The 110,209-nt window shown below is 45.7% G+C and overlaps 2 protein-coding genes across 3 annotated transcripts; both read right to left on the bottom strand.

Moving 5' to 3' along the window:
• Positions 1–4,477: 4,477 nt before the first annotated feature.
• On the bottom strand, positions 4,478–38,394 carry Panx1 (pannexin 1). The gene is made up of 5 exons (XM_076926031.1): positions 37,781–38,394; positions 20,351–20,490; positions 8,791–9,011; positions 6,006–6,664; positions 4,478–4,920 (listed from the first exon to the last, which is right to left on the bottom strand). Exons 1-5 carry the CDS (start codon positions 37,959–37,961, stop codon positions 4,841–4,843), a joined length of 1,281 nt encoding a protein of 426 aa, XP_076782146.1. The 5' UTR covers positions 37,962–38,394; the 3' UTR covers positions 4,478–4,840.
• A 6,460-nt stretch (positions 38,395–44,854) lies between these two features.
• Positions 44,855–108,687, bottom strand: Hephl1 (hephaestin like 1). Of its 2 annotated transcripts, none has more exons than XM_076926030.1 (20): positions 107,333–108,686; positions 94,218–94,462; positions 84,847–85,059; positions 84,387–84,566; positions 83,063–83,317; positions 81,460–81,628; positions 79,578–79,717; positions 79,322–79,453; positions 77,112–77,323; positions 73,849–73,999; positions 70,783–70,995; positions 67,203–67,416; positions 62,320–62,459; positions 59,423–59,563; positions 54,341–54,447; positions 53,002–53,224; positions 52,172–52,311; positions 47,470–47,632; positions 46,952–47,023; positions 44,855–46,860 (listed from the first exon to the last, which is right to left on the bottom strand). In XM_076926030.1, exons 1-20 carry the CDS (start codon positions 107,497–107,499, stop codon positions 46,658–46,660), a joined length of 3,480 nt encoding a protein of 1,159 aa, XP_076782145.1. In that variant the 5' UTR covers positions 107,500–108,686; the 3' UTR covers positions 44,855–46,657. The 2 variants fall into 2 exon arrangements, 1 of the variants encoding a protein (XP_076782145.1); XR_013107758.1 differs by having other exon boundaries at positions 46,851–46,860; positions 47,390–47,632; positions 107,333–108,687.
• Positions 108,688–110,209: the final 1,522 nt, after the last annotated feature.

The following is a 110,209-nucleotide window of genomic DNA, read 5'->3' as shown; positions in this document are numbered from 1 at the left end:
CTTTATAAACACCAGCCTGTGGGCCTTTCATCAAGGACTTTCTTCATTCACTGCCAGCTGGATAGTAATTAGCAAGTATCCTGATGTCACCCATTAGGAAGCTCCTGAATGTCACCCATTCCCAGACAGGGATGGACCTCAGTCACTTTAAGGCTCATCCTCTGGCTCCATCTTCAGTGAAGTGACTCCTAAAGACAGCAAGACAACGACTCTCTATGTTACTTAGAAAAGTTTTATTTAGGGAAACATCACAGCACAGAACTAAAGCACCATTTACTGTTGTCTGCAGACACAACAGACTTTAGAGGAATGTTTGTGTGTGTGGCTAAGCATCTCCCATGGAAGCACAGAGTTCCAAGCACCTCCCATGGAAGTACTGAGTGCTAAGCACCTGCCATGGACACATCGAGTTCAGCAGTACAATAAGCTCTCAGACCATCATTTGGTCTCATCTTCTGGACTTTATGGAATAAAACTAAGGATGAACTTAAGTGTTTAAAGCCTTTCTTCATTAGCTCAGTATTTTTACCAAACGACGCAGCAAAAAAATAAATAAATAAATAAAAAATAAATAAACACTAATAATCATTAGAAATTTAACTTAGCCAGGCATACGGCACATGCCTTTAATCCCAGTACCTAGGGATGCAGAATCAAGTGGCTCTCTGAGTTTGAGGCTAGTCTGGTCTATGGGGTGAGTTCCAGAATAGCCAGGGTTACACAGAGAAACCTTGTCTCGAAACAATAACAACAAAAACAATAGAGGAATTCTGTAGCCAGGGCTACATAGAGAAATCCTGTCTCAAACACACACACACCCCGACACCACCCCCACCCCACCAGAGTCAGAGAGAGAGAGAGAAAGTGGATCTGATTGTGTCCATTTTTCTAGGGATCACTTGTCACACACTGCTGACTCCTACAATTTTCTCCTGTGGCTGACCAAGGAAAAAAGTACCTCAAGACACAAGAAACTTCATAGTTTCAGAAACCTAAGAACAATTAATTACTGATTAAAATCTACATGCTTCAGTGACAACTAACTCCACAGCTAAAAAGAGATCCAGAAACACAATACATCTAATTTAATGCAGGCAGGAAAACCAACTAGGTATTAGCACCTATTATTCCCCACATTTGACACAATAGCATCTCTGTCACTCTTCTAGGAGGGTTTCACTGCTCTTTCGAGAAGTAAGACTGAAATACCAATGACTGCTCTGAAAGAGCTGTTCATCTCCAGTGCCCGCAGACAAAACATTAATTGGTAATTGCACATTTTAATCCACGGCTCCTTTAAGAGGTTTATTCTGTACTGCTGAGACCAGGACCTTAAAACACCCACTTCCTAGTCCCTGCAAGAGAACCTTGAACTTAGGCTGAACTTGGAAAGTGGTCCTGACTCATCCCACCTCAAAAGCTGAGAATCTACAGTATTCACAAAAAGGCTGTGAACTCCCTCCTGCAGGCAGCATGGCCTTCTACAGTCAGTAGAATGAGCCCTCCCACTGCCTCCTCCTGTGGAAGACCACGTGCCTTTTAAATCACATCCTAAATGCCAACAACCAGGACTCCCTGCTGTTCCTCCCCCCCCCCCCCCCCCCCCCCCCCCCGCTTGCTCACTCAATGCGTTTACAGAGTGCCTGGGGTGTCTAAGAGTTGGCATACAGCAGCAAATCAAAGCTCCTGACCTTTGTAGATCTATTTGTGTTGCTCTGACACATACAGACTAAACCAAGCAGGATGTGTATCCTGAGAGGTGTATCCATCCATCTTTCACAGGAACAAAGTCATAGGGTCTGTCTGGGTCTTGGGTGGGAAAGGGTATGTCATAACAGGCCTTCCCACATGTTAAAACATACATGCAAACCAGATGCACAAAAACACATAGGAGTGTCTAGCCCCTAATAATGTCACTGGGAAACAGGGTGATGCCCTGTAAGTGGTATGTTGTCCCCTTCCTCCCTACACTCCAGAGATGCAGAACACCGGAAGCAAACAAAAAAGGGCTCCAAAGAAAACAAGACCAATGCTGGCTGCCTAGTCACTTCCGGCCACGCCACGGGCTGTCCACCTCCCTCTGACTGACTCTGCGGAGTCTGACTCTAGAATTAAAGGTGAATAATGCAAACATGACCCAATTAAACCAAGTCTGAGGCCGAAAGCAGGACCCTTCTCAGGGGCAAGGTATCCTCCACTTGGCATGGGGCTTACACTTTGGCAAGCACAAGCTACAATAAAACGTGTTTGTAGCTTTAACAGTAGCCTCCATCCAGAGCTGGAGGGCATCTATGTGTCCCTTGGTAAGCTGCAAATGTGCCAGAACCCTGCTTCCAAAATGATCTGTGCTGCTTCCACTGCCACACCACTGTGTGGATCTGGTTTGCAAGCCTCAGTAGTCCACTAAGGAACGAAGTCATTCACTAAGGCTGGAAACAAGGTTAGTGGCCCCAGGGTGGTCATTTAGGGTCTGTGTGTGTCTGTAAGAAAAGGACGTGTGCTTATAAAGGAATTCCTATCACCACTAAAGAAGTGTTTCAAACCACCAGGTCACCAGACAAAAGGGCTGACCTCCAGGACAAAACGCACTGCTGGGCATTGGTATACCAGGCCCTTGGCGCACCATGGGCCCCACAGGCTTCCTTACGTACTGGAAGGGAAGTAGAGAGGTCAGCTAAGCCCAGCTGCTCAAAACCACAGGTCCTACTTTATCTAAACTTCAACTTAGAGAGCCTTTATGGCTGAAGTAGTCATCGGCCTCTAGGAAAATAACAGACCCCATAAATCACCATCTGTGGAACTCAGGGCAGGGGACCAGACAATATGGCGCCTCCCAACACTACAGAGGAATTTCTACTTTCTGTGGTTTCTTCTTGTCTCTTAGTGCTCACCTATGTCTTTACTACCTGTTGCTACACTCTGATAGCCTCAAAATACGACCTGCCTTTGCATTGGTCACAGCCGGTACCAAGTGGGATGCTGCAGGTCCTCCAGGAGCTCAGGGTAAGAATGGGAGGGCCGGATGAAACAGGCTGAGGACCTCCCCCCCCCAGCACATTCTGACCAAAGAATGCACATGATTGGCTCAGACCATTCCTAGTCTTCTAAAATAAAACATCAATTTTTACTGCCTCCAAGTACATGTTACATATGCTACAAGAAAGACGAAGCATAACGGGGAAGTGGGACGACATTTGAGACGTAAACGAATGGAATGATTTTTTAAAAAAAAAAAAGATGAAGCTTTTTGAAAAGAAAAATCTATATGCTAAAAAAAAATATTTTAAAGGTCATTTCGAAGTTACAAAAAAAAAGATCACAGACACACACACACACACTGTAGAGAATTGTAACGGAATGTCTCAGACATGGCAATATTAAAATAGACAAAATCGGTTTCTTAGTTACCACTTCTCAGTCAGACTATAACTCAACTGAAAGAAATACCATGGGACAGTGCCATTCCGAGCACCCAGTACACTTCTGATATTAGCTTTCCAACTCGGAAAGTACAAGCAAAACCTGCTTTTCTGTATACTCCCAGAGGCAGACAAACACTTACGTAACTTCTGACTTCACCAAAAAGCAACTAGATTAGGTAAACAATTGCCCCCAAGACTGGCCCAAATTAAACTCAGAGCTTCCTGAGGACTTCCGTTTAAACACGATAAAATGTGAACATAGCACACACTCATGTGGTCAGAACGTAATCAGGCTTTAGCGAATTCTAAGTCAGCATGTTTCTAAGGCCCAGGGCTCACACCTGTAGCCCTGACACCATGGGGCACTGAGTTGAGGGAAGACTGATGAGAGTCTGATGGAGGGGACCGTGTCACAAAATAAAACTGTTTACAAAGCAATGCCAGAATCTGCTACAACTTACTCTGAAATCCTATCAGGACTGAAATGTTCTTCTCAAATGACTTCAATTACATAAATTAATGTGCAATTTTAAAAGTTGTTTAAATTTTAAATTTAAACAATCTGATTTTAAACAAATGGCCAAGGTCACTGTTGTATCAGTTCTGTGTTCTGCTCTCACTAGACAAAGTGTCTCTTGCTGTGTTCTCTTTATGTGCTTCAGTAAAATCCTGTTCTCCTGTCTCCGATACCTTGACATCTATCAATAACCTCTAAACTCAGGTTTCCCACTGGGAAGGTTTCTGAAGCCTTCCTTCGGAGAGTCACCACGGCATGACTCATCTCCTTAGCTGGGTTCAGTGGCGCTGGGTTCACTCGGCACTGCCTTCACTCGGCACTGCCTCAGGCTGCTGTCCTACAGAGGTCAAAGGGCAGTGAGCGGTGTTTACAGGACAACAATTAGCTGTGGCTGGTAAATAACAGGACAGCTTGTCTATCCAGGAGCCAAGACACAGGCCACACCCAACTTAGGCCACTGTCACACACAGGCCGGCTTCCCTGGTAGGCCAGTGAATGCTTTTCTTGTTCAACAGTCAGTAAGGGCACACAGAGGGCATTATTAAATTACATCCTGTCATGTTTATTATTATCTCAAACAACAAAGCATCCTCCAAAGTGCTTACTCTCTAGAAGCTCCGGGTCTCCCAGCACTGCCAGTCCAGAACGGTGCTTCTCTGAGGCTCTAGAAGGCTCTGTGCTCTTGACAGCCCTTCAGGGAGGACTTTACACAAAGCACACTTACTCATTTCAATTTTGTCTTGTAGGACGTCCCTAATCTATTCTTCCATGACGCTGCTGCCATTATGTCTATCAGAGGACACACACTACAATACCAAAACATCTACAGCGAACTAGCTACGGATCCAACAGGGTGCATCAGCCACAGAAGTCACAGGCTTGAAATTCAAGAATTAAACCATTAGCAGGATGAGTTCAGAAGCCTCTGGCGAGAGTTCTTCTCCTCACTGTTTGCTGCAGTCTCACTGTTCAGCTCCAAATCTGTCAAAATTAAAAGCATTATTTATAAGGGAGGAAGAGTAGGAAGCACTGGTGTTAACCCACCGTGAGGGGACTTCTCATGCACATCCTTTACCACGGCTGCCACGGTAAAGTCTACCATAGTCTAAAGTCTGGAAGTTGGGTGAGAAGTCAGAAACTCCCTCTTTTAAGCAAGAGGGTCAGAGAGTGACTTGGGGAGTAAGTACTTCCTCTCTTGGGCGCATACGAGGCCTGCTCCACTGGAGGAGATCCACATGTACTGTAAACATGGGCTAAAGCCCACAGCTCAAGAAATCCCAGGTTCTCTGTACTGTTAGTTTGCTACATGGACACGTGGTCGAAGTCCTTTCTAAATACGTCTGTGCTCATAGATCGGTGCTGCCCTCAGCCAGAGAACCCTCCTGCAGGGGCCAGCCGTCAATGCAGACCCTCACAACCTTCCAAGTGCCGAGAGCAAGTGAAACGGTGGCTGGAGTGCTTGGCCTTAAGTGGGACCTTATCCCAACCCCCGGCCCCTAAGTCAAGGCTCAGGAAACGTCCATCAAGAGGAAATGATGTGAGAGCCAGGGGCCAAGGGGTCAAAGGCTGGCTTCTGAACAGGACATGGCCTGGCTCATGAACTCAGTACAGCTCAGCTACACAAGACAGGCTTGTGTGACTCCGTGGGTCACAGAACATAAAGACTGTATGAAGGTGGGAATGGGAAATCTGGGGGGTACACACATACAGGGGACTCTAGGTATGATCAAGATACACTGTAGGCATGAATGAGATTGCCAAAGAACAAATAACAGAGAAGGACAAAGAGACCAGAGGTCCAGACAGGAAGACAAGACAAAGAAGAGAAACAGAGGCGGAGCGTGAGACTGCACACAACACAGACAAGAGCAACCAGACCAGGCTGAGAGGAAGACAGGGAGAAGAGAACAGCCTTCTTTGGAAAAGGTGTAACACCAATTTGTTCCTGTATCCTTGCAATCTTGGGCTCCCCAAGGATAACACTGGGGCAAGGGTTTAAGTGCCAGACAGGGCAAAGACTACTCAGACGGCTAAAAAGGTATGCCCGTCCAGAGAGTCAACCCTACCTTTGAACTCCACTCTCTGGCTGCCCTGGTCCTCTCCCTTGCTCTGTAGGGACATGGGAATTTTCCCATCAATGATGTCCATCTTAATCATGCCCAGGTTTGTCAGAAGTAACATGGGGTCGATGCCCTGCCCATTGCTTTTAATGTTCTCCAGCACCTTAAGACACTTGTACGATTTGAGCTCACTTATGTTCTCTTCCAGAAAAAGGTTGTAGAGGCTCAAGTCGTTGTAGCCTTCAGACTTGAAATGTAGAACATCGAAGGTGGGCAGGATCTCATACACTTTGAGAACGTCTGTCTTCTGCCGGAACGGGATGAAGAATGTGTAGATGACCACGGGAACCAGCAGAGCGTACACAATGAGGTTTATGAAGCTGAGCAGCTGGAAGATGCCGACGGCGATGAGCTTGCACTGGAAGCGATCGGGAATGGTGCTGTCGTTTCTCAGGACGCCTGACTTGATGCTGCACAGAAACTCGTCGGAGAGCGAGGAGAGGCTGAAGTAATAGCTCAGGTAGATACAAGCCAGCAGTATAACCGCAAATGTCACCAGCCGGCAGCCAATGTATTTCATGATTAAGTGACTAGAGTTCTTCTTTGTCTTCAAGTACTGCTCCACAATTGGGTACTTGAAGTGGCTTTCAGATATCTCCCACAGACTAGAAGACAAAGCAAATAAAAATAATGATAAGATTCTTGCCAGTCTCGTCAAAAGTGAAAGGCATAGACACATTCAACATGGTCACACTGAAAATTTCAAACACATTAACTATAACTTCATCTGAGTGCTAGGGAATAAAACCATGCTTAAAAACCTTTTTTTCATTGGGCAGTAGTGGTACATGCCTTTAATCCCAGCACTTGGGAGGCAGAGGCAGAAGGATCTCTGGGTTTGAGGCCAGCCTGGTCTACAGAGTGACTATAGAGGACAGCCAGGGCTACATAGAGAAACCCTCTCTCAAAAAAAAAAAAAGACAAACAAACAAAACCCCTTTTTCCTTTAAATGTTTTAAATACTTAAATTGTATACAAGTGCTTTGCCTGCATGTGTTCGGTGCCCTTGGAAGCCAGAAGAGGATGTCAGATCCCCTGAAACCAACACTCTGGCCTCTGCAAGAGCAGCAAGTGCCCTTAGCTGCTAACTCATCTCTCCAGGCCCCCTTTTAATATTTTAAAGACAGTCTGCTTGATTAAATATGAGTTAATACTTAATAATCTTTAGGGTAATGCCTCGTACCCACGGGTCAATGTTAAATAAATCTGTCAGATCCAGAAGAGCAGCTGGTGGTCTAGTAATTGTTTTTAAACGGCCAATCTCCCACTAAGCATGAAAAACAGTAAAGACATTTCCAACCCGTCTAGAACACACACATCTACCAGGGAGGGTGGAGGACACTCAGAGACCCAAATGGCATAGTTCAGGTCACTGATTTGCTCACAAGAGACCATACAGAACAGTGTTTATCTATTATCTAGAAATAAAAGGGTGACAGAAAGAGGCAAATAAATGCATTTACTTCATAATGCTGTACTCAAACTCAGTGTCTGGAATTGTGACAGCTAATTTTATGTCACCTTTGACACAAGCTAGAGTCGTTTTTATAAGAGGGAACCTCAACTGAGAGAAGGCTCCCACCAGGCTGGCCCGTGGACAGGGAGAAGGCTCCCACCAGGCTGGCCCGTGGACAGGGAGAAGGCTCCCACCAGGCTGGCCCGTGGACAGGGAGAAGGCTCCCACCAGGCTGGCCCGTGGACAGGGAGAAGGCTCCCACCAGGCTGACCCGTGGACAGGGAGAAGGCTCCCACCAGGCTGGCCTGTGGACAGGCCTGTGCTGCATTTTCTGGACTGATGACTATTGTGGGGGGTCCCGGTCACTGTGGGCAGTGCCATCCCTGGACTGGCCATCCTTGGTGCTGTAAGGAAGCAGGCTGAACCACAATTTAAGAGCAAGGCAGTAAGCTGCACTTCCCCATGGCCTGGGCATCAGATCCCGCCTCCAGGTACCCGTCCTGCTTGTCCTGTTCCCACTGCTGTGATAAAACTCCATGACCCAAAGCACCCTGAAGGGGAAGGATTTATTTTAGCTAACAGTTCACCATTATAGTCCATTATCAAAAGAAAACGGGGCAAGCAGATGCTGGCTTACTATTGTTTTTTAAACAATTCCCCACTAACATGAAAAATAAAGAAATTTTCGGCCCACCTAGAACACATACATGTCTACCAGGGAGGGCAGAGGACACTTGGTGGGGCCCAAATGGCAGAGTTAGTGTCGCGGGCTCTCATAGTTCTTGCCATGGTTTCCTTCAATAATGGACTGTAATGGTGAACTGTGAGCCAAAATAAATCTTTCTCCTTTGAGCTGCTTTCAGTCATGGAGTTTTACCACAGCAACAGAAATCCCAAGACAGAAATCTAACAGGTATTTTTAGAAATAAGACAGCGGTTGCTACTGTTGTTACTACTAGCACTGACAGGACCTGAGGAAGAATGTGAGAGGGAAGGCAGACAAGACCTGTATCCATTGGGTCCATCTCTCTCATCCTTTTTACAGGCTTGGCTGCCTCAGAATCCTCTGTGCCTTCCTATTATACTACAGGTGAGACTGGACAGGAAAAGGACACTGACCTGAGGACACTGAGATCAAGTGAGAGTCCTGTCACTTGATGATTGAAACCCTACTTACCCCCTTCCCACTCTTGGCACTCAGCACCCTGGCCAACATAGCAGGAAAAAAAAAGGCGGGGGGGCAGGGAACTGATCCTAGGGTGGCCATGGGGTTACCTCTGCCCCACATTCTCGGTCACTCCTGGGGGCCCAGGTCCGTCTCTCAGGTCCAAATCTCGAGCGCTCTTGGCAGCCTTGATGGCGCGGTTATAGACTTTGTCAAGTTCCTCCATGATAAACTTCAGATCCGAGCAGAGGTGTGGTGCCGCTGCGAAGCGCCAGAACAGTGCAGGCAGGTACAGGAGTATGGCAAACAGCAGGAGGATGTAGGGGAAGAACTGAAAAGCAAGAGCCAGTCATGGTGAGCACCGCCTCTCAGAGCAGCAAGGACAAGCCACCGTCAGCTTCCCTGACTCTGCCAGGAACTGCTCTTGTCTGCATTTCAGGGACAAATGAGCACTCCCACATCACTCAGGGACACCAGCTTGTTGTCTGTCGATTAATGCTTGTGTATATATCTGACCCCTTTCCATTCAATACACATTAACTGGGAGTGGTGACTACACGGAGACAAATAGTATTTCCTTCTAATCACAGAAAAGAAAATAAGTACGCTCTCCTATCCTGCAGAATGGTTCCTCATCAGAGCCCTAATTAAGGAACAGGTAGATGTCACAGTGGCCTGCGCTGGTTATTTCCTCTCATTTGTTCTTGTCAGCGGCGAGGGTCCCTCCCTCCCTCACATCCTGCAGCTTTTAGATGCTTATTCCAGCTGCTTTACAGGATAATTACCAGACCACGGAAGCCAGGATTTGTGAGTCACTCTACAGTTGGATAGTGTCCTGTGCAGAGACACCTCAGCACAGTAACAATCTCAGTGAGGTACCAGGATTGGTGGACACACAGAGCAGGCCAGAGGGGACTCAGTAAAGGTGATCTGGTACTAGTTCAACTAGAAGCCCGGGAAGATCACAGCACTGAGCTCCACTGAAGCCCCACCTTGTGGTTTATCCAGTGAGGTTATGGAGCCTTTGATCCTCAGTTTCCCTCTTTGAGGTGGCCATGTGATACAGGCATCATGAAGCTGAAACTAGATCGCTCAGGAAAAGAAGCTAAACATGGCTGCTGCCTGGCCTATCAAAAGCACTGGAGATCACCAGGAAATACCAACAATAGGGCCTCCTCCTTTTAGTCCTTCTATCTACCCATAGGCCTGTGAGGATCACTCCTGTCTGAACAAGGGAGGGGAAGCTGGGAGTGGTTTCTGGCTCCAGATCACAAAGGTGGCAAGTGACCCAGTTACACCATGACCCTCCAAGCTACAACTCTACCCGCCTACGCAGCATTTCATGACACTGTCCTAGTTTTACAGTTCACTGTAGTGACACCAGGGTCATTCTGACTGAACACAATATCCTCTCCTTGAACACACATAGGAGCAGGCAGGACCTGCACCAGCCCTGAACTGTACTTGCAGTCAGAGACTGAAGGACCTGCGCCAGCCCTGAACTGTGTCTGCAGTCGGAGACTGAGGCTCATTCCTAGCTCTCTGCCTCTTTCCACTGAGAACACCTTCCACTTCTACAGCATACGTGTAACTGACACATTACTATGAAGTATAAAATCTCAGGCTTTGGCTTGGATCTCACAAGTTTTTCATAGCACTCTCCGTCCTGCTCTAAGACCCGGCCCCAGGTACCCATCACCCCTGCAGCTGCTGTGGCTTCATGGTTCTCTTGGCTTTGTCAAAACTCCTTGGGCTGTGCTGGGTTTTCATGGAAATAATGTTTCCCTTGTTTCTGTCTTTAAATGCATGAAGCAACACATATAGGCTTACAAAAGAAATGGGTTGTGCTGATATAGCTAACAAGGTATGAAAAACCCAACTTACATGTGCTTTTGTTGGTAACCCTGAAACAGGGTCCAATGGTTTGATAGCTATTACAGTTCTAAGGCAGAGATGAGAGAACCACAGTCCATTCAGAGAGAATGTGAGTTCCTTGGGTAGCAAAGCCCTTGCCCAATGTCTCTTACACGTGAGTTTCAAGGTTAACCTCTAGAAGTTAAGGGTAAATAGGGAATCATCTGTTCACAGACATCCTGAAGCTCCTGTGAGTTCTTCCTGAGAATTCCCAATGCAGAAAAAACAGAGAAGGAAACCCAAATGGCCCCAAATTCTGCATCAACCTCCACTTGGCTATACTTTGGGATTCGCACAAGACAGCTTTCAACGTTAGCCTGATCTGCAAGGCACTGACACACAACGGGGCACACTGCAGGCTGGACATCGCTGAACTACACTAGGAGTGGTTTAGTTTACAGTTGGCTGTGTTCACTCCATCCTTGTCAGGTTTAGTCACTGACTATCATAAAAATGAACTGAAGCCCATGTGGTTTCCAGCACTGAGACAGCCAAGCACTTTCTCTGGAAACCGTAGGTGGCAGAAATCCCAGTCAGTGCCCTGCCTCCCCTTTCTAAAAGGGTTTGTTTATTTATTATGTATACGGCACCCTGCCTGCATCTATGCACGCAGGCCAGAAGAGGGCACCAGATCTCATCATAAATGGTTATGAGCCACTGTGTGGTTGCTGGGAATTGAACTCAGGACCTCTGGAAGAACAGCCAGGGCTCTTCACCTCTAAGCCATCTCTCTGGCCCTGTGGCAGAAATATTTCTGACTTGGGCTTCTGAAATATTTTTATGAGTCCTGCTTGTTTTGAGGTTATTTGAATAATGGTACTTACCTCAAGTTTCCCCCCTAAAGTAACAAGTGTACAGTCTGTTTAACACACCCCAGGAGTGTGGCATCTAGCCCAGTGGGCAGCAGAGCACAATTCACTGTAATTAGAGAATGAATGTTTAAAGGTGTTACATGGAGAATGTTAGTAGTTTTCCTAAATGTCCTTATACTCTGGTTACCTCTGCAGGAATGTATATGAATGTAATGCCTTGTTTGCTGGTTTTCCCTAGACTTAAATTCTGACCCCCATCAACAAGACAGAAACCATTCTGCACACTTCAACAAGGCAGTCAACTCAATTCAACTGAAATACAAATCCAAAAAGCATTAAATTACAGCCTTCACAATCCTTTCACCAAATTAAGAATAGCCAAGGTGTCTGAGGAGAAAGCTTTGCCATCAGTGCTGCCTGCTCTATGCTGGATCTGGGGTGCACATCACTCAAGGCTCTGAATGCACCCCTTAGTACAATGTCCAGGTGGCCAGCAATGTGCTCTTCCCAAGACAGTGAGACGCTTCACGGAAAGCCAAGCAGTTGTTCGTCTGCACCTTGGAGCCTTCGTACTTTAAGGCTGTGGTTACATGACCTCTGTGTGAAAGGAGATGGTGGGAATCCAGAACAACCTCCCTCTGTGGTCCAACTCTTTCCTCATCTTAGACAAAAATCCAGGCAAGCAGCTAAACAACGCTCCCCAAGGGATAAGACCCTTGCCTTACAGCACCAAATGTGAATGAGGATGTGAACAGGAAAATACTCCTGGGCATCTGTGCCAGGCAGTGCACAGGATGCACCCCCACACACACACAGACACACACACACACACACAATGGTTCAAGTACCAGCACCTTCCAAAAGACTACATAGCCTAACAGAAATCAGAGATCAGAGCACATGGTGCACAGACATGCATGAAGGCAAAACACACATAAAGTAACTAAATTAAAAACAACCAAACCCCCAAGAAACTTGAGTCTGATAGTGTTTTAAATGGTCTCAGCAAATACAGCCATATAACATAGGAATAGCCCAAAAACTGATGGCAAGTAAAGACAGACCACGTGAGGGAGCCTGATGAGATGAAGGCAGAGATTGGAGGCCTCTGTCTACCATCCCCTCTAATCTCTGTCAGCACCTCCCCTTAGAGTTAGTCTATGGATCAAGGAGAGAATAAATCCCTGCTGTGGAGTTTGTTCTGATCTGTGATAGCTTTTAACAGAGGCTCTGGGAAACACAAAATGTTAGTCAGCAATGGAACTATAAAAGACCCCGGCTCTTTTACCCAGCAGGAAAACACCGGTAGAGAACATGATCAAAAACACCTTGGCAAAACAACAAAGCCTCTGTATAGAGGACGCACAGAGGCAGATCTAAGGTGAGAGGCTGGCACGAGCTGCCTCCAGTCAAGAAGAGCCTGGTGGAGATAGGCAGTAACAGGTCAGAGGAAAGGAAGAGTCTGGCTTCTGGTTCAGGTCCTGAAAGTACACAGACAGTTGTAGCCCAGAGTACTACAGCAGAGATCACCCTGGAGAATGGGAGGAGCCAGAGAGAGGACATGCCTGGGGCCCTGCGATACATCAGGGTCAGACAGAGAGTGAAAACTGGAAGGCTCAGAAGGCTCAGAAGGTCAGGAAGGAGGAAGCAGGCAAAGCAAAAGCTTCTCGTATTGAAAGACAAAGGTACGCAGGGTATCAGTCCTGCTGTGGGATGCTCGGATAAAACCTCACTTAGAGTCGGTTTCCAAATACGGGGAAAGAATGGCAGCAATGAGGCCTGAGCAGCTTTCAGAATGCAGACAGAAAAGATGCCACGGAGAAAAGACAACCAGGCTCTGTGCCTGCTGCCATCTGAGACACGGGTAGCACCTCAGAGCCCTGGAGAAGACAGCAAGCGGGACGTCTGCATGCAAGAAGGATGGTGCCAGAAGATTCAGAGCACCATGCAAGGGGCCAGGCTCTGCCTGGGTCTAAATGTTCCCCCGTGGTGCTCTGCCTTCGTCTGAGAGCACTTCAGGACGGTAGACCAGACAAAGTTTTCCTGTGAAACGCCCAGACGTTGGGAGCCACACTGCTACCACTGCAGCCATTCCCTTTGGCCACCGGACTGTGAGAACACTGTGTAGATAATTGGTAAATGGTTACTGGTACAGAACTATATTTGAAGAGAGGCTGGCTTTGGGTTGACAATATGTGGTGTCACAACCGTGACACCAACCTGACCTGAGTTTTGCCTTTTGAGGAGTGCTGTGGTCCTCAGACCAGTGGGACGTCTCTATTACTCCTGAAGCTGCTAGAGTCCTCATCATGGCTAGCTTTGTCAACTTGACACAACCTAGAATCATCTAGGAAGAATCTCAGTGAGGGACCATGTACACTGATCCGACCTGAGGGTGTGGCTATGGGAAACCCTGGGTGGGGCTGGGGCGTGGTCCTAAACTGAGTGGAGAAATCAAGCTGGGCATAAGCAAGCAATGACTACGTGTGCATTCGTTCCTCTCTGCCCTTGTCCGAGGATGTGATGTGGCCGGCTAGTTCAGGTTCTGTTGCCTTGACTTCCCCATAGTGATGGACTATAACCTAGAGCTATAACCTGGAGCTGACATAAGCCCCTTCTCCTATAAGTTGAATTTGTCAAGGTGTTTTATCACAGCAACAGAAATGAAACCAAGACAGACACAGAATTGTAGGTCTGATTATACATCTCCACAATGGCACACTGATGCACAGGCTCACACTATCTGAGGAACAGCAGTCTAAACTGGTGGTGCCCACTCAGACCCGTGTTTGTACGTACATATTCCAGGTGATGCCAGAGGCTTCCAGTGAAACCTCCAACTAAGTCTCTAAGACTCTGCTTTAGAGAAATATTTGCTCGTATTGTTAAGTATTTTCTATTCTTTCCCTTTTTCTTTTAAGCGCTCTGTTTCAGAGAAACCTGACTAATCTTTGCTGACACACTGAATGAGACTAGAGAAGAGAGTTCAAGCAGTCTTAGAGCGGCCCCTGCTGGTCTCTTGGATGCACTCACATGCCCAGCAAAAAAAAAAAAAAAAAAAAAAAAAAAAAAAAAAAAAAAAAGACCGGCTCTTAGCATCAGCTGCGAATGAAGCAGGGGAGGATGGATGAGAGAAGGTAAGGCTAGTCCACGGGGAGAATTAGCCAATTAACCAGTGACAATGCCGGGTCCACGGTGTCAGTCACTTAAACATTACCCTGAAGAATGTCTTTGGGGGGATTTGAGTCTCCCGGTTTTAACTGGCATTGAACTGAGATATGCTTACATACATCCTGTACCCATAGTCCCTTGAGAACCAAGCCTGGTGGACACACAAGCTAGGTGGCTGCCAAGAGCTGAGGAACGGGAGGTTAGTGGACACTGAGCTTTGTTGGGAGGTCAGAGGTCAGTGGATGGACAGGCACAGAACTGTAAGCTGAACAACAGGAGTTAAGCATGATTAATCACTGGATACATTTGCCACAATGACGCACTTTTAAAACGTAACTTTAAAAGGCTGTTCTGAATAAAGGGGGTTCGTAATCTGAAAATTCTCCCATTTCTTCTATTTAAAACTATCTAGGAACATCCTATTACACTGCTATTTAACATGCAAACTGTACCACTATAAAGTATGCTTACTTTTTTAAGCTTTAAGTATATTTCTGTATTTTATTTTTAAGATGTGAAAAACTGAAAAGCATTCCATGTGGGGATACAGCAGCTATGATTACTGATCTGTGCCCAATTCAAAAACCACAGCTTTGTTCCTGTTTGGCATGGGCTACTTTCCCTAGTTAGGGAAATATCTTGGAAAAATATATATTAGATGTCCTTTATTTTTAATTATGTCTATGTGTGAGTGTGTGTACCAGTATGTGTGGGTGCTATAAAGGTCAAAGATCCCCTAGAACAGAAGCTATAGGCAGCTGTGAGCTGCCTAACATGGGTGCTAGAACTAAGAGCCTCAGAGACTAAGGTCCTCTGGAAAGGACAGCACACACGCTCTTAAACGGTGAACCATCTTGATTCTAAGCCCTGCTCATTTCCGGGACTGTCACAATCAAATCCCACACACTCAAAGGCTGTGGACAATGAGTCTTTTCTCTGACTGTTCTGTAGGACAAGATGCTCCCTCCAAAGGCCCTGGGGAGACAGGCCACCTTCCCCACAAGCGTTCCTACATCGTGTCTCCTCTGTGTGTGTCTATGTTCAATTTTTCTCCTCATAAGAGGACACCAATCAACTCCAGAGTGGTCCTCATAACTCACTGACTATCTATAATAGATCTGTTCAACTGAAGTCATACTCTAAGGTACCCAGGGTTAAGATGAGAACATCATCTTTTGGGTGACAAAATTCAACCCATGTCACCACACCCATGTCTTTCCTCTTGGTCTCTGCCCCCAGCATACCCCAGGAAGCATTTGGCTCATGCTACTGTACTGACACGCTGATTCGTATAGGACAACCTGCTCTTTACAGGACAGCTCTCTGTTTGCCTCTCCACCCTAGCCCTGTCTTCTGTGGGTCTCTCGTCCCACCAACTCTCCACTCCAGTGCCCCTTAGAGTCTGTCCTAATTAGCTCTGATTGTCAGCTTGATAGACCCGACTGGGGGAGCCTCAAATGAACTGCCTAGCTTAGAGTGGCCTGGGGGTGTGTTTGTGGGTGGGCTCTCAGGATTATTAATTGATGTAGGAGCAACCACCCTATTTCGGGCACCTGTGCAGCTGGTGCTAGGTTGTGCAAGTAAGCGTTAAGCATGAGCCTGAGCATGGACCGGAGAGCAAGCCAGCAAGCAGTGTTCCTTCATGGTGCCTCTCTTAACTCCCTGCTCTCACTTCCTCAGTGCAGATTATGACCTGGACATGAACCACATAAATCCTTTCCTCTCCCCGTAGCTTTTCCTCAGTATTTTATCACAGGGGCAGAAAGGAATTAAACAGATGCCATCCCTTCTATACCCTCCTTATCACAGCTTACACACACCCTGACACGCCAATGCACTGTGAAGACCGTATCTTCTGTCTACTCACTGTATCTTAGGAGCCCAGGAACAGCTCTGGCTAAGAGCAGAGCTGTCCACTTCCCAGATTTCCTGCAGCCAGTGACAATCCTGGGTCACACCCTGGCTCTGATCCTCCCCCTCAGCCTCCCATGTCCAATTAGCACAGGGGTCTGAGCTCCACCCACACTTGTGGGCTAATGCCAAGAATGTGGTTTTTTTCAGGATCTTGCAAGATTCTGGTCTGGCTTAGAGCCCTGAACGGGCACCACCAGTTTAGACTGCTGTTCCTCAGATAGTGTGAGCCTGTGCATCAGTGTGCCATTGTGGAGATGGCTATTCAGACCTGCAATTCCATGTCTGTTTTAGTTCATTTCTGATGCTATGATAAAATACCTTGACAAATTCAACTTACAGAAGTGGCTTACGTCAGCACGACAGACACCTGGAATGGGCCCTCTGCCGGTATGCCCAGGCATGCTACCCCAATGGTTGGTCAGCTGCTACCACAACACAGCTAAGCATAAACACAGTGCCTGTCTCCCTGGAGTAGCTTCAACAGTGACCATGTGACTTTACTGACTGGCTGTCCACACAAGTGCTGACCCCAGGCATAGGCTCTTGATGTCTCCTACAAGATCCTACAGTGTCACCTCGTAATCAGCTGTGTGAGACCAAGCCCTGCTTGCTGTTTGCTCTTCCCCTTCTCAGAAGCACTTGCTTCCTTCGTCTTCTGTCCTGACCAGAACCTTCCCTGAGCCTGGTTAGTGGTCTCTGTGCCTCTCCTCTCTGACTCACTAGGCTCTCCCCACGTCCTCTCTTCCTTCCCAACCTAAACTCTCTTTAGTGCCTGGCTAAGAGAGTTAGCTCCCTGCTCCCCTTCTGCAGACCAGAACCCACCTCTGTAACTGGCTAGGCTTCCCCTGCCTCTCCCCCCACCACTAACAAACCAACAAGAGTTGATTCTAAGGACCAACTCTTCAAACCAAGCGCACTCTGCTCAGGACCATTCATTCTGCCATATGGCTGTCTGCCAGTCAGATCCTGGTCTCCATAGCCTTGCCTCCATTCCAGTCTGTCACAGCTGCCCCGTTCCCTAACAGGACAAAGCATCTCCAGAGGAGTGCCTTGTCCCATACTCCCCAGGCCAGTGGCCCTCACCCTTCCTAATGCTGTGACCCTTTAATACAGTTCCTCATGCCATGGTGACCTCCAACCATAAAATTATTTTGTTGCTACTTCATAACTGTAATTTGGCTATTGTTATGAATCGTAATGTAAATATTTGATATGCAGGATATCTGATATGCAACTCCCCCAAAGAGGTTGCAACCCACCGGTTGAGAAATGCTGCCCTGGGCAGTCCCGCTGTGCTTGTTGCTTCAGCATCTTTAGTGTCTTCCCCAGCCTCTCATCCACTTGGTTCTCAGGACTCAAGTAACACAATCTTCCCGGACATGACCATCCCTCCTGCTCCCACCCAGCTGTGTACAAGGAAGGCGCGTTTTCTGTGAAGAACTGAGCCAGGGTTTTTGTTTTTGATTTACATCATCACTTCTTCTATACACTCAACACTTCTCCACTACAGCCCTGCTGCAGGAACACCAAGGAATAACAGATCAGTAAGCTCGGCTCCGCCCGGAAAACAGCAGAGGGACGGGAGAGCTCACAGCTCGGTCCCTGGGTTTCTGGGCAAACCACACTTTATCTTTTCTGACTCACTTTCTAATTATTTTCTCGCATGTTCATTTCACCACCAGGGAACTCTGAGAATCTGAGACGTCATCTGTGGCCCACTGGTGCCAAGCATGTGTCCTAGAACAAGGGCCATCAATCAGCATCAGCTAAAAGGAACTCCATGCCACTGTCTGCAGCCTCAAAACCTCCTCTGGATTCCTCTCATTCCTGGAGACATCCTCCGTATATCTCAGAGTCCCTTGCTATTAGCAATGGGTCTGATCAAGACCTCCGATGAGTCTGTTTCTGTTTGTGAGTTTTCTCTGGGTCTTCCTGTATTTGTGGTATGTCTGGTGAATGGCAAACACCCTGCATAGATAGACAGAGCACACAGATGATGCTCTGGAGGTTGTTCCCTCCCTCCAGGGAGGACTCAGCTCCACTTCTGGCAGGCATGTAGCTCAGAGACACCATCAGTGCCCAAGTGGTCTCACTCCCTAGGCACTGAAATGACTCAAATCAGTTCTCTACTCCCTGGGAGGGAGCCCCTTACTCCCAGCCAAGCCTGAGTGTTGAGCAGGCAGGTTTCTTCCATCTCTGTTCCCAGTCTGGTGAGCCTGGTGAGAGCTGGGACACTTAGAACCACTACAACAAATGAACTCGGCACCAGAAAGAGCCATGGTGGCTCCTCACAGCCGGTCGCCTGAGGGTCTGCAGACCCGGGTTCTGTTTGTACAGCCTCAGAATACTCTACGACCCCAGGCCTTGTCTCTCAAGGCTCCCGCAGTGCTTCCTGTGAAGAACATCTGGAAAAACTCTCCAGGGTTTTCCTTGCTCCAGTAGCCTCCCTGCCAACCCTTACCTTAAGTAATCCCTGCTACAGTCTGAGGCTCAGCCAATGCCAACTCAGACTGACTACAACTTGGCATTTCCACAATGACATTTTACCAAGGGCTTAAACTACAGCAGCACGGACGGAGATTTACAAAGCTTCTTATCTTCTGCAAGTGTCCCACCTGTGCTGAAGGTTCTTACAAGACAATGCACTGACACACACGAGGCCGACGAGAACCCACCCAGCACTCAGACTGCAAATGGAAGGGAAAAGGCCAACCCAGTCATCACATGGGACCTCATGCCAAATGTGCAATACACAGGTGTGGGGGAAAACAGGGTCAGAGCCAGCATGAGTCAGAGCATGAAGAAAGGGGTCTTGTAAGAGAAGAATGCTGACTGGGTGTACAGACGCAGTTACAGTAGCAGAGGATCTGCGGTCAGCTCTGGCACTGCCTGTGTTTTCTTCAGCAGATTAGAGCATCAGAAGATACAGATGTTCTAGCTGGATTTATTTATTTATTTATTTATTTATTTATTTATTTATTTATTCATTCATTTATTTTAGGTTTTTTGAGACAGGGTTTCTCTGTATAGCCTGGGCTGTTCTGGAACTCACTCTGTAGACCAGGCTGGCAACTAGTTGGTTTTTATGAAGGGCAAAAGAACCAGTGGGTAAAGGACAGGCTAAAGCAGAGTCTTGCCTTTGTGTGTGCAGAGAAGACCCAAGGTGTCTATCACTCACGAGGAAGACCCCGAGTGTGACATCACTGTTCACGGAAGATCCAAAGTGGCATCCTCACTCACAGAGAAGACCCGAGACGTCACATCACTACTCCCTGACAAGACTGAAGGTGTCCAGTGATTACTTAAGTGTTCCTCTGTCACGACTGCTAGCTCTGGCTGCAGTTTCTTACTCTCCAGTGTCTGTATCTCCCACACCCAACACTCCCCGGACCTGCACCTCTTCTCTCTGACCTGAACCGCCTGGCTGCTGCTGCCTCTTGCGTAGTATCTCTCCTTCCATTCAGTACATCCACTTACAGAAACCCAACCAAGAGCTATGCAGCTGGAATTCCCAGCCAGGCTTCTGGTACTCCAGCAACACAATGGCCGGAAGCAACCCAACTATGTTAGTCTTTACGTTTTCAAAGTCACCCCGTGTGGCATAAAAGACTCTAGCCAACATTCTGCAGGGGAATTAAGGACACGAAGAAGACAAAGACGTACGAGGTGCCTCTCATTGAAGAGCTAAAACTCAGGGAGCATCTATTTCTTATCTGCTCCACATAGATGTCGGATGCAGTCACTGCTGAGGCTCTGCCCGTTTGGCTGACCACACACTCTTGCATGGCCGAGGCTGGCACAGCCTTCCCAGGCTTCCACTTCTCTATCTATAGAGCAAGGTGTGACAACGTCTCATTACCTTGTGCAGCCACAGGGGGAGGTTTCCAGACTCACTCTGCAGGGAGTTCTTCTGCTGCACTGCAGCCCAGCAGTATGAATCCACAAAGGCGGCCTGTCGCCAGGAGAAAGAACTCGGGGAGAAGCAGCTTATCTGGGTACCTGGGAAGCAAAGCAGACAGTTCCAAATGAATGAAGTACGGGCCTGCATTCCTCTCCTGGCATATCCCCATTGACTTAGGTGCTGTCCGCGGTGGAAGCTTCCCGCACTGAGTTGCAACATCACACACCAACTGAATACAGGCATCAAAACATTTTGACAGTAAAAGGCTTCTGGATATTCAAAGAGCAAAAATTTAAACTCATGTGCAATGAATCCAAGGTTTGCTGAAAGGGCTCACCCGTGTACTATTGCACAATCTCATGGCAGCCAGTGCACACACACAGTGCACACTTGGTACCATACAACACCCCAATACTGCCCGAAGCAACTCAACTCTATGATATGACTATGTATATGCTATCGTACTTGGTAGATTTTGTCAACTTGACACAGGCTGAAGACATGCAAGTAGAGAAAAGTCAGTGGAGAAATTATTTCTATCTGAGCTGTGAGCATGACTGTAGGACATCTCCTTAATAATCTAGGAGGGCCCAGCCCATGGTGGTAAGTGCTATCGCCGGGCAGCTGGGCTTGGCCTGTGTATAAAGGTAACTGAGCAGGCCTGGCGGAGCAAGCCAGTAGAAACATTCCTCCATGGCTTCTGCTTCAGTTCCTGCTTCCAAGTTCCTGCCCTGACTCCCTCCAGTGAGGTTCCTGCCCTGACTCCTCCAGTGATCCACCATGGAGTGTAAATCAACCCTTTCCTTCAAGTTGCTTATGGCCGTGGTGTTTACCATGGTCATACGAGGCGAACCCGGAGAGTTACCAACTGCAGCACTGTAACTGTGCATACAAAGTTTCCCAACCTCACGGAAGCAAAATGGCTAAATTCCGGAAAACAAAGACTATTGTCCTAATATTGCTATTACACAGTGGTCAAATCAGTACATCTTTCAGATGAATTGTGGCAACAAGCACACCCATCCCATCAGTATGCAATTTGCAGCCATCTTTAATAAGTGGTAAAATTATATATTCACAAGAATAGTGTTAAATAGATGTATAATTTATAAATACTTGATTTATATACTTATTTTATACACCTACACACCTGAGTTCTCATAATGGCCATAAGTAGAAAAAGTTTAAGAAGCTTGATCTAGGTTGTGGAGCACCAGGGCTGAGGAGGGGATGACGGTGAGGAGGAACTAAGATACACCCCAGCACATACTAGAACTTAGCACGGTGGAAACATACCTGGCTGACACTGGCCCTGATAGCAGCTTAGGCTCTGCTGGGAGAATATTTTAGAAAGAAGTGAAATACCATAAAAAAACAAGAGGGAGCAAGAAAAGAATGAACAGAAATGCTGAGTCGAGGACGTTAATAAAGAAGGGGTATCCCACGGGCGGGCGGGCTACAAGGTCAACTCAATGCAGGTGCACACAGTGCAGAGTCCAGAAGAGAATCTGGAATATTCCTCCTCACACTCATTCACCCTCCACCTTCTTTCTTTTTAAAAATTTTTATTTATTTTCATTTGATATGCATTGTTTTCTGTGTCAGATCCTCTGGAACCGAGGTACCAACAGATGGAAACTGCCATATGTGTTAGTATTCTGTCTAAACTCCACCTCCCCAGTTACCTGGCAACAGCCAGGTATGCTCCTCCCCACAGTTATCTGGCAACCGCCAGGTAGGCCGATCCACTATAAAAGGGGCTGCTTGCCCCCTCCTCTCCCTCTTATTCTCTTAATCTCTTCCTCTTACTCTCTCTCTTACCCTCTTGCCTCTCTGTCCCCTCTCCCACCTTCCTCTCTCTCCACGTGGTCATGGCTGGCCTCTACTCCTCTTTTCTCTTATCTTTTCTACCTTCCTCTCCCCACCTTTGCCCTATCCCCTGAATACCCCCCCCCCCCCGGAACCGCGTGGTCCGGAGTGGTCTGTTCTGAGCTGCGTCGGACTTTTTCTTAAAAGAATTAATAATATGGATGCTGGGAACTGAATCTGGGTCCTCTGGAAGAGCAGTTAGTGCTCATAACCCCTGAGCCACCTCTCCAGCCCCGCCTCTACCTTATTTCTTGATAGAAAGTCCTTCACTAAACCTGGAATTCAAGATTGGGCTGGGCTAGCTAGCCAGTAAGCCCCAGGGTCTTCTGGCCTCAGTACCCCCCAACCAGCATGTACCATGCCCCACCTTTTATGTACATTCTGGAGATCAAAGTCAGATTCTCATTCTTATGCAACACTTTACTCTGTGAGCTTTCTTCCCAGCCCTCAGGAAAAAGGACTTGTTTTTATCCCAAGAAAGAAAAGTCTGAAGGTACACTGACCACAGATGACTGCTCGGGGCAAACTAGTAATTTTCTGTTTCCTCTAAAGAAAAAAATGGGGGGTGGGGGGCATACATCAAATTGTTTCCTAAATGATTTAGATTTAGAAGGCAAATGCCCAAGACTATGAGCCTCCCAAAAGGAGATGGGGTTGCGTAGAGATGAGGACAGAAGACCTGGGTCCCACTCAGGGGTCTGTTGTAATGTGATCCTCTGGGAAGGGACTGTGGAATGTGACCTTCTTGGGATGGTCTGTATATGCTTGGCCCAGCGAGTGGCACTACTAAAAGGTGTGGCCCTGTTGGAGTTGGTGTGGCCTTGTTGGATTAGGTGTGTCACTGTGGGTATGGCCTTTAAGACCCTCATCCTAACTCCCTGCAAGTCAGTCTTCCACTAGCAGCCCTCAGATGAAGATGTAGAACTCTCAGCTCCTCCTGCACCATGCCTGCCTGGATGCTGCCATGTTCCCTCCTTGATGATAATAGACTGAACCTCTGAACCTATAAGCCAGCCCCAATTAAATATTGTCCTTATAAGTGTTGCCTTGGTCATGGTGTCTGTTCACAGCAGTAAAACCCTAACTAAGACACTTCTCTACAGCAAAGTGATAATGGCATCCTCTGCACACACAGGTGTTGTGTGTGTGGTGCTCTGAGCAGCAGACACTCAGCCATGTGGCCTTAGGGTCGAGCAGAGCTGTGCCCCTTTGTCCTCATCAAGTGTTTACTGGAGAGGGGACGTGTCACAGGCATAGGAACCAGCTGCTGCTCAGTTCCCACTGCTTTCCCTCTCCCTCCAGCCCCCTACAGATGATCGAGCCCTCTCTACACATGCCTCTGGACTCAGTGCTCTGGACTCAGTGACTCCAGCAACCCGCCCCTAGAAGAGTCTCCACTAGGGTCTGTTACAACAGGATGGCTTCAGCAGGTAGGTCCACCCAAGTGGCCGGAAGTGGAGAGCTTTCTGGCAATAGTTGAGAACATTCTAGCAAATTAAACAGATCAATCCCCTCCCCCCCCCCCGGACTTGGTGTTCTTTGCCTAGAAATGGGAAACTAACTCAAAGAAGCCAAAAGCCATGCTAGGGCAGACACGGGCCTGAGAGAAAAAAGCAGGAATAAAGAGGGGGCGACCATGAGAGAAGCACTGGATAGGCCCCCACCTATACAGCCACCTATACAGCCTACATCTTTCCCCAGGTGGCAGTCTGACACCAGGGTGCTCAGCCACTGCTGAGGGCTGAGAAGCCTGGGGCCTCAAAACTTGACAAAAGAACCCCACAGGACCCTCTAGCAAGTCCACAACTCTGTGTCAGTTGAAGGAGGGTCTCCAGTGTCCTGTCTACCACTATACAGAATGTGCATGTCACGATCTGAATTTCAGAATGTTCCTACAGGCTCATGTATCAAACACTTCGTCTCCGGTTGGTGGTACTATTTTGGAAAGTTCTGGAAATTTGTTCTGTGGAATCTTGTGGAAAAGTAGGTCACTGCAGCATGCCTTTGTAGGATGTAACTGGTCCTGTCCCTTCCAGTCTCACTCTACTTCCTTCCCCCATGTGCCACAGCCCAGTGCTCCTCGACAAGCAGCCACAAACTGTGCTAACGCAACTATACCATGCTCCCTCAGGTTGTTCTGAGAAATCTGGGTCACTGATTCTTTTGTTTGACAAATAATTACTACAGCACACACAAGTTCAGGTTTATGCCAAGAGGGACAACAAACACTCTTTCTGGTTGGCTGAAATGTAGAGACGGCTGTGACTTCACACCCATGTAGCTGCAAAATGTGGTAAGATCTTGAAGGGACAACATATGCTTGCTGGGGCTCCCCAGAGGAAGTCTCATCAGCTAAGCAGATAACCTGAGCCACCAAGGTCTCCCTTCACCCTGCAAGAGCACCGAGTGTGATTATCCTTCCACCTGAGGAACAGCCCAATGGCCACTCCCACCGCCTAGATCCACATCACGCCCACCGCCCACCGCAGCAGGAGCAGCAGCAACAGCCCAAAGCTTAGGAGAAAAGAGAGGAATGAGGCCCAAGGCGCAGACCCAGGCCAGGGGGACAAGAGGGAGCCAGCCATAGTTTCTCAAGGACATTAATGCCATTTGGGGTTGTCTCCATCTTCCAGCTGAAGGAGGGGCTCTGGCCTATTTCTGCTACTGCCCCACTCTTTCTTTAGCTCATACACAATACTGACACAGAACAGGGAAGGGACACAGAAGAGAGCAAGGGCAAGATGAGGAGCGAGGCTGGAGTGGGTCCGTGCCTTCTGGCTGACACACACAGCTCCTCCTGGCTCCCCGAGGGAGGTCTGTTTGGGAGGTTGCTTGGGGAGGTGTGGGAAGCAGGCATCCGAGGATCCAATGAAAAGCCTCAAAAACACAAGTTTAACAAAAATAAAACCACCAACAGAGAAATCTAGTCAGCTAACAAGGGGATCTTCAGAGAACTTCGAAACATTCGTGGAATTCTGGAAAGTGTCCCGCTGCAGACTGGGGGTGGGGGGGGTGGGGGGGAGGGGGGGAGGGGGCAGCAGAGGGCCAGGGAGGGACATGGTCCTTGCTGTTAGCTTCTGCCCCCATTCACCCATGAGCAAAGGGAGGCACTCCTGACTAGGGAAAGGTGGGAACTCAGGTTCCCCTTGTTACCAAAGAAAAGAGAAGAGAAGGCACAGCTAGTGGATAAAACTGGGTCTGAGATCGAAGGCTTGGACAGTTTGTTGAGGGGAAGACACGCTGGGGCTACTGTTCTGGGCGGCTCAAAGGAAGGCAGTGGGGCTGTGCTTACACTGCTCACTCCTATTTTCTGCACAGTTTTAAAGTCAACAAAATGTTTTCATTTCACAAAACAAAAAAATTATAATTCATTTACTGTAAATTACACACACACACACACACACACCTATCTCATATAAAGGACCCAAGCAGACCATAAAACAACCTTCAAAGCACTACACTTGAAAGAACCAGCTACCTTTTAAGGATGCTAGGAAAAAAAAATGAAATCCATTCTTGTAAAGTCCCAAGTTTAACGAGAACCATCCTAAACAATGAAGACAATACAGGAAGGAGAAGGGTGACCAGCGCCTGGACCACCAAGCCACAGGAGACAGGGCAGGCCAGAATGTGCTGCAAGCAACTTAGCATGTGTGCACAATGGAGAACCAGAAAGAACCCACAGTAATGTTTCCTTCCAAACAGACACCCGACTCCCTCCTTGCACCCCTCCAGCCAACCTGTATTCAATCCCACCCTCAGCTTCAAACACAAGACATTCTGTAATTAAATTCTGGTAGGCCCAATTTGCCCAAAACTGCCTTCCCTTTCTCTGTAGGAACTGACTTCAAAGCATGCACAGATTTCATACTGGTGAGAAAATATAAGTGCTTTTTGCAGCCCAGACTTGGATGAAACTGAAGTGATTTTTGTAGCAGTTAGGCCAGGCTAACTCACAAGGGCGCTTCTGCACCGGCCTGGCTGTAAGCACACATCTCTGTAACACCTGCTCTTGGCTAAGACAGGCACTGGCGTTATCTACAGGAGCCTCCAACACACCCCAGAAACCTTACCACCAACTGAGCAAAGAGTGAAATAAACGCTGCAGCTCGGGAGAGGATGATGCACCTTTCAAGTCCCACAAGCTGGACACAGCTCAGCCAGGACAGCTCTGTCTCTACCAGGAGAAAAGCAATACCTTGTCCATACCAGAGGCAGGAACCGGAAAGGTACGGCCCACAGCCAGAGAAACAAAAAAGTTGGCAAGCGTGGTGAGGGAAGAGGGTGTAACAACATACCCTGACACAGGGGACCTCAAGGCCAGGAGCACATCCAGAAACCGACAGTAAGGAAATAGGTGGTGTGTGAGGTTTCGTTCCTGTGCCAGAAGTCACTTCCAAAGAAAACTTGTACAAACCTAACAGAAGCCTGACAGCTGTCCCATGAATGTAAGAGAACGGCGCAAGACGAGCTCGGCAGTGCCTCAAAGATTAAAGAAAGAGAAAGATTGGTTATTTAAACACTGCTGTCACCTAAGACAAACTAACTCAGACACACAGAAAACTAGTTACAAATCTGTACCACGGGCACACAGGACTTTAAAGTGAAAGGGTATGTTGCTGTAATTACCTCATCCCTTTCCAAGTCAATCCTTCATTTTGAATTTTTTTTCAGACTTACAGAATGACAATGACGCCCCATTCTATACTTAGATTAAGCACTGCAGCCCTCAGATGCCACATCCTCAGTCTGCATCTATGAGACATTTACGGGCTTCTGTAGCTGAAACACTTGATAGCCACAGGTCTCCACCCCTTTCTGTCAGGAAGTACTATGTATCTTGTAAGAATAAGATTGTTTTCTTAACCCAATGTAGTCACCAAATTAAAGAATTGTAATAAGAACTTGATACAATATGCTAGCTGTTCAAATTGAGTTTCCCTTACCAAACAACAACAAAACAAAACAAAAAACCCTGCTTCCATCCCTGTTACCTTTAACTACCATTGGCACAGCCTAAAAATCACCTAAGTTTAAACTGAGATTGCCCAGATCAGCTTAGTCTGTGGGCATGTCTTGCGGGGCAGGTTGTCTCATTCGAGGATGTAAGAGGGCCCAGTCCACTGTGGGTAGTTCCATTCCCTACATGTGGTCTTGGGTTGTTTAGAGAAGCTAGCTAGCTATGTGTAGCCTGCAAGCAAGCCAATGAATACTGTTCCTCCAAGGCTTCCCCTTTAAGACGTAATGAGTTCCTGCCCTGACTTCCCTCAGTGACAACTTTGCATCTCTGTCAATCATACTCCTAACAACACGTGCTAAGCACGGGCTCTCCATCCAAAGCAAGGCGCTCCTTGATTTGTGCTTGCCTGGTTTTTTCCATGTTCTGGACTTCTGCACCTAGGGTAGAATACGGGGAAGGCCTGGGCTTCTTCCTTAGGGTGCCAGTTTGAGAAGCACATAGAATGACAGCGTCCTGTTACTGGAGATGTCAGTCACCTGTGTTATCTTATTGGGTGCTATCTAGCTCTCACGACTGCAGAAGTGACTTCTCTCCTGTGAACTTAGTTAAGGGATCTGGGGGAAGCCCATGGAGACTGTAAACACTGCATCATGTACACACTGTACTCTTCTTCAGCTTGCTTCATTCATTACCATGAGCTGGAAAGACAGACCATTCACACTGGGAGGTGGGGTCAGATACGAACCAGTGTGACTCCATATCAGACTGGTAACCCCACCCCCTCCCCCAGTGCAACTGTAATGGCCTGAGCCACAGACTCACTCTGGATGCTTACTCCCCAACTGCTGATGCTATTTGGGGTGGTAGAATCTTTGGAGGTGGACAACTAACTAGTCCTGAGGGCCAGGCTTTTGGAGGTCACAGCCAAGGCCAGGCCACCCCTCTGTGCCCTTGTCTACCATGGTGTAAGCGGCCATAGCCACAGGCTCCCACCACAATAGGCTCCGATGGGCTGAGGTCCCTCTAAAATCAGCAGCCAAAACAAATCTTTCATCCTTTCAGTCATTTCTGTCAGGCAATTTGGTCACAGCAATATAAAGTAACTGATCCACACTGCATTCAATCAAAGAAACCTGTGAATTACTGCCGTTATTTCTGTCTTACAAGTGAGGCTCAGAGCATTTAAATAATAGTCCAATCAATACTTAGCTAGGTTATGATTCAAGTATGGATATGTGTGTGTGTGTGTGTGTGTGTATGTGTGTGTACACACACACATACACACATATGTATTCCAACACCACAGCATCCTAAGTGACTGGAGAGGAGAAAAAAAGAGACAGGCTGGATCATGTCTGTATAATTAGACCCCATGGAATGCAAGTTTAGCCAATATACATAGAATACACAAACAGCCAGAATCAACCCCAGAGAAAGCCAATGCTGAGCTGAGATGCAAGTTCATAGAAAGGTATCATTGAAACCACTCAGCTAGGCTGGGTAGCTGGCTCAGTGGTAAGAGTGCTTGCTGAGCAAGCATGAGGAGCTGTGTTCAAATTACCAATACCCACATAAAAAGCTGGGCATGATCACATGGGCTTATAACCCCAGTACTGGGGGGGGGGGGGGGCAGGAGGAGGAGGAGCACGAGAGCTCCAGGGAATAAAGAAGAGAGTGGTAGGGCTTACCCCATCTCAAGGGAATAGGAAGCGACAGAGCCAAATACCACACGCCCTTTGTGTGTACTCAGATGTGCGCGAATACACACACACACACACACACACACACACACACACACACATGAAAAAAGGCAGCTAGGGTTATTACTTCTCAGCCAGCATGGGACAGGATGTTGGCTTCTTGAGTCTCATGCTGTATTTTTTTTTCAGTGTACACAAGATTAGTAATTCCTCACCTACTTACTAGTTTTATCTTCTAAAAGTTCTCCAACAAATCCACTGCCATAAAGGCAGTTCTTGAGAAAGATGGACTCTATAACTTAAAAATGCCCCAACCTGAAGCAAGATGCAGCTTAGCTAACACCATCATTTCTCCCTCAAAGATCCCATCTAAAAGCCAGCTCTGGTAATTCCTGATACAAAGAAACCTTCTGTGGGTGAGCCCTGGAGCATCTCCACTCCGTACTGAAAAAGATTATGATAATGGTGACTGTCACCATTATGAGGACAATGTCATGAGACTCCTGCAAAGCCAGGGACATTCTACACAGATCACATGGGTTTCACAGGACAGATTCAGAGTGGCAAGTGCTGTTCTCAAGGACCTCGGTACAGAAAGGGGACTCGCAAGCTTTTCATCCAAGTGGGGTGTGTCCCATCCCAAGATCTTGTGCCAGCACTACCCAAGCCAGAGCCTGGGGTTCGTGCCCTCTGAGGGTTGCACTCTTCCTGTGTCTTCATGAGACATCCTTACAGTGCAGCCCAGGTGATACATGTCCAAAAACGGGAACAGCAACAAACCAAAAAAATGATGAATATCTAAGCACCCAGAGCGTACACGAACCATAGCTCTCATGACATACCAGGGAGGGTCTCTCCTAACTAATATTAGTTCAGTGTCCTCACAGAGTGAAACTGATCTTAGGAGAGGTGCCTTCTGGTCACATGTGACCCAACCAGCTGTTTCTTGCTGTGGGGAATAAGTACTTAACAGTGTTCCCTTGCCTCCTAAAAAGGAATTGACTTTCTGCTCCCCTGGTCACTCCCTTGTGTGCACAGGGAACAAATGGAGTGTTCAGGGGAGGAATGAAGTTCTGGGAGGGGAAGAAGGTTGGGAGCCATGGTCTTTAAGCTCTCCTCCCTCCAAGGACACTAGAAGGAGGAGCAGGCAGCTGCCAATCCTTCCTACCCAGTCTCATCTCAACACTCAGGGACTCACTCATGGCCTGAGTCTGAGGGAGACTCGGGGAAGTGGCAGCCTAAGGCACTCAACATTTCTACCAAGGACCTTCAACTGCACACTCTTCATCTCCCTCCCTTCACAGCTGGCCGGCTCCACCCACTACCAAGCCAGAGCCAGCTTCTAGGTTTGAACACTGAACAGGTACTACTACCTTTTGGGTTTCTGCCTAGGGCAGAAAGAGGGGAGGCTGGCCTCCCAGACAGAGCACAGCCCAGGAGAAGCTGCTCTGAATTGAAAGGTGGGGGTGGGGGGTGAGGAGGGGCTTAATGTAAACAGAAAAGAGGGCTCAAAAGTGAAAGTCTCTCTCTCTCTCTCTCTCTCTCTCCCTCCCTCCCTCCCTCCCTCCCTCCCTCCCTCCCTCCCTCCTTTTAGCTTTAAAATTAAAAGTTTGCTGGGCAGTAGTGGCACATGCCTGACTGTGAGTTTGAAGCGAGCCTAGTCTACAGAGCAAGTTTCAGGGCAGCCAGGGCTCCACAGAGAAACCCTATTTCAAAAACAAAACAAAACAAAACAAAAGCTGAGGTGGTTATTGTGTTCCACACCTGTAATCTCAGCACCAGAGCAGAACAGGCAAGAGGCAAGAGGCTAGGGAATTTGAGGCTGACCTAGGCTACATGAAGCTGTGTCTCAAAAAAGCCAGAAAGGGGGTGGAGGTGGGGGCAGAGACAGACAGACAGAGGTGGGGGATCACTGATTTCCAAAGGATGGGAAAGAATTTCACAAAGCAAGGAAAACAAGCAGAAAGTAATGCCATCAGCCAGAAGGGAAGGGGTAGTCCCCAGGCACTGCCAAGAGTGACAGCTGGGACACCCAGTGAAGCAGTGTAAACAGGAACTACAAACCTGGAAACCTGGCACTTCAATTTTACAAACAACGAACTAAAAACAGACAGTGTTGGGCTAGACAGACAGACAGACAGAAGGCTCAGAGGACAAAAGCATTTGCTATGCACATGAAATGACCAAGACTGGATCCCCAGCTCCCAGCTCCCATGGTGGAAGGAGAGACCTGACTCCCTAGTGTCCACTAGTATGAATGAGGAACGTGTGCTCCTACACACACACACACACACACACACACACACACACACACACCATGAGAACATCTCCAAGGCACATTAAATGAGCAATTTGCAATATAATGCATATTATTTAAATCTTTAATATTTTTCATTTATTTACCTTGTGTGTATTTTCATGTGTGTGTGGAGGTCAGAGAACTTAACTCAGTTCTCTCCTTCCACCATGAAGGTTCAGGGGATTGAACTCTGGCTTTCAGGTTTGGCAGCTTCCTTACCTCTTGAGCTACCTTTCTGGCTCTGTTTAAATTTTATAATAATATAAAATGCTATCAGAGTACACACACACACACACACACACACACACACACACACACACACGGTGGAGGGGGTGTCAGTTTTCCCCTTTATGGCTGGATCATTAACAAACACACCCCAATACATACAGACACACAGCCTATGGCAAACTACTTTTAACCTTGATGTTGTATAACTATTTCCTCAGGACTGAACCCTTTCCTGCTAGAGGGAAATTGGGAGGCAAGGTAGTCTGACAAAAAAAGTTACATGAACACCAGCTCTGAGAGCTCTGAGCAGTGGACATCACAGGGGAAACCTCTTAGAACTCCTACATGCTGAGCTATAGTTCTAAGAATTATGTAGTTCGAATAAATGAAAAATATTAAAGATTTAAATAATATGCATTGTGTTGCAAATTGTTCATTTACTTAGCTACTGCTCTGCTACTGTGAGGAGACAGCATGACTAAAGGAACTTTTATAAAAGAAAGCATTAGTGGGAAGCTTGCTGGCGTTTCACAGTCCATGGTCATAGTGGCAGGAAACATGGGCTTGGTGCTGAAGCAGTACCTGAGAGCTTTACTTAGTGATTCAGAGGCGGCAGGAAGGGGGGGGGGTTGAAGCCTCAAAGCCCACCCCTGGTGACACACCTCCTAATCCATCCCAAACAATTCCATCAACTGGGGACCAGGGAGCTGTTGTCATTCATACCACTACTGACCAAGAATGAAGATTCTGTCTCCTGTGCAGGGTTCAGCCCTGTTTCTGGAGGAAACAAATCTGTTACATCTCTCTAGGACAAGTTGAAAAATCCATCCAGAAGTGTCATGGCACAGTGGTAGGCTTGCCTGCTGGGTCTGACACCAAGGACACAGTCGGACAGTCACACTGCACTGGCAACTGCCTGCCTTGACAGCTGCAGCCCCCAGGCCGCATACTGACCGCACATACAGAATCTTCACCATTTGCCAAGATGGAACCTCGGACCTCCCACCCACCCACCCAAGTGCAGCCCCTTCTACAATGTGCTGGTCCTTCCCACATTGGTCATTAATTAAGAAAATGTTCTACAGCCTGGCCCACCGCCTGATTTTATGGAGGCATTTTCTCAATTGAGGCTCCCTCCTCTCCAATGACTGTAGCCTATATCCAGTTGATATAAAACTATCCGGGACATCTAGGCTTCCCAGTAAGTGACAGTGGGGAACTTAATCTACAACACTCTCGATATCTTATTGAAAGAACAAAACAGACCAAATGGTAAATGTGAAATAAAATCACTGAGGATGGTTAGGAAAAAATAAATGGTCAGCTGCTACACAGGTAAGATAGCATTCTAGTAAAAATGGAGCTAGAAAAAAAATAGATTTCTTTTTGGTTGGTTGGTTGGTTGGTTGGTTTTAAGACAGGGTTTCTCTGTGTAGCCTTGGCTGTCCTGAAACCAGGCTCTATAGACCAGGCTGGCCTCAAATTCATGGAGATGGGATTAAAGACATGCAATAGACTTATTTTTTAAATGGTTTATCTAAGAGTGTGTGTGAAGGGTGCTTGTGCTTCCACATTCATAGGGAGGTCAGAGTACAAACACAGAAAAACACATCAACATGATAAGCCTTCCAAACTCTAGAGTGAAATTTGCAGGAGTCAAGTCTAGGCAGGCCCTGAGGCGTGCTTCCTTATACTTGGCATACATAGAAACTTAGGAGTGCAAAGTCACTCTGGGAAGTGAGTTCATCTTTCTGGAAACTGATATTGTTCTCATCTTCCCAACCCCACCCCCTGTGCAGGAAAGAAGAAAACATTTGTAGAGATTATGACAAGCAAAATGTCTGTGTCAGAGTTGAAATTTGGAAAGAATTCTATGTTTGTCATGAGGGACTCTCAACTGACTTACGGTTAGACTACACTAAGCTATAAGGTGTTTGTTATTCTGCCATTAAGAAGCCAGTTGAAAAGGTTCAGTAGTAAAGGCACTGGCTCCCCAAACCTAATGACTCAAGTTTGTGCCCTAGGACCCAGACCCACATGAAGGAAAGAGAGAACCCCCTTTTGCAAGCTATCCTATCAACACACGTGCATATGTGGCGCGCATGCACCCACCCCCACACACACATACACAGACACGGAAAATAAACGGCCACAAAACAACAATAATTTAAAAACCGAGTGAGGTGACACGTGTCGTGATACAGAAAGTGCCAAAATGTTCCAAGTAGAGAGACTAGCTTACTGCGCCACAGCTGGGCCTGTTTAATATAACGTACACGTGTGGCTGCAGAGGGAGAAGAGTGCAAGCTAGCCACTACAGTCGGCTATGCACACAGTTTCAGAGGCCTGAGTTGACTGCTTATACTTTAAAAACACTGTCAAATACCTGTGTAAGAGGGTCTCTCTGGACCCCATACTTGGCTCTTTGGTTCTGAGTGTGACTTGATGATATTCTGTTATGGGGAAGCTAAATATTATTCCATGCTTATACACACAGTATCAGTTATTTGTAGAAACTTAAGGGAGAGGTTTTTTGGTTTTTTGGTTTGTTTGTTTTTTTTGTTTTGTTTTGTTTTGTTTTGTTTTTTGGCTCAATTAGTTCCCTCCTGGTAGGGGAGGTATGGCAACAGGCATCTTCACAACAGTGGCAGCTACTGGGTACAAAGACATGCCCAGCACACACGGCACAGAAGCCAGGATGCCAGATGAAGAACGGCAAGGTGAGGAATGGATGAGCAGCTGGCACAAACTCTCCTCTCCACCCCAGTGACACGATGACATTTCATCCGTCTTCTGTACCGCGGGAAAGAAGTCTCAGAACTAACACAGCAGTTGCCCAACTGAGTTCTGAGTTCTTATATTCAATCCAACAAGTTGTAGTTTGCTGACTAAAGTCTTCAAGCAAGGACTTGGAAGTTCAGAGCAGCTCCTTCCAAAGGGTTTACATCTGTACCGGTGGCCGTTGTAGGGTCAGTTAGGACCAGTGCGCAGCCCCAGACCCAGGGGTCTGCAAAGGCTACCCAAACCACCTTAACCTCGGCTTCTCTAGCCTACATCACTCCTGAGAGAACCTTCAAGTCATAGGTAGAGCAAGGCCCAGAAAGTGGACAGTGCTGATCCCACTGTGGACTTCAGAAGCCCAGACAGCACCCCTATCCTGTGCCAGTGTGAGGGGCACACAGGGCTGGGGGGTGGGGTGGGGCAGGGGTTAGTAACAACACAGAGTGGTGATTTTAATCAAGGCTTTCAGACACACTCTTTATCAGTAAAGGTGACACGGGCATCGATGAACAAGTGCTAATTGTAATTAAATTTAAAAGTTCTAATTTTATATTCATCCCCCCATGCAGACTGCAAAGCACAGAGAATGGTCCCGCCTACCTCCACAGATGGTCACCCCATCAGTGGTGCTGCTGAGCTCTGGTAGTGACAGAAGTCTCCTGCCTCTCAACTCCAACTCCCCCTGCCTCATATACTGGGAATCTTTTTTTCAAAGCTCAGTCCAGTCAACTGGGCCCTGAACCCCTCACTACTTCTGCAAGTGGCGGGACGCCTCCTGCCTCACCCCAGCCTTTGATGCACAGCCTGGCATCACTCAGAGTCTGTCTAATAAAATACTGTTTTAAGGGTGTTCCACATCCAACTGTTCTGCTGAGCCATACCTGAAAGGAGGATTCTAAATCCCATGTGTCTCTACACTCTGCTGCCAAGCACTGACAGGCTGCACCCCTGGCTCAGGAAACACCTGAGCGTACCCAAGTGGACCACCTTTCATTCACTCAAAACAAAAACAAACAAAAAAATGTTTGAGAAAGTGACTTTGATATACTGTGCAACAGGGCTGCACAATAAAAGGCTAAGCACCTAGTGGTAGAGACAGCCATGTGGACAGGCTATGTAACGAGAGTATCCCAGACAGCAGAGAGGGAAGGGTCACAAGGCCATGCTTGGAGCTGTCAGATCTTGCCCCACCCACACTCCAGGGCTGTCCTCCCTGGCAGTGTGATGGCCAAACGGCTTGCTTCATTTAAATGGCTCACTACCTCTGGTTGTCTTACTGCAAGTTGGCAAAGACAGAGGTTATTTCAGCCTACGGCTCTCACTGAGAGAAGTCAAGGCAGAAAATCAGGGCAGGAACCTGGAGGTGGGAGCTGATGCAGAGGCCATGGAGAAGTGCTGCTTACTGGCTTGTTCCTCACGGCTTTCTCAGCTTGGTTTCTTATACACCCCAGGACCACCTAGCCAGAGGTAGCACTGTCCAGTGACCTGAGTCATCCTACACCAGTTATCAATGTGGTCGGGGCATTTTTTTAGTTGAGGATCCCTCTTCAAGTTCTCATAAAACTGGCCAGTACCCTGAAGTTTCTCTCTCTCTCTCTCTCTCTCTCTCTCTCTCTCTCTCTCTCTCTCTCTCCTTATTTTGCCCTCAATGTCACACAATTAAACTTCACAAAAATCAATCACTGACCATGTGCAGTGACCTCCTAGGACTTCTGCTGCCTTCATCCCACACACCCATCTTCCCCTTGAAACTCTTCAGCCCTTCAGAAGACAAGGGCATCTGCCCAAAAGTTCACCTAAGAGGCAGCTGCCTCATCCTGGGATCACGCAGGCAGCAGGAAGTCACCAGTTAGCAGACCGTATCTATCTGCATGGTAAAGTCTCACAGCTAGAGAGAGGACCATGCCTCAGAATTCTTCCTATCCCCCACAGTGCACAGCAAGGCTCGCACACAGCAGAAGCAGAGCCTTGCTGGCTGAACCCACTTTCCATGCCTCACCCCAAGATGCCTCCCGCACGGCACATCCATCTGGACCTGCACGTCAGGTGCCTGAAGAGCCCATCTCCACAGACAGTGATCAGCTCTTCGCTGTTGGCCCTCGGCCCCATCAGGTGTCCAAGACTTGCTTCTTCAGCACTGGCACTTTTATTCTTAGGGTCTTGATGCCTGGCACCTGGTTCAGCCCACAGTTAGAAGGCAGACACTATCATCCGGACCCAAACGACTTTGTGGTTTTCCTTTCAGCAGAACAATCCCTGCCCAAGAACCGGGAGAACAGAAAACTCACTTTGCGCCATTACTTCAGTAACTTTCTGCGTCCCTGACCAACTCAGCCATACACGGCACAGCCCTTTCCTAACCAAGTGGGAGTACTCTCTTCTCTCCACAGCCTGTTAAAATCCAGGTGCCAAGCAGCTTCCTGTTGCCCCCTCATCTCTTAGAAGGATCCCTCATCTTCCTTCCTCCACTCACCCCTCATCCATGCACAAGACCTGTCAACTGAACCTGGGATCTTGCACACATCACCAGTGCAGGGCACTCACTTACCCAGGTCCACCTCCCTGCTCCTACATCCAGAAGCTATGTGCCCTCACTATTACTCATTGAATGCTGTTGTCAGCCTGTCAGTCAATCAGTCAGTCAGTCAGTCAGTCAATAGCTTCCCAATCTCAGGTGAGTGAGCATGGACCTTTCTTTACTAATCTGACCCAGGTCCATATGCCCTCAGCTTCCCAGAGAAAGCCCTCTACTCTTGGCTGACACAGTGCTTTGAGCTTCCTTTCTGGGAACATAGAAATGTCATCTCAAAACCTTGGCAACAGTCTCATCTGGGGTTACCCACACCTGACACAAGTGTTCTGTGAGGTCCTGCCCCACCTGCAAATGCTATTGGCCCTCCTAGACTACTTAGCTGCAATTCACACCCTCACTCAGGTTATGAACGTTAGGATAAATAAGACCACTCACTCTGCTTCATGATCTTGCACACATCACTAGACATTGCACATCATATTAAGACGAAATGAGAGCTTATCTGAAGGGGATTGGATCATTTGTTCATCTTTCATTCACTGAGGACCTCTCCTGCCTCTAGGAGCAGTTACTCCCCAGCACACATAACCCTAAGTCAGCACTCAAGTTTCATTTAAAGGCAAGACAGTGAAACAGCACTCTGTACATGGAACGCTCGTCTTTACATCCTCCCTGGAACCACTCAGGAAAATATGGGTGACTGTACAATCACTGGAGAGAGGAGTAGGGAGAGCAGTTTCTTGGCGCGTCTAGCGGCAACGGGCTGAACGTAAACTCCAAGCCGCAATAATGGGGCGCAGGAGACAAAGGAACTGGAAGGGGCATGCTAGGAGAGTCAACAGAGGTACCCAGGTTACACATGGGGCAGATAAGGCTTCAGACTCAAAATCCCGAACCATCTGGGTAGCTACATTAGGAGGGGCGTGCGGAAATGCCGGCCGTGTGCGATGAGATCTCTCAGCAACCAACCTCAGACAATGCCAGCCTAGCCCAGACTGCCCTGCGCCCCCGGCCTCACCGATGGAGATCTCCTGAGCGAAGGCCAGCGAGATGAGCAGCAGAGGTAGACCCACGGCAATGCACGTGACCATCTTGTCCACTGCCAGCTCCAGCCGCAGCCCCTTGAACTTGGGCTCGGTGGGCTCCTTCAGCAAGAAGTCCGAGAACACGTACTCCGTGGCCAGGTGGGCGATGGCCATGGTCACGGCGCGCCCGGTGCCGCCCGACCAGCAGCGGAGGGCAGGCGCGGGTGCTGAGGGTAGCGGAGGCGAGACGCGGAGTCCGCGCGGTCACCGACCCGGCGCGCGGCTTCCGCTTTCCCTTCCCGGGCTCCCGGGCGGGCCCAGCATTGCACCGCCTTAGCAGTCGCTGCGCCTACCCTGCAGGGACCGCACGGGAGCTGCAGCTGCCTGGGACCTCCCCAAGCAACGCAGGGCGCACGAGCCCCGGAGCTCCGGCGGCAGCGATCGCAGTCCTGCTCAGCCCCCGCGGGTCCCCGGCGCGCGCGACACCAGGACTCTGGCCCCTCTGAGCGCGCAGGGGCAACAACGCGCCCGGAACAAAGCTCTTCGCTACTACAGCCCGCGCCCGCCCTGCGCGCTCGGCTACGGGAACCGAGCTCTTCCGGAACCTACGCGGGGGGGAAACCGGGTTTCCAGAGGCGAGCAGTTTCCGGAAGCGCGCTGACGCTAGCGGGGTGGGCGCGGCTGCACCGCGACCCTAGAACACTGACTGGTTAAGGATAGCCCCACCCTGTCTCCCTGAGGATGGTCTCGCCCCTCCCATCCCTGTGCTCTTCACACATAGGATTTTTAAAAAAAAGTCTTTGGGGTGTGTGTGTGTGTGTGTGTGTGTGTGTGTGTGTGTGTGTGTGTGTGTGTGTGTGGTTTTGTGTGTGTGTGGTTTTGCACTCCTTTCTGCTGACAGCCCCCTCCTCTGAGCACGAGCTAGCCCCTTTCTAAGCCTCGCCCATCATTGTGTGCAATCCGGGTTCTGTTAAAACAAACAAACAAACAAATAAAAAAAAAAAAACAAAACCCTTCGAGAGTAGCGGGTGGCAGAAAAAAGTAATCTTGCTGTGATGACTGAAAATACGTTGTAGAGGGGACCTGCGCCTTTCCAGAGTTCTGTAGGAGGGGAGCAGTGTGACTGGTCTTTTGCCCAGCCCTTTGCCGTTTCCTCTATGTTCCTGTCCAAAGCAGTAGTCAGGGTCCCTGAGGCTCACCAACTGGTCCGAGTGTGGTGTTGGTGAGCTACCGTGAGCTCCTTCTGAATACCTCACTTACAGTAGACAATGAGGCATTCAAGAAATGTTCCAACCACTTGCTGCAAACGGCCTTGGAAGGTGAAGGTGCCAAGCATAGCCACCTTCTCTGGGTTGTGTACATCAGCGGGGTCTAAAGAGGTAACTCCAAGGCCCACTTACCTGTCTACTAGACTAGTCCTCTAAAGACCGTCAGAGACCTTTACAGCCCTGCTCTGGCAAAGCCCACACTCAGCCCTTATCTCAAACCTCAACGTTTCTACCTTTCCTAAACCATAGCTGCTGGCTCTGGCACCCAAGGTAGAAGCCTGGTACTCCATTTTTAGAATTTCCATCCCTCTTGACAGCTGCGCCAACCAATTCTGAACTGATGTGCTTCTCTTTTCTAAATATGGCAGACTTGACAGCTCTCCACCTGCACAGCCAGCAACCAGCACCCAATTTACCCCACCATCACTTAACTGCTTACAGGAAGGCATCCTCCAGGCCCTCCGAACCATTCTCCAAATGGCTATGAAGTGCTTTAATTAATTTTACTCAAACTGTCGATAAGTGAATCTCTTTCATCTTGAGTGGTTTTTAAGCGGCCCAGTTCCCACTCCTGTCTGTTCCTCAGAAGGCGTGTGGCACAGGATTGGGATGGAACAGGGACTTGGGGCCTGGGAGGCTGAATCTGTTTGAGGCAGGCAGAACTGTGCTGAGTGTTTTCTAGGAACCAGTAAGTCACACACGCAGTTTCCCTTCTCTTTCTGCCAAGATCAACTCATCCAAGAAGAGAAATGGCCCCTCTGGGAAGCCTCTCATGACCCTTCCCCTAGTTGGGATGACTCGGGCACTCTCTTGATGCCCCTGACTCTCTGACACCCAGCTCACTCTGGGCCAGTGACAGTGGGTTGCATATCTGCTCAGTAATCACAGATGAACTTCCAAGGTTCTCCGTTGGGTCTTGGAAGTTTTATAAATTTCTCCCACCCTGGCAGTTTTCTGCATTCATTAAGACATCAATCAAAGATTGATGAACTTAAGAGACAACAAAGGAAAGCTGTTGGGATCTGGGAAGAAGAGACACCTGGCACTGGTGTGGGGGCAAAGATGGAAGGTGGGGCCCGGAGCATAGTCTGAACTTCTATCAATGGGCAGCAGGGAGTGGAGGAGGGAAGAGCTCTCCAGAGTTATGCTTTAAAGTACTTGCTCTTCAGTGGTGTGTGGAGGGGATTGGAAGGAGAACTGAGATGACGAGGCTCCCAAGGTGTGCATGAGATGCAAAGAAAGCCTGAGACCAATGGTAGAAAAAATGGTACCCCAGGGCACGAGAACTGAGGGAACTGTTATGCCCAGGTCTCAGAGTCTTGAAGAGATCTCAAAGAATGGCCATATCCATTGTAGAGAAACATAAGAGCCTTTAATTCAAACGCAGGTTTGGATCGCAAACTACACGGAGCAAAGTTGCCATCCCGCGTCTAGGGGTTCAGAGAATTTATACAAGCAGGTGTGGGGGCTCCAGGGTTACATGGTGGATAATGAAAGCTATACCTTCACCTGTTTGGGTGGCAGACAGGTTCAGCAGACAGGGTTGCGAGATTGGGGTGGATTCTTTTGGCTTTTATGGTGTTATCAGGGTTAAATGTTTTTACAAACCGGTCACAGCTGCCTGGGAATGCTTAATTGGCTGATTTCTCTCTAAGGATGTGTGGTTTTTGCTTTTCCCAAGGCCATAAGCCATCAGAGAGGGTGCCAGCTTCGGTGGCATGGAGGCTGAAAGCTTATCTGTTCCCAGGCTGATACTGTCATTCCCAGGATGGGGGGGGGGTTCACACTTAGGGAGTTGCTATTGGAATGAGGATTTGTGGGCCCTTGGTGTCAGTCTTTTGGGAGAGTCAAGCGGTGGGAAGGAACAGGGGCTGCTTCTGTGTGCAAGGGGGGGAAGAGGGAGGAGTGCTGAGGCCGGTGCTAGCCACTCAGTGGCTTCACAACCATTTTTCTAACTCCAAAAAAAATCAGACAAAAAAAAAAAAAAAAAAAAAAGTCTCTGGCCTGGACCAACATTCCTGGGAGAAACCAGAGGTGAAACCCATGAGCCTAGTGCCTAGGTTTGTTTCTTACTTGCTGTGTGACCAGGGATGTTTCACTAAAGATTCTTAAGCCTTGGTCTGTCACCCAAATAAGGATGGTCCAACAGGTCCCCCTCAGATTGTCCTTGGAATCCAATGGGATACCAGAGGAGGGTAGTGGCACACACTTGCAGTCCCAGCACTTGAGAGAAAGACTGGAGGGGCAGAGTTCAGGGTCATCCATGACTACACACTGAATTCTGGGCAGCCTGTGCTACATAAGACCATCCAAATAAGGGGGTACTGTTTTTCTAACAACCTCTCCTGAATTGTACACCCTTGGCATTAATAATCTCAGGGCTCTGACAAGTCAAATTAGAGCATGGCCAGTGTTGTATTTTATTTTATTTTATTTTATTTTTCAAAGTAGACCTTAGGTTTTAGTGTAAAGTTTGTCTCCATGTGGAAAGCAGAGGTCTATGTTAGGGATGTTCCTCTATCACTCCCAGCTTGTTTTACTTTTTTATCTTCTTTTATTTTGGGGATGAGATCTCTGGCTCTCTGAAGCTGGAGCTCATCAGTTTGGTCAGCAAGACAAGCTGGCCACTGAGTGGCAGGGTCCTCTTGCCTCTGCCTCCCCAGCACTGCCATTATGGCCACATGCCACCACACCTCGCTCCTTTCATTGCTGCTTGGGGATATGCACAGAGGCCCTCATATTTGTGTGCCAATTGCTTTGCCAATTGAGCCATCTTCCCAACTCCAGATTTCAATTTGATTTTAGTTTATTTTCAGAAAAAGTGGGCAAGTGATTCAGAGTTCCCATATACCCACATTCCTCTATCCAAGTTCTAGTGTCATCTTGCCATAGAATTGTGCATTGATTCCAATAACAAACCAGTACAGAAACATTTGTGCATGCATGGGGAGGGGGCACCTTTCTCATGTTCTTTGATTTTTTTATGACATTGCCGTCTGATAATTATAAGGAGCATTGGGGACATCAAGTCTTCCCTGCCCTGATCTCTTCCAGGATACAGAGTGTCCTATGGTGGGGTGTGCTTGACATGCTTAGCATCTGATTACAAGTTCTTTAGCAATGAGAACAGTCAAAGCTCACGTAGTCAAGCTCACCAAACTGCCTGTGTTGTGTGCATACCCAAGTACTCACTGGCGTAATATTTGCCGAGCGACTGCTGTGCACTGCATGGCCCTCTGCTCTGCAGGCGCAGCAGCAAGCAATACAGGTCAGAAGTTCTCACTTCCAGGGAACCTTCCCGCCAGCCAAGATCGAGACAAAACTCAAGCTAACACATGAAAGGATCACACGCCATGATTACTGCTACGAGGAAAACAGTGGAGATGGGACACAGCAGAAGTGGGGATCACAGCGGAAAAGCAGAAAACCTAAGAGAGACGTGTGGGATGCAGAGAGGGCAAAGAGAACAGGCTAAAGGGCACGGAGAGGAGCATGTGCAAAGGCCGGAGTGAGGCAAGAACTCCCAGGAGTTCCTGGGGCAGAGGAGAACCCAGAAATCTAGAGAGGTGGGCATGGGCCTCACCAGCCTGGGCCTCACAGACCCAGGCTAAGAGTCTGGAGCCATTAAAAGTATAATGGGAAGATGTTACAGTACTCACCAGGAAGTGACCTGATCAGATTTGGGGGAGCATAGCAGCAGACAGTTTTGTGGACAGTGGATGGAAGAGACAAGAATAGCTTTGTGCAGGGAGCTGTCGCAATGACCCTGCCAAACAGGACCTGTGGGCCTGCAATCAAAGCCAAGGTTGGAGAAACCATTCTGAATTTATTAGCATACAGGTGAGTTCAGACCTGTGGGGATGGATGCAATAAGGGCTGCAAGAGAACATGGCAAACTCGGCCACACTTTTCTTCTACCGCTCTGGAAAGTCAAGTTTGAATTCAATGTCAAGGTGTCGGTGGGGTCAGACATCTCGGGACAGGCCCTGCAAGATGGTGCATCTGGGCCCTTTCGAGTTTCTCTGGCTGTGTGCCTTGCACTTCTTGGCCCTTCCTCTACCCCCAAAGACAGGAGTGTAGTGTCTCACTTCAGTGATCTTTGTTAGGCTGGAATCCCTGCACAAGCTGAAAAACTGATTATACCCTTTTTCCCCCAACTCCACCCTCCCCTGCCCACTTGGAGAAAACTTCTCCAAGCTAACATGTCACCACTTCTTGTGTCTGCGTTTCCCACAACCTACCCAAGGGAACCAACGGAGGGGCTCAGTTTTGACCATATATGGACACTATCCCAGCTCCTACCCAAACATGTCATCACTCCTCACCTAAACTCTAAAAACCCCCTTGCTTTAGGCTGCATGTGCGACTTCACTGACCTCCACCTGTGAGAGCAGTGAGAGCTGCCTCGTAATAAACCTGCCTTTCTCCACCTTTAATCTGTTCTAATCTGGCCCACATCTGTTCACCCAGGGAGAGAAACTGCCCATCAGTCTTCTGTAGTCACACACATACACACACACACACACACACACACACACACACACACACCACATCTACCTTATACTTTATTATCTTATATTTAACTTTATTTTATTCATTTATTATATTTTTGAGACACAGTCTCTCTGTGTAGTTCTGGCTGTTTTAGAACTCACTATATAGACCAAGCTGCCTTCAAACTCACAAAGATCCTCCTGCCTCTGACTCTCAGGTGCTCAGATTAAAGGTAAGAGCCACCATACCCTGCTTTATCATTTTATATATTATCATTATTATTTTGTAGGGCTGGGAATTGAACTTGGGGCCTTGTACAGTCTAGGCAAGAGCTCTTCCATGGAGCCACATATACAATAATTGCTTTTCTTTTATAAGGATACTTATGTTTACATTTAAAGATAATCCAAGATAAACTGTCCATTATCAACAAGATCCTTAGCTTATCACCGCTTTCAAATATGCTTTCTAAGATCTCATTCAGAACTTCTTCTGGATGAGGGTATGGAATCTTCAGGAGCCTTGCTTACTGTGAAAATAAGGGAGGGTCAGTGAGAAGGCTCAGTGGAGAAGGGTGCTTGGTCAAAAGCCTGAAAACCTGAGTACAGCCCACAGAAGAAGGAAAGCTGGCTGGGGAGTCATGCTGCAGAGCTGGGGGACTTAGCTGTCCAGAAGGCTCAAGACTGAGATTTAAGATAAAGGTGGAGATGCCTCTGGGAAAGCTATAGTAAATATTCTCATGATGACATCTGGTTGGGGCACAGGCCTCGGCTTCCTGACTGCTGAATGATTGCAAGCCATTGATGTAACATAAAGAGTACTTGGGGTCAGACAGTTGAGGTACAGGCATCTCTTCAGATTCTACACTAAAGGGAGACACTGGGTTGTGAGTTGAGGAAGACGGCTCCTTGCTCTTCACTGTTAATGGTGGACATCCCCCAGTAGAGGCCACGGCTAGTAACTTACCTCATACAATGATATGGAAGGCAGAAACTGATTCTGGGGGTGGGACAGTCTTTGAGAAAGCAAACAGAGGAGAGGGCCTGGCCCTGCCAGGAGCAAGGACACCTCCTCCACAGTGAGCAAAGGAAACGGTGGCTATCTCAGAAGAGTGAGGCTGATTACAGAAAGGACCATGGGAGGAGTCATATTATAGAATGTGTGGTGAGATGTAATTTTGTTCCTTTAATATGTATAACTGACGTAGTCATGATGGATAAATATCTAAGATAGTTCTGTTTTAACCACTCCACACACACACCCTATAACAACAGGTAATTTTGAGTGAAAACAAACATACATAAATTGCCGTGTGTGAAACTTTATTAAAAAGAGAAATAGAGAAACAAAACTACTTAGTGGTTTGCTTTCATTTAAAAAAAAAAAAAAAAACTAAGTGAAAAGGGGAAAAAAACCGTTTACAACTAAACAATCTTTGACATACCGAAGATAAGTCATAGGTGCTTGCCATAGTTCCTATGAAATTGTACAGCCTACCATGTATGAACTCCACAGAGCAGGTAGTTCAATCAGCCACTCAATCTCATGGTCAGTAGTTAGCAGGCTGGAATTCAGAATCATTTGGGTACCCTGTTTGGCGATGCAGTCAAGCAAACTACAAACAACTATTAGCAGTTGCATCATTTTATCTAAGACTACAGCTTCTATCAGTTTCCCCTCACCAGTAAATAATAATAATAATCTTTAAAAAGCATGAAAGATCCCTTCACCAGAGTATTTCTTAGGTCCTACTCGTTCACCTGGACATTCAAGTGACCCATTGAAAAGGCAGTGATTTAACATCATGTGTCTGGCAACAGCATCCCAGGGCAGCTTGCCCTAAGCTAAGGTAGAATTCCCAGTCTATAATAAACAATGTTGCTTTTATCAATATTACATCTAATGTCTAGGAAGCCTAAAGAGAGGGTCCTTATAAGCTTAGCTTCGTTGTTCGACATTTTGTGTTTATGTGAGACTTGGCAGCTATTTTACTAATTTCTAACACTGCTTTAATGGTTTAAAAAAAATACCAGGACTACTCTTTTCTAGCCTCCCCCCCTCCTCTCGAGGTCATGTCTTTAACAAGCATAGAATGCAGGATTTTAAGAGACCTTTCTCCTCCTAGTGGATCAGTTGCATTGATGTATGTCCCCTGCCACCTCTCATATGATGAAGTCATAACTTTCATAGAAGATGGAGATGTGGAAAAAATGCCCCCTAAATGAATGGAAAGTGAGACTCAAGGTTCCGGCAGAGACAGGGAGTCTCTGGCTTCTGAGGAGGAAATCAAGCCTGCTTCTTGACTGATTCTAGCCCTCCCGCAGCCTGAAATAAAAAAACGCTCTAGTTGATTTTGAAAGTACAGACGTTGCTAAGGAGACACATGGTAAAAATGTAACATGAAGTGAATTGTAAACATTCAAGTATTCCTACAGGTTGAATTAAAAATCAGCAGCAATGAAATAAATAACCATATAGCTTTGGCTTGTATAACAAACAATGCATGGGCTCTCTACGTTAAAGGGGCAAAAGTCAGGAGAACTACTGGAAACCTCCGGAAGATTCAGGAGGTCCACTTCAATCAGCACATACGGACTTGGGCATTCCCATAAACTCCTCGGAAGCTTGTTCACCCTGGAACAACTGAAGGCGCAATCTCATGTGACAGTGTTTAGTGTTTAGTGTTTAGACTTAGACTGCAGATAGACAGATGTCCAAGGCACACAATTGTTTTCTAGAAGCTACACATCTAAAAACCTTGGGCTAGCTGAGGCAGCATTGTTTGACTTAAATCAGTGAAAACATCTTTCAGAGAGTAACCCCCGAGTGAGTTGTTTACGAACCAGACTGAGGGTCAGCAGCTCTCAATCCAGTGCATTCTCCTTTGTCATGTGTTTTATACCTGAGAATCATTCACAGCCAGTTAGAAAAATAAATAAATAAAAGCACATTGCTTTGGATGACATATTCCAGAGGCTCGGAAGCCTGATCTAGGATACAGTGTCCGAGTTCCTCGGTGAACAATGTATTGGTCCAGCTTTCCTGTTAGCTACTGTGTATCCAGTTGTGTGGAACCTGACTCATTCCTACTGAAGAAGGCCAGAGCATTCACAGAGCATCTGTGGGAAGCGCACAGGACTGGACTTCCCTGTAAGCCATCTGCCTCCTTGAAGAGCGGAGCCTGAGGGCGAGAACCACAGTGGCCACCAGAAGGAGGAGTCCCAGGATGAAAAGGATAACCAGGGCTGCCTTGGCTCCTCTGGGATGCAGATTCTTGCCAAAGAAATAGAGGTCTTCCTTGCCAGGTTGTTCTGTGAGAAAGAAAAATGAGGCATCAGGTACCTGCCTCTCCCCGGGAGTAAAACACTGAGGCACAACCACAGGATTTATAGATGGCGTTACCCTTGGAGGGCACTGTGACGGCATGGGATCCTGCTCCAGAAGGGGACTTGGTAGAATATGGAATCCTGTTGTCTGCACAAGAAAAAAAAAAGTTAACTGTTTCTAAAAGAAGACCCATCCATGGTACATGAAAGTCATCTTTTACCAGTAAGAGCTTTACCCCTTAAATTCTGCCACCTTACTTGTGCTCTTGCTGAGCTATTTCATACCAGTGTCAAGTACCACCCCCTTCAGCTTCCCTATCTCTGCTCATCCACTGAGATCCCTCTTTAGATCACAGCATCTTAAGCTCATGACCCAGATTCCCACACACACCCCCTCCTCCTACTGGCTCTGGACCCTTGTGCTTTGCACTCTATTTTTGTCCATCTTTCGTTGTGGTCACATATCCACGTATCTGTCCCTCTCACTTGACTCTGAGCCCGTCAGGGTTTGTACCTGTGTTTTTCTCATGCCTCCTGATTTCCAGGTCTACAGGAAGATTGGTGCCATGAGCTGGCATCACTGACAAACAGTACCTATGTTCCTGAGGACAGTGTAGGTAGTCTCCATGCCAGCATGAATGTGGTCGGACACGTGGCAGTGAAGAAGCCACGTCCCTGGGTGATCAGCAAACAGCTCAATGGTTTGAAATGTCCCCGGAAAGAGATCATACACATCTTCTCGGTAGGACTTATCTATCTGCGAAAGTCAAAAGATCTCATCTGTGGCTTCTTTTGCTCAGCATGGCAAGAAGAAAAAAAAGTGAATAAACACAGTGAGCAGAGGGGGAGAAATAGAAAGAGGCAAAACTCAATGAAAACAATAGCAGAAACAGAAATGAAAATAAGAATGGGTGATGTGTAGGAGGAGTTAAGGTAGGAGGAGTACTGAGAGGAAGAAAAGGAGTAAGAAGAGGAGAAGGAGGAGAGGAGAAGCTAGGTGATGAAAGAGAGAAAGAGGGGGGAGACAGGGAGGCAGATATTCATGTATCTCCACCAGTCAAAGATAGTTGTTATATCTAGGTTGGTCAGTGGGTTACACCTCTGATTGAACAATTCCAAACTTATAACGCTTATGATTAACATTATTTAAAAAAAAAATGTATAAATGCAAAAAGGAAAAGGGGGCATGGGATAGGGGTTTTCTAAGGGGGGGATGGGGAAAGGGGATGGCATCTGAAGTGTAAATAAAATATCTAATAAAAAAATAAAAAAAATATTCATAAAAAAAAACCAAAAAAAAAAACAAAAAAAGAAAAAAAAAAAGAAAGTAAGAACGGCACAGTAGAGAGAAAAAGTAAAGCTGTTTTTTATTGTTGTTGTTGTTGTTGTTTTTAACAGATCACTTTGGTAAACTTGTAGTGACCATTGTCTACAATGGCCTCAAACCCTCCTATCCTGATACTCACAATCTCCAGGCTTCCCCTCCTAAATTATATGAGGTTAGCCTGTGCTTGGAATAAGGTATATGGTAGAGGAAGCATCCTTTGGATAAGAAAGCTATAAAGGATATACCTGATGTGTTAGTTCTTCTCTTATTCTCTTGTCTTTTAGATCAGTCACTCTGGGTGAAGCTGGCTCCCTTATCATCACACTCACAATCATCACACCCACAATCATCACACTCACAAGATGAGGAAATTAAGCCGTCAGTCACAGACATCTAAGTCAGCCCAAAGCTGGATTCTGTGCTCCCAATCAAACCATTGACAACGCCATTGACACGCCCAGGTATCTTGATTAGGCCTCATGAGAGACACTAACTCCAAGCCAACTAGCCCACTCCTCCAGACTTTTGACCCTGATAGAACAAGATAGTATTTATTGTTTGGTGCCACTGAGTTATAGAGTAATTTGTTATGCAGCAGTGAAGCAGTACTGCAAATCTCCAGACAGATTGACCGATGGGATGGGGGAGGAGGGATGAGAGTGACAAAGTTTGGAAAGACAGAAACCACAGATATGGGGAAGGAAGGTGAACACCACTAAGACCTGACTGTGAAAAGCAAATATTGCAAACAAACAGCTCTGTGTTCACAGATTACAATTTATAGACTGCAAACAATTGGAAAGGACACAACCATGAAAGACCATTCAAGAAGAAATAGGTGGGGACTAGAGAGATGGCTCTGTGGTAAGGCCACTTGTTGTTGTAGAAGACCTGGGCTCAAGTTCCAGCACATCCATGGTACTGTTCTAGCCATCTGTAACTCCAGTTCTAGGGGATCTGGTGCCCTCTTCTGACTCTGGGGCCACCAGGCATACCCATATGTGTACAAATATACATACAGGCAAAAGCTCATATATGTATAATTATGTGTCTGTCTGTCTGTCTGTCTGTCTGTCTGCTTTTTGAGACAGTATCTCTTTATATAGTTCTGGCTGCCCTAGAACTCACTTTGTAGAATCAGAAATGGCCTTGAACTCACAGAAATCTTCCTGCTCCTACCTCTGGAGTGTTGGGATTAAAGATGCACACCACCACTCCTGACCAATAAAATAAACATTTGAAAAAGAAGTGGGCAGCATGAATAGTATTGATTCTAAAAAATAAACACAAATCATATTAACACTTTCCAAGAAGTCCAAATGGCTTCATTGGCAACTTCTATCACAGATATAAAGAAGTGATAGCAACCCTAAACAGACTCTTCTAGAAACTGGAGGCCAAAGAATGCTTTCAAAGTCCCTTTATGAACTGAATTTACTGATTTAAATAAAAAGTACTTCTTAGTGAACTGTAAAGAAGTTGATCTCAGAAGTAATCACTGAGTGTACAGTGGTTGTTTTCAGAGGCTGAAAGCGTAGGAGACTCAGGAATGGAGAGAGTTGACCAGCATGTACAGCCAGAAGCAAGAAGCTCTGCTGCTGTCTTATTAGGCTGGCTGACTACAGATAATGACCAGGTACTGCATACTTAAAAGGCAAGGTGACAGGACTGTGATGTTTGAGGAGAGCCAGATGGTTCCACTCTGATTTGCATATTGGTTATGCAAATAATTTATTTGCATATCATTCCATGTGTACAAGAATGGGAATATCACACTATAGCCCAGAAATATGTATAAATTAGACTGTCATGTATCAGTTAAAATAAAGCACAGAAAGACACAAAACTTACAAACTTCGCCAAAGTGTGTGTAGAGATGGCAGGTGGAAACTCAAGATGATGCTAAGTGTACAGATGACTAGTACAGATGACTAGTACAGAACAAACTGGCCAATGGGGGAAAAGAGAAACAAAATCCCAAACACAAGTATGACCAGGAACAGCTGGGCAGACTCTTATAGACACACATTTACCACAGGGCTTAGCAATCTGCACGTTTTGTCAAGAAAATAAAAACAGACCCATGCAAAAATGTGTGCATCTGTTTATAATGACTTTGACCCTCTTTGGAGACCCTCTCATGTTTCTTATTGGAAAAATTAATAAACTGCATTGTGTCCATATGATGAACCACAACCCAGCCATCAAGTGAAACAAACTTGTGACGCATAGGAGATGCGTGCAACTGAACTCCTCTGCTGGACTGGAGATATTGCAAGCTGCATGGCTTCTTTCTACATGATGGTCACAATATTGAAACTCTAGAGATCATTGTAATAATTTATTATGTTTAATTTGTTTTTAGAATTTAGTATTTTAGTGTGTGTGTGCATGCTTGCATATGGATACCATAATGCTTGTGTGAAGGTCAGAGGACAACTCCAGGGAATTGGGTCTCCTTACACTGTAGGTCCTGGGGTCAAACTTAGGCCATCAGCTTTGCAGGGCAGGCGCTTTTGCCTGATGAGCCGTTTTGCAGGTCCAGGAAAAGGGATGTTTTATTTGCAGTTTGGGAGGCTGGAAGTTCAAGATGAAGGGGCCTGACCTAGTAGGCACTTTTTGCTGCACTGTCCCATGCCTAAAGGCACAAGGACATGATGTAGAGAGCAAGAATTCAAGTTTGCAGCCTCAGTCGTGTGACTGATATCTCTTTATTCTGGAGGACAGGACTCTATCTTGAAACTGGTCACTTGCCATCGAGCTCCATCTGCCACACGCAAGGACTGGAGATCAAGTCTCCAACATGTGACTTTGGGAAACATTCAGATGGCAGCAGAGACAGAAATAGAGCAGTACTCGCCAAATGTTCAGCCTGGGTCACTGGAGTGACCTACGGCGGGGGAGGGGGTGAAGGAAAGCTGAGGTTGGGTGGGCAGTGAGGGAAATCCTCTGGGATTTCTGGGATGGCTGGTTAGACCTCTGCTTGTGCTTACAAATACTCAGAATCTTACAGTAAGTGGGATTTTGTGCAGTGTGAGTTAAACCTTCACTTTAAATATACATAACGTGTGATGAACTTTTTTTTTATATAATTTTACCATCTAACATTTAAAAATGTGCGTTTGAAAAGGCCACATTCTGAAAACTACTGTTGGCTGATGTCGATGTGCTTTGAAACAGATGCTGCAGTCGATCGCTGTTGACCCCTGTATGATAGCATGGGCTGGTCCTGCTTCCTCTCGGATGGCTATGTTCTCCACTTCCTTGTAAGGAGCAGCAGAACCTGAGCTGACAGGCTGTTTGGACTTTACCCTTGAACATACATGAGGTGTGATCTTTAAACAGCTCAGAGGGCGATGCTGCTCTGCAGGTGGCTCTGCCCACATGGCAGACAGTCGCCCATGGTGCATCCTAGCTCTCTAGGGCAAGAGTTGAGCTGAACCTGCCCAAGCTGGAGCTCAAAGATCTCCTTCACTAGATAGGGCTATTCTGTTAACTAGTCAAGGAGAGAAAGAAAGATATGGGAGGCAGGGAAAGAAAGAAGGAAGTTATAGGAGGGAAGGGAAGGAGAGGGGGGAGGGGAAGGGGAGGAGAGGAGAGGGAAGAGGAAGGAGAGGAAAGGGAAAAGAAGGGCAGGAATGGAAGGGGAGAGGAGGGAAACAGAGGGGAGGGAGGGGAGGGAAGGAGCAGGGGAATCCACAAACCCCATGGGAGTTCAATATACTCCAGGGTAGCCCCAATTATGACCAGATCACTGATGGCAAAACTCTCATCTGAAACTCAGAGAGGCTGGTGGGTTACAAGAAATGATACAGACATTGAAAATACCCACCAGAAGAAGGTGTGGCCACCCTGTTCTGTTCTCTAATATGAACCTCCCATAGGACTTACTGCCAACTAAGTCCCTTCCTGTCAGAGATGCACTGAGTGCTCCTTCAAAGTCCTGTCTGAGCACCTTCCCATACTTACTTTGAACAGAAAGCTCTCTGCGTGGTAATGGATCGTGTGTATGTCCACTTCGCTTCCGATGCCCAGCAAATACCAGTTAGTCATCGAGTCTTCAGTCATTATGAGACCATGGAGGTTTCCAAAAATCTTTCCATTAATGGCTAAGAACGTGAAGACGGAATACCTTCAGTCAGTAGAGGACAGGTGCCGCTTACCCAGTGGTAGTAATGGTTCAAGGGCCAGGCCACTAGTATTCTTATCTGCCCGAGAGATAGGTGCCAGCCACTCACACTTGTCAATGGCCCCACTATTCTAGATCCAAAATTCAGATAACCAAGAAATCTTCACATATAGGGATGGGGAAAGAAACATCCGAGTTTGTCTTTCAGGGCTGTATCTCGAGTAACAGTGTGCTTATTCATCTATACCGAGTGCCTCTATACCTCGAGTAGACAGTGTGCTGGTGAAAAGTCAGATTCAGATTTATCTCATTCTATACATGAGTAGACAAAGAGTATCTAGCACATGTATGTATGTGTAAAGCATATGTATATGTAATGGATAAATCAAATATGTATTTATGTATATATTATGTATATTTATATACATACATAGACATGCTGAGTCTATTTGAATCTGTATCTGTTGAGTTCTTAATGTTCCACTTTCTAAGAACTACAGTAAGCATAACTGAGTCTCTAAACAATTGGATAGAGCCATAGTGGCTAGGCTGGTTTGGTCTGGAAAGGGCTTCTGAGGGCTTTCTCCTGACATCCCTGGGGGAAGACAGGAGCTCAGAAGAGGGGCTGGGGTACCATCCAGGGATGTCTCACCAACAGTCTTCTCCTTACCATGCATTTTGTTGCTCTCTTCAAAGTCATCTGTGCGCCTGATATCCCGTGGATCTTTGTTGAGATACTTCTTGATATTGTCATCCAGGTACCATGACTCATTCTCATTGAAGACCAGGAACAACAGAGCAAACTCGTAGTCAACATCGCTTCTCCTTCCCTTTTCATTCAGCACCCCCTCTCGGCACGTGATCAGAGGCCCCATCAAACCACTGTATGTATCCTGGATAGAACAAGTAACCAAGTTCAATGGGTGGCTTAATGTGATACCCCATCCCACCTGTCACCATCCCAATGTAGACGCTCTCTTCTCTGGCCTGGCTCACTCCACTGTCAGTTGCAATTTGTATATCACAAGTACTCAATATGTTTGAGATGGATAATTGAATAAACAAGCTTTCCACACTTCCCATATACAGACGTACTTTTCCAAATGATCTGTGTGCATATTTCAAACTCCAGGACATTAATTTATAATGTCTAATATGCCGCTAAGGGAAAGGGGAAGATGACCCCTCACTTTAAAAATGATTATATTTTACATAGGATATGATTCTGGTTTGGACTTTGGTTTATGATGCGTAATTAAACACTACTGTAATTTTGTGTACAACAGGTATATGACTCAAAGTCGTCATTGAGTCTTTGCTTGTTAGTTCTCAGACTATGTATGATCCAGAGATTCCATAGTTTTAGTTAAGTTTGGGATGTGCTTCTGGTCCTGAGCCCTGGATGTCCTTCAGCCTGAACAGAGGGGCCAGTGGGATGAGATGGCCCAGCCAGGAAAGGCACCTGCCACCAGGCCTAATGACCCAAGTTTTATTGCTGGGACCCACATAGTGGAAGGCGAGAACTGACTTCTTTGCTGACCTCTGACCTTTACACGTGCATTGTGGCATGCACTTGTGTTTAGGCACACGTACATAAATGTAATTGAGAGGAAAAGATTTTCCACGTCCTAAAATCCTGAACGAATTTTATTGTGGAACACCTGTTTCCTTTCAGACTGGCATATTCCTGTGTGATTCAAATTATCTTGAAGGTTTCATATATGGAAATGAAATAATTTCATTTTTACATTCCTATACCAGCAATTAGCAAACTTAAAACAGTTATAAGGCATTGCATATACTAAGTTAGTGTTGTTGCTGCTTCTTTGTGGACTGTGCTGCCTCTGTTACACACATGGATGGTACTGATGGGTGTATGCGGCTGGATTTGACCAGTGGACTACAGTTTGAGAGCCCTGTTCTAAGTCATCTCCCTTTGATACAGGCCCACCAGATAGAGGTGGTTCCAATAGTCACCTTGCAAACCCTGGTTCCTCCCTCCACCTTACCTTCACAAAGTTTGCTGTTGAATAATACACCCATGGGATACAATTGGGATCAGAGGGCCCAGGACCCGATCTCTTTGGGACATTCCATCTGTAAGTTTTTATTTCTCCTGAAATTAAAGAGAAAATTAAAATTGGCTCTTAGATTTACCTGAAGAAATACAAACAAGTCTTTAAATATTCTAGTCAGTGGAGATAGTTTCTCATGTGCCAGATAATGCTCTTATAAAACTTATACCTTGATTCCTACAGTTTCCAACGGACAGAGCTTATCTCTGTGATCTCAGGCTCCATCCTTCCTTTAGTTTGCCTGTTTTTATTGTCAATTAGCATTCAGGATGTAAAGATGTATTTCACAGTGCACTGTTTATTCTGCTTCAGTTTTGTGTCTTTTTTCCTGCCTATCCTTCGGTTCACTCCGTCCTCAAGGGTCTCAGTCTTAGCCTCTGGTACCATAAGGACTAACATTGCCAATTTGGGAGGACCTTGAATTAATTACCTAGGAGACAGGGTGCCAGGAACACCTGTGAGGGATTATCTAGATTAGGTTAACCTTTGAGCGTGTCCATGAGGGAATACCTTGCTTAGGTTAACTGGCGTGGGAAAACCCACAGTAATTTAGGGTAGCATTATGTCATGGCCTGGGATCCTAGACAAATGGAAAAGGAGAAGGCAGGCTGAGAAACAGCATTCCTTTCTCTCTGCTTCCTGACCATTGATGCAATGTGACCAGTCACCTCATGTTTCTGCTATGGTGACTTCTCAGAAGTGACCTGGAACCTGGAACTGTGAGCCAGAATTCACCCTTCCTTAAGTTACTTTACCAAAATATTTTGCCAAGAAACAGGAAAAGGGAGGCCAAAGGTATAAGCATAATGTTTTTGTGCACCCTGTAAAGGTTATCCTTGTGTAACTCACATGCTGATTTCTCTGACCACAAATCTTGCTTCAATCCTGAAACACCATTGTAATGCTTATGTCAAGAATCTCCTGCCTAAAGTTTGTGTAAAAAATGCTTACCATTTATTCTCTGCCTTGTCAATAAAACCAGATCAGCCAATGGCTGGGCAGAAGAGAGAATAGGGTGGGACTTCCACCAGCCAGGAGAAGAAGACAGATTGAGACATGAGGAGGAAGGAGAGGAGACACCATGAGAGTTCAGCTGAAGCATGAAAGGCTCTAAATGCAAGTATTATGGGGATTTTGGCTGAGAGGTGGCCAGATTAGCTTAGAGGATTAAAATAGATCACTAACTGTCCAGGTATTACAGCAAAGCTTGATTAAATAAATCTTGGTTTCTCTGTTTTGTTATTGGGGAACTAGCTAGAATAAGTAAAAAGCTGCTATATTAATTTACAGCGTATATTTATGTTAAAATTAACATTTACACAAATGAGAGTTGCCAGGGACCTTTGAGTGCTCCCTCCTCAATCTTCCTCATTCCTCAGTCCTCTTCCTTCCTTAGTCCTCCTCCCTCCTCAGTCCTCCCTACAGATCAAGAAGTCAGAATATTGTGAGGCTGTGATTTGAGCACCAACGTTTTGAAAGCTTCTCATGCAGGACTGAGCAATGCAGCTAGGACCAGCGTAAGAGAGGCGTAATTGCAAATATCTACCCTATGGAATGGTCTGGGGTGTGTGTGTGTGAGGGGCAGCAGGCAGAGTCTTGCTATATAACCTATGCTAGTCTCAAACTCACATTCCTCTTCCTCAGCTTCCCAACTTCTCATCATGCACTTCCGCATCTGGCTGGAACTTTCCATTTAACTGATATTTGACAAAGTACTTAGATTCCTTGATCTATAATTTCCTTACCAGAAAACTAGGTTAGTCCCCATGTTTTAGGATTTTTTTTGTAAGGATTAATTGAAATTATATAAGTTACATGGAGATGGTACTACACTCCAGGTAATCAATGAATGTTAACTTTGTGCTTGTGTTTTTGTTAACTTGTGTTTTTGTTTTCTGAAGCAAAGTCTCCTTAGGTAGCACTGAATAGATTAAAATCAGGACACAGAAGGGAATGAAGCCCCTCCCCCCCAGTCACATGGTGTGACACAAACAACAAAACCCACTATACAGGCTACCTTCGTGGAGTCAATACTCTTGTTTTCTGAGAGATAACTCAAACAAGAGTCTCAACAGCTAAAGAACCAGGCTTCAGAATGTCTTACACCCTGTGACCTTTGACCTTAGCTTTATCAGCACCCCTCCCCCCATAAACCCAAACAGCATACCACAAACCACCTTTCAGTTTCGTCTCCAAATCAAAACGAGAATTTTTTTGTGACAAGTGAACTAAGCACAACAGATCGTTTAAGCAGAATCTTTAAACTTTGCTTAACCTTTGAAGGTGGTTGAAAACTACATCATTGAACGCAGAAGCTACAAAACCATATCCGTAGCTGTGGTTAAGATACTTTGAGCGTTAGTATGTCTCCGGAGAAGCTCACCCCCAACTCCTTGGGTGAGCTCTGTCCTCTTCTTAAGGAACTCCAACTTTGCTTCATGCTGGTCATAAAATTCTTTTCTATTTAAAAGTCATGATCCATGCTACACCCACATGGAGGCTTCTGGAAAGGACTCCTTGAGTGGTATAGGCAACAATGCCGTGTAGGGGGTAAGAGGTCAATTGACAGGGTTCATCTCCCGTTGTTGCTGACAGACTACATTGGCCTCAGACTTGAGCACGCTCACCTGACCCTCCTGAGGACTTACACTGTAGGCACACACCACCACACCCAGTTGGCTTTTTTTATGCTTTGATAACAAATGTATACACCCCTATGAGTAGGCTCCATATTGCGCCTTGAGCCATATATTCATATTAGCTACCATGATAGCCACATTGCAGAAGACCCAACTGAAAGTTTAGTTTAAGTCATTGGTTCCTTTGAACTAAGCACATCTTGTTCCCATCCAGTAAGAACAATAAACCTTTGCCTTAGCTTGTGTACAGAAAGCGAAACAGAAGTGATACTTTGGTGTAACTTCAGTTTCTTGGCTGATGTAACAGTGGGTAGTAATCCAACTTTGGATGTGATTTCTATTACGGCTCCTTGAAGCCCCTTTGCCTTGTGCGTGATGAGACAAACAGCTGGTGTTTAACTTCAGAAAAGCAAGTGGCTGCGGGTGTGGTGTTATTTAAACTAGAATAAGCCGTTGTTTGCCCAGTGGCAACGTAAAGATGTTCAGTAAATGTTTGTTGAATGGACGGCTGTGGAGGGCTGAGTAAGTCTCCCACGTGCTTCTGTAGTTAAACACTTGTTCCTCAATTGGAGGCACTGTTTGAGGAGGCTATGGACCTCTTAGGAGGTGGAGCCTTGCTGGAGAAGTCCGTCACTCAGGGTGGCCTTTCAGAGTTCCTAACTTCACCCCACTCCAGTCTGCTCTGCCTGGCTCTGTTTGCATCTGGAGATGTGCGTTCTCAACTTCCCACTCCGTTTGCTTGATGCCATGCCTCCTCCAATGTCATATATCTTGCCCCTCTGGAACTGTGAGCCCAAATAAAGTCGTCTTTCTGTAATTTTCCCTGGGCATAGTGTTTTAGCACAGCAACAAAAAGTAACTAATACAATGGTTTGATTTTTTTTTTTAATTGATAGTGTCTGTTTACTTTTTATTTCTAAAATGTATCTATTGTTACTGTATGTGTGTACGTGTGCCTGACGGGGTGTGTGTGAGAGTGCAGGCAGTGTGTGTCACAGTGTGTGCAGGGTCAGAAGAGAACACTCAGGAGTCAGCTCTCTCGCCTTCCACTTTATTGAGGCTGTTGCTTTGTTGTCTCTGCTGTGGGACATACTTGAGGCTAGCTAGCCTATGAATTTCTGGCTGATTCTCCTGTCTCTGCCTCCCATATTACCCTATGTAATGGAAAGATGATCGACGTCATATGTCACTGGGGCACTGCAAATTAAAGCAATGAGGTGATAACACCATATACTTGTTGGAACGACCAAAGTCTACAACCGAAAATATTGGTGAGCATACGGCACAAGGAGGCCCTCTCACTCGAGGTGGGAGCATAAAACAGCACAGCCACTTCTGAAGGCAGATGGCAGTTTCTTTAAAAACTCCCATATTCTCACCACACAATCCAGTGATTGGGTTCTCTAGTATGTACTCAAAAGAGTTGAATATTTATGACCATACAAAAACCTTCATGTGAATATTTAAAATAAAACTGGTCACCATTTAGAAATTATGATGTATAACCTATGTTACCATCAAAATTGTTCATCTCATCTCCCTTCTCCTGCCTCAGCTCATCTTAGTCACTTCAGAGAAATACATGATGAAGAGGTCGGGGCCTGGAGTCAAATAAACAGGGTTTCCGTCATCATTCTCCAGAGCCCTGCCAAGTAATTTGCTGTTCTGTGCCTTCATCTGAGTGACAGAACCAGACATATTTCATCAGCTCTAAGGGTAAAACTTCCACATCAAACATACCTGAAGTTAGACTGTATCACTAAATTTCTAACATGTTATAGTTCAATGGATAGTGTGCTTTCTTTTCTTGTTTTTGTAACAGGTAACATAGCAATGGACACTACAACTAATGACTTCTGAACTGGTGAAATGGCATCTGCATTGTTGGATTGTTCAATGGATGCATTAAGGAGTTCTGGTTATTTCTTTTCTTTTTAAAAAAGATTTATTTATTTTACGTATATGAGTACACCATTGCTCTCTTCAGACACACCAGAAGAGGGCATCAGCAGACCTCATTGCAGATGGTTGCAAGCCACTGTGTGGTTGCTGGGAATTGAACTCAGGACCTCTGGAAGAACAGACAGTGCTCTTAACAGACAGTGCTCTTAGCCATCGCTCCAGCCCTAGTTGTTACTTTTTAATTTCAAATGTGGAACATGATCTCTGACACAAGGTAGCACTAAGTATGTGTTTGCCACGGATATTTCTGACTACACTGTGAGGTCTGTGACAGGGCCCTATTGCCAGTGCTGGGTCATTGGATACATAAGGAATTCATACCCTCAGACTAAGCAGAGAGACATATGGACCTCAGAGACCAGAAGAGGAGATCGTGGTGTCTCATCAGGATGGAGCAGACTTTGGTATGACTTACCTGGCTTTGTGACAGGCACATCAAGGAGTTTCCCACTGTCTGAGTCCTCTATACCCTGGGCTGCGATGGAGTAGGGTCGGCTGGCTTTGTTCTTAAAGATAATGAGAATGGAGTCTCCCACCTCAGCATGGATCATTGGTCCTAAAGGCAAAATACAACCAGTACATTACAAATATCATGACATGCTTAGCTGACCTGCCTGAGTTCAAACTCTTCCTCCTTCCCTTAACAGAAGGCCTTGGGTAAGTCATGTAATCAGAATCTCAATTTCCTCATCTGCAGAATGGGCTCACTAAGACTATTCCCATAAGACCATTAAATAGAATTGTGTGTGTGTGTGTGTGTGTCATAGAGTTTATTTCTTTCCAACAAAACCAAGTATCTAGTAAATTCTTCTTACTGTTAACAAGCAGCAGAGCTTCAGCTGTAATCTACGGTCAGTGGATGGGAAGTGTCCCCTCTAGTCTTGGGCATTTGAATGCTTGGTCTCCAGTTGGTTAGCACTATTTGGGAGGTGTAGGCCTTATTGATGAAATACACCAGTAGGGATGGCCTTTAAGATTAGAATCTTCACACTGTTTTCAGTTTGCTCTCTCTGTTTTGTGCTTGCCCTAAAAGATGTGAGCTCTCAGCTTCCTGTTCTGGCTGCCATGCCTGCAGCCTGCCGCTATGCCTCCCTCCCCTGATATACTCTTAGCATGCTGGGACTATACGCCTGGATAAACACCTCATTATATAAGTTGCCTTGGTCATGGTGGTTTTTTTTTTTTTTTTTTTTCACAGCAACGGAAAAGTAACTATTGCTAATACCTGTACCAAACCTTAAGGAACCTAAAATTGCATATGATCTGATAAGTGGATTTGTTACGAATGATGAGGCTTCCATGCGATGATGGGTAGGTAGTCAAGCAGGTATGATATGCATGGACTCTGGGCTGGCTGTTACCTGATGAGCAGGTAACATCAGTCATCGCTAATGCATGTCCAGTGCTGACTCTCATTCTGTGGGTACTGTGATGGTTAGTTTAACTGCAACTTGATCCACCTGAGAAGAGTCTTAATGAGGGATTGCCAAGATCAAGCTGACCTGTGGGGGATGGTCTTTATCACCTTAACTGATAGAAGGAGGCAGCCTGAAAGTTGACAGATTTGGGGCCTTAGGCTGTCTGAGAGTAGAGGAAGCTAGCGAGCACTAAGCATGCATCCATTCCTCTCTGCTCTTAGCTGTGGATGTGATGTTACCAAACTGTCTCAAGCTCTGGCTGCTGTGTCTTCTCCATCATAAGAGGCTGTAGCCTGGAACTGTGAGCTGAGATAAAGGCTTTCTCCTCTAGGCTGCTGTTGTCAGGGTGTTTTTGGTTTTTAGTCTCTGCAACCAAAATGAAACTGTGTCAGATGCTTTGAGCATACACACGCTCACTTTCCTGTTGAGAGCAGCCGGCTTCTGTGTGTCTGTGCAGGTGAGCCCCCCCATTGGCTGAAGGGATGGAGGTTGTACCGAGTGCCTCTTGCTTTGCAGTGCTAGGGAAACACCCCAAGATCCAGCGTGGGGCTCACAGTCATCTTCGCCAGGCCCAGCTTTGTGGTGCAGACTCCATTTGTAGAAGCAACACCCACCTGACCCCTGAGGGTCCCCCTTCAGCATTTAGAGTGTTTGACATTCATCCAGAGATAAACTTAGATGCTAAGTGGTGTGTCACCACCCATTGGCACTGAAGCAAGCCCGGCTTTGATTTAGAGAGGTATGGCTAAAGTTGTTAATACATTTACATTTTGTTGAACTATAGTTATCTTCAGAAGTAAAAAAGAAACTGCTATGTGTTTAAGCAGTAAGCGTGGGCATAGTTCAGAGAGTTTGCACACATTAAATCATTGCTGTTCACGATTTAATGCACAAGCCACTGCAGAAGCCTTGCTGTACTGGTTTAAAAAAAAAAAAAACAAACCGATGCCTTCTGGCTGACAATGCTGTGTGATGGGACACATAGCAGTGGTGGACAGATGTGGACCTGTGCATGCCCATGAGTTTCTGGGAGTTCAGGCCACACTAAGCTGCAGCTGACTGAAAGGTCCTCACACTCCGCTGGAGAGACTGGGGCTTCTAACTTGCAATGTTAAGTCACTCTTTCTCTGTTACTGATCAAGCTGGGCAATTGGGGAGCATGCCCCGCCCCTCAGCTAGCCCAACCTTTTTCTTTGGAGCTCTGTGCACACTTGGAGCTCCAGTGTGTGACTCATGGATTGCTCATGTGGAGTGACAAGCAAGTTGGTGAGTCAACAGAACATGGCGGGGTCGAGGAGGGGAGCACCTAATCACTGTGAGGCTGTTGGCCTGTGTAAACCACTCTTGCAAAGTTACCTGTGGTTTAGAAAGCATTTCTAAAACCCTTTAGGTTAGCCTTCAGCCTTAAAAATCTTTTCAGGTAGGTGGGTCTAGTGGCTCCCAGGTGAGGAGGAAGTGAGGGAGGAAAGCAGGACGGGCAGGCATTGTTAATGGCCAGCCATACAACTGAGGCACGAGCCAGCCCAGAGTCCATGCACATCATATGCCTAGTCAGGTCTGAGGCCCAGGGGTCAGGTCAGGACCTGTCACCCTCCTCACACAAGGAGGCTCCTTTTCGTTCTTTCTCAGTTTTATAGTGTGTTCTATGTCTCTGTGCACATGTGAGCCAGGACCTTAAGGGGGTCTCACAGACACTCTGCCTGATGTCCTGAGTCATGAAACTTTTTAAAAGGAAAATGTGTCAGCTCAATAGAGAGGCAGGAGAAAGTGTGAAACACCAGGTAGACTACCCTAATGGCAAGGATCCTGTGGTGTGTGTGAGAGGTGGGGATAAGACGGAGAGGGAAGACAGAGACACCCACACTTGGGGCTGACAGGCTGAAATCCACCATACCCAGGAGTTGAAGGTGCTCCTCTTGAGGTGGCCGAGCTTTGATTTCCACAAATTCTCCATTTGTGTATTCTCTATAAACCACCTTCCTGTACTGAGAGCCAATCCAGTTTTCAGTGTGGTTCATAAATATATCTCCATGTCTGCAAAGAAGAGGCATTAGAAATCAAGGTTGTCAGAAGATGGGAAGACTGTGGCTGTTATCTGGGGTGATGCTCCCCCAGCTGGGACCAGGGTCTCCCCGGGGAGTCGGCCTTTGCACCACCTCTGAGAGCATGGCTAGAAATCAGCACCTCAGAGCTCCTCAGGTCCTCATGAGAGGAACCCAGCTCAGACCCATGGCCACCCTTGGAAACCATTACAGTCACTGGCTGCAAGGCTCTAAACTGGGCTAACCTCAGAGAATCCTAACAGAGGCTGTGCTTCTCTGGCTGGCACTAGTCGAACACACACACACACACACACACACACACACACACACCCTCCTCAGCTCTGAAATCCTCCAGGTTTCACGGCCATCCTTCTATACCCTTTGTAGGCACTCCTCCCCCCAGCCCCCCACTCCTATGGCTGCCTCCGCCCACTGCAAACCTGCAGGGTATATACTATGAATGTAGTTGTATGCAAATGAGTAATTCTTGTTATTTTCATGTTCTAGAGACCCACCCAAATGGTGAGTTGTATGTGTAGCTGTTCAAAGACATGCTAACAGATGTCTGCGTTGTGCTAACATTGACCTCAGTTCACCTCTGCCTGAATGAAGCTTCTCTTCTATTTTTTTTTCCCATAAACACATCCCAGCACTACTGTGCTTGGGGACCTGAGAGAGGGCTTCTGCACCCCTCTTCTTTCTAACAGAGGACATCATAAGGCACTCAAATGCAAAAGCTATGGCGTGAAACGGGCCAAGAACACTGGCTCACAACAGCCGAGCCAAATCAGGACTCTGATCTGCTTTAATGGACATTTCGCCAGGCCACTGATATTTGCGAAGCTCTTCAGATATCTTCAGATTGTCACAGGAACCTCAAGTGTTTCTGAGTGATTTGGAGATGCTCTGGGGTGGTGCTCTCTCCCTGTGTGTCCCCAGCACCTTCCTGGAAAGCTGGCCTTTCACACCACTCTCTGAGAGTGGACTGCAACAAACAGATTTTAACAAGTAGGCACACTTGTAAATGATGAAGTTGGTGAAAAGTAAGGGGAAGCTCTCTGTGTCTGTCACCAATGTAGGTCACAAAATATGGAGAAGAAAACTCAGGAACAGCTGGGTGCAGTGACATGCATATAACCCCAGCTGCTTGGAAGGCTGACACAGGTTCAAGACCCGACTGGGCTACACACTGAGATAAGGTCTCCAAGAAAAAAAAGAGATCAGTTTCATTTTTAAAATAGGGTGAGTCTAATGTCCTTCCACCTGTCCCCAAATAACCACCTGTGTTCTAATCTAAGCACAGTTCTGCATGGCTCTCCATGCCATCTACCTAACTTCCTTCCTTCTCTCCACTGTGCAGACAGAGTGGTCTGCTCCAAGTCCGACCCTCTCTTCCTTGTGGGAAACTTCTTAGTGCTTCTCTCTCAGACTTTTTCAGTCTGTCTCAGACCCTGCACTTTCTGTTTTCCCTAAGTTCTGAACCTGACTAGCTGTCACTGTAACTCCCAGACACAAGGGTCATTTTAAGTATTTGCTCTCTTTAGCCTGGGGAGCCCTCAACCCATCCTATCTTTGGACATGTTCATTGCTCTGTGAAGAGCTACTTCCTACTTCTTCACCATCTTATGCTCCACACCTTATCTCAAAGACCAAATCCTCCAGGTAGCTTCCATTAAGCCCCTCCCCCGACACTCCCCGAGATAGGCTGTGAGTTATCACTGAACCTCCCCTCCATTAAAGATTGCTTCCCTTCTGGCTGGATCCACAGTACCCTTCGGGCCACTGATTCAGTGTGCGAAAGCCCTGCTCTGTGCTCCACACAGTCTCATCAGCAGTCTGTCCAGTGGACATTCAATAACACATATATGCACCTCTGACCAGACTACACTCATTGCAAAGAGAGAGCCTATGTTATACATAATCTGTGGGTCTGGGTCTCAGCTGTGCTTGTGACTGGCACAGACCAGAGCTGTGTTGTTTGCTATTTCCCAGCTCTCCTCCATGCAAAAGGCGTGCATCAGTTGCTATATAAGAACTTTATCACATCTGATGCTGGGAGATGCCAACTGACTGAGTCATGTGTGCCATGAGGCCACTATGACAAATTGTTTATAAAAGTCTAAGCAGACGCCTGGTGTGTCATTATTGCTCGGTAGATACTCATTACAGCGAGCCCTGGGATTATTAAATTATATACATACTGGTCTTAAAGCTCAAGAGTGTTAGCACAATAACTTCATTTTTCTTTAACAACTTGATCTACTTTTCCAGATTTACTTTTGTTGCACAAAACTGATGCTGACGTTGTGCCAGTGGGTCCATGTGTTGCCTGTCAGGAATCCTGATGTCTTCCTGGCACACTCTAAAGAAATTCAGATAGGGAGGAGGTGCTGGTCAAAGCAATAAATGTCTCAGAGATGGTTTGTATTAAGAAGTGGGGCAAAACTGGATGCACAAGCCAGAGATGTGGTCTATACACCTGCAAGCTTCTCCAGAGGCTGAAGCAGGGGAATTAGAAAGTGAATTCCAACCTGGGCAACTTAAGGAGATCCTGTTTTAAACAAACCCTGGTGTTATCAGTGGTAGAGTGCTTATTTAGATGTAGGAGGTGTCAGTTTGATCCTCAGTACTGAAAAAAACATCACGGGCACAAAAGCTGGTGTGGAGAGCACTGGTCCTTCAACTCCTATCAGTGGAGAGAGACTGCGGCTGTGCACCACAGGGCGTGCACATGCCTTGTGTGGGGCTAGGTGTGGTGTCAGAGGACAACTTTTGGGAGTTGGTTCTCTCCCTCCACTGTGGAACATGGAGATTGAACACGGGTCATCAGGCTTGGGCAGCAAGCCCGCTTACCTACTGAGTCATTTCACTGTCCCCGTTCTTCATATAAAGTTGACAAAACTATAACATTTGGTACAATTCAAACATATGGCTGCATCCTCATCACACATCACTTTGGTTGGCTTATGGTCACTGACCAGAATAGTGGGGAGTTAATTCATTTTACCCCCCTTTCCTACCAGCACCTTCCTGTTGTTCTGGGCTGTTAAGCTCAGAGCCCCAGAGGCAGAAGTACACACAGAAGTATAGGTTTTTATGTCTAAGGTAGCAGCATAATAGCTTTCTTAAGGCTGATAAGTAATAGAAGAGACCGATGTGTTGAGCTTACGGGATGCAGTGTGCAGAGATGTCTGCACTGCGGACATGAAGGAGCTGGGTGGGAAGGAGAGCTTGGTATAGAGCTAAAAGCAATGGCAAGTGCAAGTACAAAGGACAGTGTGGCGTGCCAGAGAGAACATGGGTTTCCCCCGGGAAGATGGGTGCTCAGCTCTTATTCTCCCGCAGACTAGCTGAACGCCCTCGCTCTTCCCACGGAGGCCCCATATACATACCAAGGCAGTTATATCCAAGCAGCAGGGAGTTGTAAAGCAGAAGGTGTTAACTTAGGGGAAGTTGGCAGACTGTGCCGAAGCCTTCCTTGTGCCCCAGGGAAGCTTGGTTCTTGGACTCCAGAACTAGGACAGTAGAGGAAGGACTAGGACTGACAGACCTTTGTGTGGCTTGAGCATTGCCGATGCTTTAACGTGTGATCCTGGCTGGCATCACTTCAAGGAAGTGTCAGTCTTTCAGATTTGCTGGGTAGCTTGGCTATCTGCTCTTCCCTCCCTGACTCAGGAATCTCTCTCAAGGCAATAGCCTTAGTTCATCCTTGAATGTCCCCACTGGGATTCATGTTTGACAGCACCATTTCCTATGCTCCCCTTCCCTCCACCACTGAGTCTATAGCAGCCCATCCTCTCACCCAGGTCCACATACCTTCTCGGCCTCACCTGCTTCATTTTTCTTCCCAGCCCCACTGTTGTTGTGCGTTCCACTCTTCTTCTAACAATTCCATCTTCATTCTCATTAAAAAGTTCATCCATCCATCCATCCATCCACCTATCCACCCATTCACCCATCCATCCATCCACCCACCCATCCATCCCTCCTTCCCTCCATCCATCCATCATCCATCAATCATCCATCCATCATCCATCTATCATCCATCCATCCATCCATCCATCCACCTATCTACCCATCCACCCACCCATCCATCCCTCCTTCCCTCCATCCATCCATCATCCATCAATCATCCATCCATCCACCCATCTGTCCATCCATCCATCCATCCATCCATCCACCTATCCATCCATCCATCCATCCATCCATCCATCCATCCATCCATCTATCCATCCACCTATCTACCCATCCACCCATCTGTCCATCCATCCATCCATCCATCCATCCATCCATCCATCCACCTATCTACCCATCCACCCATCTGTCCATCCATCCATCCATCCATCCATCCATCCATCCATCCACCTATCTACCCATCCACCCATCTGTCCATCCATCCATCCATCCATCCATCCATCCATCCATCCATCCATCCATCCTCCCATCCACCTATCCATCCATCCATCCATCCATCCATCCATCCATCCATCCATCCAACTCCTCAGCCACAGATTGGGGACTAGCGGTACGGGAATCCACTTTGGGGCCCCCAGGATAGCCTCTGACCTACTTCCAAGTGAGGAGACAGAAGCATCTCTAATTCTCTGTGCTCATAAAGAAAAGTCTCTGCCTGTGGAACTATGTACATAAAGCCCAGCCACTTGGTTTCCACGGGTGCTAAGGCCCACAGAGCATGCGCATTCCCACCGAAGAGCCGTAGCTTCGCCCATGGTACCTTTCCCCTCCTGCGTCCAAGTGCTGCTTTTCGAACTCCCAGTTTTTGTTAGGGGCATAATCCCATTCTACCTCTTCAGCGGCGATGAAAAAGGTTCTTAGCATCCCGTAGGGCGGCTCAGAAGGCTCCCTGTTGCCACAGCTGCTGACCTCATAGATCTGACCCATCCCTCTCGTGAAGTGGTGCAAGGTGGAACAGAACACCTTGAAAATACCTGAGGAGAAAAGGCTTGCCATTGTGACCACGACTTGATATTTCTGGTAGTGGTGATCTTACTAAACATATATTTTATTCCAACATCAGTAATCGGTAAGATGGACTTTAGAATACCGATCTCCTGGTAGGTATAAAGCAGAGCGTATGAGAGATAAGTTACCTTTGTGGTTTTGACTCTAATAATTTTGGAGGGAAAAATACTACATAAAATGCATTTGTAGTAGAGGGGAAAAATCAAAATATTGTTACCAAGAAAGGACTTTGGTGAATCATCCCTGTTAACACATCCCTACTTAGAACCAGTCACTCCTGGAAAATTACTGATCCTAAGGACTCTTTCAGCCCTGCCCAGTTTACAGGGAACTAATTACCTAGGAGATGAAAGAGCTAGACAACGTTCAAATTAGGTCACAGTTAGGGATTCTGCCCTGAAGGATTTTGCAAGTTATACAGCAGTCTGCATGAAAGCCAAATCTATTACATCACTACAGCCTCAAGCCAGGGAAGGCTCCTGAGTATCATAACCCAGATGGAAAGAAACAAAAAGATCAACTGCCTTTCTCCTGGAGTATCAACAATGACATCTGACAGAAAACTATGTAACTTAAAAACTGAATTTCTAGATGTGTTGGCATTCTTCACCAGACAAGTATGTGAACTGAAATCTTTGAGGATATTAACTGTCAATGGAATTATTGGATCAGTCTCCCTGTTCTCTGACAGACTGTTCCTAGAGGCAGGTGATTAACAAGCTTGTCTATAACCACCCGTAGGTGCAGGGAGCACCACTTTTACTCACTATAGCTATTCTCTAGATAGTGACATCATTTCTGGATGAGCAAAGCTAGTTAGTTCAATATGTCCGTTGAGCCCACTTTGGACAGAATCCCAGTAAAGCATAGTAATACAAATGTATTATTAGTATTACAGACCCAGGAAGATCTTTGTAAAACCTCAGAGAAGACACCTGGGAAAGACCTCTCTCTCCACAGGCTTGTACCAGATAGAACACAATCAAGAGTTCTCTGTAGCTCAACTCAGAGCTATTATCTTTTCCAGCAGCAAAGGGAAGAAGTGTCTTTCCGTCTACCATCTGCTCTAGACCTCTCCCTCCCACCCTTCCTTCCTCCTTGTCTCTGTCTCTCGTGTGTGTGTGTGTGTGTGTGTGTGTGTGTGTGTGCGCGCGCGCGCGCGCACGCACGCACGCGCACGTGTGGAGTCTAAAGGATAACGTGAGATATCTTTCCTCAGGAGCACAAACATTTTTTGAGAGACAGAGTCTTTGGCCTGAGACCCAACAGTTAGCCAGGCTGGCTGTGCAATAGGCCTCAGGGATCTCCCTGTTCCCACAGCTACAGCCCTAGGGTTACAGTATGTGTCAGCACATACAGATTTGTTTTTTTATTGTCTATTAAAGCAGCTATGCAATATTTTATTTTTAAACTGAAGTATACATTTCATATATGTTCTGATTACAGTTTCTCCTCCCAAAGCTCCTGCCAGATCTTTTGCAACTACCCACCCAGCCAAATTCACACCCTTTCTTTCATTAGAATACAGACACCTAAAAAATTAAGAAAAATAATAACAAACAAACCACGATAGGATGAAACAAACTAACAGAAGAAAAAGAAGCAAAGAAAAAGCGTAAGAACCACATGTAGATATAGTAACACATATATTTACAGATACAGAAGTTCCATTTAAAAAATAAAACTGGAAGCAATGTATATGCAAAAGCCTTTAAGGATAATAAGAAAACAAACAAACAAATAAGAAAGAATAAGAGTAATATCCAGACAAAGCATTATGAAACAAGATACATATAGATTCTTCTCGTAGGGGCTGGGGATTGAACTCAGGTCCTAATGCTTAGAGAGAAAGTGACTTACTAGCTGAGCCATCTCCCCAGCCCTCTACCTACTTTCTGATTATTCTCTGCAACTCATAGATAAGGGACAGGAATTACTGAAATAACCAGATTTTTTTTTTTTTTTTTTTTTTTGCCAGTCACAGATTTATGCTCACCACCAAACACAAGCCAGAAGTCATCACTAGGATAAAGGTCCTTAGAAGCCCATGGGGCATATGAGTACTGGAGTAAGAGACCAGATTGCTGCGTGTATACCAGCCAGCTGAGTCCCTGTTTGAGCTGGTTCCCGTTTCTATGTATTGGAAGAGTTTGGCTGTTCTCTGTCCCTGCTCTTTTTTGGTGTATGTTTGAAAACCGGGAATGTGCTCAATGCAGCCTTTGGTTTAGGTGATTTACAACCAATGAGTATATTAATGTAGACAGGTGGAACACTGTAGGAGCACTCCAAGACAAAGAATACGGAGCTTCTATTTGCAGAAAGCTCTTGGGCAAAGGTTTTGAAGGATCAGTCTCAACTTCTTAACTGACTGCATAGCCAAATCTAGAATGAAGTCAAGAAGTGGAAAGTCCATTGTTACATGAGGTGTCCATTGGAGGCTCATCCCAGAGAGCCTCACCATGGGCTCTTGCTAACACTGATGGAGAAGTTGAGTGGGTTGAATGCCCTGCACAGTAGTCATCCTCACTGGTAAGTAGCATATGCTCTTACGTGTTCCTCAGTATCTTTTCTAAAAATGTCCTAATGGTCCCTTTAATTTGGAATCTCTAAAGGAAGGAAGGAGTTCCAGAAACAACATGGACTCTAAACCCAAGGCAGCTTGCTTATAGGGGAAGCAAGGGTGCTCAACAGAATGGAAATAGAGCAGTCTTCAGATAACTCATCCCCAAACCACTGTCCATCCCCAGGAGAAGGAGACCAGGCTACAGTGACAGTTACATCAGCAGCTCTATAGCTACAGCATCCACTAGGAAGTTCACACCAGGAAGATGCTTCAGCTATGTTTGTGCTTAATGAGAGCAAGAAGTAGCTCATGGATATGAATTAACATATTCGCCTATTTTTCATGAGGATTCGCCTCACATTCATGGGGATTCAGCTGAGGTTTACAAGAATCCACCAGGGGTTCACATGGATTCACCAAGGGAACATCTGGGTTCACCTGGACTCCCCCAGGGTTCATGTGGGTTAACCTGAGGTTCACATGGATTCACCTAGGGTTCATGTGGATTCCACTAGATTCATGTGAATTTACCTGGGATTTGTGAACAAAGTCATGTAAAGGACTCCCAACTCTGCTTCTTGGTTAACCACTCCTCTATCTTTTACACTATACGTTTGCACTAAAATAGCCAGAAATCTAATTGGAATCAAGACTGTATCTGTTTGTAGTCTTTGACATGCCGTGCAAAGGCCTACCAGTTTTTCTTGGGTGAGGATTTTATGAAGACAAGTTGGAATCTGATCACCCAAGATGGCCCTGGCAGGTTTACCTGAATGGTCTGGCTGCATGTATGCCGTTGTGGACATGTGGGGAAACAGAGCCAGGGAGTCTCGATGAGTCCCTCGTAGGTGGATGGTGTTGCCTTGGAAATAAACTCCATGCATGTCTGTGTCGGTGCCCATTCCAATCAAGTGCCAGGAAACTCTGTCCTTCTTGCACATGCTTAGGCCTGGCTGGCTGCCATACATGTAGCCATTAATTGCTAAGAGGGAGAGAAAAGATAGTGAGTGTCCCCTGTAACTCTCTAGTCCAATGAAAAGCACCATCTCAGAGCACAATTACCAGTGTGCTTGTGGGAAAGTCTCAAGCATGTGAGCCAGACATAACACCCTTGTCATTTGAGAATTAATGCTACTGGAGAAGATGCTACAAGGTGACTAGAACTAACAATAAATCTGAAAATATACTAAAATTATAAAACGCATTAAAATTAGCAACACAGTTCCTAAGACTGGAATTCTAAGAATCACTAAAGATCAAATCAGGTTGTTTTTTGCATTTTTCTTTTTTTAAAAATGACAAAACTGTCAACACATTGACATGTCACAAGACCGTCATCCTTATAATTTGGCACAACTATTTGTAATTCTAGTCCCAGGGGAAACAACTCCCTCTTCTGTCTCCCACAGACCACATGATACAGGAGCAAACATGAAGGCAAAATGCTCAAATATATAATAAAATAATTAAAGTAATTTTTCAAAAAATAATGTCAATTGACTTCACTTTCTTCCCATATTCGTCTAGAAAATTCTTGATATAAAATAATTTTCTTTGAGATTCTTGTCCTGTTATCTCCTTGTCAGGTGACTTCCTCAGTTATTAACTCGCTAATCCAATGCATTTGATTCAGACACTCATTTGCAAATGGCTTTGCATTTACTCTTCCAAGTTATCAGGCACTCATTTGCAGAGTTCATAGACTCTAAGTGATTTGGAAGCGTTTCAGTAAATAGGCATTGCACTTACAGATATGATCAGCGGAGATAGATTGGGGTTTGTTAGGAAGAAGTGTGTTTTTGAAAGGTTAGAGTGTGAGTAAATAAGCCTGCTCACTGTATAAGGACTGTGTCAGTAATTTTTACTGATAACTTGACCAGACTTGGAATACACCTCTAGACATATCTGTGAGGACATCTTCAGAAAGGTTTACTGAGGGAGAAATGCCCACCCTGGATAGAATGAAAAGGAGAAAGCACCCTCTCTCTCTCTCTCTCTCTCTCTCTCTCTCTCTCTCTCTCTCTCTCTCTCTCTCTCTCTCTCTGTTGCTCTCCCTCTTCCTCTCTCCCCTTCTTCCCCCTCCTTCTCTCTGTCAATCCCTCTCTATCCCTCTCCCTCCCTTTCCCTTCTCCTTCTACCTCCCACCTTTCTGACTCCGTGTACATGAGCAGCTGCTTCTTGCTCCTGGTATCATGTTTTCCCCACCATGATGGATGGTCCACTCAAACTCTGAGCCAGAATAAACCCTTTCTTCCTTAAGTTGCTTTTGCCAGGCATTTTGTCAGCAGAAAAGAAAAAAAGAAAAAAGAAAGAAAAAACCCACCCAGCATCAAGAAAATAACTAATAAAATGAATACACCTGTGATTTCAGGGTGATCAGTTAATTTTGCCTTGTTTATCAATCCCATCCATCGGTGGTAGCTCTCCAGGACAGTGCCTTGAGAATGCTTCTGAAACATTACGTCCCATTTAATTTGGATGAATGTTATGACTGAATAGCAGTGTTTGACTGGTAAGTTCATGTAACTATGACCCACATTTGGTATCTGACTCCCAGCTAATGCCATAAGCAGGGAAGACTAGCTACCACACACATGGATGCTCTTCTGGTATAACCTCCTTGTGAATAAAAGTTCCTTTTATTTCTGTCTGTTGGTTAAATCTTACCAAGCATACTTAAATTCAGGATTTTTAGTGGAAATCCTTGGGGTGTCTAAAAAGTCTATATTTTTAAAGAGATATTGATAATATTTTTTTTTACCAGTAAACTAAACCTTGTCTACAGAATTTGAATGAGTATCATCGAACTTGGCTGAGTTTGAAGAGAATTTTTTCTGACTCTAAACATGTACTTAATGCTTCTATTTCTAGACCTTTCATTCATTTACTGATTCATAAATACCATTTGGATACAGCTTATAAAATACACACAGCTCACAGCAGAGCAACATATGAGGCCTTTTATCCTTAGTCCTTTGGGTTTTCTCCCTTCCTTGCCATGCAAACAAGAGTGGAACTAAAACTCAGTTTAGTTATAGCAAAGCTCTCCTGAAAGCTGACACTGAAGGTCATTGCTCCCTGAATTCCAAGGTCCAAGTAGGGACTCTGTTAGACCTCAGTACTGGGAATCATGGAAGTCTGTGACCTGATTGCTGAGGGTTATTGTTACCTTGGACTTTGGGAACTTCCTGAAGTAGGGAGCCTAGTTATGCATTCTTCTATATTGTTTTTAAGGGTAATAAACAAATATTTTGCTTGGAACTGAAATAGGAGGCCACATAGCCTCACACATACACTGAAATGTTACAGTATGTTAGCAAGTTGGGCAGCTGCTTGCTCCTTGCGTTCTGGTGTCTGGCCTCTTGCTTGCTCTTTGGCTACATTAGGCAACATGGCTGAAACCAATAGACTCCCATGCTAGTCACAGACAGTCACTGGGTGGCTTGCCATTATGCCATTAATCCCAAATTAAGATGACGTGGGAACAACTTATGTTTGGCAAATTAATCCTTGCAGCAGGTGCTCATTGTAATTAATTAGGTATACTTAGGCGTATGTGTGATCATTCTCCATGATCTTGTTATCAGACTGGATGTGGGACTTCATCAGTCATTTTCTATACTTTGGATCTTCTGTGTGCTCTGCTACTTTAAATTCTGTATTGCTTTGTGTACAGATGGCATGATGTTTTAGAAGTGTCACATTCTCAGTATCTCTGGGAGCTCATGAATCAGAAGGCATGAAATGATTTACCTCCTGACCAGGAGCAATACCAAAGACACCAAAATTAGGCAGGCTCAGGCACATTTCCCAGCTGCAGCCCAGCCTCTCGTACCATGCATCCGGTTGGATTTCACAAACTCCTTGTCTTCTTTGTCCACACTGAAGGGATGCCAAGCAAACTTCTGGATGTTTTCATCAAGATAGCTGCTGAAATTCTCATCAAAGACTGTGAACAGTAGGTAAAATTCCTTGTCTATTCCTTTCTAAAGGAAACGAAGAAACAAAGACATACAACACACAGCTTGAATTAGTTCTAAAATTCACCAAAATGGGCCGTCCACGCTAGCCATAGGTTTACCCATCATTTCATAAATCAAGATGCTGAGCGTGGCCTGCTCCTTGTCCACCTGTCTCTAACATGCCTGCTATCCACGCCACCCTCTGTGCTGTCTGTTGTGTTTATAAAAAGATAAAGAGGGGGGATAGGTTTTGGTGGATGTGTAGTCAGGTATGGGGGAAAGGGGTGCCTCCATGGGCCAATGCTAAGGCATCCCTTCCTCCAGAGGGGCCAGCCACACGACAGTATAGTATAGAATAGTCTATTCAGAGCATAGGGAGGGGAGTTGAGAGGGTAGGAGAGAGAGAGAGAGAGAGAGAGAGAGAGAGAGAGAGAGAGAGAGAAGAAGAAGAAGAAGAAGAAGAAGAAGAAGAAGAAGAAGAAGAAGAAGGAAGAGGAGGAGGAGGAGGGGAAGAGGAGGAGGAGGAGGAAGAAGAAGGAGGAGGAAGAGGAGGAGGAGAGGAAGAGGAGGAGGAAGAAGAAGGAGGAAGAGAAGGAGAGGAGGAGGAAGGAGGAGGAGGAGAAGGAGGAGAAGAGGAGGAGGAAGAAGGAGGAGGAGGAGGAGGAGAAGAGGAGGAGGAAGAAGGAGGAGGAGGAGGGGAAGAGGAAGAGGAGGAGGAAGAAGGAGGAGGAGGAGGGGAAGAGGAAGAGGAGGAGGAAGAAGGAGGAGGAGGAGGAGGGGGAAGACGAAGAGGAGGAGGAAGAAGGAGGAGAAGGAGGAGAAGGAGAAGAAGGAGAAGGAGAAGGAGAAGGAGAAGGAGAAGGAGAAGGAGAAGGAGAAGGAGAAGGAGAAGGAGAAGGAGAAGGAGAAGGAGAAGGAGGAGAAGGAGAAAAAGAAGAATAGAGGAGTAGAGGCCAGCCATGAGCACATAAAGAAAGAAAGGGGGAAGGGGGGCTGGAGAGATGGCTCAGTGGTTAAGAGTACTGACTGCTCTTCCAGAGGTCCTGAGTTCAATTCCCAGCAACCACATGGTGGCTCACAACCATCTGTAATGGAATCTGATTACATCTGTAATGGAATCTCTGGTGTGTCTGAAGATAGCTACAGTGTACTCATACGAATAAAATAAACAAATCTTTAAAAAAAAGAGGGGGAAAGGGGATAGGGAGGGGGAAGGGCATAGGGAAGGGGAAGAGGCAAGAGGATAGAGTGGGAACAAGAAGGCAAGAGAGAGTAGAGAGGGCAAGCAGCCCCTTGAATCACAAACACCTGGCTGTTGCCAGGCAACTGTGGGGCGGAGCTTAGACAAAAATGCTAACACTGTCTCTCTCTCTTTCTCTCTCTATGCTGTTGCTTGCTTCACGAGGCTCCTTAATGATGATCTCCTATTGCCTCTCTCTCAATGACATGATGGAGGCTTAGTGACCCCTTCGTACCCACCTGCTCTTCCTGTATTCGACACATTTCTGTCATTGTGTGTTGAGAAAAAGAGAAAGAGAGAGTGAGAGGGAGTGAGAAGAGAAATAAGGAAAACGTGGAGGAAGGGAAATAGGAAAGGAAGGAGGAAAGAAGAAATGAAGACAGAACATGGAATCCGGGAGTTTAACTGAATGGTTATGTGTAGGCAATAATGGTCAGAAATCAACCTTGTATCGCCTGACCATACTCTATGATGCCCCTTCACCTCTGGGAGAGAGAGTAACAACCAACCGGAAAGAAACAGTCTTCTCTAAGCCCCTCCCTCTCTCTCTACCTACCCAGAAGAATCCTAAGCAGGTTTCAGGCTACAGAGAGGCTGGCATACATTCTAAGGCACATTTTACACTAATGGCTTTATCTGGGGCCAAATGCTTTTGGCCTCTCTAAATATCAGTCACTTAACTGTGGGGTTTTGTTTGTTTGTTTTTGTTTCTATTTTCATGACTTTTGAGTAACTATTCATAGTATTTGGCTTAGCAACGTCCTCTGCAAACTCTAATTTTTCAATGAGTTTTTTTTATTTCTAATTCTTTACTCAGTTTTCATTGAGTAGATACAACATGAGAATGAAAACAAGAACTATTTGCCAGTACTTCTTGGCCCTTAGCCTTTTTGGCTCAGGCCTTGCCAACACAGTGAGGAGCAGGTAGGTTAGTAGGGAAAGGAAAGGTTAGATGCCAAGACCTATGTTCTGGTGACCTACAGACTTACTAGGACTAGTTCCTTGAGTCTCACTCAGTGTCTTTTCATCTCAATTCCTCTACCTTTAGAATACAGACCACCACTCCGCACTGCCTTCTTTTGCTGTTGAGGAACAGGGCACATGCTTGCTGCATTACACATGCAGACATTCCCAAGGTTGCTTCCTCCCAGGGATAACTGACAGTCCAAGATAGACCAGGATATCTTCTGTCCTTAAAGCCTAGCTAAACAGTCCTTGAGTCCGCACAACAGGCTTCTGCAATGCCAGATACCGTGAGATATGGCATTTAAATGAGTTGATCTGCTGTTTCTGACTAGGAGGTGATTGGTGAGATGAGCTGTTGAGTGAGCAGATTTCCCACTGTGGATAAGTGAGTTCCAGTTGTGTAGAAGTGGCTTGAGATCCTATGCTTTGTCCCATCTGTAACTGCAACCACCCACGCCTCAGAGTTAGGGCTTAGCAGCAGCTATCAACATGCCGTCTCTTCTTTTCTGCCACCATGATTAATTTCCAATGACCTACAGCAGCCCTCAGCTTTGGCACAGACTGGAATCCCCAAGAGATTCTGACTGGACTGGTCTGGAGCGTTTGGATAAAAGATGCTGAAAATGTTCACGGATGTGCCCAAGTCCAAGAAACCTCACTGAGCAAGAAAGATCCAATCACACACACACACAGATCTCTGAAGGTTCCAGAGTCAAGACAACATACACGTAAGGAAGCCAACCAAATACCAACGACACCACAAGCACAAATGATAAGATACGGGTCAGAATCTTAAAAGAACCACAGAAGTCAGTTGCAGAAGGAAGAGACACTGTTTTGTCAGTGGCTGCCGCTGCTGAATCTCCAGCCACCCTGCTGGCCCCTCCCACCTACGACCCTGGAAAGAGTGTGGTGACACTGGTGGCCCACCTGTGTCCCATCCGCATTGAGCACGCCCTTTTTGCAGACCAACAAAGGCCCCACAAGCCCAGCACTAGTGTCCTTGATCGGCTGGACTGCTGAGAAGTAAACATAGGTCAGGCATGGGGGGTCTTCATCTGTCGGGCTGACGCTTTCCGGCACTGTCCACCGATAGGTGAAGGTTTCACCTGGCTTGACATGAGCCCCTGGCTTCAGAAATCCTGAGGATATAAATGAAAGTTTCACACAGCCAACAACAGCAATCTTGCCAGGCTGGGTCCCCAGCCCTGGCAGCTCTCTCTGATGATATATTTTACAAAAGGAAGGCTATTTTTCCTTACAAAGTCTACCCTGGTCCTCAGATGCTATTTTACGAAATAGAAGTTAAAACCGCAGTGTTTTCTTCTTTGCAGATTATATCCTATATTGTATTCATGCCATGTCTAGCTGACATTAGGAGGATTATAGTATTCCACTCACACAACTAAATACAAATCTGTAAGATACCACCAAATGTCTTCTATATGAAATATATCATACTTAGTCCTGTAGAAGGCACCTGGAAAGTTAAGCAAGAATCCTATCTTTAGGGGCTGGAAAGAGGGCTCGGCAGTTAAAGGCACGTACTGCTCTTACAGAGGACCCGAGTTTCCCAACATGTGCGTATCAGGTGGCTCACAACTGTCCGTAACTCCAGCTGCAAGAGATCCAATGCCCTCTTCTGCTCTCAGTAAGGATGCATGCACTGCATGTATACATGCACAAACATGCCTAAATAAGAATTTAAAAATAAATTGTTAAAACAGAGCCCTATCTTTAACAAGCTTAAAACATAAGGGGGAGGTGTGCCAATTTAGTAATTGAATCAAACAACAAAAGCAAGACGGTGTGAGCAAGTGCCCAGGGTTCAGAGCTGCAAACAGGCAGGTCCGACCTTTCTGTCTTGGGAAAGGCTATGAGCTCACTCTGCATCTGACTTATGCTCTTCAAAAAGTTTTCCAGTGAGTTTCCTGAATAGCAAAGTGGAAAATGGTGTTAACTGTAACCTGTCTCCTCCTATCCCAGTTACTGTGAGCATCTTGAATTGGGAGTGAGCAGGCGGGGATGCCTGCTCATGCACAGGAGATGGAGTGGGTCTGATGGAGCATCTCCCTCCTCTATTCTGCATTAACCTCAGCATCACTATAAAGCTCAGTCTCCACTGGGCCTGGTTCCATTCTAGGTCACAAGGAGTTATCTCCAGAGGCCATGATGTCAGTACAGAGGGGGGACATGTGCACCTCTGGAGTCTCCCATGAGCAGTATCAGTGATGTAAAGGTAGTTCCTGCCACCCCTTGTGTGCACAGAAAGTCTGTGCTTTCTGCTCTGTGAGGGGCAGAAGCTGTAGATATTAGCCCACAACATTGATTTTTTTTAAATAAATATCTGCTGGTGGATACACACAGAGAACACATGTGACATGTTTTTGTCAACTAAATGGTGAGATCAGATTTTACCCTCAGGTCTCATCTCACCAGCAGAATCTCCTGCAACTCTCAGCAGACACACTCTCCATGTTGGAGAACTGGAAGAGACTGTGGAATCGGTCTTTGTGTCACTGAGGGAAAGGCAAACACTAACATTTCCTAAGAGATGACTGTAGGCTTAACCTAGGCCTGAATGTGCTCAGTCCTGCCCAAAGCCCTGTGAGGTTATTATTATAATTTGTAATTAATAGACAAGAAGAACCACACTCACAGAGTTTAGGAGTTCACTCAGAATTGGAAAAAAAAGGAACCAAACTTGTCTCCTTCTTGTGTGTATGGTGAATATACATGTTCATATGGGGGTGGGATGCGTGTGTGAGTGCATTCATTGAGAGGTCAGAGGTCAGCTTTGGTCGTCTTTCTCTATCATTCTCCACCTTATTTTTTGGGACAGGGTCTCTCATTGAACATGTAGCTCACTGATTTCTACAGCGGCCACCCAACGAGCTTCAGGGATCTTCCTTTCACAATACCCCTACACACACACACACACACACACACACACCAATGCCGGAGTCATACACATGTTCCATACTGCTCCCAGCTTTCACATGGGTACTAGGGATCCAAATGTAGGCCTAGATGCTTGCTTGATGCAAGCATCTACCCACTGAGACATCACCCTGGTACTTCTGTCTCTTGATCCTTTCCTCTCTCACACTATTTCCTTAAGAAGCTCTGTTGAGGCTTACCGTCTACATTCGGAGCTGCATCCGATGCCTTGTCATAGAACACACCATGGGGTAAGATGCTGTAGACCTTGTCAGCTTTGTTGGCAAACGTCACTAGCAAGGTATCACCCACCTCTGCCTTGATGACTGGACCTGGGAAGCAAGAGAAGAGGATGAAGAGATGAAGAAGTAAATCAGAGCGAGCAGAAGAGTCACTCTGCAGAGATGTCTGCTCCCAGGTGAGCACACCCCCTTTGAAACATCAGGATGCGTGTACCAAGAATTCCAAGATGGGCTTCTGAATCAGAGGGCGTCTTTCGTCTACTGAAAGTGGCATCGACATACTCCGTGTACCGAGCCTTCCAGTATTTTCCTCCTATTCTGTTGTCAGCTTGTGTGAAGTACACTGCAGAGTTACTGTGGAAAGATGTGGGAATCTGAGAAGACATCCAGACTCATCTCCCAGATGCAGTCATCATGGACCTCACTCTACATCTGTCCTAATCACCACCCCCTTCCCAACAAAGCCTGCACAGGCCTCAGCACCATGCCTAAGGACCGCTGCACAACGCCTAGGGATCACTGACAGCCTAGGAGCTGGTCCTCAAGCCCATTTCCCTCTTCACCTTTGCACCTCATTCCCCAGAGGCCCTACAACCAAAGAAGTCACAGAAAATCCTCATTTACCAACAATGGGGTTCCAGAACAGTATCCTAAAAAGCAATTAAGAGCTACCTGGTTTCTCTATAGAGCAAATATCCCTGTAGCTCTCACTGAAGCCAATGAATAAGTTTTATATGTAATAAACTCTTTTATACCTGACATGATTAAGAAATGGAGTTTGAGGCATGATGTGAATCAAAGGGTTTAAGCCATGGAGAATTGTCTGTAAACTATATGCCTAAAATGCCTAATTTCAGAATTACAGAGTATAGTGATACTGCTTCTGATTCACGCTAGCTCTCTGTGCTCTTAGTGTATCCAAGATGTCACTACCCAAGACTCTGTAAGTCATAAGAGGTCACAGCCACTTTAAAAAAAAAAAAAAAAAAAAAAAAAAAAAACAACTTGAAAAGAGACTAGGAGCACTGGCTACTCTTCCAGAGGACTCAGGTTTGGTTCCTACCCTTTACATGGTGGCTCTCAATTAGCTGCAATGCCAGGGGCTCTGACGCTATCTTCTGGCCTCCCCGGGCATCAAGCTTGCACATGGTGCACAGACATACATAGAGGCAAAAAAATACATAAAATTATTTTCTTAAGATTTTATTTATTTTCTGTATATGAGTACACGGTAGCTGTCTACAGACACACCAGAAGAGGGCATCAGATACCATTACAGATGGTTGTGAATCACCATATGGTTGCTGGGAATTGAACTCGGGACTTCTAGAAGAGCAGTCAGTGCTCTTAACCTCTGAGCCATCTCTCCAGCCCATAAAATTATTTTTTATTTCAACTTGAAATCTACTATGTGCTGTGGAAACCAAGAGATTCAAGACTGGGGAGGTGAAGATTTCAGTTAAGAGGCAACACTAGACTTGGGTTTCACCGAGTTTAACTAGACGTGGAGGCAAAGGACAGAGAGGCTGTGTAGCTCACACAAGAATGCCATTAGACCACAATGGCTCATCTCCATACAGAGTCCTGCCTTGTTCCCTCTCTGATACTGTTCCATGTGGACATTCTGTAGCTCAGTGCTTCAAATGGCCCTGACCACCCTTGTTTGCACATAGGAAGTGCTAAGGAAATGTTTGATAAAAACAAAACATAAAAAAAAAACAAGTAAATGAATGAATGAATGAATGAATGAGTTAATGAATGAGCGAATGAATGGGAATGAGTGAGTGAGTGGAATGAATGGCTAATGAATGGACAAGAGAATCAGTGAGTGAATGAATCTGTGAGTGAATACATTAACTGAATGAGTGGTGACTGAGTTAATGAATGAGTGAGTGGGTGAATGTAGTTTTCTTGAGTTTTGATTTAGCCGACAATCATGAGTAACCACTCTCCCAGTTCTCAGCAAGGTCCACAATAAGAATTCTAGCAGCTCTGACATCAGGATGTCTGCCATCTGAGACACAGTGTGATCACAGGGAAAAGCCGGCTGCACACTGATCTGGAGAGGGACTTAGAAACACCAGCAGAGTCCTTACCTGCCAGATGTATTCAGGGGAAATCCAGTGAATTTGTCATAGCCTTGGGGACCATAATCCCAAAGGACCTTTTCAGCTGCTATGAAGTAGTGCCTCTGTTGACCCCGCACCTTCGGGTGAGGAGCATTACCCCTGCAGTTGCCCACATTGTACTGTCCCAGCATTCCAGCTGCAGAGGGAGGAGACACACAAGCATAGATAAAACGCCCAGGAGAAATAGAACAGGTTTGACCTCATCAGCATTTGAAACTTATATAGAAAACTGGATGATAAACAAAGTTAGCAAGAAAGGGTAAATGGGGCCAGTTAATATATTTACATGCAATAAATATTTAAAAAGTAAGAGTTAATCATTTTAAACATAAAAAAAAAATTCCCAATAGAAAATGGATGGGGGCCAGAAATAGGTTGTTCAGAAAAGAAATGACACCAGCCAGTAAACGAATGGAAAAGTACTATCTCAACTGCAATTATGCAGCGCCATTGTTCATTGATGGCAGAGATACAATCTAATAGTCATAGTTTCCAGGGCTGCCAGGCAGATGGGGGGAGGACAGACATGCTCACACACTGTGAGTGGATGAGTAACAATACAGGTAGGGAATAGAGCAGTATGTGTCTGAAGCTTAAAAAAAAAAAAAAAATCCTACTCTGATACAGGAATTCCAAATCCAGGGGTTTAAGAAGACGTATCTGTAAATTGTTATAACAAACAAAAGAGGGGGCAGAAGTGCTAAGCAGCACAGGGGCATCAGTGGTCATCTTGCTGTGACCATGGGAGACACCAACACTGATAAAGTCACTCTGCTCACTCACAAGGAAACACTGCTAGAACATATGAATGAGTAGGACAATGAGCTTCCGGAAGCAGAAACAGACCAGCGTCATCTAGAAAATATAGTGAGAGCTCTAGATGGGACAGTTGGTTTTTAAAAAAGAATCAAATTACAGGACTGGAGATGGCTCAGTGGTCAAGAGTACTTGCTACTCTTGTAGAAGACTTAGGTTTGGTTCCCAGCCCCACCTGGTAGCTCACAACTGTCTGTAACTCCAGCTGTGAGGGATCTAACACCCTCTTCTGACTTAAACACGAATGAAGGGAAATTCAAGGCTTGGGTGGGGAACTGACTCCTGTCCTTAGCAAGGACTTTTCTAGCGTCAAATGTGAATTGTTTCATTTCCAGTCACTGGGAAAGAATACGGACTTTTTCAGTTAGCGTGGCCCTTCGTCCATCCAGTTCCTCCTGACACCTCTAGGCTCATCTTACATACAGTTCACTCCTCAGGAACCCCATAGACTTCTCTGCAGGAGTGAGTAGCACACCCATGGGGAATGTATGTCACACACTTGGTGTACTTTGTAAAAGTTGAAGTACTAGTTTCTAAGTTCCTTTAAGGCTTCAAATTAATCTTAAGGACATCGTAATACACAAATATGGAGGATGCTAAATGCACACTGTGTTTTGCAGATGCTAAATAGTTCGATGCATATTGTAATCTATTTAAGAGACCAGGTGACTCGATAGAACCCAATCCTGGATTGGTAGTCCAGGACAGTAGGCCCCATCTCAAGCCTCTCCACACCAGCCTCCATCTAGTTTACCTTGCAGGTGGTCACTGACTTGGCAGGTTATCATCCATTTCCCAGGATTCTCCACTATCATTTCTGTTGTGAGGAAGGTGGCTGGAAACAGGTTGACAACATCTGTCCGGTGCCCTCTGGTGATGAAGGTGTTACCGTAAAAATAGATGGAATGGATGTCTATCTCGTTCCCCATCCCAAACAGGTGCCAGGACACGGATTCACCAACACACATCTCAGGCTCGGGCAAGTTTCCAAAAAGGAATCCGTTGAGGGCTGCAAACACAAACACAAACACAAACACACCAGTGGAAGACACTCCCCTACAGATGGGAGCAGGGCTAAAGCTAGACAGTCCGTGTGTGGGTCACTGCTATAATATTTCCCTGCAGCAATCCCCAATCTAAATGAACCCCAGTATTTAAAGTGCTGAGAATAAGGGACTATGAATGCTGACACTAAATGGGACATCTTTACCAACCCTCCCCTGGAAGGGCTCAGAAAGCACTGTGATGGAGTGACCAGACAGGAGGGTGCTGTGAAATGCTGCCTTCTGGATGGGGTGTGGCAGAGGCACTCATGAGCACCTAGCACCCGTAGTACTTGTACAGGATTAACACTGGAACACCCCAGCATAGACAAGGGTAGGCAATCAGGAGTGTCAGGTATGTGGATATGGAGGGAGGGAGAGCCCCTTTGCTCTGGGAGCATGGTCATTGGTAGGCTGCCCATGGCCTGGTAGGTTGCCATGCCATGCTCACGCATATATGGGAAGCATTGACTGGACTTGGTAAGTTAAAAATAGACAAATTTTAAAAGTAAGATATGAGGTTGGGAGAACTATGACAGAGATCTTAAGAGAAAGAGGAAGAGTGGATATGACCAAGATACACTATGTATAATGTGTGAACATTTTAAAGAATAAATCAAAATATTATCTTGGGGCTACAGAAGTGGTTTAGTATTTAGGAGCACTTGCTGTTCTTGAAGAAGACCTGATTTGATTCCCAGCACCCTCAACTGTGGCTCACTCTAGTTCCAGGAAATCCAACGCCTCCTTCTGGCCTCCTCAGACACATGCTTTAAACATCTTCCTAAAACATTATGTTTCCCCTCTATTTTCTATACCAATGTCTTGTCTGTCCTACTCAATGTAACTGGTGTATATGGCCTTTCTTTTCTTTCTCAGACTATTGAGATTCAGAGTGTGTTGTGTCTTATACCGAATCACTGGCATCCAAACCCACACATCTTGCAGAATGAGGTCTAGGGTTTCCATGGATCTTGCTTCCCTGAAGTACTCATCATGCAGAAAGCCCTGTCATGTACCATGGTACACACTCACCATGCATCTTGTTGCTCCTCTGGAAAACAGCATCACTTTTGTCAACGGAATTTGGACTAGTGCAGAATTGCCTGATGTTGTCATCCAGGTACCAGCTCTGGTTCTCATCCACAAGAGTGAACATGATTACAAACTCTCGGTCCACATCAGTCCTCGCCCCTGAGTATCTGTTCAGTACACCTTTAAGGAACATCAAGAGTGTAAAGAAAAAGCCATTAGAGGTAAACTAAACCCTAGGGGTAGCCCCTCTCCTGCCAGCAGTGTTCAGTAACTCAACAGGGATAATCAAGGATTAACCTACATTCCACAACTTACAAGTAGAAGCCAGCTCTGGCATAAATGACAAGGCTGTAGAAAAGTCCCAAAGCAGAAGTCTTGAGCACTGAGAACATAGAGGCCTGGCTACTCCCTAAGAATCAACACAGCTGGGAAGAAGCTTTAGGGGGTGGGGACTGCCTACCTTCCTTACACACCAGCAGAGGTCCGATTAGCCCGGAACAGATATCCTTAGGGGCATCAATGTGTGAGTGGTACACCCAGGTCAGGCAGTTGGCATCTGCTGGAGCAGGTGCATATTCTTCTCTCACTGGCCAGACATAGGTGTAGTTTTTGCCAGGGGGGACCATGTCATCCTCCTTGTTCCTTCCAGATGTCCCATCTGGGTATAAGGCTCCTTTTAGCCAAAAGAAAAGGAAAGATGACATTAAAACCCAGCGATTTTATGTTACAGTGGAGAGGGCAGAGCTTTGAAATCAAATGTAAATGAATTTAAATGTATTTGCTCTAGAACTTGAGGTGAAGCCCACTGAGTTCTTAGTAACCTGGTTTTTCACTGGTAAAGCTGCAAGGCTGAGATCTACCCTGCAAAGACAGGAGAGCTCAGCGAGGAAATGCACAGAGTGCTTCTCCCAAAAGCAGTCGTCCTAATAAAGATGCTGGTGACCCTGCTGTACCAGTCTGAAGGGTTTCAGTTCTTCTCACTTGTTATTGTCTTGAGATGGGACAGAAGAAACAGTAGGTACCACTTGGGGGCCTAGTGCAGACTCATCTCATCTCACAAGAGATGAGAAGGGAGGCTTCTGGTTTCTCCCAGCTTCCAGAGATATCACCATCCTGTGAGAAAGACTGGCATAGGTATTAGGGGCACATGGACAGCTGGAGACTAAAGCAAAGCAGTGTGAAGAATAATTTGGGATCAGAATCCTCAGGCAGAGACCTAGGAGGTTTAACAGCACAGCAGGTAAGGTGTGGAATCAATCACACAGTAGGTAAGGTATGGAATTACACAGTAGGTGAGGTGTGGAATCACACAGTAGATGAGGTGTGGAATCAATCATACAGTAGGTAAGGTGTGGAATCACACAGCAGTTGAGGTGTGGAATCACATAGCAGGTGAGGTGTGGAATCACACAGTAGGTAAGGTATGGAATCAATCACACAGTAGGTAAGGTGTGGAATCAATCACACAGTAGGTAAGGTGTGGAATCACACAGTAGATGAGGTGTGGAATCAATCATACAGTAGGTAAGGTGTGGAATCACACAGCAGGTGAGGTGTGGAATCACACAGCAGGTAAGATGTGGAAGGCTACCCTGTGCTACATTTCATCACTAAGATTTCTGCATGGAAATTTTCAGTTAAGAAAAGCTCAGTGCATGAAATCGTGTGACAATGTATGCAGAAGGCAAGTGACTAATCAGTGCATAGTATCATCATCAGATGACAATGGATCAGCTTCATAATGAGAAGGATTTAAGGGGCCCTGAAGGACCAGGAATTTCAGGTCTTCCCCTGAAAAGGACTTTTCCTATTATCGAAAAGTACAGAGGACTATTAGGGACAGAGAATGAGACGGACATGCTCCGGGTCCACTGCCGTCACTCAATGGTTCATCCATCAATAATGAATTGGATATCGACCACATGCTAATGAGTGGGGCTCATATTACAAGCCAACGTCGAATAAGACGGCAACTCTAAGGAGAGATATGGTTCCAATCTAATGTTATATTCCTAACAATTTTTACCATAAAAGTGTAATTTGATGTTTAGAGAAGGAAACAATAGTTAAACGTACTGTATACCAATTGGTCCTGAGGACTGAAGCCAGGACCTCAAGCACATGCTAGGCCCTACCACTGAGCTACAGCCTCAGACAGACAACATCTGTTCTTCAGTGTAACCCAATCTGGTACATACCACTATCTATTTCATAAGTAAACACTTTCCCACATAGGTGAGTGAGATTTGAAACAATTTATGTCTGATTTTCTATCAAAAACATTGAAGAGAGAGTCTCTGGACCTTTTTGATACTTATTTCTTCAACTAAATTTCTTTTTGATGGGGCTGAAGAGATGGCTCAGTGGTTAAGAGCACTGACTGCTCTTCCAGAGGTCCTGAGTTCAATTCCCAGCCACCACATGGTGGCTCACAACCATCTGTAATGGGATCTGATGCCCTCTTCTGGTGTGTCTGAAGACAGCTACAGTGTATTCATATAAAATAAATAAATCTTTAAAAATAAATAAATAAATTCCTTTTTGATACCAACTTTCAACAACTGTATACTACATAACACTTAAAGATAAAAGCCAGAAATATGTGTTGATAAAGTCAGAGGAATTTTCCATAAAAAAGCAAGATATAAATTTGATTAATTAGATCCTGTCAAGAATAATGTTGTATTTGCGTTAACTGTTAGACATAGACTTAATGTACATTAGGGAAATATGAATAAGTTATATTATTTCTTTCTTCTGTAAAAGGAAACTTAACAATTGCTAGTGAGAGGTTCTGAGAAAAAAATCATGTAAGAGTCCATTCTATATAATACATTACATATGTAATACATTACATTTTCAGTGTTTTCAAGAATAAAATGCAAAGGCAGTATTTTTAAAATGAGTTCTGCATTGTCTTTCAATAAGAGGTGAGGGTATTTAAACAAGGCTGTTTTTACTCAGAGTTAGACTACTGTGATTTACTACTTTTAACTTGATAAAGGATTTAATTTTATGAAGAAATAAAGTAAAGAAAAACTCCAGAAGGCTACTCTCTATCAACTAACTCCCAGAGTCTCCTTAAAGAGTCCCAAGGTGATTCCTACAGTGACCTTCCCTGCCTTTCCTCTTCAGTCTGTATTTCTAGCTCTTTCATCTTTACCTGCCATTCATCATCATGTGAACTCTCAAAATAAAACACAATGCTGGCTTCATCTTCCCATGCCCAGCACGCCACCCTCCATGACTGTACCCCTCGCCACAATGCCATCCACTGGGCACATGGGTCACCTTGGCTTTAAGACACCTGAACTTCATGCCTACACTTTGTACTGACACCTTTCTAGGCGGCATTTCCCAGCGCCTTTCCCGGAATGCGTGCATTGTGCGTTGTCACCTGTCAAGCCTGCTCTTTAGCCAGCCTCCTGAATCCAAAGCCACCAATAGTCAAAGCCAATGGTCTAAAGTAAAAGCACTACTCTCCCCTGCCTCCCCTTCCTTCCCCCTCCACTGGTTCTCACATTCATCCATTCTGCCCCCTGTGCCATCATAGTACTCAACCAAACTGTCACCTCTGGTCACTTCCTAGCTGACTTTCCTGCATCATTTTCCTCTCTGGTAATAGTTCTCTTTCTCATCTGAACTCTAGTCTCTCATTCCTTGCTTAGTCATCCCACAATCTTTCTTGAATACAGAGATGAAGATCAAATGTGTTCTGTGTGGATCTCCACAATCAGCATGGGCTGGCTCAAGCGACCCTGAACCCTCTGAACTAAGTCAGTTCTCCAAGTGCATTCAGAGCAAGGACAGCAAAGCCACTGAAATTAGACAGCCTAGAATCAAACCTTCTCTCGATCATGTCGTAGCTAGATGGCCTGGCAATCTCCTCTTAAAAAAACTAATTTCAGCCTGTAAAATATGAAAATTATAATACCTACCACATAAAGTCATGGGGGCTTATGTGACATAACATCTAAAAGGTCCTGTCACTGGTACTGGAATAGGGTAACTATTCAAAAAACAGTGCCTAGTGCTTGGTCATAACATTGCTCACATTTAAAACATATGTATAAATGGCAGAGGACACATGCAAGCGCTTGATTTATCTATAGCTTTCGTGTTAGACTGTAAAAGCCACAGACTAGGGTTTATTATTACTCGTTGTACCCAGGGGGTCTACACCAGTGCCTGCTGTGAGGGCTGCTCCATACATGTCTGTTGAAGAAAGAATGACTCCACGCTATTGCCTTATGGTATCTCTATACAAAGCCCTGTAAGTATGATGTATGGCTGGGTTGCCACATGGACAGACACGGGAGGCAGATGTGAGGAGAGTCGACCAACAGGCGTGTGACTTGTCTTGAAGCTTCAACTGAGATTCCTGTTCTTGTTTTGATTATGAAACACATACGGATATGAATCACAATTTTTTGATTCGAAATTCACTGTGTGAGCTTTGTTTTTACGGAGAGCTTCTGGTGGCTGCCACTGAAATGGAGAGGCCAGAGCCCCACAGAAAGGCTTGGTGCCAGTGTTCAAGAGGAAAAATATTATTTCAGATCCAAAATGAAGTGTGGCTATAAAGTAAGAAAGTGATGCTGGTCCCATGCACTGGTCGGCTTCCAAGCTCCTTTCTCTACTCTTCCCCTGGAAGAGCATCTAGGAGGTGCTGACCATGTGGTCATTCACTGTTGCAGTCCTACTATGCACTCAGCAGTGTCTGGTTCACAGTAAATACTAAGTGGCATTAAGCAGAGACCTCAAGACTACAAAGCTTGTTCCGAGAACCAAGATAGAAATTGATCAAAGGAGAGGTAGGAGGTCAGCAAGTCCAGATGACTCTAAGGCTGGAGGGCACGAAGCTGCTGGAAAGCGTATTCTCAAGTGCAAAGGTCTTGTTTATTCCCAGGATGGGGATAGGGTTGGGAGGTAGGTGGCAACTACAAGGTGGGACACACCAGTTAAAGAAAAATGTAAAAACGTGTTTCAGTTCCCTGGAAACAGAGCACCTAGCACTGTTGGTGTTTGAGCAACCGCTGAGTACTGGGCAAGAGCGGGGCTCTGCAGCATCCCTGACTCAGGCTGCCCTGCAGCATCCCTGACTCAGGCTGCTCTGGTCTCACTTTTCATCCACCCTTAGCAGCACCAAGAAGTAGTTTGATCCAAATGGTCACGAATGAGGTCCAGCTATTGCAGCCATGGTAAAACAGAGACATTGTTTGGTCTTTAATGGTGGGCGTTCCTGTATAAACTTCAATGTTATTTAGAAAGGAGGAATGATCTGGGGAGCAAGAGGAAAGTATAATGATTTGTCTGTCCTAGCCTAAAGTCATAGTGATGCTTGGAACAAACAGATCCCTGGCCGGACAGTGAAACTGTCTGTACACAAAGAGAAATACAAGGAAGGATGGCTCAATGGTTAAGAGCACTTGCTGCTCTTGCAGAGGACCTGTGTTTTGTCTCCATCAACCACATAGGGTAGCTCACAACTAAGCAACTCCAGCTCCAGAGGGTCTGATGCCTTCTTTTGGCTGACTTGAGCATGCACACGTACACACACACACACACACACACACAAATAAAATAAATATTTATGTTTTAAGAGGAACTATAAAAAGAGAAGAGACAAAGGGCCTACCAGAAAGTCAAAGTGAGAGCGGATGAAAACAGCTGGAATCTGAAGGGCATTGTCCGATCCACTCATGGCACAGGACCCCCTGCCTCAAGACACCGAAGCACAGCCTCTGTCCAGTGACTTACCGGCCACTAAGCTATGCAGACCCGAAAGTCTAGTCTTTAAAGTAAAACCCCAAGCTGAATGAAGCATAATGGACATAGTTTTTCAGGAAAACAGATCCACAGACTGGGTCTGGCACCTCTCTAAATAAAGATAAAAGCAAACAACAACCTGAAAAAGATCACAATCCAGACCTGTTAATGTTTTTTGTTTTTGTTTTGTTTTGTTTTGTTTTGTTTTTGTTTTTTTGGATCATCCAGTTTTCAGTTTTTCAGTAGAGAAGTGTCAAATGGCTTGCAGCAACATGCACCCCTCTGTACCACAGCACAGGCTTGGTTACAATATTTCAGGTCGGGTAATATAGAAGGGGGACCTGCAGGGGCTCCTGGGTAGAACTGTTCTTGGGCTTCCATTTCCAATCCTAATGGCAGCATTGAGGAAATCCTGCTGGAAACCAGGACAGAGCTGGAGGGAACCTAGAGTTCTCACTGTGACAGCCCACCTGGCTCCTACACACCCCAGGATGCTAGCATGGTCCCTGGGTAACTGCACTTGCTATTTAACTGTATACAGAGTTCTTAACTTAGTAAGATGATGAAATCAACATTATAATGGTGTGTAGTAATATGTATGTTATCATTTAGTATACATCTCAAACTATTATTATTTTCTTTGTATATTAGATATAAATAGTACAAGTGTTAATTAATATCCAGGAGATGATAAATGGAGTATTTGAAAGTTACTTGTAACCTTAATTCAGTTAAAACACTGCATGTCAAAGGAATAAATAACACTGCTATTAAAATCACTATACTGAGGTTGGAGAGCTGGTTCATTGTTGTTAGCAAAGTATTAGCAGATCAAACCCATCAATATTTAGATATTTAAGACATTTAGTATTTTATGGCCAAATAAGATTTACCCTCATGATATCAAAGTTGCAAACTAATACAACATATAAACAGATTCAGGGGTAAATATCACAGTCACCTCAAAAGAAGCAGAAATGCATCTAATGACATCCAGGATTCCCATGGAAAACTCTGAGCCACCTAGGAATAGAAGACTTCTTCCTTAACTCAATAAAAGGCCACCAGGGTAACCACATGGCTAACATCATGCATAATTAAAAGGAAAACTAACATTATTTTTTAAAAAAATGTATAAATGCAAAAAGGAAAAGGGGGTATGGGATGGGGTTTTCTAAGGGGGGGGGAATGGGGAAAGGGGATGGCATCTGAAGTGTAAATAAAATATCTAATAAAAAAAAGAAAAAAAAAAAAGGAAAACTAACTGCTTTCTTCCAAAAACTGAGAACAAGACAAGAATGCCCACTCTTGCCACTGCTATTATTAACTTATCCTGAAGTTTCACCAGTTTAACAAGTAAAATAAGGGTTAAATCATCTTTATTCATGATGATGCTACATTCTCAAATTACGGGGAAGCTACTGTTTACTAATGAACACGTTTCGCCCAGGCGGGAAGACACAAGACTAATGGACAATGTCAACTCTGGCTTATACACTACCAACAAACCATCCGAGAGAAACCAGGAAAGTTGCTTTCCGTAAGGAGTGAGATGTCTGGGGTTTAACAAGAAGAACCACAGTTGGAAACAAAGTTGAAGGCGCTGTTGGCGGTTGATGAGGCTCCTGCTCTTCAGGGCACCATCAGGATGTCAAGTCACAGCCTGTCATTTTATACGGCTCTTTGTACTTATGTATTTATTTTTAAATCAGCGTACAATGTCATGGGGTTCACTGTGACATTTGTCTACACACATTGTTCTTCTTAGCCCTCCTCAACCCCTCCAACCCCCTGTCCCCTACTTGTCTCTTCCTCCTTCAGATTTGCTCCCTTCTACCTCCGTGTCACATAGATTCCATCATCTGCTCTTTTTCTCTCCTCTCCTTTAAGATCTCTCCTTCCCTCCCCTTTCGTGTTCCCCTTTCGAGGTTCACAGCCTACACCCCTACAAACAGAGCTGTGAGAACACGGTCCATGCATCCTGGGGATCATCTTTTCCTATACACTGTCGATACTGAGCTGTGGGGGGAAGTGCTGGAAGTTTTGAGAGAATAGTTGACAAGTGTTGGGTGAGAATTTGGGAACAGTGTCAGAACAATGCAGATTGGCCTCGGCCCCCAGGAACACCTGTTCTAAGGTACAGACAGGTACAAACAGTAACCAAAACCAAAATGATCTCTTTTACTGTACCAGCTTGGCAACTACTGTGGAATAAGCCCAACATAGGAGACATACCTATAAGACAGGGCCCAGAGAAAGCTTCCTAAAGAAGGGACTTATGGATGATTTAGGTTGTTCTAGTAATCCTCTGAACTGAGTTGAAACAAATCTATTTCCTGAGGCAGGGGCTCATGATCTTCACAGATGCCTAAATAGCTAGTGATATAAATATACATGTATATATATTATATAAAACATATATATAAATGTTTTATATATATATATATATGTTTTATATATATATATATGTTTTATATATATATATATGTTTTATATATATATACATGTTTTATATATATATATGTTTTATATAATATATAAAAATATATGTTATATATATGTTTTATATATAACATATATAAATATATATGTTATAAATATATAAATATAAATTTTTATATATATATATATATATATATATATATATATATATTTGAGAGAAAGACTGAGCAAATGTAGCCTAGGCTAGCCTCAGATTCATTATATATCTAAGGATGGTCCTCCTGTCTCCACCTCCAAGGTGCTAGGATTACAGGTATACACCATCTTTATGAGATGCTAAAAATCAAACAGTTGTAAGTGTGTGTTTAGCAAGCTTCTGTCAACTGAGCTGTGTCCCTGGTCATGTGGTATGGTATATGTGATGTCCAGTGTTCATTGTCAACTTGATAGAATTTAAGGAGATATGTTTGTGGACATCCCTATGAGAAATTGTCTTAACTGTAACTGAGGTACTTTAAAGTGGGTGGTACCATTTTATGGTGGACCTGAACTTTCCCCTAACGTCAGAGGCTTGTGCTCCTGAGGTAAGGTGATGTTCCTCTGGTGAAGCTAAGAGGTAGAGCCTAAAGGAAGGTCTTCAGGTCATTGAAGAGACAGTGAACCCAATTCTTTCCTCCTGTCACCTTTCCCCCTCTCACCCATGAAGCAAGTGGTTTTACCAGATCACACACTGGATATCAGAATGTGCAGCTTCCTATGGACCCAACAGCTGTAGGCCAATAGATATAACTGAACCTCCCAAACTGGGAGCCAAACTAAATCTTCTCTTTCTTTTTAGGGGTTGGTTCATCTTAGGTATTTGTTATCACAAAGAAAACCTACGACAGTTACAAACATATATACTGGATAGAAAATCTTCATTTCTCAAAAGTCTAGCACAAAACTGCTTCGTTATTCAAATTAACAAGCAATCAAGAAACTCTTGAGGGCTGAGAAGAAAGAAAGAAATGTACACAAAGGAAGCCACAGAAACAGCAGTGGAGACAGGCAGCACTGAGATAGCCATCCCATAGGCCAGTCTAGGACTGCCGATAAGAACAAGCTGCCTTCAGCCAGTGTTTCCTGACACTCCTGAAGGGCATGTAGGAAAGCCAGTCAGCTTGAGGGGGTGTGGGGGCTCAGAACCCTGTTCAGTGTAAACATGAAGAAGAAGAAAAGGGAGGCTGGGGATGTAGCTCAGTTGGTTGCATCCTCCTCTGGCATGGGTGAAACTTTGAGTTCAGTCCTCAGCACCACATAAAACCAGGAGTGATGTTGTACACTTGTAATCCCAGCACTTGGGAGCAGAGGCAACAGGACCAGAAGTCCAAGGTCAGTCTTAACTACATGAGAGCCTGTCTCAAAAAAAAAAAAAAAAAAAAAAAAAAAAAAAAAAAAAAAGCAAGAAGAGATGGAAATGAAGAGAAGAAAAAAGAGAAAAAGAGAAGTAGGGGAAGAGCAGAGGGAGACAATGAGCAAGCATTAGTACCAGTGCACTCTCTGACCCTGACAATGTCAGTAAGTTACTTGTGTGACCAAACAGAAACAAGAGCCAGAGACCGAGAAGGGAGGGAAAATCACCTTCCGAATCCTTGTTGTAGAAAACACCGTGAGGGTGCAAAGAGAAAGGTCTGGAAGCAAAGTTCTTCAGGTGGATAACGATCACATCACCCACTTCTGCCCTCAGGATGGGACCCAGGAACCCCAGCCAGGGGGGCTTGGCGATCTCCGTGGAGTAGCTCCCGTCTGTGAAGTGTCTATAAACCGCCTTCTTGTAGATGCCACCTATCCTGTTGGGCCCTCGCTCCAGAAATAAGGTTGCAAGTCTGGAAGCAAGAAGGAAAACATTTTCAGTTGCAATTCAAGGAAAAAACTGTACAGCTTGTCCTTAAAGGGTCATCAAATGCTTGTTAGCGTTTCTAATTTGGTGTTCACCGTAATCAGTGGCCTCACTAAAATTACTTTTAATTTGCCAATGTGGAAAGGACAAGTCAACAGACACAAACAGTACTCACAACCAAACTGTAAGAAGAGCAAAGTGCTCTGAAGTCTCGCTGTGAATGACACATTATAGGCCACAGGATCCCCATCCAACTTGTGATTGTGTGTGCATGCATGTGTGCATGTGTGTGTGTGTGTGTGTGTGTGTGTGTGTGTGTGTGTGGTGTGGTGCATGTGGGAGGATGTGTGGGGTGTGTGTACATGTATACATACCTGTACACGTGTGTGTGCATGTGTGCATGTGTGTGTGTCTGTGGTGTGTGGTGCATGTGGGAGGATGTGTGGGGTGTGCGTACATGTATGCATACCTGTATACATGTGTGTGTGCATGTGTGTGTGGTGTGTGTCTGTGGTGTGTGGTGCATGAGGGAGGATGTGTGGGGTGTATGTGTACATGTATGCATACTTCTGTGTGTGTGTTGGTGGTGTGTGGTGCATGTGGGAGGATGTGTGGGGTGTGTGTACATGTATACATACCTGTACACGTGTGTGTGCATGTGTGTGTGCATTGTGTATGCATGTGGGAGGATATGTGGGGTGTGTGTACATGTATACATACCTGTACATGTATGTGTGCATGTGTGTGTGGTGTGTGTGCATGTGGGAGGATGTGTGGGGTATATGTGTACATGTATGCATACCTGTGTGTGTATGTGTGTGTGCATGTGGGGGTTATGTGTACATGTATGCATACTTCTCTGTGTGTGTGTGTGTGTTGTGTGTGCATGTGGGGGCATGTGGAGTGTGTATGTACATCTATGTGTACACATGTGTGTGTGTGTGTGTGTGTGTGTACTGGTCTATGTAAACATTGTGCACATTTGTGTGGAGGACAGAGTCAAATCTCAGGTAGCTTCCTCAGTCACTCACTATCTCTTTTGTTAGCGAGACAGGATCTCTTGCTTTAACCTAAACTTGGTGATTCAAGTACCTTGCCGGGCAGTGAGCCCTTGGTGACCTGCCAGTCTCCACCCCCCCCCCCAACACTAAAATTAAAAACACAGACTACCAGTGTGACAAGGACTTAGTAGCTGAGCCGTCTCCCCGACCCCTTCAGCTTCCATTCATCTCACACTGGGCCCTCGACACCTCCGCTGTGCTGTGTAGGTCCAAAAGGCCTCTAACCGAGGAAAAATCAAGTGCTAGACAAAGCTGTGGGAGGCCCAGTGTTAACTGAGTGGCTGATAAAACAAATGCAGGCAAACCTTTTCTTTTTTATATAATATCTGTATTAATTCCTTGAGAATTGCGTGTTGCATTCAATGAGTTTGATCATATTCACCTCCAATTCCAACTCCTCCCAGATCCAGATGCAATCACCTGTCCACTTCCCAAATTCATGTCCTCTTAAAAAAAAAAAAAAAGCTACAATTGTCAAGTCCATATTGCGCCCCTGTATACTCTTGGGTGTGGAGCATCCACTGGAGCATGGCTGACTACCAGAAGCCACAACCCTGAAGGCAAAGCTCTCTCACTCCCTCAGCAGCTAACAGTGAGCTTCAGTTGTGGGGAAGGGCTCCTGAGCCCTTCCCACTTCGTGCTAGAATGGTAACTGGTTTGATCGTGTGCACGTCTTACACAGGCAACCAGAGCTGCTGTGAGGTCACCGTCAGCACTTTTGTCATGCCCCGAAGACACAGTTAAACACGGGTCCTCCCAGCTCGTGGCTCTCAGTCTTTCTATCCCCTCCTCAATGATCTTCCCAAGCTGCGTGAATGTGTATGTATATGTGTGTGTGTGCATGAGTGTGTGTATGTGTTTGTATGTGTGTACATGCATGTATGCATGTGTGTATGCGCCTGTGTATCTGTACCTGTGTGCATCTGCCTGCGCATCTGTCTGTGCAAGCATGCATATATGTGTTTGTGCATGTTCGTGTGTGACACAGATGTCCTGTTTGTTCTGTTGATGGCTGAACACTCCATAGACACATACTCTCTGCACTTTGATCACTTGTGAGTTTCTCCATCTGCCACCGGCATTGCACAATGGAGCTTCTCCTATGAGATCTAACAGGTCAGCCAAAACTTTTCTAGAAATACAAATAGTTAAAAGAAGATGCATGCATATGAGGAAAGAAAGGAAGCATAGGGAGATACCCACAAGTTGCGGACAGAGCAAACAATGAGGGAGAGGTGTGAGGGACAGATGTGGGTTACATGCCAGGTACAGGACTGACAAGTTGAGTCCACGTGGCTACATGTGTGCTTTTGGCTGGTCGGTGGTGAAAATGTCAATTCCAGTTTGAAGACCTTCCCATTTTTCTGGGAAACACTTACCACTCATTGGGTTTGCACAGCACTCCTGACAGGGTAATCACGTTTTAAGGACTCTTCTTATGGCTGTGGTACAGAAATTTTAGAAGAGGCAGGCAAAGGAAAGAACACAATGAGGGCATGGAGAGGCTGAGAGAAGAAAGGAAGGAGTAAAAGGAGATTCCAAAATTCTAGCACTACATTCAACGGGAGCCCTCAGGGTTATTAAATGTTAGTACAGTATCGACTAGCTGTAAGCTCCCAGCAGTCTTGAGTCTAAACAGTGACTTTGCCCACCTTACAGGTATCTCAGAGTGATGACACTAGAGGTCAACATGTCCAGTAGCCAGAAACTCATCCTCTGGTGAGCAGAAGATGGGGACCTTCCAGAAGGCAAAAACATTTAAGCAGACAGAGAAGGAGACATATGAGTGAAGCCAAAGACCCAGAGGCTCAGTCAGGGTGGCTAAAGTCCCCCTCCAGGAAGCCAGCCCTCATTTCCTTCCCTGCCTGGTTTCCTTTCTTCTGCTCCACATTCTCATCTTCTTGCTCTTGGCACACAGCACATCTGTCTGTGTGTGAGACTTACCCCATAGGCTCGTGTGCCCAGCTAATGGTACTATTTGGAGACTGATGAAGCTCTTGGAGGTGGGCTTATTTAGCAGACATTGGACCTTGGGGACCAGGTTTTTTTCCTGGTTCAGCAAGATGTAACAAGTCACAGCCAGGTCCTGCCTTTATCTCATCCTTGTACTAATGGACAGTATCCCTTAGATGGTTAATTCAAACAATTCGTCCCTCTCTATTCTGCTTTTGGTTGGTTGGTTGGTTGTTGGTTTACATTCTTTTTCTGTGTCTAATTTTCCAAGTATCTTTCAAAGTCAATTCAAATCTTTCCCTTTTTAAAAAAAAAATTAGACATATATATTTATTTAATGTAAGAGTATTTTGCCTGCATGTGTGTATGTAGACCGCATGCATGTTTGGTGCCACAGAGATCAGAAGAGGGCATTGGATACCCGGAACTGGAGCTATGGATGACTGTGAGCCACTACATAAGTGCGAGGAATCCAACCCAGGTTCTCTACAAGACCAACAAGTGCTCTCTAGCCACTGAGCCATCACTCCAGCCCCAGATTCTTCCTCTCCCCCTTTCTCTTTATACTCAGTGTTCTCTGAAGATACCAGTAACAGCACTTTCCAAAATGTCCTCTGTCTGTCCTTGTCAGGTATGCTTATCAAAGACAAATAACTTTTCTATTCTAACTCCTACTAATTTCCTAAAGCTCAGTTTTCTCCTGCAAATTCTCTGGAAGCATTGCTGCTTGCTTTGAAACCTAAAATAAGCAAACAAGCAAACAAAGTCCCTCTGAATCTTCCCCTAAACTGCCAAGTTAGAGGTGGGAGAGCACTGCAAGCTACATTTGCAGAAGAGCTTGGGTTGTCATGCTTCAGCTTAAGTATCCTCCAGATGTTTAAGAACGGCAGACATATATTTTTATCTTTTGCTTCATCTCTGGTAATAACTTCTTAGAAAAGGAATCATGGCTGAGGTGCATCACATGGGAAAATGAGGGAGGTCACACAGCTGTCTGCTCTGGAGTTGTTGATTTTTGTCTGAGCTCAGGCCAGACAGGAGGCAGCATTATGCTTCAGAATCTTGTGTGGCCTGTCTATATATGGATGATGTAATGCCTGGCACACAGTTCAATTGCTCTCCTGGCATGCTATGTCTAGGAAAGACTTCTTCCTTGCTCACTTACTAGGGGCCCCTGCTAATCAAATGACACAGGCATCATCCCATGATGCCCAGATCCAGGGGGCAGTGTATGGCCACCATATCTCAGAAGTTCAATGCATGCTATTGTTGGCTTTAGTTTTCTGGGTCTGCCTGTTAATGCCTGCTGGCCTCTTACAGTCACCTTGTCTTTCTTTCCATTACAAACAGTAGCAAGTTAACAACAAAAGCATCTAAGCAGAGTGTAACATGACACTGAAGGCACACTAAAGCAATGGGGTCAGTAAGATGGATAGCAAGAAAAGGTGACACCAAGCCTGAAGACCAGGGCTTGATCCCTGGAAGCCACGTGGTAGAAATGCAGAACTGATTCCCACAAGTTGTCCTCTGACTTTCAAATTAATACTGTCACAAACATATACCACATGTACACGTGAAGATAACATTTGGAAGTGACTTTGAAGGAACTTGCAAAACTTTGTTCAGGGCTGAGAAAAAGGCTTTGATTAGTTTCCTATGATGGAGTTACGGGACAGGTCCGGGAGACCCCCAAGGATTGTGTCCTAATAATAACAGGTGGCCGCTAAAACCAACTCCAGGGAGGACTGGTCTGTGGACCACAGATTAAGCTCCATTGGCTCAGTTGAAGAGAGACTAAGCGTTACCACTGCCTCCCTGCCCTCTCTGCTCAGTGGTCAGCCTCTCCTTCAAGTAAGAGCTGAACACACAGCTTTGCAGATATCAATTGGTTGAGCCCCAAATCACTTATCTACCCAGGTGCTGCCTCACTGTTCTTCCCTGGACACTAGGACATGCCAACCCTGCCCACCCTTGACACTAACTACACCAGTCAGGAAAGCTATCATGACGGTAGAAGCAGTAGCTTCAGGACCTTCAAGTGGGAGTAAAGCTTCCCGGAGAAGAGTAAGTATCCCAGGAGCCATAGGGTCAGAGCCCCAGAAGCTGTGTCTAGCTTCCAATTTACACAACACAACCAACAAGGCAGCCATCTTGTTTGAAAAGTGGAGAGTGCCTGAGCTAGAGAACGTCTAGAAGACAGACATGTTCCTCAGTGGGTCTGTGTAAGTAACAGGGTGGCAAATCTGTATCATATTGGGGGGGGGGTGTCAGTGCCATATTGTCACCAAAACACCAACATTGAAGACCAAAATATGAAGTACAACCCATCCGCTTGAGTGATTTAAGAATGGACACGTGAGAACATGCAAAGAAAGTATCTTAAAGCCACTGGATGCCTGACAGAGACCACAGGCAAGAGTGGGGGATGGGACTGTTTATCCATTATACTATGGGGGTGTTTATTTTGCATATATGAATATATATTTTGTATATATGTAAACTCACTCTCACTGTTAAAAATACTATACTATAAAATGTAAAAACACTCTACTTAGAATAAAGGTCTAGGCTGTATGGCTACACCCTAGGGTTGGTACAGTTTAAACCAAAAAGGAACCATGGATTCCCATGGCCAAACTTTAGATTTGTGTGCACAAAAATATAAACGTATTTAAAGTATTGTTTGGGGGAGTGTTGTTTTGTGTTTTCTTGGGGGGTTGGGAGAATGCTAAGTAGAGCCCCTAATTGAACAGGCTTAGAGGAAAGACTGAGTCACCCACGAGCTACCAAGCTCCAGCGTGGGCAGAGTTGCCTGATAACAACTGACAGACACTGGGTCACCCAGCAAGTCAGTGACAACTTCACTCACTGCTATGCCTCTTCGCTCAGACTGATGGGTAGGAGGTTGTGCAACGGTCCCGGCCACTCCAGCAGGCTTTAGTGAAGGATGTCCCATACTTCTCCACCCTGTCTCTTGGCACACACAGGAGATCACATGAGCTGAGCAGACATGCTCACACACTACTGTTTCTAGAATGTCCTAACCCAAACCCTAAACCCCGCCAGAGTCTTCCCCCATCACCCTCTGGATCATGGATGTTACACCATGACTTGCCTGGAAAAGCCATCAAACAAGAGAGGAGGCAGAGCACCGAGGAGAGGAAAGTGTGGCTAACTTCCCACAGCAGGGCTGCATGTCACACAGCTCAACCCTGAGTGACACAGCGACTTGTTTTGCACGTGTTTAGACAGGTATCAGTCTTGTCCCTCAGTGTCTGACCATGGTTGGGGTTTCTGTAACAGTTGTTCTCTGATGTAACCAGATACTGTCTCACGGGAATCACTATGGACATTTGTCCCATTTTCAGGGCCACCCAATCAGACTTCCTGCCAAACTAGTGGCTTTCATAATTTCCCCACTCTTACCAAATCATTCTTTGAGTAGAACTTTCCAGAGCTTGCTTGGATGCCTCTTGTTATATAGGTCCTGTTCCTGCACTAAGTTAGAACGCTAGGCTCCCAGCACACAGGCTGTCAGCAGAAGTGCCACAGAGCATTTCTGGGTGAGGGTATGTGTCACTGTAAGACCCTCTGCTCCTCTGCTGACAGGAGGGCTTCTGTGAGGAGTGATAGTTCAAGATCAAAGCAGCCAGGACTTTCAGATTCCGGGACAAAGGCTGTTCCTGAAGCCCATGGGCCTCTGTGAACAAGCCTTGTAACCTGGCTGATGGTGAATGCATGGTTCTGGTGAGTAGCCAGAGTTACAAATCATTCCTGTTGATATCCTTGGCATACAACAAAATCTGTGTGACCTGTTTTTGTTTTGTTTTGTTTTGTTTTGTTTTGTTTTGTTTTGTTTTGTTTGGGTTACTTGTTTTTTGAGACAAGGTCTCACTAGGTAGCCCTGGCTGTCCTGGAACTCACTTTGTATACCAGGCTGCCTTAAACTCAGATCTACCTGCTTCTGCTCCCAAGTTCTGCCTGGCTTGTAGTGAACTTTTTGACTAGAAAAACTGAAAGTGAAAAACAAATGAGACCATATCAAAAAAAAAAAAAAAACCAAGAATAAATTTTAAAATAGTATTTAAAAAAAAAAACATTCAAAACGGTGGGGAAGGAAAAAGAAGGAAGAAAAGAAAGCAAGATGCCCGAAGCAAGAGTTTGTTTGAGCATCTACACAGCAAATGTCTGTGAGTACCCAGTGTGTGCAGAAGCCATAGGACAGAAGCCCTGTCGCTGTGAATTCTAGAAGGCAATCCTTCCCAAGAAGCAGAGGCTCATGGGGAGATGAACACAGGAACAACTACTGACTCAGAGAGAGGTATCAGGTTCTCCTGTGAAGGAGTCTACTGTGGGCCAGAAGTTCCCCTGTTAGCAACTGTCTGAAAGCCAAGGTGGGGAATTCAGCTGTCATTGCCAAGGCTGAGAAGCCACACTGTGATAGAAACAGTGACCTCCAGACACCAGTAAGATTGGCAGTGGTCAGAAGCCATCCAATTATACTGAGGTGGGCTTCCAGGCTAGGGTCTGAGGAGTTCGTGGCTCACAAACTGTGTGCACCCCAGCAGAGATTCATCCCCTGAATATTTGGGGTTGATTTTTCCATCACTTTTCATGAAGCAACTGAGGTTTGGAACTATAAATGGAGGCCAAGGTATATCACTCTCAGACCTTGTACTCAAGAGAGTTTACACTTGACTGAGAAACCTACACACTGGTAAGAGGCTCTTATAGTCACAAAAATGAAAACAGGACCATATCAGAACGACCAACACTGGACAAGAAGGGCGGAGGCAGATTCCACATTAGAACTCTGAAGCCACGCCTTCCCTAATTAGATGGGTAATTGTTAACAGCCATCTAGGTTATGTGCTCTCATATAATCCCTTCATTACAATTCCTGTAGTTCTGCCTGAAGCTTGGGTCCTACATTGTCTCGTTTGATTTTCAAGGAAGCCCCTCAGAGTACACAGAACTTGTGTCTTAAAAAATTCCTCAAAGCTTTGTGACCAAGTGTGTCTAGTACTCACGCAGTGTTTGCTTTGATCATTTCTGGTACTGTTTTCTTAGACTAAAAGAGAGACATAGTCACCTCAGTCTTTCTCTTTCCCAGTCTCCAGAAGTCCTTGAGATAAAAGAGTGGTAACCATTCCTTATGAAAACGGAGGTCTATATTACAGAGAATCGGTCTCAAGGTAAGAAACGCTAGACACCTTCAAACGTCCAAGAGACAAGGAACACTGTCCCTTAGGACCCACAAAGAATGTGGCTTTTATTTCATACTTGCAACCTCCAAAACTGGGAGAGAATAAATAGCTGGTTGTTGTTGTGGTGGTGGTGGTGGTGCGTGTGTCTATGTATGTGTGTATGTGTGTGTGTGCGTGAGAAAGAGAGAGAGAGAGAGAGAGAAAGAGAGAGAGAGAAAGTGTCACAGTGTACATATAAAGGACAACCATCTTGAGCTTCCACTTCATTTGAGCTATCTCCCTTTGTTTGTCATGGCACACACGAGGCTAGCTGGCCTTTAAGTTCCCAGGAATTCTCCTGTCTTGGCTTCCTGTCTCACTCAGTAGGAGTGCTGGGATTACACTTGCACACTATCATAATTACATCTGGCTCTATGTGGGTTCTGGGGATCTAACCTCAGGTCTTCACGCTTAAATGTCAACAGATCAACAGCTCCATTTCTCCTGTCCAAGTTCACAACTGATACCAATAGGAAAGAAACTTGAAGGTTGTTGTTCATCCAAGACCAGGCACTAATGAAGTGAAGCTCTTCCCTTTGTTCTAAGGAATCCTCTCTGCCACCTTCTTGTTCCCTCTATCAGCCTTTCTTTCGGACAGATGAACATCATAGGCCCTCCACCTAGAGCCTATTCAAACTCTGCCCTACCAATGGGCTGCTGTGGGGATGGTAAGGTGAGCTTTCTCTAGTACCCTCTCCAATACTGAGGCTTTGACAGAGACCAGCCAGCATCATGACCATGTGCACCTCACATCCCCAGACAGCCCTACATTCCACTGGGAAGAAGCTGCACACACAGCACCTGCCTAATGAGATCTGTGGGAAAAACTCTGGCTTTAACTAAGATGACCCACTCAGCTCCATTAAAGACCAGGCTTTACCACTGAAGCACAGTCACGCCTTAATTAAGTTCTTTATGAGGCCCAGCAGGCCTGGCATAGATGGATCAAAATGCTGACAGTGATGCCAAGCAAATCAAAGGAGCCGGTGTCCCCATTCCACCCAGTGAAGAGGGAGAGGAGCACACAGAGACAATGTTTCTAAGTAAAACACACTTCTGAAATCCTGTATGTTCTAGGAATCATTCGTGATTGGCACTCTAAGCTGTATTTTTGAACGCTGTGACCAAGCAGAGGCTTGGCTTTAGGGTTCCGAATGTCCTTGCACTGCTGAAACCTTGACACTCACTCTCTTTTCTCCTATTATGTTTTCCTTTCTAATTTTTCTTATCCAATGGGAGATCAGCCAGGGGGAGCTACGTAGATAAAGCAACTTCTTTTGATTCCAGAGATGTGAAGTGTCTGGCTTTTGGCCTGCCACACATGGTATGGCCACCAACACACGGTTCTGGTGAGAAGGGTTAATGAGTTGGGCTGTTCCCTTCCATCCTCTCAGAGCTCCGACTTTGGCTTTAGAGGTAAGGGGTGAGTGGAAGAAGAACAGCCCATGTGTACCAGGAGGACCCCAGTCCGGTTAGAAAGGAAACAGATCCACACAGGGCTGTAGGAGAGAACTTTATAAACAAGGAGTTGGCCGTTGCAAAATACGGCAGGGAGCCTGAGAAACAGGCCAGCAGTTAAGAGCATATATTGCTCTTGCAGAGGATTTGAGTTTGGTTCCCAGTACCCACGTGGGTGGCTCACTACTGCCTATAACTCTAGCTCCAAAGAATCCAACACCCATGGCCTCTGATGGCGCCTATACGTGCACTGCCCACTCACAGACACACATTTTTAAAAATCTACTTTTGAAAATACATGGGGAGCAAATAAAATAAAATAAAATAAAATACAGAACCCTCCCAAAACAATCACATAGGCACACTCTCGTTCCTAGGTCTTCTGAGCCTTCGATTTCAAGGCTGGTGGGAACCGAATCGCTCTAGAATTGGAAAACTAGGTAGAATTTTTCTTTTTTCGTTTGGTTTCAAAAATCAAATCTGATGCTCAAGATTAGGGATTCATTTCAGTTCTACCCTTAGCCATATTTAGAAAAACAATACATAGTGTGGCATGTTCAATGCCACACAGCAAACTGAGGCAGCAAAAACTAGAACTCGGTTCTAGATTGTTTTTCAAGATTGCTGTACTATAGTGGAACATTGGGCACACGGCTCCCTGGGGCTTCTGAATGCTGAACACTTGTCTAAGTACCCCAAACAATGGCCTGCCAAGATGGAGTCTGTCCATCCTGATGAAGGGACTTGTTTTTGCTTTAAATATACAGTGAGATATTGTCACTGAAACGGTTCTGTGGAAAGAAGGTTATTCCATATATGTGGATGGGCATTCTCCTCTGTTGCCATGGTGCTTGAGCGAGTCCAGAGTGTGACTGATGGGCTCATATATGTTCTTCCACCATGACCCGAGTAAGTCCTAGAGACTACAGTTAAGTCTGCCAACTACAAAGATACTCATTAGTGACTGTCCCTGAGACATCTGCCATGGCTTGTAACTCTTTTGTAAGCACCATGGATTGATTAATTTGCATTCCCCTTTCAAGAGAGAGCCGTAGTTCTTCACAAAGATGACCCTCTGTAAAAATAAAAGCCTTGAAACCCAGCTATCATCAATGTGACATCATCGTGTGCCAGCTGCTTCCAAAGCCAGGCACCCACTTCTATCTAGTTAAAACTCTGTTGTGAGGCTGCCCCACTCAGATCTGGTCCACAGAAATGGCTCCCACATGTCTAGTTTCTTTTTCACCTAAGAATTCTCATTCATGGCATTGCCCTTTATTAAAGGCACCTTCTTCCTATTGCAGAGATTCACAGAGAGACCCCCTTTTCTTCTTGTCTTATGGAAATTTAGTCTTGAGCATTTATGTTATTTGGAGGTTTTACACAAACGCAGGAAGTCGGTGTGGCCACTGACCATTGTGTGGGAAGTCCATTTGTCCACTGAACATTCAGGACCATTTTCAGCTTTTCTGAGAGGGCAGCAGGTGAAACGAAATGCACTCTTGAAGACTTTTCTAGAAAGTTCATGCCACTAAGTTCTCTCCCTTCCTTTAAAGCTGGGTTTAGCTGGGGACGAAATGGTCAACACTTCCAAGAAGTAGGTAGCATGGAAAAAGGAAGCGTGAGCCCTGGGACCCAAGCCAGGTGTTTGGTGAAGCCATTTGCCTACTAAACCACAGTAAGTAGTCAACCCCAGAGCCTCCTTCCTGGTTGAAATAATGGGAGTAATTAATGACATTCGTGGGCAGATATGCATTTAAGAGTCCCTAATACAAGTCCTGGGTCAAAAAACAAAACAAAACAAAATAAAACCCACCACTATACTGCCCACATCACGTTCCATGTATATATGTTGATAGTCTAATGCCTTATAGCTAGTTGTTCACACTGGCCCATTTCCAGTGACTTCTCTCTCTGTCAGCAAAGCTCTAATTCCAGAGATAGGGGACTCGTTAATGTCTTGTTCATGTGTTAAAGACCACTCCATGATGGACAAAAGTTGGAGGACAAGAGTGTATCAAATACTTTGTTTGGAAATAATCCAACAAAAAACTTTCAATACAAAGCTCAAGAAAAAAAGCCTCTTTGTCCACCAAATTGGCAGAATCCTCATTATTTTTTTTAGAAGACAGGACAAGACTGCCACCATTGTGTTAGAATGGTGGGAAGTTGAATATCAAAGCCAACTGGATCTTAGGTCTTTCCTCTAGACAGAGTTGGCTCTAGAAGATTTACTGGCAGATCCCATGCCATTCCTGAATTTAAGCAAATAATCTCATTTTTAGGAAACAGAAAGTAGATCTTGAATATAATGGGCTCTGGGTATCAAGAAGGGAGTATAAATTCAGTTGCCAGATCTAAAACACCGAGAACCACAAAGTCGAAAGCACCCCGGCACAGTTTCCAGAGCCAGCAGATGACTTCAGAGAAAGACCACCAAACAAGTAAGATGTTGGAGACACTGAGCTCTGGAGGGGAGAGATGTTCCCTGCTAAACTTAAAAGCCAGAGATGCTCCAGCACCATCTTCAACAAATGTGTCATGAGTTCCAGCATTGAGAAGGCATTGGCCTTTGGGATGAGGGGACCAAATGGATCAGTGAGTCAATTGAATGGCTCAACAGAAGAAGACCCATTTTTAGATAGACTCACAGGAAGCTCTTCAAATATGGCCACTTCTGTTTTAACCACCCTCGTTTTACATCTTACAACACAAAAGGGAAGCAAGATTGCATACAGCCTGGTAAATACTCCACATTCCCAAAACACCACTAAGGAAAACAGCTCTGACACTTACTTCTTGAATTCTCACAAATTTACCTTTGTTTTCTTTTTCTTTTTTTTTTCCCCCAAATCCTTTAGAAGTCCCCAAGGAAAAGCTACTATTCAAAGCACCTGGTAGCAGATGTCTCTTCACAGTCAAGAATAGCAGGTGGCTCAGTGAGAATATAGCGAGATGAGGATTTCTCTCACAAGTTACAGACCTGCCTGGTGAAGGATCCTCAGGCAGAAATGAAACCTGCCTTTCCACCTAGGTCAGCTCACCTCCATCATATCCACCAAACGAACACAACCTCCCTGACCCAGAGTTGCAAAGAGGTCTAACGAGGGAGCCTGTGAGGACCCTGGATTCACTCACTTGTCTTCTGAGAAACTCTTCCCAGTAATAACATCCTTCCCTTGAGGCACATAGTTCCAGTATTCTTCCACAATCCCAATGTAGTATGTTCTGGTGACTGCACCAACCAGTCCAAGCAGACCCAGGAACTCGAGAAGGATGCAGCCACCCGGCTGCTTCAGAAACATTTGTGAATGTAACTCCGGCAGGGAGCCTGCAAGGGAGTCAACCTGTTGATCCCTCCCCCTCACTCAGAGCGAGTTATAAATAAGGACTAGACTGGACTGGCCCCTCCTCCTCAGGTAGCTTGGGGTTGGGACATGGGCTGACACTTGTGCAAGCAGACCTCCCTCACTGGGAGAGCTGCTATGACGACAAATTTGCGAGCCACCCAAGAGATGCATGACTGGCTTATTCATTCACACTGCCAAGCTACACGGGCTTGTTCCTGAGAGTTTTGGGTATTCTGTTCTATATGAGTCATTTGTCTTTCTGAGGAACAGCAGGGAAAACACCTGAGAGATAGGTTCTCCCCCACCTCTCCTCCTTTTCTCCACACCTATTTCAGAACTTTGTACACCTGGAAAAGTGGGCTGGCCAGAGTGGACCATCAGGAAATAGTCCAAGCATGGAAAAAAGTCTGATCTCTCTTGGGATGGCAGAAAGGATGATGTAATACCTTCTGGCTTGTTTTATGAGGCTACAGGAAACACTCATGTCAATGCATCAAGCTCTAACAGCACCATAAACCCCACTACCAACCCATCAACTTTCTCATCTCCCCGAAACCCTCTCAGATCCCACCAGCAACGCTAAGGGGCTTGGTTGCCCTAGTCAACCAAGAGCTTAGACTTTGACACCCCCTAAATCAATCATCGTTCCTCGTGATGAAAGACAGAGTCAGAGAAGGAGGTCCTCTCCCTCGGGATCACAAAGATAAATTTCAGTAGCAGATCTTTGAATAAAAAGGTAATGAGAGTGCTTCCCCATAAGCCTTAAGAGGTGACCTAGAATCTCAGTGTTGAGAGAGACCTTGTCCAGCCTTGGAAGAGAGGCAGTCCGGTCACGCACAGAGCTGTTCCTGAGCCAGTAACTTCAGTGTGAAGCAAACAGTCTCCAAGGCTCTATCTGTGAAACAAGACTGAGGAATTCTCCAGAAGATTTAAGAGGACAACGTCTGCCCACCTCCAGCCCCAGCACACTAGAAGGTGCTCACTAGCCACTGACGTGGTCCTCATCCCCATAGCACTGAGAAACCACACAGTACTGTCCTAGGTCTTACTTTACTTCTGTTTCCCAAAAGTAAAATATTCCAAGATTCTTTTCTTCCTATTTTTCTTGCCAAAGTTCTACCCGCCATGCCTTCTGTAAAACAAGTGTGTACCTTAGCGATTCCACAGCACGGGTTTTATGCATTATCTCTCCCAATAAAATGTACACTGCGTCTACTGTTTCACAGCAAAGTGCTTCACATCTCAGATTTACTAACACCACTCATCTCCCAGTAGACTAATTCCTACAGCATATTTTTCTTTCACTCAAATCTACTTCTGACTCTATGATTCTGGAAGCTTCCATGGAGTTAGAACAGTTACAGCCAGCGAGCGTGCGTTGGCGCACGGCTTTGGCGGACTGTGCCCGACTTTCCTAGTTCGAATCCCTCCGCGGTCTCCCCGTGTGACTCTCAGCCAGTGACTCTCAGCGAGTGACTCTCAGCGAGTCTGGGGGGGGGGGGGGGGTGGTGAAAAAAACTTTAAAAAGTAAGCGACCGGCTTTGGTGCCCGCCGCCAGAGGGCGGACTTCCGACTTTCCAAGTTCAAATCCCGTGTGACTCTCAGCGAGCATCATGGGGGGCGGGGGGGAGAGAAAAAATAAAAAAAAGAACAGTTACAGCCACTCTAGAGAACTCCAGGGAGCTGTGCAGGGAGTTGTGAATACCACCTTGACAAAGAAGTGGAGGCCTTTGAGACATGGAAATGTCCCAGCCAAACAAATTCTTATTTATAATCCAGATCAGGCTGCTCTGAAGCTACCACAAACCTTCCCCAAACAAATCCCATGGGGATAAATTCTTCCAAACAACAGAAACAAGAAATATGTATCAAAAAGAGAAGAGTTAACCTTCCGACTCAGAGTCCAGTGCTCAGTGAGCTGCTGTGATGGTGTCTTTGGTTCGAAGCCACAGCTCCAGAATGGATCTTGTCCCACGCCCCAGTCCTAGTATCCTAAAGGCAAGAGGGCCCAGGGTTCAAGGCCAGCTGCCCTGGCTGCACAGATAATTCTAAGCCAGCCTGCTTTAAAAGGGGGCGGAGCTATCTGCTAGAATAGAACATAGTCACTGAAGGACAGATGACAAGGAAAGAGTCTGTTTCAAACGACAAAATGGGATGCCTGGAATACCGTTTGAAAACTTTTCACCCCAAGGCAATAAATGTTCTGTTCAAAAGGCATCTGTATGTCCCAAAGAAAGGAACCTGGCCTCAAAGGATTCCCTGGTACCACAGTACAGAAGAAAACACATAGTGTGATTGACAGGACAAGATGTGGGTACCACAGATGTCAAAAATCCAATTAGAAAGCCTGAGAATAACATTCACAAGCTGAAAGCTCAGCTGGGCAGAAACATAGCGTAAAACTTGCTATTTATCCTCGGATGGCTGGAATAACCCTCTGTTCTCCACAATAAACTCACTGGGGCGGATCTACAATGGCTTGACACCACGCATCTCTCTGAAATACAACACGGGTTTTTACCTATTTACTGACACTTTACACAAGTATAGAATGGATGTTGGTCTTATTTACCTCATTGACCCCTCGCTATCCCCGGTCCTACTTGAACCTTTCCTCCCAGCAAGTTCACCTCCTCCTTTCAAGTCTGAGTCTAAGCCCCTGGGT

This window comes from Arvicanthis niloticus, chromosome 27 (assembly GCF_011762505.2).
Source record: "Arvicanthis niloticus isolate mArvNil1 chromosome 27, mArvNil1.pat.X, whole genome shotgun sequence".
In the NCBI taxonomy this organism is placed as follows: Eukaryota; Metazoa; Chordata; class Mammalia; order Rodentia; family Muridae; genus Arvicanthis; species Arvicanthis niloticus.
This window is presented reverse-complemented; position numbering and strand designations above follow the sequence as displayed.

Bases quoted from the DNA above. Each gene is read 5' to 3' on its own strand.
- Hephl1 (XM_076926030.1), bottom strand. From the start codon at position 107,499: ATGTTTCTGAAGCAGCCGGGTGGCTGCATCCTTCTCGAGTTCCTGGGT. The intron at 83,318-84,386 runs GTGAGTGTGTAC...TTGTGTTTGCAG, and splicing joins GAGGAGCAACAAGATGCATG to CCCTCAACGGATTCCTTTTT. The intron at 59,564-62,319 runs GTATGGTGGATT...TTTTGCCTTTAG, and splicing joins GGAGCACCTTCAACTCCTGG to GACCAATGATCCATGCTGAG.
- Panx1 (XM_076926031.1), bottom strand. From the start codon at position 37,961: ATGGCCATCGCCCACCTGGCCACGGAGTACGTGTTCTCGGACTTCTTG. The intron at 9,012-20,350 runs GTAATGAGACGT...CTTGCTTTTCAG, and splicing joins TCCCCCTGTGGCTGCACAAG to TTCTTCCCCTACATCCTCCT. The intron at 6,665-8,790 runs GTAACCCCATGG...TTTGTCTTCTAG, and splicing joins ACCGAGAATGTGGGGCAGAG to TCTGTGGGAGATATCTGAAA.